Source organism: Eleutherodactylus coqui, chromosome 4 (genome assembly GCF_035609145.1).
Source record: "Eleutherodactylus coqui strain aEleCoq1 chromosome 4, aEleCoq1.hap1, whole genome shotgun sequence".
Lineage (NCBI taxonomy): Eukaryota > Metazoa > Chordata > Amphibia > Anura > Eleutherodactylidae > Eleutherodactylus > Eleutherodactylus coqui.
The window spans coordinates 289,869,111-290,013,289 of record NC_089840.1 but is presented as its reverse complement, the minus strand read 5'-3'; the positions used below and the strand labels follow the sequence as shown (position 1 = coordinate 290,013,289).

At 47.2% G+C, this 144,179-nt stretch overlaps 2 protein-coding genes and 1 long non-coding RNA gene across 3 annotated transcripts; all 3 read left to right on the top strand.

Moving 5' to 3' along the window:
- The first annotated feature begins 21,386 nt into the window (after nt 1-21,386).
- On the top strand, nt 21,387-28,330 carry LOC136626387 (uncharacterized). The gene is made up of 2 exons (XM_066601387.1): nt 21,387-21,418; nt 26,555-28,330. The coding sequence occupies exon 2, from the start codon at nt 26,556-26,558 to the stop codon at nt 27,960-27,962; it is 1,407 nt and encodes a 468-aa protein (XP_066457484.1). The 5' UTR covers nt 21,387-21,418; nt 26,555; the 3' UTR covers nt 27,963-28,330.
- Nucleotides 28,331-53,699: 25,369 nt separating this feature from the next.
- Nucleotides 53,700-87,701, top strand: LOC136626386 (inactive pancreatic lipase-related protein 1-like). Its single transcript, XM_066601385.1, has 11 exons — nt 53,700-53,867; nt 53,952-54,000; nt 54,170-54,309; nt 54,876-55,001; nt 64,482-64,616; nt 68,039-68,147; nt 71,994-72,110; nt 72,378-72,476; nt 74,773-74,892; nt 75,767-75,885; nt 87,427-87,701. Exons 2-11 carry the CDS (start codon nt 53,952-53,954, stop codon nt 87,529-87,531), a joined length of 1,119 nt encoding a protein of 372 aa, XP_066457482.1. The 5' UTR covers nt 53,700-53,867; the 3' UTR covers nt 87,532-87,701.
- Nucleotides 87,702-95,165: 7,464 nt separating this feature from the next.
- LOC136624957 (uncharacterized) lies at nt 95,166-114,866 on the top strand. The gene is made up of 3 exons (XR_010792497.1): nt 95,166-95,799; nt 113,278-113,423; nt 114,767-114,866. It is a non-coding gene; the product is annotated as an uncharacterized lncRNA (long non-coding RNA).
- The last annotated feature ends 29,313 nt before the right edge of the window (nt 114,867-144,179 follow it).

The following is a 144,179-nucleotide window of genomic DNA, read 5'->3' as shown; positions in this document are numbered from 1 at the left end:
ACATTTTTACACTGCTCTGTCTCTGCTCGATTCTTAATCCAGCATGCTGAGGGGTAGGGGTAGGGGCAGAGAACGTGGACGCGGTAGCGGTCGAGGACGCGGAGTCCCAAGTGAGGGTGTGGGCATTAGACGAGTTCCTTGTCCAGGTGAATTGCAGCCGGCTGCTGCGGGAGTAGGACAGAGGACAGTTTCTGGGGTCCCCAGCTTCATATCACAATTTTTGGGTCCATGTCGTAGACCTTTATTAAAAAATGAGCAGTGTGAGCAGGTCCTGTCGTGGATGGCAGAAAGTGCATCCAGCAATGTATAGACCACCCAGTCTTCTACGCCGTCCACTGCTGCAATTCTGAATCCTCTGGCTGCTGCTCCTCCTTCCTCCCAGCCTCCTCACTCCATGAAAATGACACATTCTGAGGAGCAGGCAGACTCCCAGGAACTGTTCTCGGGCCCCTGCCCAGATTGGGCAGCAATGGTTCCTCTCCCACTGGAGAAGTTTGTCGTGACCGATGCCCAACCTTTGGAAAGTTCCCGGGGTCCAGGGGATGAGGCTGGGGACTTCCGGCAACTGTCTCAAGAGCTTTCAGTGGGTGAGGAGGACGATGACGATGAGACACAGTTGTCTATCAGTGAGGTAGTAGTAAGGGCAGTAAGTCAGAGGGAGGAGCGCACAGAGGATTCGGAGGAAGAGCAGCTGGACGATGAGGGGACTGACCCCACCTGGTGTGATATGCCAACTGAGGACATGTCTTCAGAGGGGGAGGCAATTGCAGCCGCAAGACAGGTTGGAAGAGGCAGTGGGGTGGCCAGGGGTAGAGGCAGGGCCGGAGCGAATAATCCACCAGCTTTTTTCCAAAGCACCCCCTCGCGCCAAGCCACCGTGCAGAGGCCAAGGTGCTCTAAGGTGTGGCAGTTTTTCACTGAGACGGCGGACGACCGATGAACACTGGTGTGCAACCTTTGTCGCGCCAAGATCAGCCGGGGAGCCACCACCACCAGCCTCACCACCACCAGCATGCGCAGGCATATGATGGCCAAGCACCCCACAAGGTGGGACGAAGGCCGTTCACCGCCTCCAGCTTGCGCCACTGCCTGTTCCCCTGGGCCCCATCCTGCCACTGAGATCCAACCCACCTCTAACGACACTGGCACGACCGTCTCCTGTCCTGGACCCACACCCTCACCTCCGCTGTCCTCGGCCCCATCCAGCAATGTCTCTCACCGCAGCCTCCAGCTGTCGCTAAGAGAATCGTTGGAGCGAAAGCGCAAATACGCAGCCACGCACCCGCACGGTCAAGCTTTAAATGTCCACATAGCCAAATTGATCTGCAAGTGTGAAAAGGGAGTGAAATGCGTGGAACAGTTCTAAAGCCAGCACTTCATATCCAGGGATCATGCTAAGGGGGTCTTGTATGTATACAGTGTGCAAACACTACAGGAATATACACAATATACTCGTTAGTAGACAGGGAATTAAATAATTCAATATACAGTACATGTAGATAATGCTGCCATACTGTCCATACATATACTGTCCCGCTATACTATACACGTCTGTCTCATTATACAGTACACATGAATAACACTGCTATATTATACCATCATGTAGTACATAGGAATAACACTACCATACTACACATAGAATAAATGCCAAATATATACAAATAACACTGCCAAACTGTACATAGAACAAATGCCACTTTACATACATAACACTGCCATAGTGTGAATAGAATGACTCTCACTATGCAGTATGTAAGGACTGGCGGTTCGTGGGTCCGTCGTGCCCGCACCGCCGGTCCTGTCACACGTGAGGCTGCTGTGCGGCGCAGGGGGGCCCCGGTCCTCGTCACCTCCCCTGGCCGCCGGGCTCCGCCTCGCCGCCGGGTTGCTAGGGACGCGGTGGGTGTTGCCCCGCGTCGCGTCCTATGTATCTTGGCAACCAAACATGTGTCTCCCCTGCCTCCTGCAGGGCTGGGGGTGGGCTCCCCAGTGCTGCTGGGTGCACTCAGCTGCTGTCAGGCTCCCCGCACCAATCAGCTGCTGGGGCGGGAGCTCTGACAGCATTTAAACCTGCTGGTGTCTGCAGACCAGTGCCAGTGTTAGTTTTGGATTTCCTGCTACACCAGCGTACCTTGCACTTCTGACTCCTGATACTGACTCTCTGCCTTGTGACCTGACGTTGCCTTTGCCTGACCCTCTTGTACCGCGTTCCCTCTCGTTGCTGACCCGGAGTGTCTGACTCTCCTTGCTGTTGTTTGTTCCAGTGTCTGTCTGTTTGTTAGTCCCAGTGTTTCCCTTCCTTAGTGAGTGTAGGGACCGTCACCCAGTTGTCGCCCTGGGGCTTAGCCCAGGGGGGCAAGTAGGAAGGGACAGGGGTTGCGGGTATTTTCAGGGACCTCCAGTTTCCTGGACCCCGAGTCCTGACAGTAACACTGGCCGAACGGAAGTCGGATCCCTACATCCGACCAGCAACCTTGAACCCCACTATGGAGGCTGTGGCGGCCTTAGCCAACCAGGTACAGGTTCTGACGGACTTGGTCCAGGACCAGACTGCTCGCCTGCAGCATCAGGAGCAGCGAGGGGCTTCTAATATGATGCAGCTCCCTGCCACTCCTGGTACGGTTTCTGAACCCCGAGCAACACCTCCTGACTTCTTTTCCGGGGAGAGAAGTCAGTTTTTTGTGTTCAGAGAAGGCTGCAAGCTTTATTTTGACCTCCGACCCCACACCTCTGGCACAGAATAGCAGAAGGTGGGTTTCGTGATAACTCGCCTGAGGGGAGAACCCCAAAATTGGGCCTTCTCCTTATCAGCTGACTCCCCCACCCGACAGTCACTAGACGCCTTTTTTTCTGTTTTGGGCTAGCTGTATGACGAACCTGACCGTGCTGCCTTCGCAGTCTCTAAACTCCTGGCCTTGCGACAGGAGCTGAAGGTGGCTGAGGACTATTGTTCACAATTTCGTCAACACTGCACGGAGTCTGGGTGGAATGACGCGGCCTTGAAGGATCTGGTTTTGGCCGGTCTGTCGGAGGGCCTCAAGGACCTCTTGGTGGCGCACCCGGAGCCTAGAACTTTGGAGCAAGCCATGTCTCTGGCCATCCAGGCTGACCGATGCTTGAGGGCCAGACGCTCGACTCGGACCAGCCCTGTCCGTATGTCTACATCCTCGGTGGTTCTGACCTTAACCACTCCCTCCACAGAACCCAGGGAGCTAGGAACCATGACCCCAAAGCAACGTCGGGAATATCGTCTCAGGATGAACCTCTGTCTCTACTGTGGGGAGCCAGGTCATCGTATTGGGACCTGCGAGAAAAAGCCGCGGTCAGGAAAACTTCCGCTCCTAGGCAGTTGTCGGGAGGACTGTCTAGGAGCTAAGGTACTCCCTGTAAGGTCTAAAATGTTGCTGCCCTGCACCTTAGAATTCCGGTCTTTCTCCCGTGCTGGGCAAGCGTTTCTTGATTCTGGAGCTGCTGCTAATTTTGTTAATTTCAATTTTGTCGCTAAACTGTCTGAGTATTTTTTCCGTGTAGACCCCCCTATCCTGGTCTCTGGTGTCGACTCTACTCCCTTGCAGGCTGGTCTTGTAAATCTGGTTACCCCGGAGTTACAGTTCACTATTGGGGCCTTACATACGGAGTCCTGTACATTTTTGGTGATAAAGAACCTGTCTGTGGATGTTGTGCTGGGGCTACACTGGCTAAGGGAGCACAACCCTGTAATTAACTGGGACACGTTGGAACTGGTCAAGTGGGGTTCTCGCTGTGACAGCCACGTGCGCCCAGTGGGGGTGGATGTCTCCACCTGCGAGGGAGTTGAACTACCTGACTACCTCTCTGAGTTTTCGGACGTCTTCTCTAAACAGCTATCAGAAGCCTTGCCTCCCCATAGAGAATGGGATTGTAAAATAGAGTTGATTCCAGGGGCCAAACTTCCTAAAGGTCGCATCTATAATGTTCCGGTTCCAGAGAGGGAGTCTATGAAGGAGTATATCCAGGATAGTTTGTCCCGGGGGCACATCCGGCCCTCTGAGTCTCCAGTAGGGGCTGGTTTCTTCTTTGAGGAGAAAAAGGATGGGGGTCTCAGACCCTGTATTGATTACAGGGAGCTAAACAAGATCACTGTCAGGAACCAGTACGCCCTTCTGCTCATCCCTGACCTCCTCAACTAGGTCACCGGTGCCCAGTGGTTCACTAAACTCGACCTAAGGGGAGCTTACAACCTCATTCATATTCAGGAGGGGGATGAGTGGAAGACAGCATTCAATACGCCCCTCGGTCACTTTGAGTACCTGGTCATGCCTTTTGGGTTGTGTAACGCTCCTGCTATATTTCAAGGGGTCATGAACTCAGTTTTTCAGGACATAATGGGGGTGTTCGTCGTAGTGTATCTAGATGATATTCTGATCTTTTCCTCCGACTGGGAGACACACCAGGTACATGTTCAAACGGTCCTGACTCGACTCAGGGCTAACCAGCTGTTTGCTAAGCTTGAAAAATGTGTTTTTGGGGTGCAGAAGATAACCTTTTTAGGGTATATCATTACTCCATGGGATATCCAGATGGATCCGGGGAAGGTGAAAGCCATCACAGAGTGGGCCCAACCAGTCACTCTAAAGGCCCTCCAGCGCTTCTTGGGCTTCGCTAATTATTATCGGAAGTTCATTAAGAACTTTTCTGTGGTGGCTAAACCCTTAACGGATCTCACCAGGAAAGGGGCAGAGGTCAGTACCTGGTCTCCAGATGCGCTGGCGTGCTTTGCTACCCTGAAGGCTGCCTTTTCCTCCGCACCCATTCTTGTCCAACCAGACCTGTCGTGCCCGTTTGTGGTGGAGGTGGATGCCTCTGAGTTTGGAGTAGGGGCGGTCCTTTCTCAGGGGCCGTCTACACTCACAAATCTTAGACCGTGCGCTTACTTTTCTAGAAAATTTTTCCCTACTGAACAAAATTATGATATAGGCAATCGTGAGTTACTTGCTATAAAATGGGCGTTCGAGGAGTGGAGGCATTTTTTGGAGGGATCACGCCATCAGATCATGGTACTCACAGACCATAAGAACCTTATATATTTAGATTCTGCTAAAAGGTTGAATGCTCGACAAGCTCGTTGGGCTCTTTTCTTTTCTCGTTTTAATTTTCTGGTTACTTACCGACCCGGTTCAAAGAATGTTAAGGCAGATGCCCTATCTAGGAGTTTTGGTATTCCGGAACCTCCCGAGTCGGAGCCTGAGACTATCCTTTCCCCTGGGGTGGTTCTCGCAGCTGTCTCCTCTGACCTCTCGCCGCTAATTCAGGCTGCGCAGCGAGCAGCCCCTGAAGCACTTCCAGAAGGCAAACTCTTTGTTCCGTTACCATTAAGGTTGAAGGTGTTAGAAGAGACGCATGCCTCGGTCCTTGCGGGGCACCCTGGTATCCGGGGAACTCAGGAATTACTTTCCAGAACTTATTGGTGGCCTCATATGAGTAGGGATGCTCGGGCGTTTGTCACTGCTTGTCCGGTGTGCGCCAGGGGGAAGAGTGTCAGGAAACGTCCTGAGGGGCCTCTTCTTCCCTTGCCCATTCCGTCCAGGCCCTGGACACATCTGTCCATGGACTTCATCACAGATTTGCCGCCGTCACAGGGGAATACGGTCATTTGGGTCATTGTAGATCGGTTCTCCAAAATGGCACATTTCGTTCCTCTGAGCAAGTTACCAAATGCCAAACTGTTATCTGACATGTTTATTAAGGAGGTGGTGCGGTTGCATGGGGTTCCTGAGGACGTGGTCTCAGATAGAGGTGTACAGTTTGTCGCTCGCTTCTGGCGAGCTTTCTGCAGGAAATTGAATATTGGTCTGTCCTTTTCGTCTGCTTTTCATCCCGAGTCGAATGGGCAAACTGAGAGGATGAATCAAGAATTAACCCCTTGAGTGGCGGGTTTCCTACCACCCTGTCGTGCCCACCAGGGCAGGTTTTTTTAAATGGTCTCATCATTGAATTTCAACTAATTTTGCAGTTGCGTCTCAAGAGCCATAACTTTTTTATTTTTCCATTGACATGGCCATATAAGGGCTTGTTTTTTGTGGGACAAGTTGTGATTTTTTAAACAAGGGGGAGGAAAAAAAGAAATGGGGAAAAAAGAAAAAAAAGGGGCCATGTCATTAAGGGGTTAAATAATGTATTAACTTCCTTCTCTGGGTCATTACGACGCACACGGATACCACATGTGTGATTGTATTTTTGATTTTTTACAAAGTAAAGGGAGACAAGTGTTTTTATTATTTTTTTTATACTTTTTTTTTTTTGTCCCTTTAGGGGACTTCCACAGGGACCCATCAGGACCCCTGATCACATTCTGGGGATCTGATGGTGACAGCCCTTTACATGCTGCAGTGACAGCCCTTTACATGCTGCAGTCACATAGACTGCAGCATGTAAAGGGTTAACACAGCAGAGATCGGAGGTTTTCTCTGATCTCTGCTGTAAGAGCTAGTACCTAGCTGTCCTCTGACAGGTAAGCACCAGCTCTCCCTGCCACAGAGACCATCGGCTTGCTTCTGACAAGCCGATGGTCTCTATGGCAACCTGTAAACAAAGCAGGAGATTGCCGGCAGATCGGCAATATCTTCTGCTGGTTTTTCAAAGCTTTTGCTTTGTTCTCTGTGGGACTGTGCAGGCAGAGCACACTGTCACAGCTTATGGCATTGTGCTCTGCAGCTCCCATAGTGATACATAGCCCGGAAATCTTCCGAGCTATGTCGCTATGAGCAGTGGAGCTCGTCCCGGAAAATTTCCGGGCATGCCACTCAAGGGGTTAATCCAATACCTGCGACTGTTCATTTCGGACAATCAACATCTGTGGGTTAACGTTCTACCTCTCGCCGAGTTTGCCATTAACAACCATGTAAATTCGTCTTCTCATGTGTCGCCGTTCTTTTGTAATTATGGTTTCCATCCTCTATTTTCTTTTTCTGCGCCCTCAGTTTCTGACACGCCGTCTGTGGACTCTGCCATTAATGAACTGTGCACAGTTTGGGCCCAGGTTCGTAAGAACCTTCAGGGTTCCCAGGATAAACTGCTTGGTCAAGCTAATAAAAGACGCACGATCTCTGCACCATTCGTGGTTGGGGAGCAGGTATTGCTGGCCTCAAAAAATTTGTGACAAATGCCACTTTACATACATAACACTGCCATAGTGTGAATAGAATGACTCTCACTATGCAGTATGTAAGGACTGGCGGTTCGCGGGTCCGTCGTGCCCGCACCGCCGGTCCTGTCACACGTGCGGCTGCTGTGCGGCGCAGGGGGCCCCGGTCCTCGTCACCTCCCCTGGCCGCCGGGCTCCGCCTCGCCGCCGGGTTGCTAGGGACACGGTGGGTGTTGCCCCGCGTCGCGTCCTATGTATCTTGGCAACCAAACATGTGTCTCCTGTCCTGCCTCCTGCAGGGCTGGGGGCGGGCTCCCCAATCAGCTGCTGGGGCGGGAGCTCTGACAGCATTTAAACCTGCTGGTGTCTGCAGACCAGTGCTAGTGTTAGTTTTGGATTTCCTGCTACACCAGCGTACCTTGCACTTCTGACTCCTGATACTGACTCTCTGCCTTGTGACCTGACGTTGCCTTTGCCTGACCCTCTTGTACCGCGTTCCCTCTCGTTGCTGACCCGGATTGTCTGACTCTCCTTGCTGTTGTTTGTTCCAGTGTCTGTCTGTTTGTTAGTCCCAGTGTTTCCCTTCCTTAGTGAGTGTAGGGACCGTCGCCCAGTTGTCGCCCTGGGGCTTAGCCCAGGGGGCCAAGTAGGAAGGGACAGGGGTTGCGGGTATTTTCAGGGACCTCCAGTTTCCCGGACCCCGAGTCCTGACACAGTATACATAAGTCTGCTGCAATATACACATAAATTATACCACTATATACGGTAGTAGATATGAATACTGCCATACTACACACAGAATGGTTCCTACTATACAATACAAAAAGGTAATGTCACCATGCAGAACATATAAATGAAGCACAGACCTAAGAGAAGGAAAGCAGCGGTGAATGAGATGACGATCACGTTGGCTCTGCTGCTCCTAACAGAAGGTAGAATGCGATCTGGTGTGGTTGCACACAGTGGTAAAGCTGGCAGCTTTTATTGCAAGCTGCCCGCAGAGGCGGTAGGGTAAGAAGGAGATACCCCAGTGAGGCTCTACCTGCCGAGTCGGATAGGTGAAGATGTTGTTTTGTCCTGATGCAAGTCTGTGTATGGGTAGGGAGCCATGCCGAACAAAATAATAAATACAAAAAGTTGAAGAAATCAGTATAACGGAGGTAGAACCTCACTTCCCCCTGGAGCGCGGAGTTTGGTACCTCAGTGCAGGTGGTGAGTTGGTGAGAAGGGACTCCACGAGTCGGGTTATAAAGTAAACCAAAAATAGATTTGTTTTTCAAGAGCAGATGGGAATTTAGATTAATTTGCTTCATACAGATCACATGAGAGGACTTTGAAATAAACAGTTACATTTGTAGGCATTGATTATTTTTACATTATGCTCAGGGGATTGGTACAAGAAACTGCATTTGTACAATTTGATTTTCCTTCCTGGACTTCCTCTCTGACTATGAATGGCTGATTTAGATCTCCCGTTTTCATCCCCCCTTCCACTACACAGTTCTGGCTCTTCAGTTCTCAAACAAGATATTTTCTCCTTCCCACCGCACTGGCTGTTTTCTGATGACTTAGTAAGGGTGGTTTCCTTAATCTTCCCACTCCTCACTTTTCTACTGCCACGCTTACCCAGCCTGCATAGGGGTTCTAAACTACCATACTGTACATATAACTAATCCCACTATACAGTACACATGACCACCACCATACCGTACATATAACTAATCCCACTATACATGACCACCACCATACTGTGCATATAACTAATCCCACTATACAGCACACATGATCGCCGCCATACCGTACACCTAACTAATCCCACTATACATGACCACCACCATACTGTACATATAACTAATCCTACTATACTGTATGCAATTAGTGAATATTGAATGAAATCTAATAAAATATAATAATGATTTATGAAAACTAAGAAGAATCAAACAGTTAAATAAGAATTAAAGGGCTACGGAGGCCAACACGGATCAATGAGAAATAGCTGCATCTCTAAAATGAATTACAGGAGGAGACCACAAGAGGGCATTTAGGGGAAAAATCCCTGCAATAGCAAACAGTCTCCACTAGAAGTCATGGGAGTTCATTTTTCTGGGAATCTCTGACAACCACGTAGTATTAGAAATTTACCACAAGATGGCGACAACAAAAAGTAAAAAAAAAAAAAGTAGGGCATGAGACCAGTGGAAGGATTTATTACATGAGGATCAAATAAACGTCACAGCTTTTAATGTATCAGATCTGCTATTAATTCTGAAAGGGATAAATGCAACCTGGACCACTGTAGTTTGCAGAGGGCACACTGACTTCTATAGGAGAGTGTTGTATGCATGCTCCATGTTTCACGCAAAGGTCATTGTGCAAGGAGGAGGACCATCACCAGCCAAAGTGCCAGCGACCACTTGTCCGTGAGTGAGTGCTTCACAAACTCTTCCCCTGATAACATGAATGTGATGTCATCACATGTCTTTCGGCTTTTGAAGTAGGCTGGCAGAAGAAGAACAAAGTTAGGGCTCTGGGAAGGCAGTACAAAGACAACAAAATGAGAATACAACTAACTCATTATTATCTCAGACACAGCTTAGTGGTCCTGACAGGAGAAACTGACCTACCGCCAACTCAGAGATCCGGCAGACTGAAGGACATGCGATGACGTCACTCTCACATGACCAGTGCTGCTGTGGCAGGAGCAATTCTGGAGTTTGGTAGAAAGTACTGTACATATTGGATAAGCACCAACCCAAAGAGCCACCTACAGAGCCAGACATCAGGGACCAAGTAGAAATGAGCGAACGTGCTCGTTTAGAGCAATGACTCGATCGAGCATCGCTTTTTTCGAGTAACTGATTCCTCCATTACAACTAACAAAATAAAAATAGCAACTTTGCAAAATATCCCCCCGTTTTGTGATTACGGCTCCTCAGCAGAGCTATGTGTCTCCGTGATTGCAGACTACAAACCCTCCGATCTGGCAGATCCTCGTCTGCTGTCTGTGGGTTAGAAGGGGCAGAGATCTGTCCTGCACCCGGTGAAGCACTACTGTATATCTGCTGCACTGGCGTAACTATAGAGGATGCAGGGGATGCGGTTGCACCCGGGCCCAGGAGCCTTAGGGGGCCCATAAGGCCCAGTACTGGTTTACAGTACAGGTTTTGCACTGGGGCCCAGGAGCTCCAAGTTACGCCTCTGCTGTATCGATTCCTGGTACTGACGACATGAGCCAACTAATAGACGCTATAAACCTAGGAAGTCTAAAGATGCGCTAGATTGATCATCCACCATAAGGCAGCGGCATCAACTGCTACGTTTTAACACTATGTTTGCTCTGTCTAAAGCTATTAGATTCTATTTGCACTACATATCCGCTGTGACTGCGATAGATAATTGCTTTATAGCTCCACCCAACTAAAAAAAAGTATTAGCTTGTCCATTCTTAAAGCCGAATCTGCGTGGAAGCTGCTCTGGATGGCCGCGCACGGATCCCCTTCATTGACTGGGGCCGAATCTAAGTGTAAATTCCCAGCAGAACGCCACGGTTCAGCCTCGGACTTCGGTCACAGATTAAAGTGTCAGACCCATCGTGGGTCTAAACCCTCACTGCTATGTGTGATATACTCCAGGCCACACTTTCAGAAATTCCAGTTATACAAGACATTTATGCAAATTAGGGAGATGGACTAAATCCTCCACAGTGCCACCTATTGAAAGGCAGCATTCCTTCAAGTCAAAATCAGACTTTTTATACAAGCCTTATTACAATGACTGGGAATTAAAAGCAAAGCCAGACTCCATGTACAGACAGCTGTTTCAGGGTTTTTGCCCTTCAGTGTAAAAAAGTCTGACTTTGACTTGAAGGAATGCTGCCTTTCAATATGTGGCACTGTGGAGGATTTATTCCATCTCCCTTATTTGCATATTACCCAGAGGAGCGTGCGTGGCCATTTGAGTCTCCTCACTTAGTTTATAGTATATAGTTGCTCTCCCTAAGGAGAAAAGACATTAAGGGCTCCCACCCACTGGCGTTTTTTTCTCCACTGCGATGCGATTCTAAAGTTAAAGTCTTGCATCGCAGTGCGAGAAAAACGCAGCAGATATCCCAAAATCGCTGGGGTATCGCTGCGACATCGCCAGTCTTTTCAATGGGGCCAGCGGCAGCAGCGCTAGCCCCATTGAAAAGATATGGAGAATGCCGCGGACTTCTGCCACAGCTGTGGCAGGAGTTTCCTTCATCCCCGCTTGGACCGCGGGGATGAAGGAACCCTCTGTCACAGCTGTGGCAGAAGTCAGCGGCATGCTATCCCATTGCTTTCAATGGGATCGGCACTGCTGCCAATCCCATTGAAAGCAGTGGTTTCTGACAAGCCCTGCAGAATGATTATCGGAGAAGGGCTTGAAATATAAGCCCTTCCCTGATAATCATAAAAAAGTGGTTAAAAAATAAAGTTACTCACCTCTCCTGCTGTCAGCCGCATCCTCCGGCTGGCTCCCCGACACTGCTACTGAGCTCTTTTAGCAGACAGGGATTTAAAAATCTCCGCCTCCTGAAAGGGCTGTGCAGATTGGCTGAGGGCTCAGCCAATAGCAGCTAGTGCTTAGCTATTGGCTGAGCGCTCAGCCAATGACAGATAGCTCTTAGCTATTCATTCATGAATAGCTAAGATATTGCTATTCATGAATGAATAGCTAAGAGCTATCTGCCATTGGCTGAGCGCTCAGCCAATAGCTAAGCACTAGCTGCTATTGGCTGAGCCCTCAGCTAATCCGCACAGCCCTTTCAGGAGGCGGGGATTTTTAAATCCCCGTCTGCTGAAAGAGCTCAGTAGCAGCGCCGGGGAGCCAGCTGGAGGAGGACGCGGCTGACAGCAGGAGAGGTGAGTAACTTTTTTATTTTTTAACCACTTTTTTATGATTATCGGGGAAGGGCTTATATTTCAAGCCCTTCTCCGATAATCATTCTGCAGGGCTTGTCAGAAACCACTGCTTTCAATGGGATCGGCAGAAGTGCCGATCCCATTGAAAGCAATGGGATAGCATGCCGCTGACTTCTGCCACAGCTGTGACAGAGGGTTCCTTCATCCCCGCAGTCCAAGCGGGGATGAAGGAAACTCCTGCCACAGCTGTGACAGAAGTCCGTGGCATTCTCCATATCTTTTCAATGGGGCTAGCGCTGCTGCCGCTGGCCCCATTGAAAAGACTGAGTTTTCACTTACTCTCGCAGCGCAGTGGAGAAAAAAACGCTAGTGGGTGGGAGCCCTTAGAGTTAGGAAGGGGAACAATATGGTCTTAAAGCAACAAGGAACACCAAAGATAAATTACAACCTTAATTACAAAGAAGTTGGGCGCTGTGGGAAATGTAAAGAATGCAGTGATCTGGAGATCTCTTCTAACCAGATTGTATCCACAGTAAAACATAGACCACAAATCAGAGGGGGAGGGGAGACCTTGTTCCATCTAATTAAAAGCAAAAAAATTAACTAATTTAGAAATTGATGGCAGCAACACATCTCAGAAAAGTTGGGGCGGGGCCATTTGTACTATTGTGTAGCATCGCCTCTTCTGGGAAGGGAGGAGACCATTTGCTGGAGTTTGGGGAAAAGAATGTTGTCCTATTGTGGTCTGATGTAGGCTTCTAGCTGCTCCACAGTTCTGTCATCTTTGCCAGATTTTTAGTTTCATAACGCGCCCAATCTTTTCTATTAGTGAAAGGCTTGGCCTGCAGGCGGACGGTTCAGCATCCGGACTCCTCTTCTGTGCAGTCATGCTGCTGTGATGGGTGCAGTGTGCGGTTTAGCATTGACTTGCTGAAATATGCTAGGTCTTCCATGAAAGAGATGTTGTCTGGATGGAGCAGATGTTGTTCTAACCTCTTTATACTGCCTTTCAGGATGTGTAAGCTGCCCGTGCCATAGGCACTGATGCCACCCCGAGCCATCAGAGATGCAGGACTGTACGCTGATAACAATCTGGACGGTTCCTCTCCTCTTGAGTCCACAGGGCACGGTGTCCATAGTTTCCAAGAATAATTTCACATTTTGGTTCATCTGACCACAGAACAGTTTTTGCCTCAGTCCTGCTTAAATGAGCTTTGGCCCAGAGAAGATGCTGACGTTTCTGGATTGTGTTGGTATATGGCTTCTTCTTTGCATGATACGGCCATAACTTGTATTTGTGGATTGGTGATCTGTGTTCACAGACAATGATGCCTGTAAGTATCCCTGAGCCCATGCAGTGATTACATTACAAAATCATGCCTGTATATAATGCAGCGACGCCTGAGGGCCGTAGATCTCCAGCATCCAATATTGACTATCGGCCTTCTCCCTTCTGCACATGAAATTCTCCAGATTTTTTGGATCTTTTGATAATATTATGTACTGTAGTTGGTGGGATATTCAAAGTCTTTACATTTTTATGTTGAGGAACATTTTTCTGAAGTCACAGTTTTTAGCAGCAGTTTGTCACAGTTCGGTCACCTCTGACCATCTGCTTCTGAGAGACTCAGCCTCTCTAACATGCTCTTTTTATACAGTCATGTGACTTAGTAGAAAATTGACCATCCAGCTGTTTTTAATTAGTACCATTTGCTTTTTTAGCCTTTTCGTTACCCAAGACCCAACTTTTGTGAGATGCGCTGCCACCATCAAGTTCTAAATTAGTTAATTTTTAAGAATGAAATGGAACAATGTCTGCCTTCCCCCTCTGATATGTTCTGTGTTCCCCTGCAGATAAAATATGGTTAGATGAGATTTCCAAAGCATTGCATTTCGTTTCTTTACATTACACAGCGTCCCAACATTTTGCAGTTGGGGTTGTATATTAAATGATGCTTAACCCCTTCTCAATGTCAGCCATACAAGTATGGCGCACAATGGGTGTCATTGTATGAGCATGCTTGGGAGCCGTGCCCGCTACATACATGGCGGTTTACCACACAGTAACTGTTACAATAATGTAAGAAAACAGAAGTAGTGCTATATGGGAACATATAAAGCTAAAAATTAGAGGGCGATTCATCTGGAGGACTCTATTACATGTACACCTGCACCTCTTCACAGAGAAGTGGGTGTATAAAGATGAGGACAAGTAGCAGATAAGTAGAGAGTCCAAATAATACCACCATACAGTGCTATAAGGAAGCCCCATACACTGTCCACATAACACCATCATGTGACCACATTATTGCCATACAGTGCTAAGGAAGTCCCGAACTTTTGTTAGACCATGTCCCTTTTACACTAAGCTATGCTCCTTGTGTCCACTCATAGAAACAGTGCCCATTAGGGCCCCCAAAAAGTAAGAGTGTCCCCTTAGATAAGAGTGCACCATTAATTCCTCCACAAGCCAACTGTGACCACACAAACCCATGGTGCTCCCTTAGTGTCCACCAATCTTATGATGCCTTTTTTAGCTATTTGTGCCCCCACATAATGCCTCCTTAGTGCACATGCAAGCCTATGATGTCTGCTTAGGTTAGTGCCTCCACAAGCCCATAGTGCACCGCTAAAAGCCTAAGGTGCTCCCTTAGTGCTTCCACAAGCCCAATGGTGCCCTCACAATGCCCATTCAGGCTCTTAGTGCTACCACAAGCCCATGATACATTCTTAATGTCCAGGCAAGCCCATGGTGCCACCTTAGTGCTCACACAAGCCCATCATACTAGACTACGTCAATGGTGCAATCTTGGTGAAATCATAAGCCGAATGTTGCCTCCTTAGTGCCCCCACAAAAGCAATAAAGCCCAACAAGCTAATGGTGCACCCGCAAGCCCATGGTGCCTCATTAGTGCACATAGAAGCCAATGATGCTGCCTTAGTGCCTGCACAAGCTCGTGGTGTCCATGTAATGCTCCCACAAGCTCTTAGTGCCCACAAGCCCATTGTGCACCTGTAGTGTCCTTACAAGTACCTGATGCCCTATAATGCTTTAAGAAGCCCATGGTGCCCCCTTAGTGCCTCCATAAAGCCCATCGTACCCCCATAAGGCTCCCATAAGCCTATTGTATGCACTACAAGCTCCAACAGCCCCATGGTAGATCTTTATTGCCCCACATGCTCCAAGAGGCCCCTTTGTGTTCCCACAAGCTCATAGTGCCACCTAAGTGCCACCATAAGTTCATGATACCCGCTTATTGCCCCCCAAGACTATAGTGCCCCCACAAGCACACTGTGCCTGCTTGGTGTTCACACAAGCCTTTAGTGTCCCTACAAGCTCATGGTGCACCCTTACTTCCCTCAGACGTCCATGGGGTCCACTTTTTACCTGCACTAGCTCTTAGTACCTCCAGAGCCCCATGGTGCCCCTATAGGTCCCCTACAAGTCCATTGTGGCCCACTAGTCTTTCCACAAGCCCATATTACCCAAATAAGCCTATAGTACTCCCTTAATGCCCAGTTAATGCCCAGCAGGTCCTCAGTGCTTCCAATAGCTCATGGTGTCCCCTTACTTACGCCGCAAGACCTAATGCATGCAAATGCTCACGGTGCCACCAGCACACATCAAGATAGGGGGTCACTATTACTACCGAGGCATTATTCCCTCTGTTACCAAAATGGCAGCCAAAAAATGTCTATGTGTGGCGGTATATGTTCTACTATACTATGTTATCCTACAGCTTCTCCTGACATGGACCACACGGGGTTAATGTGGGTCAGGTGGGAGGATTCAGAGGTATATAAACCTGGTGGAGGGATGCCGAGGTGTGTGCTTGTTAGTTATGGTGGGGCTGATACCTGAGAGTAGTGCAGCAGGTCTGGTAGTGATATAACAGAATCTTGTGATAGTGACTAATACCAGAGAGACGTGCTAGAGCAATGTAACCTCGTAATAATATAACAATATAGGCTGACACCAGAGAGTAATGCAGCAGAGCTCAGCAGGACCGTAGGTGTGGAGCAAAGTAATATAATCCTGAGACAATGATAGGAGCTGATACCAGAGAGCAATGTACTGCAGTCAGCAGGGCCTGGAGAAAAGTTATATAATGCTGGGCGGCTCTATAAAGTCTTCTTCAGCTCATTACTAGTCATACAGAAGATACCCACGTTATATCAGCATGCTCTATATTACTATATGCACTTGTAGTGTGTCCCTACCAGGTTTTACCAGCTGTACGTATATAATACACTGGAGATACCCAGGTTATATCACTTTGCTCTATATCACTATATACAGGGAGATGTATAACTTATAACCTGGGGAATCTCCTGTTTAGAATTACATATGTACAGCTGGTATGTTATACATCCTGTATATAGTGATATGGCGCATGCTGGTATAACCTGGGTCTCTCCTGTATATAATTATCCATGTACAGCTGGTATATGTTATACATTCTGTATATAGTGATATGGAGCATGCTGATATACTAGCTGTACATGTATAATTATATACAGGAGATACCTAGGTTATACCAGCATGATCCATATCACTTTATACAGTGAGATATGTAACTTGTACCAGCTGTACATGTATAATTATATGCAGGAGATACCCAGGTTATACCAGCATGGCCCATATCACTATATACACATGTAGAATCTATACTAACTATACATATATAATTATATACAGGAGATACCCAGGTTATACCAGCACAATCCATATCACTATATACACAGGAGATGTATAACTTATACCAGCTGTACATATATAATAATATACAGGAGATACCCAGGTTATACCAGCATGGTCTATATCACTGTATACAGGGAGATGTATAACTTATACCAGTAGTACATATATAATTATATACAGGAGATACCCAGGTTATACCAGCATGCTCCATATCACTATATACAGGAGATGTATAACTTATACCAGCTGTACATATATAATTACATACAGAAGATACCCAGGTTATACCAGTACGGTCCATATTACTATGTGGGAGTCATTGTATATCATAGTGATGCCTGTGTGTCATTAGCCTTATTTTGTGACTATGATCCAATGATGTATTCCATTATTATTCCATTCTAGTTCTTTGGCCAAACGGTTCGTTATTTTTTCAGTTCTGATGTGAAGTTTGTAGTCGAGCAGATTGTTATTCGACTTCTTTAGTCATTGTTAATACTTTACTATTAGACATCAAAACCCGTTCTGGGGCTTCAATCGGTTTCTGATGTATCAGTAAATGTGAGGCCCCACTGGTTATTAAGGTGTCTGGTGAAGTTATTCAGGGTGTCCTCAGGACCATCCCACATTATTAAGTCACACATACAGCGTTTGTATAGGATTAGACTCGGACTCAGATATAAACTTGGGCTTCAGAATCTCCCATGTAAATACTGGTGAAACTAGGAGTGGAGTGCGTCCCCATTGCGGTCCCCCCAGATTGTAGGAATATCTCTTCTTCAAACTGAAAAACACTGTTACGATCGTGTGAGCGAACTAAGCACGGGGCCCACACGATCGGGACCAAAATGGGAGAGGATGGGATGGACGCACACAGGTTGCACACGGTATTCACACGGGTTTCAGGCAAACTTACCCTGAACTACAAGGGGGACGACAATGGCCCTACCTAAGGGGGGACATTGCCCCAATAAGAGGGCAGCCCAGCAGTCTTCAGATCTGGGCCCTAGCTGATCCTAGGAGCCACGCACCAGAACAGGACGCATTCACATCTCAAATGACAGGGACTGAACAACAGGACACAGGGCCAGGAAACACAGCATACAGCAGCCAAAATGCAAACACTAGTAACAGATAGGAAGCTGAATATAAATACCAGGTATTAGTTGACATTTTGTACAAAACGTGAAAGCTAGCAGGCCACTTCACGGCTCCTGGTTATACCACTAGTCCCTACACTAACCAGGAGTCCAGCAGAACCGGACAGAGTTCACACAGAACGCTGCAACAGGACAGGACACAGATAGCAGGTCATACAGCAAGCTGACAGAATATAAATGTACAAACTGACATGAACCGGCAAGACACAGATCACACAGCAAACTTGCATAAGGAACAGGGCACACAGCAAGCTGACAGAAAACTGACAGGAAATAAACATACAAACAAACAAACATGAACCAGCAGGTCACAGATGACACAGCAAGCTTGCAGCAGGACAAGACAACCAGGGCACAGACTTTACCTACACAGACTCTACCCACAGCTCACATGAGCACAGATGAAACTCACAGCAAGTCTATTTGTCCTCATGCCAGGGAGGATAGACAGTCAGCCACAGAGCTGACATAGGGGACTGTGTCAGGGATCCACCAACTGACACACTGCAGAGAGACAGACCTACTTGCAACACAGATCAGAGTGGAAACAAGCTGAACATGACTGATAACGAGTTACAGCAGGAACATGACTGCTCACCCTAGGACCCAGCCAGAGACTAACCAGGAGCAGAGTTTATATATGAGCACAGACCCAGGGGATTGGCTAGCAGGAAGTACCACACCCAGCCAGCGCAATTAACCCTCAACCACCTGTAGCTGTGCTGCTAGGAAGCTTAGAACTACAGATCCCAGCAGCACACGTAACACACTGGTTTCAAATAAATTGTATGACACTGACAATCCTTTCTGCATGTAAGGCGATTGTTTTTCAAGATCCCATTGCAAACAATGAGCGATGCGTTCGCCGAAATACAGAACCTGCAAATAAATCAATTCAAAAGAAAGGATTTCATATTGGTGTGAGTTTTGTGCTCATCGCATCACACGAGACTCATGCGCGCTTCTAGGTGGTGTGAGCAGGCTCATGGGCTACAATGGAACAGCAAAATAAAAAATAAAATAAAAATAAAAGCCGAAACCAAATGGAAGGCAAGCAAATAGATGGAACAAGAAATCAATGGGGATTTTACTGGAACCTTCCACTCCCCCCCCCCCCCCACGCATTTTTCTGCTTTGAGGCTGGATTCATCTGCAGGGGGGGAGGATGGAAGAGCCAGGAGCAGGAACTGAGCTCCCGCCCCCTTTCTGCCTCCTCTCCACCTCCTCTTTGCCCCTCTGAACTATTTGCAATGGGGAGAGGCGGGGCAGGGGCGGGGCTAATTCTTGAAACTTAGCCCCACCCCCGTCTCGCCTCCTTTCATTGCAAATAGTGCAGAGGGGCGGAGAGGAGGCAGAGAGGGGGCGGGAGCTCCGAGCACTGCTCCTGGCTCTTCCAGGCTCCCCCCCTGCAGAGAGAGACGCCATATATCGGCCTGGCGTGAAAACCCAGCCGATATACGGTCATGTAAATCCAGCCTTAGAATGAAATAAAAAAATGGTGGATGAAGCAGCGGTGTGTTCGCACGCGGCTTTTTCAGTACATTCCTGAAGCACAGCTAAAATCTATATAAAAACAATGTATTCTGTTTCTCTGATGCGTTTAAGGCCTCTTTCACACAGGCGAGATAATCACAGTGATGTTGCATCCGTGTTCGGCGCGATATCACTGCGTTTTCTCACGGCGATATCACGATCTTGTGTCGTTAGGAAGTCGCGTGTGGCGCTACAAAGTTGAGCGACTTTGTATTGCTCTTTTGCCTGGATTTTTTAGGGGGCGTTGAAATATAAGCCCTACCCCGAAAATAAGCCTTGGCTGCCTTTAAAAAAAAAAAAAGAATAAGATCGCCTAAGGCCTCATGTCCGTGGGAAGAATACAGCCCGCGCGGATCTCTGCAGTGGATGCACTATTAAGCCCCCTGTACACGGGCGTCGCAGTATCCCGCCGGAGCTGCCGCCCGGGAGCATGAGCCGCAGACAGTTCTCCGCAGGTCAGCCTAATCTGACAGATAGGCTGACCGCGGAGAATCGGGACAATTTACACCATGCTGCGGATTGACGGCTGTGAGCGGAGAATCGCAATGATACTCTGCTCGTGGACAAGGGCCGGCGCTCTCTATAGCAACGCTATGGAAAGCTTCAGAGGGCGTGATTCGCCTGCGGTTTACTGCCAGCGAAATCACGCCCGTGGACAGGGGCCTTAACTGTCGGGGTTTTTTGCATGCGGGAGATCAATTGCGATAGAGGACAAATGCGCCAGGCCGCCGTGATCCGCGTTAAAATGGAGCATGCTGCGTATTTTCCCCGTGCGTGAAATTCGCTAATCGAAATAAATCACACCGGCGGCTGTTAAATCAACTGCGGATGGTCCTACGGATAATCTGCGGATTTCACACGTTGGAGACGCGCACGGATTTGCTACATGAGATATTCCCGTGGACATGAGGCCTAAGAGGCGCTGTCAGCTCCGCCCCGCGTCTCCTCTGCATCTCTTGTTCGTAGTTTTCAGCAAGCACTTCCTGGTGTGGAGCTTCAAAAACCCCGCCTCCAGGAAGCGCTGTCAGTGATTGGTTCTCGAGCGCCGTGGCTCAGCCAATCACTGCAGTGGTTGATGAACCAATCACAGCCATTCAACGCGATGATTATGCGCGCATGTAATACTCCATTACATTACGCCCGTGTGAGCCCGCCAGATCTCGTAGCGTGCGGTCTGTGAGAGATATGCGCGCGGCACGCAGCGAGTACACAATGACGAGTGCCGCCAATCGCCATCTTGGCATGTATTATGCATGCATGCGCACCAAGATAGAACATGCTGTGATTTTTCTGGCGCGTGTTTAGTGCGAGCGTTACCATGGCCGCCTATAGGAGATTGGTGAAGCATATCCTGCGCATGGAATACGTTATACGGACGCGCTTGCCCCGGCTGCAGTCTTTGGTTCTATTATAGGAACAGAAATAACTGTAAAGAGTAAAGGGATCGGCTCTGCGATGGGACTGAATGGCGCCAGATGGATCCATTGACTAATTCGCCATATTGACACGAGCGGGTGCGATCAGCGGTCTGAGCCTCCTGGTAAAGCGGACGGTTTTCTTGCCGTGTATTCTCACATTGAATCATAGTGTCACCGCGGGCGCGCCAAACTCAGCTACACGCAAGGCGATTCTTTTTTTCCCCTCCTACAGGAACTAATGAGCGATTTTTCTGAACAGAATTGGCCAACAATCAGATCCGCTGCGCTGTTTCGTCTTTATCCCGGAGCGGTCGTCAGAGAGAAAAAGAGTTTGTATGAACAAACACGAGCGGAAATAATGTGTACGTGCGGGGTCTCTGCCACGGAGACCCTAAAAGTGAGCAGATCTGAGTGAGAGGGGCAGCAGGCTTCTACAACACACTTCCCACACTGACACTACCCTGCAGTACCCACTTACAAGCACTAGGTGTCGCCCTCCCGGCAGCGAATCTTCCGGCCTCTGCCTGTTGTTATGGTAAACACGTCTCTGGTAACGGCGGTGGGGACGGCCTACAGGAAGCGGCCGGGCACAGCACCGAGTAAGTGAGCGGCTGGTGGAGGGCCTGAGGGGGGCGCTGCAGGAGCTGCATGTGGTAACTCTGCTCTCTGTGGGGCCACATTGTCATATTGAGTCGCTGCTGAGGAAATTACTTTGCTCTCTGTAGGCAGTTTGATTTTGGAAAACAAAAACTTTATAAGGGAGCCACACAGTGCGGTGGTCTGCCTGGCCGTGCGGTCGCCTCCCTCGCCGTGCGCTCTCCAGCTTGACCGTGGGGTCGCCCCCCTCGGCGTGCGCTCTCCAGCCTGGCCGTGCAGTCGTCCTCCCTCGCGGTGCGCTCTCCAGCCTGGCCGTGGGGTCGCCCCCCTCGCCGTGCGCTCTCCAGCCTGGCCGTGCAGTCGTCCTCCCTCGCGGTGCGCTCTCCAGCCTGGCCGTGGGGTCGCCTCCCTCGCCGTGCGCTCTCCAGCCTGGCCGTGGGGTCGCCTCCCTCGCCGTGCGCTCTCCAGCCTGGCCGTGGGGTCGCCTCCCTCGCCGTGCGCTCTCCAGCCTGACCGTGGGGTCGCCCCCCTCGCCGTGCGCTCTCCAGCCTGGCCGTGCAGTCGTCCTCCCTCGCGGTGCGCTCTCCAGCCTGGCCGTGCGGTCGCCTCCCTCGCCGTGCGCTCTCCACCCTCGCCGTGCGGTCGCCTCCCTCGCCGTGCGCTCTCCAGCCTGGCCGTGGGGTCGCCTCCCTCGCCGTGCGCTCTCCAGCCTGGCCGTGCGGTCGCCTCCCTCGCCGTGCGCTCTCCAGCCTGGCCGTGCGGTCGCCTCCTTCGCCGTGCGGTGTCCAGCCTGGCCGTGCGGTCGCCTCCTTCGCCGTGCGGTGTCCAGCCTGGCCGTGCGGTCGCCTCCTTCGCCATGCGGTGTCCAGCCTGGCCGTGCGGTCGCCTCCCTCGCCGTTCGGTGTCCAGCCTGGCCGTGCGGTCGCCTCCCTCGCCGTGCGGTGTCCAGCCTGGCCCTGCGGTCGCCTCCTTCGCCGTGCGGTGTCCAGCCTGGCCGTGCGGTCGCCTCCTTCGCCGTGCGGTGTCCAGCCTGGCCGTGCGGTGTCCAGCCTGGCCGTGCGGTCGCCGCCCTCGCCGTGCGCTCTCCAGCCTGGCCCTGCGGTCGCCTCTTTCGCTGTATGGTCGCACGCGTTGCCGCGTGCCAACTATAGACGTGAGGAAACTTTGTGATTGGCTCACCTATCGTGTAACCCCTTCAGTGTCAGCTGCCCTCCAAGGCCGGTGTCTGAGAGGCTCGGTGCGGAGCGATACAGGAGGGAAGGGGTTACTGGCAGTGTACGGACACGGCGAGCCACAGACTTCCTGCGTGGTTTCTTCCAGGCGTGTATGTATGTACTGTGTGCGTCTGGAGCCCTCGTAGTGTCACCGCAGTACCGTAGTTTCACACACAGTATTTTGGGGTAAAAATGACACATTTTAGTAGCTTTTTTTTTTTTTTCTTTTTACAGCAAAATAATTAAGTAGCTGGATGATGGCTGCAGGAAACACCGGACAGGAGCGCCGCTTACGCTTCTTACAGCTTCTGTAGGTTGGCGGTTTTTCATCTAGAGTTGTAAAGTGGCGCCAGGATCGTAGATGCCCTCCTCCGTATGCGGCCGGGGGCGGAGGTGCCCTCTGGCGTTAACCCCTTCACATCCAGGACCTATATGTGCATTTTAAGTCTTTTTCACACAGACAACAAAACTGCACGATTTTCCCACATGCGACAGCACGGACAGACACGTGTTTGTGACACCCCTGCTCTTCCACGGATTCCTTCACATCTGCGATGTTTTCACTGATGCGCTATTTTTTTCTCTCCCATCTTTCCCTATGGAGCCTCCTTTATCGTATCGCACAGACTTGCTGTTTTCGTGTGATGCGATTTTAACATTAGAAACTCCTGTTGACTTTTGTGCTAAAAAATCCCGCGGTTTTATCACAGATGGACGAAATGTGAGATTATTCTCATAAAAGAGCACGGATATCGCCGAGAAACTGCGGGAACAAAGACACTATTGTCACACGGCAAAATCGCTGTCCCCCGTGTGGAAGAGGCCTGAGGTGCACGGGGTTAATACGTCTGAAGCCGTCCCTGGTCTGTACATGGAGACGTCGGCCGTCTTCGATAGCGGACACCCAGCGGCAATCGGCATTGACACCGACTGCACCGGTTAACCCTTAAAATACCGCAGTCAATTCTGAGAGCACGTTCAAATTGTAGATACTCCTTAGGCTGCCTGTCCACGGGCGTAGCGATATCCGCCGCCGGGGAGCAGGAGACAGCTGGCGCTTCTCCGCACTGAGCCTGACAGGCTGACCGCAGAGAATCAAGGCAAAAGCCAGCATGCTGCGATTAGCCAGTCACGAACGGAAAATCGCTATGGTTCTCCGCTCGTGGACGGGGGCTGCACTTTCCATAGCAATGCTATGGAGAGCGTTCACTGCGTTCCCCGCGGCCGGATTAGTGCTGTGGGGAATGCAATCAAAATTCGCCCGTGGACAGGCAGCCTTAGGCTACATTCACACAGCAGGAATCTCGCATGAGTTTCGCGATGCTGCGAGATACAAAAAAAATCACTGCATGTGCTCTTATTCACGTCCCTCGGAACGCATCGCCTATTGTTTTCAATGGGACAGTCAAACACATCGCACGCCGTGTACGCAGTCACACACTGAAATAGGACATGCCACGATTTGGTCATCTGTGATCAAAATCATGGCTCTCTGTATAGGATTGCATAAACCAATGTAATGCAATGGCAGAAATTCTGCGTGAAATCTTGCCGCGGAATTTCCGCCTGTGCATTCAGCCTTAAGTAAAGCTGGTTACGTGCCTCAGAGGAGACCGCAAGCCAGCGAAGCCCCTCAATTATCCTAATTCGCTTTTATAAGAAGAATTTCCAGGTGGACAAAACCTAAATTCAAGGCTTTTATTCGGTAACTGTTATGCCTCCTGGCGCAGGGAGGAGAACAATGAGCGGTTCTTTTTGTTCTTCAGTGTCTTTGTTTTTTATTTGGTTCATGTATGTTTTGTTGGCGTTTTTAAAGTTTTTTAGAGAAGCCTATCCCAGTGGCTGCAGCTCTGGACGGAGAACCCCGGGATAGGATTCTCTATAAAACTTTGATAATGTCAAAAATTGACATTACAAAAAGACCACGGATTCCGCGTCATCGCTAGGCGATGTGGGGGTTTAAAAAAAAAAAAGAAATCTGTATTGTGCATGTCCGACGGTGAGCTCCTATTGAATAAAATGCAGCGATATTGCAGCATTAAAAAAATACATTAATGCGTAGAAGCCCTTACAGGGTTAATTTATTATTAATTGACCCGCCTTAAAACATAATGCAAGAAAAACTGTTTGCTTCCTATTTCTGACCATTAACCCCTCAAGGAGACAGAAAATTATTTGATATCCAACCCGTTCGTGTAGATTTTTTCTTACTGGTTCCCAAAATCCATGTCGGACTCTGCAGGTTTCTCGGGCCGCTGCATTTGTCTCATGTGTATCCAGATCCGCAGCAGAAGTCCAAGCCACGGCCTCAGATTTCTGCCACACATGAATCCAACATGGGTCTGACAGTTTTTAACCCCTAAAGGACCAAGCGCTGTAAATTTAATGTGCTTGGTCCTGGGCTTTAATCCCGCCCGATCACAAACATATGACACAAGATTAAAGCCTCTGCTGCTGCAATCAAGCAGGAACAGGCCAGGTTGTCAGCCCATAGGAGAAGGGAGGAGCTGTTTGTAACCCCTTCTACCTTCTCCTTTCTGGGGTACATAGCACTCAATGAGCGCTATGTACTAAAAAATGGAAGTATGACTTCCACTAAACGAGTCGGCGATCACGTGATCCGCTGGTACCCCTGATCAACTTTGCCAGTTACTATTGTCACTATGGGGGGATGTTTTCCCCACTGGGCCTCCTATGCTTCACCAAGCTACAGTGAAAATATGTGTAATAGAATTTAAAAAAAAAATGTGACTGTCCCCCAGAGGTTTTATATGATATCAGGGGGGGACATAGGTGGTAAAAAAAAATAATTACAAAAATAAGAAAAAAACATATAAAAGAAAATAACCCAAAGCCGACGGCAACCAAAACCGTCGCAGTATACACCCTGTAATCCAAAACCATACATATTATATATCAATACATAAATATACTAATTTAAAAAAACTATAAATGTAAAAAAATAAATAAAAATCATTTTTTACCTTTTTACCCCCCAAAAATGGGAAAAAAGGTCAGTGAAAAAGATATTTTAAAAAATGGCCCTTTTATGTCACTGGGGAAAAAAAAGCAAAAATTAATTTTTGTAGCTGAAGGAAAAAAAAATAAGGCCAGTAAAACCACCACATGGGAAAACCCCTAAAAAGTGTCTGGTCCTCAAGGCTCAAAACAGCCTGGTCTTTTAGTAAGTCGAGTTACCATGCTCTGACGGCCTGGCTCGGGCTCTGACGGCCTGGCTCGGGCTCTGACGGCCTGGCTCGGGCTCTGACGGCCTGGCTCGGGCTCTGACGGCCTGGCTCGGGCTCTGACGGCCTGGCTCGGGCTCTGACGGCCTGGCTCGTGCTCTGAAGGCCTGGCTCGGGCTCTGTCGGCCTGGCTCGGGCTCTGTCGGCCTGGCTCGGGCTCTGAAGGCCTGGCTCGGGCTCTGTAGGCCTGGCTCGGGCTCTGTAGGCCTGGCTCGGGCTCTGACGGCCTGGCTCGGGCTCTGCCTGCATGTACTGCAGGTTAAGCCTAAGATGTGGATTTATTTTGCAGCATTTAGGGCAGATTCCATCATCCACACTGCAGACGCTGTAAAATGCTGCAGATCTGTTGCAGCATTTCTACAACGTGTGAACATGACCTTCGGTCGCAACATCCGAATAGCTGAAATTGTGTTCTACGCAATAAAGGTCCAAAACACTTCTGGTGAAAATGTTAGACTATGAAATATATGTGAAGACCTACAACAGCTTGTAGCCTTTCAACTCTCTCAGCGCTTATACGTATTGTTCTGTTTAGCGGTATATTAGAGCTTATTGCTCATTTCATCTGCTTCGTCTGACCACAACTGATGATTCTGTAGGTATTCTAGCAGGATGAGACGTCTCTGCAGTAACATTTCTATCGCGGCACGCGTGAATGAATTTGTTCTTTCCCCCTCAGGATGCCGGCATGCGTGGTTGAGGGCTGCTCCCCAGCCAGTCGCAGAGATGATCTGGGGGTCATTCTACACGTTTTCCCAAAAGAGAAAGACCAGATCCGAAACTGGTTGATGGCAACCGGTCAAAAGTTCAGCAATCTGGAGGATTTTGTCAACAAGATACTTGGCTCGAAGGCAAGTGATCCCTATCGGATGTGTTCAAAGCACTTTGCACCAAACTGCTATAGATACAACCCTAAAAACGGGAAAAGAAGACTGACGTTAAATGCCGTGCCAACGATATTTACGGCTGTAGAATTACCACCGGTTAAAAGAAAGCGTGGTGGAGCTATAACCGCGCTTCAGATCCCTTTACAGCCCGGTGACTGCTGTCCGACCTGCTCACAAGTCATTCCGATAACATCAGAACCATCGGATGCCGTCACCAAAGTAGATAAAGCCACGACGTTCGACCGAACTCACGGAACAAGAAATAAATCTGTTCAGGCTTCAGTGCGCACATTTAGCATCAAGACACAGTGTGCAAGACTAAGGCTGCGTGGAACTCATCCACTGCCCGGTGCCGTGCCGCTCTCAACGGACTATGTCGTTGCCAGACACTGGACACAAAAAAAAACGACCACAGATAATCCCACTGTTGAGAGTGAATCGGAATCTACAGATTCTTCCATAAAGTCAGAACTCACAGATACTCCCACTGTCCAGATGAAGTCAGAACCCACAGATACTCCCACTGTCCAGATGAGGTCAGAACCCACAGATACCCCCACTGTCCAGATGAGGTCAGAACCCACAGATACTGCCACTGTCCAGATGAGGTCAGAACCCACAAATACTCCCACTGTCCAGATGAAGTCAGAGCCCACAGATACTCCCACTGTCCAGATGAAGTCAGAACCCACAGATACTCCCACTGTCCAGATGAAGTCAGAACCCACAGATACTCCCACTGTCCAGATGAGGTCAGAACCCACAGATACTCCCACTGTCCAGATGAGGTCAGAACCCACAGATACTCCCACTGTCCAGATGAAGTCAGAACCCACAGATACTCCCACTGTCCAGATGAGGTCAGAACCCACAGATACTCCCACTGTCCAGATGAGGTCAGAACCCACAGATACTCCCACTGTCCAGATGAGGTCAGAACCCACAGATACTTCCATTAAGTCGGAACCCACAGATACTCCCACTGTCCAGATGAGGTCAGAACCCACAGATACTCCCACTGTCCAGATGAGGTCAGAACCCACAGATACTCCCACTGTCCAGATGAGGTCAGAACCCATACATACTTCCATTAAGTCGGAACCCACAGATACTCCCAATGTCCAGGTAGAATCAAAACCCACAGATAATCTCACCATCCACATAAATTCAGAACTCGCAGATACTCCCATAAAGTCGTAATCCACAGATACTCCCACTGAACCTGCTGAACCAAAACCTTATACTCTATTACTTGATGGAAAAGGCAATGAATGCGGAATCTTTCCACAATAAATACCCGCGTTTTTGAAGTGCTAAAGTCTCTCCAAAGTCAGGAAATTAAACTATTGTTTCACTTCACCAGGGATCCAAATACAGAGTCAACCAGGAGCGACCTCTTCTGATCCACCAGCAAAGTTGGCATTTCACACCTATCGATTCAGTTTCATGGCAGAGGTGTGGTACTTAAAGGCAACTTAACACTGGGTGATTATCGCCCAGATAATTGCTGTTAACATCGAATTCGGGTGATAGTCGTCCCATGTACACTCGGCCACCAACAGGTTTTTTTTTATTTTTAATTTTTTTAGCTCACCCTAAAACCTGTTTGCAGTGAATGGAGGCAGCTGGAAGAGAATTCGCACTCCGCCTCCATTCTCTGAACGATTGTCTCTGCTGTGTGAAAACACAGGAGCAATAGGTGGTGGGGCGACTATTGGGCATTCATGCAACCGACAGTCGTTCCATGTAAAGGTAATTTAATACTGGAAATGCCTGGTGTGAATTGCCGACTTTGCTGGTGGATCAGAAGGAAGAGGTCACTCCCGTTGATTTGCATTCTGATCCTTGGTGACGTGCTAAATCCAAATGCTGTAATCCACTTCTGAATTTTCCCTGCTACGGATCTCCACATAACACAGGCCTAATTGACCAGTTGGGGTTACCATTCCCCTTGTCAGTAATGTGTCCCTAAGGGTGCGACACGAGTGAGACACGCCAGACAATTCACAGCTTGGAGACACTCCATCTGTCTACTGTGTGGGAGACCGCACATCTGCATGGTCTATTGTCTGCGAGACTCACACGAAAATAGAACATCCTGCTATTATTCTGTCTTGTAACACTTGTGAGAGAAAAATCGCCAATGCAAGTAGACTATTGGAAAGAATGGGTTATGTTTTTGTGCGTCTTTTCTCACCTATGAGAATGCACACTAACACAATCCGATAGTGTCAGCGATGATTGGACACTGTCAGTATGTAGGGGCAGAGCATTTTGGCAAGCGGAATGACAACATCCAGCTGTCATGGTTAGCACAGAAATGTGGTGTTACCAAAGACATAGCGGAGTGCTGGTGGGTAGAAGGGTAGCCAAGCACCGCGCCTACGGTCTACTTGATCCGCCATTGCAGAGAACACGGTTCCAGTTGCTCAACAACGGTCACTTGTCCAATTTTGTATCACAGTTGTTGTTTCTGAAAATACTTTGCGGAACGCTACGGGCCATTTAACTACTCATTAATATGTTATTTGACTATTTTTAACCTCCTGCTTCACGGTATCACCCTGTTTGATTGTAGAATTTTCGTAAATTTCTTAGTTTTTACGTAAAGCCTTTCTTGTTTCCTTTTCCTAGTGTTGTGCACTCGTACAGTTGTGATAGGAAAGTGGGAAACAGATGACCAAAACTAACAACCTCAAATTACTGTACAAATACTTTACCCATAATAGTGAGTCCCATTAACTTCTTTACTAAAGGGAATGTTTAATCAGAAAATGACCTATTGTGTAAATCAAGTTTTTTTTTAGTTTTTTTTTTTATGTAGGTGTTTATTGTGTATTTATATATTGACACCTATATATAGAGAACACAGGGTCTACTATTCATAATTAATGCTCACAGCTCACCCCCTTCCTGCACAGGTCACAGAGTATGCCCACAACACTCTCTAGCATTGAACTGTATAGGTGATGGTCACAGCTCACCTCCTCCCCCTTCCCTGCACAGATCATGGATCATGCCCACAGCAGATTCCCATAGAAATAAATGGGCCTTCGCCTGTTCATGTCTATGGCCCATGAGGCTGCAGCAAAGCAAATGTCTAAATACTGTTAACTGCAACTCAGGCAAGATGTACAGAAAATAAAATCTACAATCAGAAAAGAATAGAAAATGTTTTAATTAGTTTTTAATGTTTTAATTGGTAATAAAAAAATAGGCGATCTATTCACTTTAAGACACCATATCGCCTCCCTGCATGTAGAACTTAATAATAATATTTGGAATTCCTACATGTATGCTGCAGAATCGGCTTCGCGTTCCGCTCCATACAAGCTCAGGATGTAAATCTACACTCTGAGTGTGAAGAAGTTAAAGCTTTTGGCAAGGCCTGTTTGTACCACATACCAATATTTGTTGCCGATCCGTTTAATCATTGTTGCTTCCGGAGAGGCGATCACACATGCCACACAGGAGTCAATCATTTTGGTTTGGGCCTCACATCTTGAGAGTTGATCTAGAGGGACACGAGGCCTGACAGTCATCCCAGCAATGATCGTTTCTGTGCTTTTTACACAGGGGCACCATTACTTATGGTCTGGGAGCGTGTCAGAGATCTTTTCGGTCACCCGCATCCATTGACAGTAAACAGGCAGTTGTTCATAGATGACTTAACTGCCTGTTTAAACTGAACGATGCAGCAGCAAACCAACGATGATTTCCTGGTCTACATGAAAGAGACGATCAACGATTTATCACTGATTGGTTTTTCACTGCATGTGTTCCCACTTCATAATTATGCAAACCGCTCGATCTAACGGGCGGTTTGCACAATAACGTTCCCATGTAAGAGGGGCTTAACTATGTGCTTCACCCCCGGGAATAGGAAGAATGATAGGGAATTGTATAGTGAAGGGGCATGGCAACTATAGTTTTTCGTAAATGTCACATGTTGGATTGTTAGGTCTATAGTGACATCAAGGTGTTGGACTTTAGAGTTTTTGGACTCCACAGAGAGAGAAGGAGCAACACCTGCTCGATGTCTGAAACAAAACTATTAAGTGTAATCGATTAGTGAACCCTTTCCAAATCCCATATATTGTCAGTGTAACAGACAGTTGTATACATAGAAAGGTAACTGGACGTGATTGTATAGAACATCGGTTTCAAAATTGTTCATATAAATAACTTCCTTCATGGCTCCAAATCTCTAAAAAGAACAAAAAAACTAGATAGTTACTTAAAATAAAGACTAACAGATCTCTGTAGTGGTCTGACATAATCGGCTAGCATCAAATTTAATACTGGGCGCCTCCATTTTTACCTAACAACTTAGGAGTAACCAACCAGCCCAGTGCTGTAGGTGACAGCTCACCCTCTAACCTATACTGGGCCTTACTGTTAATCCATACAGCCCCAATAACTTCTCAGCAAAACAACTTGGCAATAGTAACTAGAGATGAGCGAGCATACGCGATAAGGCAAACTACTCGAGCGAGTAGTGCCTTATTCGAGTACCTGCCCGCTCGTCTCTAAAGATTCGGGGGCCGGCGCGGGTGACAGGTGAGTTGCGGGGGGGAGAGAGGCAAAGAGAGAGATCTCCCCTCCGTTCCTCCCCGCCGCTCCCCGCCCCCCACCACTAGTCACTAGTCCATTTTATTTAAAAATGGACTATTTAAACCATTAACATATGACAGAATCTGAAGCTACATGCTGGCCACCGGCCTCCCAGTAAGCAAGTCTGCCTTCAACTCCAACACTTAACCTCCCCAATAAACATCAACTACCAAGGCGTCTGTGTAGTCTACACGGAGCTCCAACCTCACCCAACATAGACGCACCTGCTCCAATCTGTCTTGCAAGTCTGAAAGCAAAATATCCAAACCAGTTTTATGCAAATGGTTACATCTGGGCTCGTGAGACGCCTGTTGAACGCACAAAGTGTATCAGCCATGTGTCAACCGCTCTCCAACCTTTGTCTATAGCTTCTTCATTATATGCCCCTTGCCAGGCCACTTGGGGAATTATTTCCAGCCATATGATCACCAGCTCTGAGAAGAGCCCTGCTGTATGTTTCAAACTGGCACACGTAAGTGTTATCAATGTAGCCATCCTGAGAAAGCAGATATTGGTGTGAATACCTAGACTCTGCTGATTTCAAGGGCCTCTGGCAGAACCTGGGCCTACTGCAATCCCTGAATACTTTCATAGTTCGGAAATTCCAAAGCTATTGCCTGGTCTGTTATCTGCCCTCTAGATCAGCGGTCCCCAACTTCAGTCCTCAGGGACCACCAACAGGTCATGTGTTCAGGATATCCTATGGTAAGAACACCTGTGGCAATGTCTGAGGCACTGACAATAATTACATCACCTGTGCAACACTGAGGAGATCCTGAAAATATGACCTGTTGGCGGTTCCTGAGGACTGGAGTTGGGGAACACTGCTGTAGATGACTCTGAATAATGAATGTCCTGGGAACATATGTTGGAGCGGCAGGAATCTGTACTACAGAAACTAGTTAGAAGCTCACATAGACCATGACACATGCAAATTTCCACCGACTTATTCAATGAACCTCCAATCGCAGAGTGCTTTGTGAATAGTAATGAACTGCTAAAGCATCTAACCACATCTGAAACTGAAAGCTAACCCTCTAACCTAATACTGGGCCCTACTGCTGACCCCCACCCAACTCCAGTAGCTTCCTAAAGCAAAACAATTGTTACCTATAAACCTGCTGCTTCATCAATGTCATTACGTCTACTCCAGATCCACTGCATAACATAGAAGACATACCATACAAGACCAGGGCATTCTCCTTAGATATGCCCTCCTTAACCAAGCGGTACAAAAGGTGGTACATCAACCCAAACTTTCCTACGTCCCATTTAAGCTATTTCCCCTAATACGCAGACCTGAAAATTCAGAAAATAAAGTTCCCTCAATTGGCCCATAATTCATCCAAAACTCACTTTGTTGCTAATCTGGACTTGCAAAACCTCTGGATTATCCCTGGTGGATTTAGGGTTCTAAAATAGAACTGAACAGGAAAACTATAGCATGTCTGCACAAAGGTTGAGTCATGGGTCCATGATGACACTTAGGTCTTATTCTTAAGCCATCCCTGTTTTCCAGAGGATTTAGGCGACCGACGGGAATACGTTGATGGTTTCTTGCTCTATTCTTGCTTTGTTGGTCTGTCTGTAACCAGCGTTTTTGGGGTCAAGTCTTTTTTTGCCATTTTATGCCAATTCTGCTTTATTGGATCGTTAAGCCAATGTTTGGTCAATATATTCTTGATCTTGTATGATTTGGTAATGCGATGTAAAATGAAAGTGGTATTTTTTTGTCTTTTTGCCAACCGTTTAATGCAGTCCATACAGTCTAGGTTAGGGCATTGGCTTTAAGTGTTTTGTATAACTGATATTAGGGTACCAGTTCTCAGCAAAATGTATTTTCATGACCCTACTTTTAAACTAGTTTACAAAGAACAGAAAAAAGGTCCGGTGCTCCCAAGAAACTATCCGTGTGGAACAATGCAATAAACTTTCAAAGTTGAAAAAATCTTTATTGCAAACTATGTTCCACACGGATAGTTTCTTGGGAGCACTGGACCTTTTTTCTGTTCTTTGTAAACCATTTTATGGTCGCATCCCCACCCAGGGATGTGACAAGTCGTGGCTTGCTCTCCCCCCCCCCCCCCTCCCCTTCACAGGACAGGGGTCAGGAAACTAGAACATGGACCTCAATTATTGGATTCAATGCCTACCAGGACGTGGAGGTGGAAGGTGGGTGGCCCAAAACCAGGGCTTTCCCACCTACACTGGGTAAGTCCCATTTTGTACCAATTTTGGTACTTGTTTACTCTACATTAGCTATAGTGGGCTGGAGCACTGTCCTTCACCAGTTCTACTTTTAAACTAAACATTCTCTGTAGATGGACTTTTTAAAGTGTTTGTAGTGGAAGTTGTCCCACTAGAGGTGTGTAGGTTAATAAAGGAGCAGGCCTAGCCTAGAATACCGCAGAAAGTAATCTGAAAGCCACCTACCTATGCATCACACCTCCAATAAACCCAACTCGCTTGCAATAGTAGATGCACATTACCCGCTTTACATACTCTCGCGCACTAAACCAACCATACATGCATGTCCCGAAAGGAGGTTATTTCTTTGTTATCTTTTTGGATTTTTTTTAGCCCCTCTCAAAATGGTGCTCTTTATCAATGGTCGGTGAATCAACAGAGACCAATGACCAAATTTCTACGTATTCAAACTCCATAATCTTATTGATTTGTTTTAGTTGACAAAGGTGAAGAGGAGCAACATTGCAGAAGTATGTATCTCTGAAAGATGCAGTCGATGAAATCGACGCGGCTGTCGAAGATTCCAGTGGAAGTCCCGATGCCGCAGACTGACTCACGTCCGTAATACCTGGACATTCCCTAGCAGAGAACGTACTGCCAAAGTGAAACTATCATCAGATGCCTCGCCTTTAGACACAGGTACGTAGGCAATCTGTTTTCACTACCCCAGAAGGAACCGGAGCAACCAATGGACTGGTGGTAACCTCAGGACCTGACAGAATAACAGCAGCTGGCAGAGGCTGTGAGTGAGGAGTGCTCAGAATGGTGATGGTGGTAAATGCAATGCCAGCAGTGATGGGCATCAGAGCAGGAGGAGGTGGAGCCGGAGTTCTGATGAGAAGCCAAGGATGAGCCAAAGGAAGGGTTGTGGGCACGGTATCTCCTGCAGCTTCTGTAGTGCTTGGTAGTATGACATCGACATGGTGACTGAGATCTAGACAAGCTGGTGATGAGATGACCTGAAGGAGAATGGGCATTTTTGCCTTGCAGCATGAAAGCTGGGCCAAAACCTCCAGCAACTAAAGAAGGAAGCAAACAGGTGGGCCTGACTTTGGGAGGTAACTCTTGAGACTGATCCGGGCTGACAGAAGGGTTATCCGCATCCTTGTCCTGAAATAGAAAGGTGGGGGAGGAAGCGTGAGTCCCTGACATGCGGAAGATCCGAGATCATTGCTGTGGCCTTGTGTACTTCAGGTAAAACTGGCATGAAGCAGGACACCATGCCTGATGTGGAGATGCAGTGATAGGGAGTGTTGGGGATGCCAGACCCAAGGGAATTAAGGTGTCTCTGCACCTCTGATGGAACAACCAAGGTCATGGCAGATCTTTGCCGAGCATGGTCTAAACTTGACATCATCGCTTGACTCAGGGATGGAGGAATTGCTTGGATGCATGCAGCCTCCAGCACTGTTGGTGCAAGAGTTGCTGAGTGGTAAATTATGCTGGTCTGCGACTGCAGTGGGGCATGTGGTCCTAGCACGAGGACCTGGTGATGGTAATGGACGAGCCAGGAGACGAGGATGCTGTAATAAGAGCCTGTAACCATGTTGTGCCATCAGCCCGAATGTGATGCCAGATGACATCAGTAAGCCTGCAGGATCAGCCAAAGCAGCAGAGAACCGCAAGTAAGTGATAAAGCTGCAAAAGGGACACCCCTTTCTTAAATAGGCAGTCCCTGGTGATTTATGTCTTCTCCTATCCTCCCATGTAATGTATATATGTGTCTCCCGCACTACTGTGAAAGATGCAATTGCATTGCTTCTAAATACACTTAAGGAGGTATTACTAATAAAAACAGAGCAACTTATCTGATAATATTTGTGTATGTGCATTTTTTTCAAAGGGTTGCGCGTTAATCCCCATTTTGGTCTACTTTTCAAACATACTAAAGTGTATATAAAACAATTTGACCATTAGAGAGAGATACGGTCATTGTGAGGGGGCCTGCTTAAAATCCAGTCAGCCCAACCATATTATCCTCAGTTACAAGCTCTGCTTCAAGGGCACCTGAACCCAAGGGGCCTGCCGAATTTTATCTCTAGTGTCCTCTGCGGTCACCACAGAGGAACCAAAAATGGTGCTTACATCATGCAGTGACCCAACACTGAGAGGACTGTATCTTTAGGCCCTTCACAGTTTAGACATAGTTTAAAATACTTCTTTTATTAAATAATTTTTAAAAATAAAACACAAAACGGGGCACTACAAAAAACCTCCTTGTTATAGAGGTATATTGACCTTAGTCACGTAGTAAACGACTATAGCTGCTTACTTATTTTTTCACACCCTCAGTGTTCAAGAGGGGCTGTAAATTTGTATAATAGTGCAGCAGCTGTCGTTATATCAAAAACCTTGGCTATGGGTAAGAACAGATTTATATCTTACGCATTACTTCCCATATTTCGGGTCTTATGATAGAAATTAATCAAGACTTGAGATGAATACTGTTATGGCAGCGATTAGTCTTGTTTTTTTCCAATATCACAAGACAGGAAGATTAGCGGATATTGGAGGTGTGTGCCTTTAGACTTGATGATGCGATTATATATTTCATAATTCAAGTGAATAAAGGCTCATCTCCTATTCGTATCTTTTCAATTTTAATATCATAATCTCCAATTTTTTATATGTATTTTCTTCGTGTTTTTGGTTAAAATCTAAACGCGTTTCTCCGCTTATTGTAGCGGGTCATCAGGAGATTTTTCACTGAGATTATGGCTTTAGTTCTAGATTAATGCCTGTTCCAGAGTTTTAATAGCTCTCTTTAAAGAGGACCATTTTCGCTCTGTCAGACATAGAGTAGGCAGTGCAGATGAATCAACTGAAATAAGAGATGAGTGGTTACTAATAGAAGGACACCTCTATTATAGAGGTAGTTTCTATATTTGTAAACAATATAGATCTCTCTTTTTCAGAGAATGTAGTATTGTGATGGACAATCTGCTCTTCTATATAGCACAGTATTGCATCGTTATGAGGTGATAGCCTTTGGTATAGGCCATCACTCCCTATACTGCAAGTCTGTGATCTATATATTTCCTATTATTCTTCATGTATCTATATATAGGGAAAGCAGCTTGTGGTAAGCACGCTGCGTCCCTATATAGTTTAGATACTAGTCAGCCGCACTGCCTAAGGCTGGTACATGTTTCAGAGTAAGAGAGGTAGCGCCTCTGGCCTGGATGGTAGCCCTATAGCCCTGACCTACCATCCAGGCCAGAGGCGCTACCTCTCTTACTCTCTGTCAGAAACATGTACCAGCCTTAGGCAGTGCTATGAAGGAAGAGATAATAGCCAACCTGCTTTAACCATAGATCTGGGAACACCTCTAATCGATACTCCTTATCTTTATATATATGGTTGCGGCTGACTAGTATCTAAACTATATAGGGACGCAGCGTGCTTACCACAAGCTGCTTTCCCTATATATAGATACATGAAGAATAATAGGAAATATATAGATCACAGACTTGCAGTATAGGGAGTGATGGCCTATACCAAAGGCTATCACCTCATAACGATGCAATACTGTGCTATATAGAAGAGCAGATTGTCCATCACAATACTGCATTCTCTGAAAAAGAGACAGATCTATATCGTTTACAAATATAGAAACTACCTCTATAATAGAGGTGTCCTTCTATTAGTAACCACTCATCTCTTATTTCAGCTGATTCATCTGCACTGCCTACTCTATGTCTGACAGAGCGAAAATGGTCCTCTTTAAAGAGAGCTATTAAAACTCTGGAACAGGCATTAATCTAGAACTAAAGCCATAATCTCAGTGAAAAATCTCCTGATGACCCGCTACAATAAGCGGAGAAACGCGTTGAGATTTTAACCAAAAACACGAAGAAAATACATATAAAAAATTGGAGATTATGATATTAAAATTGAAAAGATACGAATAGGAGATGAGCCTTTATTCACTTGAATTATGAAATATATAATCGCATCATCAAGTCTAAAGGCACACACCTCCAATATCCGCTAATCTTCCTGTCTTGTGATATTGGAAAAAAACAAGACTAATCGCTGCCATAACAGTATTCATCTCAAGTCTTGATTAATTTCTATCATAAGACCCGAAATATGGGAAGTAATGCGTAAGATATAAATCTGTTCTTACCCATATCCAAGGTTTTTGATATAACGACAGCTGCTGCACTATTATACAAATTTACAGCCCCTCTTGAACACTGAGGGTGTGAAAAAATAAGTAAGCAGCTATAGTCGTTTACTACGTGACTAAGGTCAATATACCTCTATAACAAGGAGGTTTTTTGTAGTGCCCCGTTTTGTGTTTTATTTTTAAAAATTATTTAATAAAGGAAGTATTTTAAACTATGTCTAAACTGTGAAGGGCTTTGATATATATTGAAAATTAGACTTTTTTCTGCCACTGTGAGCAGACTATCTTTAGGAGGCTTTCCATTCTGCAGAACGCTCTGGCCTTGGCCCAACAATCCTTGATGCCAGCAGTTTTTTTTCCATTTGCTTGATGATGGCAGTGCTAGTGTTTGCCCTTTGTCTTGTGCATCGCACAATAATTTGAAGTTTGCAGGACGAAGTTTGCCTCAGGCAGCAGAAGGATCCAGCAGGTGCAGATTTTCTAAAATGAGTACATTTTCACCTCTTCCCGTCACATCTCTGCACCTTTCCTCCAAAACATCACTAACTGTCTGTCCGCTGTCTCTAACACCATGTCCTCTCTCTACCTAAAACTAAACCTCTCTAAAAGTGACTTATTAGTGTTTCCACCCTCCACTAACCGACCTCATCCTGACATCTCCATCTCAGTGTGTGGTGCCACCATAACTCCCAGACAGCATGCCCGCTGCCTTGGGGTCATATTCGACTCAGATCTCTACTTTACCCCCTACATCCGATCTCTTGCCTGAACATGTCAGCTGCACCTCAAGAACATCACAAGAATCCGCTCTTTTCTCACTGAAGACACGCTAAAAACGCTTACTGTTGCCCTCATCCACTCTCGGCTCGATTATTGCAACTCGTTGCTGATCGGCCTCCTCTGCACCAGACTCTACCTTCTCCAATCCATCCTGAATCCAGCAGCCAGGCTCATCTTCCTGTCCAGCCGCTACTCGGACGCCCCTGCCCTGCGCCGGTCACTGCACTGGTTGTCTGTTAAATACAGAATTCAATTTAAACTCGCTACCTTCATCCACAAAGCCCTCCCTATATTGTATCCCTCATCCACAGCGCAGCGCCCCCCTATATTGTATCCCTCATCTCAATCCATCACCCAGCCCAGGCTCTCCGCTCTGCTAATGAAACTAGACTGTGCACCACTTTAATTCAAACCTCTCATTCTGCCTTCCAGCCTTCTCCAGAGCAGCACCGGTCCTCTGGAACGCACTACCAAAGGCTACCCGAGCAATCCAGGACTCACAGAACTTCAGGCGTGCTCTAAAAACGCACCTCTTCAGGGAGGCATACCGAATTCCCTAAACAAACCCCTCTGTACTCCACCTGATAACATGCTCCCTGACCTACTGACTGCAATCCCTGCTAGCCACCATCAACTGCCCCTGCAGTCATACCGATGCTGCCGTCACACGGCTGAACATCTGACCATTGCCTATGTGTATAGCATCCCTCACTCTCCACCTCGCCATACCGTGCACATCTCCAGCCCTTTACCTTCTGTATCCCCCCATTACTTGTAGTATGTAAGCTCGTTGGAGCCGGACCCTCACCCCTATTGTTTCCATCAACTGATTACTATGTAACCGTGGTTCTGTAATTTCTGTACTCTTGTCTTTCTGTATCCCCCTGTCTATGTAAGCGCTGCGGAATATGTTGGCGCTATACAAATAAAGATTATCATCATTTTCATCTAATTGATATATTAATGGAGCTTAATGTAGGTACCATATAAGCCCCCAAGTATCAGGTTTTAAGAAGTGAATGAGACTGGACTGCAATATCAGACACAAACCCATACGAGAGCAGCGTCAAATCCGGCAAAACTACAAATGGGGCTCATCACTCCAGTGAACACCATACCTCCTCCATTATCTACCCTGGATAGAAAAACCATTAAGACCTGAATATATTAATGATCACATTAGATGCATTAGTAAGTTCGAGATGTATTAATCTGTCTAGCAGAGCGATGCTCAGTATCCACCGGCCATTCCCTAACTGTGTGGTGTCCCGGACTCTGCAATAGGCGCTCCCAACCCTTCCTTCTGCTGAGTGATGGCTGAGATGTCCATCCAGGAGACTGATAGAGATGTTACTCAGAGGGGGAGGTATGACCTTTAGACTTTAGCACTCGGAATCTCCAGACCTTTTAGCTACCTAACTTACTCTAAAATAATGAGGGAACAGAAAGCGTAACTGAGGCCAAACAAAGAATTAACCCTTTAGATGACGGGGGTTACAACTACAAGTCCAACTCTCTGCAGCCCAGTGCCGTCTGGACTACAAATAGTCTCCGACAATGCAGTTTATGGTTCGTGGCTCTGCCTGAATGTGCAGACGGTCCGGATGCTCTAAGGTTTTTGAAAAATGTATTATTGAAACTTTTGGCAGAGACAGCTTGTCGGCCATGTTTGAGAGCGCAGACTACATCCCAGCACAACCGTGCCTCTCAGGGAAACTTTTAATGCCCCTCTATCATTACATTTATTAACTATAGCGACTGACATGCACGTAGGCAGTAGCAGTCCAACAACATCAACCTGATAAATCATTGTTATTGCTAAAATCAATATTTCTACATAGCAAGAAATGTACTTATAAGTGCAGTAGAGTGATAGAAAACGGCCAACAATTAGGACGTGGCGTTCATTCCGAGTGATTGATTCAGTACATGAAAGGGGGATTTTCATAATAACAGCCATGAGGAGTTAAATTGGTGAAGTTATCAATTCTGTAGAATAACGGGGGTAATGTTGCGCATGTTGGTTATGGCGCATTTCCTTCTAATATCCTGGCGAAAGTTGGTCATTTCAGACAATGTTCTGATGAAGGGCGGACTTTGATTAAAAAGCTGATTTGGTGAAGGAAAAACATAGAAAAGTGCAGCAAATTATAGGCTGCTCAGCTAAAATCATCTCAAATGCCTTGAATTGGTAACCCAAACCTGAAAGATGCAGATGGGTGGGGTTGGGGGTCAGCTGTCTGTAACCACCATAGAGGGTTCACTAGAGGGGAATAGGGACCCTCTAAGATCGCAGGTGATAGGGGCTTGGCCGGGGGTGTGACAACTATCCCCTCCGCGTAGCAGGCAATGCGGGCGGCGGGGTGGGGGGAGCTTTCCTCTGTCCAGGCCAAAGTTAAGAGGGTTATTGCAAATTCTGCAGATGGGTTGCCTAAGCTCTATGGTCGCAGCCCTGCAGTAATAGGAAGTGGGGTTTGTGCTGGGAAAGGAAGACCTGGTCCATACTGAAAAACACACAGGTTTATTGTATCATCTGCCAAAGCTTGATGTATAATTGCTTAAAACGTTGCGAAGGTAACTGTTAAACACACAGGTCCTTCATGGTAGATGTTTGACCCAGACCTGCTGCGGCCTCAGCTCGCTGTTTCGGTAGCTGGGAATGCAATGTCTCTTGTATCCGCAGCACCTGAGCAAATAAACAAAATCCTTTTGAGCGCCAAGTGCCAATACTTGCAGGGTGATTATCAGCGAGTCCTCTGGAGTAGTCACAGATGGCGGCCCGGCAGAGTTCAGATCCCAACAGCATCAAAATTGCGGTGTCCTCTCAGTCCGTGGGAGTCCTAAATCACAGCAGCACTCTCTGGGTGGGCTAAGTGTTGGTTCAAAGGCCAAGTGAAAGGTGCTGATTCAGCTCACTATTATTTTTATACTGTGACTAGATCTCACCCCTTCCGTCCCTGGCACGCCTGCCATGTGTGACTGATTATCAATCACTCTAAAGCAAACACCAATTCGGCCATAGGCCAGCAGATGATGGCAAACAATTGGGTGTTACACCGTGTTAGTCATCACTAACAGGTTTACTTACACATTTAACAATATTATCACCTGAAACAATGCCATTTTTGCCTCCCACTATACTAATGTCTAATGTTCAAACTGATTGAAAAATAGCCAAAATGGCAAAGACTCAGCTAATCACCTCCAGAAAGATCAAAGAAGATTAGAACTTCCCAGTGAGGATTCTGCAATCAGAAGACTATTATGTGAAGCCAATTTACCTGCAAGAACTTTCCACAAAGTCCCTTTATTGAAAAAAAGACATGTCCCAAAGAGGCTAACATTTGCAAATGAACACCTCGACGGCCCAAAGAGAAATGGGGCAACAATTTGTGGACTGATGAAAGCAAAATTGTTCTTTTTGGGTCTAATGGCTGCAGACAATGTCAGACGACCCCCGGGAACTGAATTAAAGCCACAGTAAACTGTAAAGACAGTAAATCACGGTGGTGCAAGAATCCTGATATGGGGAAGTTTCTCATACCTCAGTGTTGGGCCTTTTTATCGCATACGATGGATCATGGATCAGTTTAATGTATAAAAATACTCCAGAAGATCGTGTTGCTCTAAGAAGAAATGGACATGAAATGAGTGCTTCAACAGGACAATGACTCATAAGACACCAGTAAACGAACAACAGCTTGGTTACAGACGGGATTGAGGTAATGGAGTAGCTGGCCCAATCCCCTGACCTCAACCCCATAGAGAACTTGCGTGGTGACATCAGAAATATGGTTTATGAGGCGAAGCCAAAATTCAGAAGAGCTGCTCAGAAGGGCCAATGTTGGTGGACTCCATGCGACATAGAGGTCAAGCAGTTCTCAGAGACAATGCTGTTGCCACTAAATATTAGTTCAGTCACTCAAAGTAAAGTGAAATCTTAAACATTTTTTTTCAGTTTATACATTTTTTTGTTTTTTTTATAGAAAAATGCAGTACTATCTTTTTGAACAGCAAAATATTCCCTTTTCTTTACTTTCTGTAATATATGAACACAAACTGGATAAATGTTATTGGTTTGATTTGATAGCACATTTATTGGGATTAAATCTCCCATCCCATGAGACAATACCTTTATCCTCGTATTCCCTGACCTTTTAGTTGAGCTCCAACTTCAGAGAACTCAATTCTGCTGTGTCAAAAAGCACCTCAAGGACTTGGGATTCAAATACGCCATGTTATATCCATACCATCTTAAGATTATTGCAGATGATTGTACTGACTAATTCGACAACTCTCATGAGGTACTGGCTGGACTCCAAACTTGGGCTAGGAAGTCCCATTAGAACTCCAGAAAGACTAGAGTCTGAGGTACAATCTACCAAACCAGCCTGAGCGTCCAATGCAACTCCATGATGTATCCTTCACAGCTGTCTTGAGCTCACTACAGTTCCACATCCATTGGAACAGTCCTGAATTTTGGGTGCTCTCCCAAGAAGCCTGCCATATATCCCAATGAGTCAACAATCAGTGTTGTGTGGAGCTAGGAAAAAATTAAATATCCAAAAAGGGGCTCACCAAAGCTGGACCATCACCACCACTGCCGATGCTACTCTTTCTGGCTTCCCTCCCTCACAGCCCACAGCTCCTCAAAAAGCTTGCAGACTTTATTGTAGTATTTGGTCTTTATTCTGAAGCCGATTTACATTCAGAGTCTGTACATGACTAATGGAATCAGTAATAATGGGCAGAAATACAAACGCCTCATTGCGTGACATCGGTTATACGGTCCCAGCAGCTCTTTATTAACAGCTTACCAAAATACGCGATAACATTTCAAACCTACTAAAGTGTATATAAAACAATTTGACCATTAGAGAGAAGCGGTCATTAACTCTAGTGTCCTCTGAGGTCACCACAGAGGATCCAAAAATGGTGGGTACATCATGCAGAGACCCAACACTGAGAAGACTATAGGAGTCTTTCCATTCTGCAGAATGCTCTGGTCTTGGCACAAACATTCTTCTTGATGCCAGCAGTTTGTTCCATTTCCTTGATGATCGCAGTGTTAGTGTTTGTCGTTTGTCTTAAGCAATGGAAAAATATTTGGAGTTCGTATCAAGAAGTTCGCCTCGGGCAACACAAGGCTCGAGCAGGTGCAGATTTTCTAAAATGAGAACATTTTGATCTAATAGGTATATAAGTAATATTGGATGCAGGTACCATATAAGCTCCAAAGTATCAGCTGTTATGAAGTGAATGACACTGAGCTGCAATACCAGATAGAAAGCCATAGAAGACTATGCCGAATCCGGCAAAAATGCAAATGGGCATCATCTCTCCAGTGATCACCGCACCTCCTTCATTATCTACCCTGGTGATGTGGCAGCCAGTGAAGACGTACGTATGTTGATGGTCATATTAGATGCATAAGTAAGTTAGAGAAGATTTAATCCGTCTTGTAGAACGATGCTCAGCATCCACCGGCCGTTCCATAACTGTGCGGTGTCCTGGACTCTCTGTCTTAGCGCTCCCAACCCTTCCCTCTACAGAGTGACGGCTGAGACATCCACCCAAGAGATTGATAGAGATGTTACCTAGAGCCAGCATGGAGATGTAACCTGGAGCCTTTAACACTTGGAATCATCTGCAGACCTTTCATCTACCTAATTTATGATGAAATAATGAGCAAACAGAATCAGGAAGGCCAAACAAAGAATTAACTCTTTAAATGACAGGTGTTACGACTACAACTCCAACTCACTGCAGCCTAGTACCCTCTGGACTAAGAGAATACTCTGACGGTGCAGTTTACAGTTTGTGGCTCTGCAGACGGTCCGGATGCTCTAAAGGTTTTAAAATATGTATTAGTGAAACTTTTGGCAGAGACAGCTTGTCGGCCATGTTTGCAGAAGAGAGTGCACACTACATCCCAACACAGCCATTCACTCCAGGGAAACTTTCATGCCCCTTCATTATTACATTTCTAAACTATAGCAACTGACACACTTATATGTCTTACAAGGGGTAAACGGTCCCTTTCCATCAGACTATACCCATTTCCATGCACACGCTAACCTTGTGGTCCAGGTCCAGCATAAGAGAGCTCAATTTTCATGTGTCAAAAAGCACCTCGAGGAGTTGGATTCATATACCCGCTGTTCTATCCATCCCTCCTTAAGGTTATTGTAGGCAACTGTACTCACTTATTAGACAACCCTCATGAAGTCTTAGCTGGACTCCAAATACCAGGCTAGGAAGTCCCACCAGAACTCTATGAAGTGTGCTTCGGCCTCCATTAAGTCTACCCCTGCATCATGATGTATACTTTCACAGCTGTCTAGGCCCCACAACAGTCCCAGATCCATTGATCAATCCCGGTTTTAGGGTGCATCCCTGAGAACCATGCCCAGACAGAAGGAGGAGCGCAGACAAAATGTAGACATGCAGAAAGGCTCCCATGGATGCTCGACCGTGATCACCAAAGTCCATGTTGTTCTTTCTCCCTCCTCTCCCTCATGGCCCACAGGGCTTTAAGAAACTCACAGCAGTTGAAGACGTAATTGTAGTATTTACCCTTTATTCTGAAGCACGTTTAGTTTCACAGTCTGTATATGACTAAGGGGATCAGTGATAAAGCGCTGAAATAAAAAAAGCACTGTACCGCGTGACATCGGTTATATGGGCGCAGCAGCTCTTTACGAATAGTTTACCAAAGTACACAATAACTTTTCCAAGAGGAGCCAAAAATGGTGGCTATGTCATGCAGTGACCCGGCACTAAGGACTGTATTCAGAGGAGGCTTTCCATGCTCACAATGTGCCGGGCTCAGTCATTCTCAATGCCAGTAGTTCCTTTGTTTTGGTGATGGCAGTGCTAGGATTTGCCGTTTTTTTATGTTGTGAATCACAATATATTTAGAATTTGCAGAAAGAAGTTCGCCTCAGAATTAGAGCTAAAGGGTAAATAAATGGGACTACATGTATTGTATGTATGATATAAGCCCCCTGTTATCAGCTGCTATGAAGTCAGAGATGGACCTGCAATTCCAGACACAAAACTAAACGAGTGCAGCACCGAGTTCGGTAAAACAACCACGTTGCTCGAATGAACACGGCTCCCCCTTTATTCTCTTAACCGCCTAACACTCCAGGATGTACGGTTACATCCTGGGTGTGCGGGTTTGTATGGAGGGGAATCTGGGGCCAATCCTCCTCCATACAATGCGGGTGCCAGCTGTATCTCGCAGCTGACACCCGCCGGCAACAGTCACGATCATTGGAGCTGTCACCATTACCCCTTTAAATGCCTCTGTCATTTCTAACAGCGTCATTTAAATGTCCCGATTGGAGTTTAGGGGTTCCAAACCCCCTACCTTGCGATAAGATTTTTGCTTGCAGTGGCAGCGGGGTACCTTCCTAAAGCCCCCAGGGATTCCATTGAAGATTGCCGATCAAGCCATACCTGTGATGTGACTTAATAGACTGTATAATGTAATTCTATGGTATTACATCATAAAAAAAAGTTTTAAAAAAAGTCAGAATTGCGCTTTTTTTCGTTGTTTTTTACATTAAATAGTACCACTAAAAAATATAACTCGTCCCGCGAAATACAACCTGGAGGCAGCTCTGTCAATGGATAAATAAAAGACATATGGGTCCTTAAGCATTCTAAGGAGGTCTGGCAGCAGTTTTGTTGTCTCCCCTGAGTACCGCTCACTGTCAGCACATTGGGATATGCAGCAAACGTCCCCGAACAGCCCCCTGCAGTCGAGGCATTCTAATGCATCTAGGACAGTTGTGAGATCTGAACAGCTGTGTAGGGTACATTACGGATCTGCATCGGGCATCAATAAGGGTGTTCATACAGGTTTAGTAGATTGTGCCTCAGACATTAACCCTTTCCAATCCACTGTCTGGCGTCTAAAGAGATTCTGATTGAAGGCTGTACAGCTCCGATGTCGGAAGACGTCCAGCAGGATATTCTTACTGTAGATTACTGGCCGCTCTATTGTTGGGGGCCTTTCCAGTATGTCCCACACTGCAGTACTGGCTCTAGCCAGCAGACGGTGCCATTGTATAATGGCAGAAAGAGAAAACCCCCTAGGAAAACCCTTAATCCAAAATTGGATTGCAAAGCATTAATCTTTCTGGAGTTCTGGTGACACTGGCCCCATCCTGCCTGGTCATCCGGTTATTTGGAGTCCAGCCTGTACTTAATGAGGGCTGTGAAAGAAGAATGTACAGTTTTCCGCAATAACCTGAAGGTGGGATGGATAGAACAGGGCATACTTGTATCCCAAATTCTTGAGGTGCTATTAAGTACAGGAGAACTGAGCTCTTCTATGCTGGACCTCAACCGAAAGGTCAGGGAATACATGGATACCAGCATCGTCTAGTGGAAAGGGATCTTTTTCCATTGTAAGACATATAAGACTGCCAGTTCCAATATTTGAGAAAATGTAGCAGCAGAGGGGCATTGAAGTGACCCAGGAGGGAGCGGCTGTGCCAGGATGCGGCATGCACCCTGTAGCGCAAACATGACTGAGAAGCTATATTCGCCAAAAGTTTCACTAATACATTTTCTAAAAACTTGTGAGCTTCCCGGTTGTCTGCACATTCACACAGAGCCAGGAACTATAAATTACAGCCAATCGGCAGCCAGTGTGTCTTGCTGATGTCACCAAATGTGTCCTCCATCTGGAAAATTTGCAGCAGTTTCATTGAAAGCCTGCATCACATGACCATATATAACATGGGCACGGTGTAACCACTGGCCACTCTCCGGACAATGTAGTTCCTCCACACTTCTATTGTGTTAGGGATAGATATTCTACAGAGGATAGATTTATGCTGGTGTGAAAGTTTGTACGCCAGCAGAGAATTTACACAGAGTCCTACTGGAGGGAGCGGAGAAAGAAGCTGCATCACTTTTATATGTCTATACAAAACATGGTCTGCACATTGGGAGAGGGGAGATTTCTGCTGCTGTCAACGTATATAATAGCAAAGCAGACAGACGAACTACGCTATGGTGTGAGGAATATTGCAGTTCTCTGTTTGTGGCCTCAGACATCATTCAAAGTCACTGGTCCGGCCACTACGAATTATTTGAAGGCCTTACACAGCTAGCATTGGGGTTCTGGGAGATTCAGTTACGCTGCACAAAACAGGGACAGCTCACAAAGATACAAGCTATACTTCGTGGCGTTCTGTTCCCACCCATTGGGCCTCACAGGAATTTTGGCTTATTTAGTTGGCAGTGCTGTTTGGTTTAATGTTTGTTTTATATTACCAAAACAGGGAAACAGCGAATACACACAGTGCATGTCAGCGGCCTTAGACATTGTTCGAAGTCACCAGTCCAGCCACTACAAATTATTTGCGGGCCTTAGACCGCTCTCACGCAGGCATTATTTTTACAGAGCTCAGTGGGCGTTTTTAACACCAGGTAAAAAAGCTGCACTGCGCCTCCATTCTTTTCAATGGGGCTTCTCAGACAAGCGTTTTAGTGAAGCGTTTTTAACGTGCTTTGGCTGCATTGGGGATCTTCTAGAGAGCAAACTGATGAGCTCGATTTTTACTGCCGTTGACTTTAATAGTAGTCGGCATCAACCGTCCAGATTCATGATCATTTGTGTGAAATCGGCCTGATCCCAACACAAACTGATTAATCCACTAATTGCTCACAACTATTATGGAAAGGCCATCGGACACTGAACATCGCTCTACGAGACGGATTAAATCTTCTCTTTCTTCTGCATCTATATATATGTGTGTGTGTATATATATGTGTATATATATATATATATATATATATATATATATATATATATATAAAAACGAAAGCCTTCACTGACTGACTCACAACTAATTCTCCAAAGTCCCAGTGTCATGCAATCTTGAAATTTGCCACAACCAGTCTGTAGGTCCTAAATAGGAAAGTAAACGGGTCACAACTTGAATATTCAATTTTAAGTACAAAAGTAAGTGACCCCCATATGCTATGTACCTAATCTAATTCTCTAACTTCCGGGTGTCGTACAAACTTGAAATTTGACACGACCATCCTTAGATCCTAAATCAGAAAAGTAAAGGGGTCACAACTTCAATATTCAATTCTAAGCGCAAAAATTTGCGTGCAAATCCACGATACATGAGAGAGTTCTCTTCTAAGAAACCATAAAGCCTAGGGAAATGATTTGTATACTGAGGAGAATCTACCTCACCTCTATGTGTGTATACTGAGGAGAATCTACCTCACCTCTATGTGTATATACTGAGGAGAATCTACCTCGCCTCTATGTGTATATACTGAGGAGAATCTACCTCACCTTTTATGTGTATATACTGAAGAGAATCTCCCTCACCTCTATGTGTATATATGGAGGAGAATGTACCTCACCTCTATGTGTATATATGGAGGAGAATCTACCTCACCTCTATGTGTATATACGGAGGAGAATGTACCTCACCTCTGTGTATATACTAAGGAGAATATACCTCACCTCTATGTGTATATACTGAGGAGAATCTACCTCACCTGTATGCGTATATACTGAGGAGAATCTACCTCACCTCTATGTGTATATACTGAGGAGAATCTACCTCACCTCTATGTGTATATACTGAGGAGAATCTACCTCACCTCTATGTGTATATACTGAGGAGAATCTACCTCACCTCTATCTGTATATACAGAGGAGAATATACCTCACCTCTATGTGTATATACTGAGGACAATCTACCTCACCTCTATGTGCATTTACTGAGGAGAATCTAAGTAAATAATAATAAAAAGGCGTTACCTTTACGGGTAAAAAGTGAGGATAGTGGGAGGGGTGGCACATTCTGCAGAGGGACATCAGTACATGCAGCCTGAGGAGAATCTAATGCTCCTCTATGTGTTTATATATTTTATTCCTCGGTTCCTCTGAAGTAACCACCACTTCATAGCATTTTCCGTGCAAACAGGTGAACTAAATTAACTTGAGCGAAGCTAGGCATATCAGCTAGTATAATATAAGAGCAACACAACTGTGGGAGACAACAAAACTGCGGCCAGACCTCCTTTAAGAGAGTAAAAGAGGAGGAGGGTTCATCGGGGCAGTACGGCCCCTTTGTAGTTTTACCAGATTGATATTGCTCTTATTTGGCTTTGTGTCTGGTATTGCAGCTCCGCCTCACTCACTCCGTAACAGTCTATTATAGGAGCTTACCGTATATCCTACATGAATTCATCCCTCTTGGATCTTTACGTGTCTGAGGCGAACTTCTTCCTTCTTCCACATATTTGTGCGATGCACAAGCTAAATGGTTTGTGTGGGAGGCAGAGAAAAGACATCTGCAGTAGGGGATACTGACAACCAATGGAGGACCACGAATGGGCAGCAGATGAACGAGGAGAATGAGACTTACATTACATCAGACTGTACAGTAGGAGGGAGGTCAGGGATGTCCCAAGGCTGCCATCTGCTCTGTAAAGGCAGCAGCTTCTGCTGAATGTCTCCTATAGACCTCTCTCCTGCCCACCTCCCATCTGACTAATGATTCTTTTGGGATTACTACTTTGAAGATTCAGACAAAAATCTCGACAGAAAACAACTGCGGAAAGTAAAACTCTGTGTGCAAGACTCGTGTAGAGCTCTTGTGAAATTCTTTTCTTCTGCCTCCTTCCTCCATTTCAACTTTGTGCCCGACCAAGAACACTCTCAAATTCACCCCACAAAGTCACCTTGTACACTCCACTTTCTGCTACACATAAATCCAGTCAACTTGGGTCTACCTCCTGACATTGGGGGTCTAGGGGGCCTACATTCGAACTGTATAGGGTCTGGAAATTCCTGATGGCAGCCATGCGTGTAACAACCTGATCTTGTGAAACTAAAGGACAAGACCGCTTTTCTCCTGTAGTCTTGAGGTTAGAGACATGGCCAAATGCAAACATTTGCCGTGGTACCTCCAATCCACCATGGCTTTGCTATTTCTTAAATTTGGGAGGTAAGGACTGGTGTAGTGACCCAGAAGGGCACTACAAATCTCTATGAGAAACTGATGTAATTTTGACACTTACCCCAGGTCCAGGAATGTGTTAAAGCATTGCCCCTGAGGAGTAAGGAAGTCTATCTAGCAACCGGGTATGATAGACCCTTGCTATTAGTTGTCGGCAGTGATTTTTCTTATTGGTCAGTCTGCCAAATGGAGAATTGAAGGATTGGTTGCCTAAGCGATGGAAGGTCCTGCTGAGAGAGACCCTCATAGGCAGGGTGTGTGTGAGGAGGCTGCCTAAGCTGCTGATGAGTCAGCACACAGAGCAGGCGAGCAGAGAGAATGCTGCAGCAGCCTAAATTACAAGCAAGTGATTGCGGGGACGCTGCTGCTGCCAGATTGGGAGGTGCAACACAAAATCCCATAAGTCATCTTATTATTGGGGAATTGCGGCGGGACACACCATACTAGTCTCCATGTAAATATGCCTTTATGAAAGTTGTAAATTAGCATATATCAACAAGTATTAGTAAAAGTGAACCTTACTCTCTGCTTCTGCATTATTGCTGATGATTCCATAATTCTGCTACACGGCACTGGCGTCACGATTTATCATTTACAGTAAAAAGCATAAACCTCCATTTCACCGGCTGCAGATGCATTGGTGAAGGAAAGTGTTGATGATAACCACCGTGCTCCAAGTTACCTACCGCCACTCTCCCCATCCGTAGCTCCCTCTAGCACGCTGCACTGGTATTGCTACAGCTTTATTTTAGTTCTCAGTCATTGGGTGGACTGTGACTGCGCTTATCCACAACATGCGGTTCTGCCTTTAGGTTCTGCTGTCTTGCCCTCTTGGGGAATGAGAGACGGTTAATGTTGCTGTGCTATTTGTGCAAATAAGGAAGATGGAACAATACCTCTGCAGCGCCACCTACTGGATGGTAACATTCCTGCAAATCAATGCCTAACCCTTTATAACAGGTCTTTGAAACAATGATTGAGGATTGAAACCCAAGCCAGAATCCGTACACAGACAGCTGTTCCGGGGCTTTTGCCCCTTATCAGTGTGCAGTAGGATTCTGGCTTGGCTGGTGAGAGGCCTATAGACAGAGTCGGGAGGAGTAACATCACTCCTTAAGGAGAGCACCTAAGAGGTGAATGAGGAGACTTATAAGGCCATGCATGCTCCTCTGGGTAATATATGCAAATAAGGGAGATGGAACAATACCTCTGCAGCGCCACCTATTGGATAGCAGAATTCCTGCAAATCAATGTTCGACCCTTCATAGGGTGCAACAGAAATCTGGATCCATCTGACCGAGAGATGTTTTTCCGTTGCTCAGTGATACAAATTTTGTGCTCTTTTGCCCGCTGGAGTCTCACCTTTCTGTTTCTCTTAGACACAATGGCGCTGGAACTGGTCGTCTGTTATACCATCCGTGCGGAGAAACGGGGAATTGTGCGTTCGGACACGTTAACTGGCAAACCAATGTTGTATTGAGCTGTTCTTGACTGAGTAGTGCCTGTTGGTCAATACAATTCCTGACATCCTCCTCCGACCCCTTTCAGTGATGAGTTGTTTCCGTCTTCAGGATGCCCTTTCGCTGGATGTTTTCCCTGATCACGCTGTTCTCGGTATACTCCCCACACCGTTACATGAGAAAGTCCCAAGCAGACATCAGTGAAAGGCTGACCCTGGCTAGTCTAGTACCGATGACCGGCCTCGTTGGAAGTCGCTCGGAAAACTAGATTTTCCCATTTAATATGGAATCACACTGAAACTGATCCACAGAAAACTTGGTGGATTTTATGCTGCACTCCGGGGTGACGGGGATAATTACCTCACAGAGAAGCGCCAATCATGAGAGGGCTGGGGCTCTAATAAAGGAAGTATTTGTCAGCTCTACACCTGGTGACATCCCACCACCAGACCCCGTTGTCAGCTCTACACCTGGTGACATCCCCCCGCCAGACCCCGTTGTCAGATCTACCCATGGTGACATCCCCCCGTCAGACCCCGTTGTCAGCTCTACATCTGATGACATCCCCCCACCAGACGCCGTTGCAGCTCTATACCTCGTGACATCCAGCCACCAGACCCCGTTGTCAACTCTATACCTGGTGACAACCCCCCACCAGACCCCGTTTTCAGCTCTACACCTGGTGACACTCCTCCCCCGCCAGTCCCCATTGTCAGATCTACACCTGGTAACATCCCCCCACCAGATCCTGTTGTCAGCTCTACACCTGGTGACATCCCCCCGCCAGACCCCTTTGTCAGATCTACACCTGGTGTCATCCCTCCACCAGACCCCTTTGTCAGATCTACACCTGGTGACATCCCTCCCACCAGGCCCTGTTGTCAGCTTTACACCTGATGGCATCCCCCCACCAGACCCCGTTGTCAGCTCTACACCTGGTGACATCCCCCGCCAGACCCCGTTGTCAGCTCTACATCTGGTGACATTCCCCCCACCAGACCCCGTTGTCAGCTCTACACCTGGTGACATCCCCCCTACCAGACCCCATTGTCAGCTTTACACCTGGTGACATCCCTCCGCCAGACCCCGTTGTCAGCTCTACACCTGGTGACATACTCCCACCAGACCCCGTTATCAGCTCCACAGCTGGTGACATCCTCCCACCAGACCCCGTTGTCAGCTCTACACCTGGTGACATCCCCCCCGTCAGACCCCGTTATCAGCTCCACACCTGGTGACATCCTCCCACCAGACCCCGTTATCAGCTCCACACCTGGTGACATCCCCCCACCAGACCCCATTATCAGCTCTACACCTGGGGGCATCTGATGGTTTCTTTACCGTGATCTTCTGTGTGATCCTCTCCTTTATACCTGATGTTCACACACCACAGGATTGGTGGCGGGCCCGTACTTTTGTCAACATAATGTACTTCTGGATCCAACTAAAGCAGGAGCAAAAAAACAACTGCCCTGATGTGACTTTTAAACTAGCCCCCCATCAAGTTTGAGAACTCTCATCAGTGATGCAGTAGAGCGGTGAGAATCCCAACCAACGGGGCACACAGACAATGTGCTGCAAAAACATTTGCACCAAACCTGCTCCACCTGTTGGTGGCACTCTGCCACCCTTTGGGAATAGGAATTCATTCCATCATCTTCTAACATTGAAGGTTCTGTTTATATAAGGAAGAGTAACAGAAACACGGACCGCGAGATCCCAAGATGAGATATTCGGGGCCTTGGCACCGCTACAAACATTGTGTAAGACGTCTTCCCCCACCCCATCTCACGTCTTCTCAGCCTTTATAACTAATGAACTAGCCTGCAGAGGTACCACTTCTGTGACACGGAGCAGCAAGGTGAGTGGCGTCCTGCTTGGTGCATTATAGCCTTATTACGGTGCAGCCAGCATGTATAAGTCATGACTGTTTGTGTCCATGCAGATGATGCTGAGCGGTGTGATGATCGTCTCTCTGCTGGGTGCTGCTGGAGGTCTGTCCTACACTGTTTTATTTAGCTGTACTTTTGGGAGGGGGGCTGCTAATGTATTGACTATTAGGTCTCTACTGGGGGCCTTCCACTGGCAGAAACAAGAGGGTGCCAACACTTTAGCACGCCCAATTTGGTAATAACATCTTAAATGCTTCCTCTCCTTCGGCAGGATGGATGATCAGTTTTGCTCCGGACGAGTCTTACTCAAGTTCTTATCCGTGGAGTGGAACTCCTGGGAGACCCTTCTCCACAGTACCGATTCCTATACCAATCCGATGGTTCCTCATCACCAAGGATCGCCCTCCGCAGGTAACGAAGCCTGTAGCGCCACCTTGTGGTACTTTTCACCTTATTGTAGTGATTAGCAAGTGTCCAGGCAATGAGGGAATCCCTGCGGTTGTCAGGTTAGATCAGACAGGAGTATAAGAGGGCATCGGACATTCATTCAGAGGGCTCCGCGGGTTCCCCATGCCTCATTTTTCTATCCATTGATGTCAATGAGGAAATTATGGCACCGGGGGTATGCTACAAAACTCTGAAATGCCCCCAAAATCTGTGCATGAATGGAGAATGAGATGCATTCATTAAAATCTGGAACAACATCTGACCATATCACATATCTAGGGGTGGCCAGGGGTGAATATGGAGGGTCACTGTATTGTGTGACCACAGTTCTCCCACATCTAGCTGTTTTCAGACAGCTCTGTATATTGTGCAGTGGCTTGGGCTAGTACTGCAGGCTGAGCCCCATTCACTGCAATAGGATTCAGCCTGCAGTACCAACCTGTGCCACTGCGCAATGTATGGAGCTGTCTGAAAACAGCTAGAAGTGAGAGAACCCCTTTAATGCATAATTTTTTTATATTCTCCACCAGGAAATCTACTTCAACAATGCCTCCCACTTCTCCTCCTGCGGGTTTGACTTTACCAAGAGGACGTGTGTCATAATTCATGGATACACCCAAAGTGCAATGGAGCCCTGGATCAACAACATGTGCCAGGTACAGAACGCCCCAAACCCACTGAAATGTGGCTCTAAATAGGTTATACTCCGTATAGAAGAAAAAGAGCAGAGGTAGTAGATGTGCATTACCCGTTTCCAGAACTAGGTGGCAGCAGACTACCAGTTGCTCACCGCTGGCTAGTTTTACTGCCACCGATGGAGAGCCTGGAGAGTAGATGCAGGAGACCACAAGCCCTTCCGATTTCCACGCTGGGATCAGCAAACAAACTTTCTAGAAAAGGGGCAAAAATGTAGGAACTGGAAAAAATAGGGAAAAAATACGCCAGCGCGATACGGTAAAACGCCCACCGGCTTCGTTCACATTAACCCCTTAGTGACGCCGTCTATCAGTTCTGCCATTTTTTTGTGGCGTTACTCATGCAGCATAAATGACGTGATGTCTTTTTTTCTGCAGTTTGGTACAATTACGACAAAACCAAAAGTTATACATTTTTTAGGATTTTTCCATAAAATAAACTTTTTTTAATTTTCCAATTTTTTTTATTTTTCTGTATCCCTTCATTCTAAGGGTTCATTCACATGAGCGTAGGCGTTTTTTCGTTTGCCCGCCGACGCCTTAAATACGCGTGAATGGGCGTTTTTCCACGATCACGGCCAGCGTTTTCTTGCCCATTCGTATGACTGTGAGTGTCGTTTTTAGCGGGAAAAAAATGCCGCACCCCGGAGAACGCTCTCTCTGCCAACATCCTCGGGTTGGCATCCAATGCCTATATAGAGGCACCTGTAAGCTTTGCGCAGCGTTGGATGCTGCATGAATGCCTCCCCCTCCCTTTTTTTCCTTGCTCCCATAGAAGTCTATGGATGCCGCTGCCGTATATACGCCGAACGTATTTCAGCTGCGTTTGTTCTATTTTCAGCAGGTCGACATTTTTGCGCGCCGTATATTCGCCCTATGTGAACGTCGCATATACACGGTCGGGCGTAAAAACGCGGCGTATATGCACTCGTGTGAATAAGCCCCATTACGTTTTATTCTGGATGAAGCTCTGTGAGGACTTGACTTTTGCGCGATGAGCTGTAGTTTTCTCTGGGACCTTTTTGGGGCGCATACTGCTTTTTTGATCACTTTTATTGAGTTTCTTGGGAGGTGAAATAGACAAAAAAAGCATTTTGGCTGTTTTTTTTTACTTATTTTTTATAGTGTTTGTTGTGCAGGATGAAAAGTGTCATCAGCCCGCTCGTTGGAAGGGTCGTGGCGAGACGATACCAAATGGGGTTTACATTTTTCTAAGCAAAGAGTGCGCAAAAATGTTATTTTTTTTACCATTTTTTTACGTTTTTTTACTATTTTGTGGATGTTCTCCTGCTGGGAACTTGATTCTGCAATACTATGACAGCGCTGATAATACTGTCCGCAGCAGTCCCCGCCGCTGCACTCAGAGGCTGCCTGTCAGATGGGGGGGGGGGTCAGCTTCTAGGCCAATGCCATCCACAGGACGTAACTGTATGTCCATCCATGGGAACTGCTGCCCAGCCAGGATGCACATGTACACCCTGCAGCGGGAAGGGGTTAAATGTCAGGGGGGAAATGTGGGGGCACTGAAGTCTATGCAGGGAGGGGCACAGCGCCCGGGTGACAGCTGCCACCCCCTCGCTCTGGCAGTTATCTAGGGACCCCACTGCTGAGACTTTTCACATGTCCCTCTGCCATGTCAATAGTTTCCCCAAAGCACCGGGACGCCTCTTTAAGGCCGGCTTCACGTGGACTTATTGGCGTGCCACATGGCGAGAATAGAACCCATTCATGCCAGTGCGTTCGTCCACAGGTACATATTTTGGCTGCTGAAACAACCCCAGAGCTCGCTGTATGAATCTGCATGTTTGTGCACCGAAGACCCCCCCCCCCACCTCCCCCCCCCCCCCGAATTTTCAAGAGTCTGTATTAGTGACAAAATACTTTCTGTATGTTTGTATGAGCGGTATTAATTCAAGCAAGTACTGCAAGAGTTAATCTGCATTGGAAGGTGATGCCGCCCTATGTGACCGCTCTATGTGACCGCCCTATGTGACCGCCCTATGTGACCTCCCTATGTGACCACCCTATGTGACCGCTCTATGTGACCGCCCTATGTGACCGCCCTATGTGACCGCCCTATGTGACCGCCCTATGTGACCGCTCTATGTGACCGCCCTATGTGACCGCCCTATGTGACCGCCCTATGTGACCGCCCTATGTGACCGCCCTATGTGATCGTCCTTTGTGGCCGCCCTATGTGACCGCCCTATGTGACCGCCCTATGTGACCGCCCTATGTGACCGCCCTATGTGGCCGCCCTATGTGACCGCTCTATGTGACCGCCCTATGTGACCGCCCTATGTGGCCGCCCTATGTGACCGACCTATGTGACCGCCCTATGTGGCCGCCCTATGTGACCGCCCTATGTGACCGCCCTATGTGACCGCTCTATGTGACCGCCCTATGTGACCGCCCTATGTGACCGCCCTATGTGACCGCCCTATGTGACCGCCCTATGTGACCGCCCTATGTGACCGCTCTATGTGACCGCCCTATGTGACCGCTCTATGTGGCCGCCCTATGTGACCGCCCTATTTGACCGCCCTATGTGGCCGCCCTATGTGACCGCTCTATGTGACCGCCCTATGTGGCCGCCCTATGTGACCGCCCTATGTGACCGCTCTATGTGACCGCCCTATGTGACCGCCCTATGTGACCGCCCTATGTGACCGCCCTATGTGGCCGCCCTATGTGACCGCTCTATGTGACCGCCCTATGTGACCGCCCTATGTGACCGCCCTATGTGACCGCCCTATGTGACCGCTCTATGTGACCGCCCTATGTGGCCGCCCTATGTGACCGCCCTATGTGACCGCCCTATGTGACCGCCCTATGTGACCGCTCTATGTGACCGCTCTATGTGACCGCCCTATGTGACCGCCCTATGTGACCGCCCTATGTGACCGCCCTATGTGACCGCTCTATGTGACCGCCCTATGTGACCGCCCTATGTGACCGCCCTATGTGGCTGCCCTATGTGACCGTCCTATGTGACCGCCCTATGTGACCGCTCTATGTGACCGCCCTATGTGACCGCCCTATGTGACCGCCCTATGTGACCGCTCTATGTGACCGCCCTATGTGACCGCCCTATGTGACCGCCCTATGTGACCGCCCTATGTGACCGCCCTATGTGGCTGCCCTATGTGACCGTCCTATGTGACCGCCCTATGTGACCGCTCTATGTGACCGCCCTATGTGACCGCCCTATGTGACCGCCCTATGTGACCGCCCTATGTGACCGCTCTATGTGACCGCCCTATGTGACCGCCCTATGTGACCGCCCTATGTGACCGCCCTAGGTGATCCATCACCTGCGGTGCCTTTACATGCTGACATTCTCTGTATGACCGGTGAATCTGATGAAGCGTTCAGTACTGAACTGCCGCTATGTAAAGGGAATGGAGAGGGGCGGGGGAGAGCGGGGAGAGAAAGTTACCACTAGGGGTCAGATCCGTATATACAGTTACCACTAGGGGGCACTTACTATATATACTGTATATATAGCTTACAGCCACCACTGTGGTAGATCTCTGTATACAGGTATATTCAGTTACCACTAGGGGGCACTTACTATATATACTGTATATATAGCCTACAGCCACCACTGTGGAAGATCCCTGTATACAGGTATATACAGTTACCACTAGGGGGAGAGCCGTATATACAGCTACCACTGGCGGGCACTTACTATATATACTGTACGACCAGCATGAGAGGAGCTCCCTGTATACAGGTATATACAGTTACCAGTAGGGGCACTTACCATATATACTGTATATATAGCCTACAGCCACCACTGGGGGAGATCCCTGTGTACAGGTATATACAGTAACCACTAGGGGGCACTTTATATGCTGTATGGCCAGCACTGGGGGAGATCTCTGTATACAGGTATATATAGTTACCACTAGAGGGAGATCCATATATACAGTTACCACTAGGGGGCATTTACCATATATATTGAATATATAGCCTACAGCCACCACTGGGGGAGATCCCTGTATACAGTTATATAGAGTTACTACTTGGGGGCACTTACCATATATACTTTACATATTGCCTACAGCCACCACTAGTGGAGATCCCTGTATACAGGTATATACAGTTACCACTAGGGGGCACTTACCATATATACTGTATACATAGCCCACAGCCACCACTGGGGAGATCCCTGTATACCGGTATATGCAATTACCACTAGGGGGAGCTCCCTGCATACAAGTATTTACAGTTACCACTAGGGGGAGCCCCCTGTATACAAGTATATACAGTTACCATTAGGGGAAGCTCCCTGCATACAAGTATTTACAGTTACCACTAGGGGGAGCCCCCTGTATACAAGTATATACAGTTACCACTAGGGGGAGCTCCCTGCATACAAGTATTTACAGTTACCACTAGGGAGAGCCCCCTGTATACAAGTATATACAGTTACCACTAGGAGAAGCTCCCTGTATACAGGTATATACAGCTACCACTAGGGGGCACTTACTATATATACTGTATATATAGCCTACACCCACCACTAGAGGGAGCTCCCTGTATACAGGTATATACAGTTACCACTAGGGGGCACTAACTATATATACTGTATATATAGCCTACACCCACCACTAGAGGGAGCTCCCTGTATACAAGTATATACAGTTACCACTAGGGGGCACTTACTATATATATTGTATATATAGCCTACACCCACCCTGTATACCAGTATATACAGTTACCACTAGGGGGAGCTCCCTGTATACAGGTATATACAGTTACCACTAGGGGGAGCCCCCTGTATACAAGTATATACAGTTACCACTAGGGGGGGGCCCTGTATACAAGTATATACAGTTACCACTAGAAGGGGCACTTACTATATATACTGTATTTATAGCCTACAGCCACCACTAGGGAAGCTCCCTGTATACAGGTATATACAGTTACCACTAGGGGGTACTTACTATATATACTGTATATATAGCCTACACCCACCACTACAGGGAGCTCCCTGTATATAGGTATATACAGTTAACACTAGGGGGCACTTACTATATATACTGTATATATAGCCTACACCCGAGGGAGCTCCCTGTATACAAGTATATACAGTTACCACTAGGGGGCACTTACTATATATACTGTATATATAGCCTACACCCACCACTACAGGGAGCTCCCTGTATACAGGTATATACAGTTACCACTAGGGGGAGCCCCCTGTATACAAGTATATACAGTTACCACTAGGGGGAGCTCCCTGCATATAAGTATTTACAGTTACCACTAGGGGAAGCCCCCTGTATACAAGTATATACAGTTACCACTAGAAGGGGCACTTACTATATATACTGTATATATAGCCTACACCCACCACTAGAGGGAGCTCCCTGTATACTGGTATAAACAGTTACCACTTGGGGGAGCTCCCTGTATACAGGTATATACAGTTACCACTAGGGGGAGATCCCTGTATACAGGTATGTACAGTTACCACTAGGGGGAGCCCCATGTATACAGGTATATACAGTTACCACTAGGGGGAGCTCCCTGTATACAGGTATATACAGTTACCACTAGGGGGAGCCCCCTGTATACAAGTATATACAGTTACCACTAGGGGGAGCTCCCTGCATACAAGTATTTACAGTTACCACTAGGGGGAGCCCCCTGTATACAAGTATATACAGTTACCACTAGGGGGAGCTCTCTGCATACAAGTATTTACAGTTACCACTAGGGAGAGCCCCTTGTATACAAGTATATACAGTTACCACTAGAAGGGGCACTTACTATATATACTGTATATATAGCCTACAGCCACCACTAGGGAAGCTCCCTTTATACAGGTATATACAGTTACCACTAGGGGGTACTTACTATATACACTGTATATATAGCCTACACCCAACACTAGAGGGAGCTCCCTGTATACAGGTATATACAGTTACCACTAGAGGGCACTTACTATATATACTGTATATATAGCCTACACCCACCACTAGAGGGAGCTCCCTGTATACCGGTATATACAGTTACTACTAGGGGTAGCTCCCTGTATACAGGTATATACAGTTACCACTAGGGGGAGCCCCCTGTATACAAGTATATACAGTTACCACTAGGGGGAGCTCCCTGCATACAAGTATTTACAGTTACCACTAGGGGGAGCCCCGTGTATACAAGTATATACAGTTACCACTAGAAGGGGCACTTACTATATATACTGTATATATAGCCTACAGCCACCACTAGGGAAGCTCCCTTTATATAGGTATATACAGTTACCACTAGGGGGTACTTACTATATACACTGTATATATAGCCTACACCCAACACTAGAGGGAGCTCCCTGTATACAGGTATATACAGTTACCACTAGAGGGCACTTACTATATATACTGTATATATAGCCTACACCCACCACCAGAGGGAGCTCCCTGTATACAGGTATATACAGTTACCACTAGGGGGAGCTCCCTGTATACAGGTATATACAATTACCACTAGGGGGAGCCCCCTGTATACAAGTATATACAGTTACCACTAGGGAGAGCTCCCTGCATACAAGTATATACAGTTACCACTAGAAGGGGCACTTACTATATATACTGTATATATAGCCTACAGCCACCACTAGGGAAGCTCCCTGTATACAGGTTAATACAGTTACCACTAGGGGGTACTTACTATATATACTGTATATATAGCCTACACCCACCACTAGAGGGAGCTCCCTGTATACATGTATATACAGTTACCACTAGGGGGCACTTACTATATATACTGTATATATAGCCTACACCCACCACTAGAGGGAGCTCCCTGTATACAGGTATATACAGTTACCACTGGGGGGTGCTTACTATATATACTGTATATATAGCCTACACTCACCACTAGAGGGAGCTCCCTGTATACAGGTATATACAGTTACCACTAGGGGGAGCTCCCTGTATACAGGTATATACAGTTACCACTAGGGGGAGCTCCCTGTATACAGGTATATACAGTTACCACTAGGGGGCAGTTACTATATATACTGTATATATAGCCTACACCTACCACTAGAGGGAGCTTCCTGTATACAAGTATATACAGTTACCACTAGGGGGCACTTACTATATATACTGTATATATAGCCTACACCTACCACTAGAGGGAGCTTCCTGTATACAAGTATATACAGTTACCACTAGGGGGCACTTACTATATATACTGTATATATAGCCTACACGCACCACTAGAGGGAGCTCCCTGTATACATGTATATACAGTTACCACTAGAGGGCACTTACTATATATACTGTATATATAGCCTACACCCACCATTAGAGGGAGCTCCCTGTATACAGGTATATACAGTTACCACTGGGGGGGTACTTACTATATATACTGTGTATATAGCCTACACTCACCACTAAAGGGAGCTCCCTGTATACAGGTATATACAGTTACCACTAGGGGGAGCTCCCTGTATACAGGTATATACAGTTACCACTAGGTGGAGCTCCCTGTATACAGGTATATACAGTTACCACTAGGGGGCAGTTACTATATATACTGTATATATAGCCTACACCTACCACTAGAGGGAGCTCCCTGTATACAAGTATATACAGTTACCACTAGGGGGCACTTACTATATATACTGTATATATAGCCTACACCCACCACTAGAGGGAGCTCCCTGTATACTGGTATATACAGTTACCACTTGGGGGAGCTCCCTGTATACAGGTATATACAGTTACCACTAGGGGGAGCTCCCTGTATACAGGTATATACAGTTACCACTTGGGGGAGCTCCCTGTATACAGGTATATACACCCACCACTAGGGGGAGATCCCTGTATACAGGTATGTACAGTTACCACTAGGGGGAGCCCCCTGTATACAGGTATGTACAGTTACCACTAGGGGGAGCCCCCTGTATACAAGTATATACAGTTACCACTAGGGGGAGCTCCCTTTATACAGGTATATACAGTTACCACTAGGGGGCAGTTACTATATATACTGTATATATAGCCTACACCTACCTCTAGAGGGAGCTCCCTGTATACAAGTATATACAGTTACCACTAGGGGGCACTTACTATATATACTGTATATATAGCCTACACCCACCACTAGAGGGAGCTCCCTGTATACAGGTATATACAGTTACCACTAGGGGGAGCTCCCTGTATACAGGTATATACAGTTACCACTAGGGGGAGCTCCCTGTATACAGGTATATACAGTTACCACTTGGGGGAGCTCCCTGTATACAGGTATATACACCCACCACTAGGGGGAGATCCCTGTATACAGGTATGTACAGTTTCCACTTGGGGGAGCTCCTTGTATACAGTTATATACAGTTACCACTAGGGGGAGCTCCCTGTATACAGGTATATACAGTTACCACTAGGGGGAGCTCCCTGTATACAGGTATATACAGTTACCACTAGGGGGAGCTCCCTGTATTAGAGGAAGCAGGAACAGGTTTTGCTTCCATATAGATTACATTGGTAATTGCTGTCAGTATCTGAATGAAGATTCGGCTTCGGTTTTCCATAAATTGCGCTTCTCACGTCTCGGTGTTTGGGGTTCGTGTGAACAGAGCTGAGTTACAATTCCACACACAACCATGGCCAGAGGAGGCGCTGTTTGTGGAGACAAATCCATGGTCCTTCTCTCGCACATTTCTCATTATTATTTCCAATAGTCCTGTAATAAACAATGAGCGGAAGATTCAATGGGTTTTCGGGTTCCCGGACAGCCTCGCTCCAATAAGGCTGTAATAATGAACTTAGATGTACACACCCCTCCGCGGCCCCCGGGATCCGGCGCCGCAGTCCTGCTGTAGTCCCAGTGATTGTTGTGATAGCTGCTGTTACAGGAAGTCAGGTGCCAGCTGCAGGCAAGGAGAGGCTGCAGCATCGTCGCTGATCCCCCTGGCATCGCACCTCCTGAGCGCCATCATGCCAGGAGTTTGGGGTCGTTATGCTGTAGCCTCTCATTGGCTGCAGCGGTCACCTGACTACCTGTGACATTAGCTCGAAGTGGAAACTAAAGATGTAGCAACCGGCAAATGAGAGTCCGTACGGTATTTGCATATTACGGCCACTGCAGTGCTAAGTGGATGAACCACATTCTACGCCAGTCGTGTAGGCACGCTATTCTAACGGCGTAGCGTGACGATTTGGTCAATATGGAGCTTTCTACATTTCTGATACATTATTTTTTTTTTTTACATGCGCTAATACAAAATGAAATTGAGCCACGATTATTGAGGGGTTGGCGGTTGTGACTCGTCACATGGCCCCTCCCATTTAGCTGTCCCTTATTGCGCCATTTGGTGAATCTGGAGATCGTTTTAGGTCCAGCCATGTGTGCAGAAACAGACAGGTTTTTGCGCCTCTTCATCCGGATTCATCCTTCTCGTTCTTCATCTTTGTCTTGCAGGAACTCACAACACATCAAAATGTGAACTGCGTCGCCCTGGACTGGAGCAGCGGGTCCCTCACCTTTTATGCTCAAGCTGTAAGCATTTTGCGCTATGTAGGGAGACAGCTGGCGCGAGCCCTGAGCTTCTTGGAGGTGAGTGATGCTGAAAACCTGCAGTCCTATAACAAAGTTATAATGGTGCCCCGCCCCACAAAAGGACACCAGAGAGGACCGATGTGGGGATCTACTGGGGATCTGTGGGGACCGAAATGGGGATCTACTGGGGATCTGTGGGGACCGAAACGGGGATCTACTGGGGATCTGTGGGGACCGAAATGGGGATCTACTGTATCTCCTGTTGTCATGGTAGAGGCAGGCAACACAGGAATCGGTACCATGCAGACCTCAAGCTTACAAAAATATACTTTCTTTTACTGGCAGGCTTGCTTTTAAATCACTACCCGTGCGCACGTGTTAGTCTTTTCCTGAGGGCCTACCTCACTTACATATCTCCAGCGTGTTTAGTACCTTCTTTGGACATATGTTGGCGGTACCCCTGATTCTCAGAGCTGCAGGATGATGTGAATCCTTTATAGGCGTCTCTCCAGCAGAAGTCCCTGCAGCTTTCTTCTCTTAGCGATGTTGCTCTGGTGCATTATGGAGCTGCGCTTCCCAACCATTGACTGCCTCCTTTCTTGTGCCACTGTAATTCTCTCACAGGCACACATTTTCCAAAACATGTCCTCCGCTTCTCCCCAAGCCGACTTCTCACTCCTTCGGCAGCTCTCTCTCCCGGCCATGCAGTCTCTCTTAAGGCTCAGTACTACAGGAATTGTTCTCTAGCTTGCAGCTCTCAAAGATCTCTTGTCCTCCAGATCTCCCACCTGACCTCTGCAGCCAATGGGAAGTCCCCTACAACAGTCCATAGAGAAACACACAAACTGCAGTATTGTGGGACAGCTAGTAGAGGTCGCCCTTATACCATCCAGATTATATAACTATTTGAACCATAGGAGACCTTATTACAGCACAAACTCGAACCTGGGCTCCCATCTTACACTAAATAAGGGAGATGGAATAAATCCTCCACAGCGCCACCTATTGAAAGGCAGCATTCCTTCAAGTCAAAGTCAGACTTTTCACACAAGCCTTGTTACAATGACTGGGAATTAAAAGCAAAGCCAGACTCCATGTACATACAGCTGTTTCAGGGTTATTGCCCTTCATCAGTGTACAGTTGGAGTCTGGCTTTGCTAGTGAGAGGCCTGGGACAGGGGTCAGAAACGCTCTTTTCTCCTTAGGGAAAGCAACTATATACTATAAACTAAGTGAGGAGACTCAAATGGCCATGCACGCTCCTCTGGGTAATATGCAAATAAGGGAGATGGAATAAATCCTCCACAGTGCCACCTATTGAAAGGCAGCATTCCTTCAAGTCAAAGTCAGACTTTTTATACAAGCCCTATGCTTTTAATTCCCAGTCATTGTAACAAGGCTTGTATAAAAAGTCTGACTTTGACTTGAAGGAATGCTGCCTTTCAATAGGTGGCACTGTGGAGGATTTATTCCATCTCCCTTATTTGCATATTACCCAGAGGAGCGTGCATGGCCATTTGAGTCTCCTCACTTAGTTTATAGTATATAGTTGCTCTCCCTAAGGAGAAAAGAGCGTTTCTGACCCCCATCTTACACTGTAATGCACCATATTGGGAGGGTCTGAGTTGTGCATACTAGTAGGGAGAAGTAACAGGTGACACCTAGCTGCTGTTGATGGTTGCCAAGAAAATAAGAACCACAAGTTGCTACAATGTAAAAACTATATTGTTACAGACAGGAGAGGAACCTATGATGATTCTGCAGTGTTCATCAGTCCTGAACATAGAAAGAAATTTGAGCTACAGGTTATAGTCCAAAACGCAGCCAGCAGATGTTATATATATTTGTAGCAAAGTGTGAGTCATGTTTAGGAAAAGTACTTAAAGGGGTTGTCCTGTTGTAAACTATTGATGGCCTTTCCTCAGGACAGACCATTAGGAGTAGATTAGTGAGGGGCTGTTGTCCAGGTCCAGCTGTTCTTTGGGTTGATGCGTTCATGCACTATGTGGATTTCTGCAGGAAGCAGGCAGCTCCATTCCCACTGCAGTGGCTAAGTTATCATTCATTTCATTGGAAACGTGGTCTGTAATACCAAGCCTGGCCACTGCACAGAGAACGGAGCTGTCTGCTTCCTGCAAGAACCATTCAATACACAAGCACACCAGCATTGCAAACAGCTGATCGTCAGGTTTCCCAGGCAATAGACCCCCACTGTTCTATTACTGATGACGTATCCTGAGGACAGGCCATCAAGAGTTTACAATTGGACAACCCCTTCAGAAATTCTGGACTATTCACTTTTTCCTTGTATAACACACAAATACATTATATGGAAGAGATTGAGGATCATCTAAGGTAATAATCTGCATCTGGTTATCACTTCTTCCCTTAGCCCTTCTGTCATATCATCCAGAGAGAGATCCACTTCTCCCCCCAGACGAGTGCTGGCCAAAAATTTCACCATCAGGCCACCACCAAGTTCTTGCCTGCTCAAAGAGTGTCATAATACGATGAAAACCCCAGCAGGGAAGTAGGTAGCTGATTCTGGTACTATTGTATCTTGTCTCCACTGGAAGCAAGGGGTGGAGAGATGGGTGAGCTGTGTTGAGATGCAGATGACGCCCACAGCCATCAGCTCTGGGTCTCCGCTTCCATCTTCTCCCCTCTGGACTCTGACTGCCATCTCCGCTTCTGTGAGTGCCAACCACCCCAATGCTGTGTCCTCTGTCCAGCCCGCCCCCTGCCGTGCCATTTTCTCTCGAGGTGTCTCACTGGAAAACCCCGTATTGCTGCGGCCACTGCCGTCACAGTTCCCTGCCCTGTCCCCACTGGCCGTCTGGCCGCCCATCTACGCTGCTGTCAGGGCCAACCACCCCGCTGCTTGCAGAGTGCCCTGTACCCGATTCCCTGCGGCATCGAGGAGCTCACATACCAAAGTGCCCAGACAGGAGCCCAGCTAATCAGCAGCTGTGGGCGTACCGTATATCTCCCACAGCTGTATCCCAGGTCTCCACCCATTTTCGTGGTGGAGACAAGATACAACAGTACCGCTGATTCCATAGTTACTTTAAGGGGTTGTACCAGAATCAACTTTTATGACTGATTCCTGTGTCCCCCTCTCCTCCTCCTCACTGCGGGCTCGCTCAGAATAAGTTTGGGTCTCAGTGGTGAGATCCCCACTGATCAGATTTTTATCATCTAGCCTATGGATATTGTTATGGATGGAGTCTGGCCAGCTGTTCAGAGAGCCCTATAAGTGGATTGCAGAGCACCCTGATGCAGGGAGTGCTCTAGTTTTTGGTGTGGTGCGTGGGCGCTCTGAAGTTCTCCGTGTGACAACGTGCTCTTGTTTTCAGTGTGCTCTGGTTCTTGATGCAGTGTGTGTGTGAGAGATGGGGGGGGGGGGGGGTGGAGGTCTTTGGTTCTTGGTGTTGTCAGGGTCTTTGTCTCTACAGTAATTTTCTTTGGTTGTTATATAGCTGGTACATAATTATCCCGCCTTTAATGTTCATCTCATCGGACATAGTCTTGGATGCCATATTGCCGCATATGCAGGGAAGTGTCAAAGGAACGTCGATCGGATCACTGGTGAGTAGAACGAAGCGAGATTTATTGACATTATGTAGTTCCCAGCTATGATGATGCTGTACTTTTATGTTCCATAATATTCTAGTTTTCACACTGCCCACCAGACGTTTCCTTTTGCTGCAACTCACTTTTCAGCTTTGCTGTGTGAACCGGGATGAAGTCATCAGAGTCATCTCATTATCATTAGAGATTGGGGTTGACAATCATCTTATTATTCGGGATCAGCAGAATCACCTCATCATTAGAAGTTCATCAGGAAATAGGCTTTAGTCTGTAATGGGTGGAATTATTAAAGAGCGTGTTTTTGTATTTTTCACGTGCCTATACTGGTGCGTATTATGGAGCAAAATAGGACATGCTGCGTTTTTTTATCACGTGCGTAATAAAAAAACAAGTGTGAGTGGCTCAATGGAAATCAGTGGGCTTTAGGGACCATGTAATACGCTTGTGACATACACCCGTGTGAGTGAGCCCTCAGTCATTTGCGCCAATTTTCTGGCTTCAAAAAGGTGTAAATTTTGGTACACGGCATATCGCTCTAAAATTTCAACTTTTTGGAATTTTTTCACACTCTCAACGCTTTCCTAAAAAGTGGACAGGACTTTAGCAGAAAGAGGCATGACCTGACACAGACCGACGGCTATCAAACTACTAACGACCACTTGTCCGTGAGTGAGTGTGTGAATTACATGCTCCGCCCCTGATCACATGATGGTGACATCATCTCAGATCCTAAAGCATTAAACATGCAGAGCCTGACAGCAGCTGTATGCTTACAAGACCTGTGATGATATCATCATGTGATCAGTAACCTGGCCTCTTACCTTCGCCCCTGATGACATACCAGTGACATCATCACAGGTCCTTCACTTCTGTAAAAACATGCAGAGCCTGATAGCAGCTGTGGACTTACAGGACCTGTGATCAGTCACCTGTGTGGGAGGAGTCCGGGGTCACATTACCAGGGGGTTATACCTGTTGCACAGCTGTTTATGTTTGTGATGGGCATATGTAGCAGCGCTATGTGTGTGTGAGACGCGCACGTGGCAGACCTGTGTGTGTGAAACACGCATGTAGGTAAACTGTGTGTGACGCATGCATGTAGCAGAACTGTGTGTGTGTGATACACACATGTAGCTGAAATGTGTGTGACACGTGCATGTAGCAGACTTGTATGTGTATATGACGGGCAAAGTATGTATGAGAGCAGCACTCCAGGGGTTAAATAAAAGAATAAATCTTTATTGTGCCCACACGACGTTTCAACCCTCCATCCAAGGGTCTTTATCAAGTTCTCCCTTGGATGGAGGGTTGAAACGTCGTGTGGGCACAATAAAGATTTATTCTTTTATTTAACACCCGGAGTGCTGCTCTCATACATACTTTGCTGCTGAAATTGTGATCCAGGATCCAGGATCTTTGATGAGCGTGCACCAGCTGGTGAGGACTGTCTTCCCTGCATATTTGAAGGTGAAGTGTGTGCTGTGATCAGTGTTATATATTGGATTACTGTATATGACGGGCACATATAGCAGAGCTCTGTGTATGTGATGCAACAATATTCTAGAGCTGTCTGTGTGTGTGATGCGCGCAGGTAGCAGAGCTCTGTGTGGCATGTGATGAACGCATGTAACAGAGCTCTGCGTATGTTTGTGAAGCGCGCATGTTGCTGAGCTCTGCATGTCTCTGAGACACGCATGTAGCTGAACTCTGTGTGAGACATGCGTATGTAGCAGAGCTGTGTGTGTGTCACACGCTTGTAGTAGAGCCGTGTGCGATGTGCGCTTGTAGCAGAGCTGTGTGTGTGTGATGATCACATGTAGCAGAGCCATGTGTGAGACACGTGCATCTAGCAGAGCTCTGTGTGTCAGTGATGCGCGCATGTAGGAGAGCTGTGTGTGATGCGCATATGTAGCAGAGCTCTGTGTGGTGTGTATGTGTGTGACGCACGCATGTAACAGAGCTCTGCATGTCCTTGTGATGCATGCATGTAGCAGAGCAGTATTTGTGTGATGCATGCATGTAGCTGAGCTCTGTGTGTGTGTGGTGTGCACATGTAGTAGAGCTGTGCGTGATGCACACATTTAGCAGAGCTGTGTGTGTGATGTGTGCATGTAGCAGAGCTCTGTATGCCTGTGATGCGTGCATGTAGGAGAGCTGTGTGCATGTGACACACATGTAGGAGAACTGTTTGTGGGTAACGTGCATGTAGCAGAGCTGTGTGTAACATGCATGTAGCAAAGCTATGTGTAACGCACATATAGCGGAGCTGCGTGTGACATGCATGTAACAGAGCTGCATGTGACGTGAATGTAGCAGAGCTGTGTTTGTGTAATGCATGCATGTAGCAGAGCTCTGTGTTTGTGTGACACGTGCATGTAGCATAGCTCTGTGTCAGTTACAGGCGCAGTAGCAGAGCTGTGTGTGTGAAGCACGCATGTTGCAGAGCTCTGTGTGTCTCTGAGATGCACGCATGTAGCTGAACTGTGTGTGTGACATCCGTATGTAGCAAAGCTGTGTGTGATGCATACATGTAGTACTTGTAGTAGAGCTGTGTGCGATATGCGCATGTAGCAGAGCTGTGTGTGATGCGTGCATGTAGCAGAGCTCTGTGGGTGTGAGACACACTCCTGTAGCAGAGCTCTGTGTGTCTGTGAATCATGCATGTAGCAAAGCTCTGTGTGCATGTGATGCATGCCTGTAACAGAGCTGTGTGTGATGTGCACATGTTGCAGAGCTGTGTGTGTGACTCGCGCATTTAGGAAAGCTGTGTGTTTGTGACACGCATGTAGGAGAGCTGTGTTTATGTGATGCATGCATGCAGCAGAGCTCAGTGTGTTTGACACACGTGCATGTCGCAGAGCTCTGTTGACTGACACGTGCATGTAGCAGAGCCGTGTGTGATGCGCGCATGTAGTAGAGCCGTGTGTGATGCGCACATGTAGCAGAGCTGTGAGTGATGCACACATGTTGCAGAGCTGTGTGCGACGTGAACATGTAGCAGAGCTTTTGTGTGACGTGCACATGTAGGAGAGCTGTTCATGTGTGACGTGCATGTAGGAGAGCTGTGTGTAACGCGCATGTAGCAGAGCTGTGTTTGTGTGATACATGCAGCAGAGCTCAGTGTGTGTGTCACGCATGCTTGTAGCAGAGCTCTGTGTGTTTGTGATGCACGCATGTAGCAGAGTTGTGTGTGACGCGCACATGTAGGAGAGTTGTGTGTGTAACGCACATGTAGGAGAGCTGTTTGTGTATGACTCGCATGTAGCAGAGCTGCGTTTGTTTGATCGGTGCATGTAGCAAAGCTACATGCACCGATGTGTGTGTGTGTAGCGTAAACGTAGCAGAGCTTTGTGCGTGTATGACACACACGTAGCAGAGCTGTGTGTGACACGCATGCGGCACAGCAATCTATTATCTATCAAACATCTTAGAGGTGCAATGATGGTGATGTCATCACAGGTCCTAAACCAGCAGAGCTGGACAGCAGCCGTGGGCTTACAACTCCAATCCCTTTCACTATATTATATCAGTAAGTGGCGCCACCAGAAACACCGGTACTATAATTTCCTAATAATTACTAGTATTTTAATATACAGCAGATATCAGTGTGAATAATATCCCAAAGCTATACCAGCTCATGGTTGGTGTAATTTGAGTTTCTGACACATAAACAGGCAAAGGTGCGCCAAATTTATTAAACTTGCATCTTACTCCGTTATAGTAAAGGTTTAAGACCGGCGCATGGCGTACTCGGCCTACTAAATGCCTCTTCTTTTGTTTTTGCTTTGTTCTGTATCAGTCTTTTACAACCAATCTTGTTTGACGTTTCCTTTTCATTGACAGCCCTGGACCCCGCCAGGCCGTTCTTTGAAGGAGAGGCTGAAGTTGTCAGACTAACCAGTAGAGATGCCAGATTTGTTGACGTCATCCACTCCAATGCGAAGGATCTCCTGCAGTTGGGTGCGCTTTTCGCTTTGTTTCTGTAGATAATTTCTTTGTTGCAGACTGATCTGCATCCCGCTCACCCATTGTATATGTGTGGTGCTGAGTACATCTATGACTGGCGTTCCAGCCTTCCTGTAGGAAGAGGAGTTCTTGCATCCGCAGTGCAGTAAGGGGTGGTGTTGGGACACAAACACGGGGCCTGGAAGCTCACAAATGGGTTATACAAGGTTTTTTAAATGTTTTCGATTGTAAAAATCTCAATATTTTTCTAAATCACTGCAGGTTTGGGGTACATAAGTCCTATCGGTGATGTGGATTTCTATCCCAATGGAGGGCAGAATATGCCGGAATGCCCCGATGTCAGTTCCATCCAGAATACAGGTAAAAAGATGCATAAAACCAAATGCCACCCAACGTCACGCCTCTTACTCCCACCAAAGGGTCCACGTAGAGCATTTTTAGTGACTTTTTCTCAGCCCTAGAATCTCCACCCAAACCATCACCCAAATACTATATTGTCGGAGCAGCCGCCGTCCGCTAACTGCACGCCCTTACATTTTTCTGTTTAGTTGAAGCATTTTTCGTTAAAGTGATAACGGGAAGGGCAACCAATATGGCCGCCGCCACTACGTATGGTGACAGCTATAACATAAAGAAGAAGTCTCGCTCCTGGAATACTGACATATGGACAATGCATGGCCTCTGGGGCCTGTACACTGCTTGTGGGGTACATGACTCGTATCCTGCATTCATTCCGATGGGTTCTTCTGTCCCTACACAATGGTATTAAAAAACTAAAAAGTGTTGTGGCCAAGGTTTGTAACATGTAATACATGTGGGGTCGTCACACCTTTACGCTTTGTTTACATTTTATTATGTTGTGGCCTTGTGCAAATGTAAAAAAAAAAAGTTTCCCCCTCATTCTTCACTCAGTACACCATAAAGACCAAGTGGAACAGAATGTTAGAGATCTTTATACATTTTTTTAAAAATGAAAACCTACCATTTTGCATCGACAGAAGTGTTCAGATGTGGAAAAAACAGCGTGTATCACTGCAGCAAAACTCATAAAACTGTATTAGAATCTATCCTTAAAAAGGTAAAATGCTCATATGTGCGAACAGGAACCTATGGGGTGTTCGATTGGGTCCAAGTCAGGCACTCAAGGACATTCACAGAGTTGTCCCTAAGCTCCTCCTGTTTTGTCTTAGCCGAGGTCTTAGGGTCATTGTCTTGTTGAAAGGTGAACCTTCTGCCCAATCTGAGGTCCTTGTGCTCTGGATCCAGTTGTCATTATCTCTGTACTTTGCTTCATTCAGCTTTCCCTCCACCCTGACCGGTCTACCCTCCCCCAGCATGATGCTCCACCACCAGGCTTCACTGTAGAGATGGTATTGGACAGGTGATGAGTGGAACCTGGTTTCCATCCACCCTGACCGGTCTCCCCTCCCCCAGCATGATGCTCCACCACCAGGCTTCACTGTAGGGATGGTATTAGGCCAGTGATGAGCGGCGCCTGGTTTCCATCCACCCTGACCGGACTCCCCTCCCCCAGCATGATGCTCCACCACCAGCCTTCACTGTAGGGATGGTATTGGGCTGGTGATGAGTGGCGCCTGCTTTCCATCCACCCTGACCGGTCTCCCCTCCCCTAGCATGATGCTCCACCACTGTAGGGATGGTATTGGGCCGGTGATGAGAAGCACCTGGTTTCCTACAGATAAATTGAGGCTAAAAAGTTCAATCTTGGTTTCATCAGGCCAGAGAATCTTATTTCTCACAGTCTGAGGGTCCTTTAGGTGCTTTTTGATAAACTTTCAAGTGTCTTTTATTGAGGAGATTCTTCTTTCTGGCCACTTTACCATAAAGCCCAGATTGGTGCAGACATTTCTCCCATCTGCACATAGGATCTGTGGAGCTCAGCCAGAGTGACCATTAGGTTCTTGGTCTCCTCTCTTACTGAGGCCCTTCTCACCCGATGACTTAGTTTGGTGGGTCGGCAGCTCTAGGAAGAGTCCTGGTTGTTCCACATGTCTTCCTTGTAAGAATTATGGGGGCCGCTGGGCTCTTGGGAACTTTCAGGGCAGCAGAAATGTTTTTGGAGCTTCTCCAGATCTGCGCCTCCACACAATCCAGTCTCTGAGCTCTACAGGCAGTTTTTCCTCCTCATGGTTTGGTTTTGGCTCCTTCTATAGACAGGGAGGGTTGCTTTTTTAAAATTAAGTCAAATCAACTGAATTTACCCCAAGTGACTTCAATCAAAGAGTAGAAACATCTCACAGATGATCAAGAGAAATAAGAGCCCCGGGGCTAAGTTTAAAGTGTCATACCACAGAGTCTGAATACTAATGATGATGTAAAATGTAAAATGTACAACTATTTCTCCCATTCGGTTGTCACTTGGTCATTATGGGGTTCTGAGTGCAGAATGAGGGGGAAAAACTTTTTTTAAATTTGCACAAAGTCACAACATAACAAAATATAATAAAAGGATCTGCAGGCTTTCCAAATACATTGTATATATCGCCGAGGAGGAGATCTGCATCTCTTGGTTGCATATTATTCCCAAGTTTTAAACTCCTGGCCCCATCTATAAATTTCTCCCATGTGAGGTATGCAGCCCCATTCATCGCCTTCACTACTCCTCTTCTAGTCTGAATGACTTCTGGTTTTGCAGTTCTTTGTCTGCTCTCTACCATGGCGGGACCCCTCAACTGCTCTGAAAGCTTCCAGGCCAAATTTGTCGGCTGCGAAGAGTTGTTAAAAGACGTAATCCTGACATTCGAGGAATTAAAAGGTAAAGTTCATCATCTGAAAGTTAATAAAGTCATTAAGAAAACACTAAATATGTAGGTCTATCAAGGTTTGACCCCTTGGATCCCCAACAATCAGCAGGCAGGTAAATCGCCTCCTCCTTAGAAGCAGTGCTCCGACACAGCACCTATTTCTAGAACAGGACTGAGCTGCGGTACTAGATCCCGCCACACATTTATATGGCAAACAATGAAGGATTGGTAGCTCTCCAGCTGATGGTTGGTGGTCCCAGAGGTCTTCTTCAATTAAACATTAATTTAATGCCTCTATGACTGGGGGCAGGGTTTATGTTCCTATTAAGCCACAAAGCAGCTCCCTAACCAAGTGTCCATCAACTTTCCTCATGGCAGAAGATCTTCTTCTCTGCTTACAATGTCAGGGAGATAGCCTCAACAGAGCTTCCCTGATCAGGTGTCCATCCACTTTCCTCATGGGCCCAGGATCTGGCCTCACCATCAGATCCTTGGTCCTTCTTAGATGGCTCAGACCCTCCAACTAATGCCGCTGACCACATGTGCTTAGTCTCTTCACAACACCCTCCTCTTGTTGTACAGCAAAGGTATGCATAACTAACAGTGATAACAATAGGTGAAGACCGGTCCATGAAGTCCTATGCCTTCCGCACACACTGGAAGAATTCCTTGCATTGGTCAGCCTGTGAGGGCGATTTCTTGAGTAAAGTCCCCAGCAAGGCATAACAGTGCTACAACCCCTTCCCCCTTCAACATGTGTCTGGACGGGTAGATTAAGACAATAGTAAATCATGGTGTGGAGAATGATACAGACCCTTTATGGAGTCCAGTTTATGGGGGAACAAAGTCAATAAAGTAACAAACTAGTGTTTTTTCTTTTTCCAGAGAAATTGTACGAAGGCTTTTGCAGTCACTTCCAATCCATCCTGTATTTTACGAACAGCATTGGTGATTCCAAAAAGTATGCGGCCTGCCCATGTGACCCTGTGGGAAACTGCCTACAGGTGAGTATACACACTGCTCACCTTCACACGCTCCACCAATGATGAATCGCTCACATAGCTCGCGGGGTCTCCACCACCTCCACCCATCATAGAGATAGGCAAATAATATAGATTCTACAAAACGCCAACCATCTGGATTTGTTCCAAATCTCAAACCAGCAAATCCAATCTCTGCAAGCCTCGAAGGTGGTGAATCGCTTCTGCCATCTATAGTCACCACATTTAAAGGGATTCTCCAACTAAATTTATGGCATGAGAAGAGAAAAGGGAAGTCTGATCTGAGTACTTCCACCCATTCTCTTATGATCAGAGTCAGTTCTGTCTTGGTCTGAAGACAGGACAGAAGAAGTAGACAACGAAATCCTTGCTATTGTGGCCTTGATAGAACAATATGAGAGAAGGGCCACCAGAACAGAAATTAGTGATCTCCAGATATAGGCGCCCCCTTATGTAGAGTACAGCTGACGTTGAACAGTTATTCAGTCCTGGGTATTTCTGTCCCTTCCTGGCAGTGTTTGGGGACCCTCATTTCTCTCTACTTCCCTCTGTTTTGTGGGTTGATGCCCTTTCCTTCTTGCCTTCATTGAGTATTGAAGCAAGAGTAGAGGAGGAAGGGACGTACATACAGGGCCGGCTCCAGGTTTATGTGGGCCCTTGGGCGATAGAGTCTCAGTGGGCCCCTCTTTCTATCAATACTCCTTATACCTCAGTTATCAATAATACCCTCTTTTGCCTCAGTCAGTCATAATACCTTATTTTGCCACCTTTTATAAACAGTGTACCCTTTTGCCCTTTTTAGATATAATAATGTGATAATATCAGGGTTCATACGCATCATGGAAAACCTGGAAATGTCATGGAATTTTCTGATTTGTCATGGATTTTTGTATTTTGTCATGGAAGTGGAGTAATAATAATAATTTTTGAGATTCTTGTGCGTTTTAGTTGTTTGTTCAAAGCAATTTCTTTATTTGATTACAATCCACTATTGTGCTTAACCGCTTCCCTCCCCATGACGTAAAGGTACGTCAAGGGAGCAGGGTACTTCCTGCAAAATGAAGTACCCTTACGTCATAGGGATAGCGCGAGATCATGACAGATCTCGGGCTACGCAGGAGCGGGAGTCGGCTGTCACTGATAGCTGGCTCCCCAGCACTGCTGTCCACCACTTTCAGCAGGTGGGGATTTAAAAATCCCCGCCTCCTGAAAGGGCTGTGCTGATTGGCTGAGGGCTCAGCCAATAGCAGCTAGTGCTTAGCTATTGGCTGAGCGCTCAGCCAATTACAGATAGTGCTTAGCTATTCATTTATGAATAGCTAAGATAGTGCTATTCTCCATTTCTTTTCAATGGAGCTAGCGGTGCTGCCGCTGGCCACATCGAAAATGCTAGCGATATCCCGGCGTGATGCTTTTTTTTTTCTCGCACTGCGCTGCGAGACTTTTCCTTTACTCTTGCAGCGCAGTGGAGAAAAAAACGCCAGTGGGTGTGAGCCCTAAATAATACAAAAAATATTTCAGATTTTAAAGTTTTTGGTTGGGGATTTTTTATAACAAAACATATATTTAACTGGAAATAGCTTGACTTAGCAGGGTGTGCCTTTTATTCTTGTCTATAAAAAAGCAAAAAAACAATAAGGGTGCTTTCACGCTTGCTAGAAAACTGCACATTTTTTGGGCGATGCGAGAGTGATGGAAAGCGCAGAATTATGAAACCAATGATTTTCAATGGTTTCTTTCACATTTGCGATGGTGCGAGAAGAAAAAATCACGGTATGCTCCATCTTTCTGCATTTTTTTGTAATCTCCCGTGTTTCCCTATGAGCCTCCTTTTTATCACATCGCAAATCAGGAACTTGCAATTTTCATGCGATGCGTTTTAATCATTAGTCCAATTGACTTTTGCGCCGAATTGCGGCAAAATCGCTTGAGAAAATTGCAAGTGGCAGCCATGTTTTGCCAGAAAAAGCAGTTCTGACGCTCAAAAATTGATTGTCACTAGAGATGAGCGAACACCAAAATGCTCCGGTGCTCGTTACTCGGGACGAAATTATCGCGATGCTCGAGGGTTCGTTTCGAATAACGAACCCCATTGAAGTCAATGGGCGACTCGAGCATTTTTGTATATCGCCGATGCTCGCTAAGGTTTTCATGTGTGAAAATCTTGGCAATTCAAGAAAGTGATGGGAACGACACAGCAACGGATAGGGCAGGCGAGGGGCTACATGTTGGGCTGCATCTCAAGTTCACAGGTCCCACTATTAAGCCACAATACTGGCAAGAGTGCCCCCCCCCCCCTCCCAACAACTTTTACTTCTGAAAAGCCCTCATTAGCAATGCATACCTTAGCTAAGCACCACACTACCTCCAAAAAAGCACAATCACTGCCTGCATGACACTCCGCTGCCACTTCTCCTGGGTTACATGCTGCCCAACCCCCCCCCCCCCCCCCCCGCACGACGCAGTGTCCACAGCGCACACCAACAAACTGTCCCTGCGCAGCCTTCAGCTGCCCTCATGCCACGACACACTCATGTCTATTTATAAGTGCGTCTGCCAGAGGAACCGCAGGCACACACTGCAGAGGGTTGGCATGGCTAGGCAGCCACCCCCCCCCCCCCATAAAAGGGACGGGGCGATAGTCCACAATGCTGTACAGAAGCAATGAGAAATCCAATCCTGTGCCACCTCATCCGGAGCAGCACATGTGGGCATAGCAATGGGGAACCCATGTGCCACACACTATTCATTCTGTCAAGGTGTCTGCATGCCCCTGTCAGAGCGCGGTTTTTTATAAATAGTCACAGGCAGGAACAACTCCGCAATGGGAATTCCGTGTGCACCCACAGCATGGGTGGCTCCCTGGAACCCACCGACTGTACATAAATGTATCCCATTGCAGTGCCCATCACAGCTGAGGTAACGTCCGATTAAATGCAGGTGGGCTTCGGCCCACACTGCATGTCCAGTCAGACTGGGGTTCTTTAGAAGTGGACAGATGTAGGTTCTACTTCGTGTGGACCGACAGCATGGGTGGGTGCCAAGAAGCCACCGGCGGTACATAAATATATCCCATTGCAGTGCCCAGCACAGCTGAGGTAATGTCATGTTTAATGCAGGTGGGCTTCGGCCCACACTGCATGCCCCAGTCAGACTGGGGTTCTTTAGAAGTGGATACATGCAGTTACAACTCCGTGTGGACCGACAGCATGGGCGGGTGCCAGTAAGCCACCGGCGGTACATAAATATATCCCATTGCAGTGCCCATCACAGCTGAGGTAATGTCGTGCTTAATGCAGGTGGGCTTCGGCCCACACTGCATGCCCCAGTCAGACTGGGGTTCTTTAGAAGTGGACAGATGTAGGTTCTACTTCGTGTGGACCCACAGCATGGGTGGGTGCCAGGAACCCACCGGCGGTACATAAATAAATCCCATTGCATTGCCCAGCACGGCTGAGGTAACATCCGATTAAATGCAGGTGGGCTTCGGCCCAACCTGCATGCCCCAGTCAGACCGCAGTTTTTAATACGTAGACACTGGCAGGTACAAATCCGTAAAGTGAAGTCCCTGCGGACCCACAGCATGGTTGGCTCCCTGGAACCCATCGGTGGTACATAAATGTATCCCATTGCAGTGCCCTACTCAGCAGAGCTAACGTCAGATACAATACAGGTGGGCTTCGGCCCACAGTGCATGCCCCAGTCAGACTGGTAATATGTACCTTAACAGTAACCTCGTTGGTGGTAATGTGGTGGTGACTGCGGACCTAGTAGCGCGGTTTTATTTAGTTGGTTTTCGGAATGTGGCCAGGATTAAGTGGGCCGTGGCGGGGGGATGGTGGGGGGCTCTCTTGTTGTGTCGTTAAAGGTGAAATTCTTGGACTGCCACCAGACGAACCAATGCAAAGGTATTTGCCAAGAATGTTTTCATTGTTCGAGGAGGAGGGGGATGTTTTGGAGGCACTGTGTGTCCTCTCCACGTGTCCGTGGTTATATGCACCTTAACAGTAACAGCGTTGGTGGGAAATGGCCTCGCCGCCATCATGTCTTTGGGAAGCCTCTGTTTCCACACCCCAGTGACATACCATTAGCAGCGGTATAGGCAGAGCCCAGAATTATTAACATTTCAGCGGTAGCATTAGGGACAGGCCCCACTAACATATCACTAGCAGCATTATAGGGGGAGCACAGTATTAGTTCCATTTCAGTAATAGTAGCACTCAAGACAGGCCCCAGTAACAATTCCGAAGCAGCAGTATAGGGGGAGCGCAGTCTTAGTTCCATTTCAGTAATAGTAGCACTCAAGACAGGCCCCAGTAACAATTCCGAAGCAGCAGTATAGGGGGAGCGCAGTCTTAGTTCCATTTCAGTAGTAGTAGCAGTTCAGACAGGCCCCAGTAACAATTCCGAAGCAGCAGTATAGGGGGAGCACAGTGTTAGTTCCATTTCAGTAATAGTAGCACTCAAGACAGGCCCCAGTAACAATTCCGAAGCAGCAGTATAGGGGGAGCACAGTATTAGTTCCATTTCAGTAATAGTAGCAGTCAAGACAGGCCTCAGTAACATATCACTAGCAGCAGTATAGGGGGAGCACAGTATTAGTTCCATTTCAGTAGTAGTTGCAGTCTAGACAGGCCCCAGTAACATATCACTAGCAGTAGTATAGGGGGAGCACAGTATTAGTTCCATTTCAGTAATAGTAGCAGTCAAGACAGGCCCCAGTAACATTCCCATTGCAGCAGTTTAGGGAGATAACAGTCTCTTTCACATTTCAGTAGCTACAGTATAGACAAGGCCCCAGTTACATTTATGTAGCAAAAGTGTAGGCCAACCCCACACACCTTTCTGTACCATGAGTGCAGGCGAAGAACATAGAAATTACTATGATTACACTGTAGGTGAGGGCCCAAAAAAATTGGTGTACCAACAGTACTAATGTACCTCAGAAAAATTGGCCATGCCCAACCAAGATGGCTGGTGAAACCCATTAATCGCTTTGGTTAATGTGGCTTAAGTGGTAACTAGGCCTGGAGGCAGCCCAGTTTAAATAAAAATTGGTTGAGGTGAAAGTTTCAACGCTTTAAAGAGCATTGAAACATATAAAAATTGTTTAGAAAAATTATATGACTGAGCCTTGTGGCCCTAAGAAAAATTGCCCGTTCGGCGTGATTACGTGAGGTTTCAGGAGGAGGAGCAGGAGGAGGAGGAGGAATATAATACACAGATTGATGAAGCTAAAAGGTCCCCGTTTTTGATGGGGATACAGAACGATGCTTCCATCCGCGGGTGCAGCCTACGTATTGCTTAGGTATCGCTGCTGTCCGCTGGTGGAGAAGAGAAGTCTGGGGAAATCCAGGCTTTGTTCATCTTGATGAGTGTTAGCCTGTCGGCACTGTCGGTTGACAAGCGGCTACGCTTATCTGTGATGATTCCCCCAGCCGCACTAAACACCCTCTCTGACAAGAAGCTAGCCGCAGGACAAGCAAGCACCTCCAGGGCATACAGCGCGAGTTCAGGCCACGTGTCCAGCTTCGACACCCAGTAGTTGTAGGTGGCAGAGGCGTCACGGAGGACGGTCGTGCGATCGGCTACGTACTCCTTCACCATCCTTTTACAGTGCTCCCGCCGACTCAGCCTTGACTGGGGAGCGGTGACACAGTCTTGCTAGGGAGCCAGAAAGCTGTCCAGGGCCTTAAAGAGTGTTGCACTGCCTGTGCTGTACATGCTGCTCGATCTCCGCGCCTCCCCTGCTACCTGGCCCTCGGAACTGCGCCTTCTGCCACTAGCGCTGTCGGATGGGAATTTTACCATCAGCTTGTCCGCCAGGGTCCTGTGGTATAGCAACACTCTCGAACCCCTTTCCTCTTCGGGAATGAGAGTGGAAAGGTTCTCCTTATACCGTGGGTCGAGCAGTGTGTACACCCAGTAATCCGTAGTGGCCAGAATGCGTGCAACGCGAGGGTCACGAGAAAGGCATCCTAACATGAAGTCAGCCATGTGTGCCAGGGTACCTGTACGCAACACATGGCTGTCTTCACTAGGAAGATCACTTTCAGGATCCTCCTCCTCCTCCTCCTCCTCCTCCTCCGGCCATACACGCTGAAAGGATGACAGGCAAGCAGCATGGGTACCGTCAGCAGTGGGCCAAGCTGTATCTTCCCCCTCCTCCTCATCCTCCTCATGCTCCTCCTCCTCCTCCTCAACGCGCTGAGATATAGACAGGAGGGTGCTCTGACTATCCAGCGACATACTGTCTTCCCCCGCCTCCGTTTCTGATTCCAAAGTGTCTGCCTTTATGCTTTGCAGGGAACTTCTCAAGAGGCATAGCAGACGAATGGTGACGCTAATGATTGCAGCATCGCCGCTTACCACCTGGGTAGACTCCTCAAACTTTCCAAGAACCTGGCAGATGTCTGCCAACCAGGCCCACTCTTCTGAAAAGAATTGAGGAGGCTGACTCCCACTGCGCCGCCCATGTTGGAGTTGGTATTCCACTATAGCTCTACGCTGCTCATAGAGCCTGGCCAACATGTGGAGCGTAGAGTTCCACTGTGTGGGCACGTTGCACAGCAGTCGGTGCACTGGCAGATTAAACCGATGTTGCAGGGTGCGCAGGGTGGCAGCGTCCATGTGGGACTTGCGGAAATGTGCGCAGAGCCGGCGCGCCTTTACGAGCAGGTCTGACAAGCGTGGGTAGCTTTTCAGAAAGCGCTGAACCACCAAATTAAAGACGTGGGCCAGGCATGGCATGTGCGTGAGGCTGCCGAGCTGCAGAGCCGCCACCAGGTTACGGCCGTTGTCACACACGACCATGCCCGATTGGAGGCTCAGCGGCGCAAGCCAGCGGTCGGTCTGCTCTGTCAGACCCTGCAGCAGTTCGTGGGCCGTGTGCCTCTTATCTCCTATGCTGAGTAGTTTCAGCACGGCCTGCTGACGCTTGCCCACCGCTGTGCTGCCATGCCGCGCGACACCGACTGCTGGCGACGTCCTGCTGCTGCTGACACATCTAGATTGTGAGACAGAGGTTGCGGAGAAGGAGGAGGAGGAGGAGGAGGGTGCTTTAGTGGAGGAAGCATACACCGCCGCAGATACCACTACCGAGCTGGGGCCCGCAATTCTGGGGGTGGGTAGGACGTTAGCGGTCCCAGGCTCTGACTCTGTCCCAGCCTCCACTAAATTCACCCAATGTGCCGTCAGGTAGATATAGTGGCCCTGCCCGCCAGTGCTTGTCCACGTGTCCGTTGTTAAGTGGACCTTGGCAGTAACCGCGTTGGTGAGGGCGCGTACAATGTTGCGGGAGACGTGGTCGTGCAGGGCTGGGACGGCACATCGGGAAAAGTAGTGGCGACTGGGAACTGAGTAGCGCGGGGCTGCCGCCGCCATCATACTTTTGAAGGACTCCGTTTCCACAACCCTATACGGCAGCATCTCCTGGCTGATAAATTTTGCTATGTGCACGGTTAACGCTTGAGCGTGCGGGTGCGTGGCGGCGTACTTGCGCTTGCGCTCCAACACTTGCGCTAGCGACGGCTGGACGCTGCGCTGGCAGACATTGCTGGATGGGGCCGAGGACAGCGGAGGTGAGGGTGTGGGTGCAGGCCAGGAGACGGTAGTGCCTGTGTCCTCAGAGCGGGCTTGGATCTCAGTGGCAGGTTGGGGCACAGGGGGAGAGGCAGCGGTGCAAACCGGAGGAGGTGAACGGCCTTCGTCCCAGCTTGTGGGGTGCTTGGCCATCATATGCCTGCGCATGCTGGTGGTGGTGAGGCTGTTGGTGGTGGCTCCCCGGCTGATCTTGGCGCGACAAAGGTTGCACACCACTGTTCGTCGGTCGTCTGCACTCTCAGTGAAAAACTGCCAGACCTTAGAGCACCTCGGCCTCTGCAGGGTGGCATGGCGCGAGGGTGCGCTTTGGGAAACAGTTGGTGGATTATTCGGTCTGGCCCTGCCTCTACCCCTGGACACCGCACTGCCTCTTGCAACCTGCCCTGCTGCTGCCCTTGCCTCCCCCTCTGAAGACCTGTCCTGAGTAGGCATTGCACACCAGGTGGGGTCAGTCACCTCATCGTCCTGCTGCTCTTCCTCCGAATCCTCTGTGCGCTCCTCCCTCGGACTTACTGCCCTCACTACTACCTGACTGAAAGACAACTGTGTCTCATCGTCATCGTCCTCCTCACCCACTGAAAGGTCTTGAGACAGTTGCCGGAAGTCCCCAGCCTTATCCCCCGGACCCCGTGAACTTTCCAATGGTTGGGCATCAGCCACGATAAACTCCTCTGGTGGGAGAGGAACCACTGCTGCCCAATCTGAGCAGGGGCCCGAGAACAGTTCCTGGGAGTCTGCCCGCTCCTGAGAATGTGTCATTGTAGTGGAGTGAGGAGGCTGGGAGGAAGGAGGAGCAGCAGACAGAGGATTCGGATTTGCAGCAGTGGATGGCGTAGAACTCTGGGTGGTCGATAGATTGCTGGAAGCACTTTCTGCCATCCACGACAGGACCTGCTCACACTGCTCATTTTCTAATAAAGGTCTCCCGCGTGGACCCATTAATTGTGCGATGAATGTGGGGATGCCAGAAACGTGCCTCTCTCCTAATCCCGCAGCAGTCGGCTGCGATACACCTGGATCAGGAGCTCGGCCTGTGCCCACACCCCGACTTGGGCCTCCGCGTCCTCGCCCGCGTCCACGTCCTCTAGGCCTACCCCTACCCCTCAGCATGCTGCATTACCAGTAGTGCAGAAACAGAACGCTGTAAGAAATAATGTGGCGCAAGCCTGCTGTTAAACTTAGCTGGCAGCGTATGATTTTTTTAAAGTTCTCCACCCAGCACACACGTACCCAGAACGCTGAGCACTGTGAGAGGCAGGCCAAATAGATTTTTGGCCCTTTTTTTTTAAAGGAAAGGCCCACTGCGTATATTCAATCAATAATATACATCTTCTGGCCCTGGAGTGTGTCACAGAACTGCAGAGTGTTGCACTGTTATTAACTGCAGCAGAGCGGTGATTTCACAGCCAGGAAATAAATTGGCGCAAGCCTGCTGTTAAACTTAGCTGGCTGCGTATGATTTTTTTAAAGTTCTCCACCCAGCACACACGTACCCAGAACGCTGAGCACTGTGAGAGGCAGGCCAAATAGATTTTTGGCCCTTTTTTTTTTTAAAGGAAAGGCCCACTGAGTATATTCAATCAATAATATATGTCTTCTGGCCCTGCCTCCACAATTCTGTCCCTGGACTATTACTGCAGGGCGCAATGCTCTGCACAGCCGATATACCAAAAAAAAAAAAGTGCAACACTGCAAAAAGCAGGCTCCACAGTACTGCACACGGTTACATGTGGCCCTAAGAAGGACCGTTGGGGTTCTTGAAGCCTACAATCACTCCTAACACTCTCCCTGCCTAACCCCCACTTCTGTCCCTGTAGTAGTACTGCAGGGCGCAATGCTCTGCACGACCGATATACCAAAAAAAAAAAGGGTGCAACACTGCAAAAAAGCAGCCTCCACAGTACTGCACACGGTTAGATGTGGCCCTAAGAAGGACCGTTGGGGTTCTTGAAGCCTACACTAACTCCTAACACTCTCCCTATAGCAGCTCCAACACTATAGCACTTTCCCTCAGCTATCTCACAACGCATCTGTGGCAAGCCGCGGGAGGGGCCGATTTATATACTCGGGTGACACCTGATCTTCCCAACCACTCACAGCAGGGGGGTGGTATAGGGCTTGAACGTCACAGGGGGAAGTTGTAATGCCTTCCCTGTCTTTCTCTTGGCCAGAAAAGCATGCTAACGTCTCAGAGATGAAAGTGAAAGTAACTCGAACATCGCGTGGTACTCGTTACGAATAACGAGCATCCCGAACACCCTAATATTCGCCCGAGCATCAAGCTCGGACAAGTACGTTCGCTCATCTCTAATTGTCACGCAGCGATATCGTGATCGCCAGCGTGAAAGAGCCCTAAACCTTTGATTCCATGTATTTTGAGTCATTGAAAATCAAGATTTTGTCATGGAAAAGTCCTGGGAAACTTTTTTTGAAAACCCGTATGAACTGTGAATATAAAAACAGTACATACTCAACTCACCAGCAGCTGAAGTTGGCACCGCTGTGCCTGCTGTCATTACTTCTGTGTCATGCGATTTATGCGTGTGACACGATCAAACAAACTGGATGTCAGACAGCGGCGCCGACTGCGGCTGCCGGGAGCGACAATGGCAGTATGTACTGCTTGTATCCTATTAATCAGACTTTAAAATTAAAACTAATGGCTCGACTGCTGGGCCCCCAAAAGCAGGGGCCCCCAGCACCTGCCCAGATGCCGACAGGTCATCCTAGCAATAATTGTTCCTGCGGGGTGGCCGAGGATCATTCCAGCCCTTCCTCCATTCACAATAAGCAAGTAGTTGTTTATAAGTGATAACTACTTGTTCACATGGAACGATCCAATGGTCAGTTTTCTGCTGCAGCGAACCTCCTTATTAACCTTTTGCAATCCAATTTTGGATTCAGGCCTCATGTCCACGGGGAAAATCAGGCCCGCTACGGATTCTCCATGGAGAATCTGCAGCGGGTCCCTCCTGCCCCGCGGACATGAGCGCTGAAAATAGCAATTTAAAAGAATTTACCCATCCGGAGCGGTTCGGGAAAGTCTTCTCTTCCTCACGGCCGGATCTTCTTTTTCGGCTGGCGGATGAATTCGTCACGGCTGCGGCACGTCGCCGGCATGTCGCCGACGTGCCGCGCGCATGCGCCGGGCACATCCGCCGAGCCGAAGCAAGAAAGATGCGGCCGTGAGGAAGAGAAGACCTTCCCGGTCCGCTGCGGATGGGTAAATTCTTTTAAATTCCTATTTTAGGTCTCCCGCGGATCCGGACGGCTTCCATAGGCTTCAATAGAAGCCCGCGGGAGCCGTCCCCGCGGGAGACCCGCACGAAAATGGAGCATGGTCCAGATTTTTTCATGCTCCATTTTTTTAAAAATCACTTTTGTTGACCATCCGCGGGTATTTATCTACCCGCGGGTGGTCAATGCATCCCTATGGGGTGCGGATCCGCGCGCGGGAGAAGAGTTAAAATCCGCTGCGGATTTTAATTCTTCTTTTGCCCGTGGACATGAGGCCTCAGGGTTTCCTAGGGGGTTTTCTCTTTCTACCATTATACAATGGCGCCACCTGCTGGCTAGAGCCAGTACTGCGGTATTGGACATGCTGGAGAGGCTCCCCGACAACAGAACGGCTAGTAATCTACGGTAAGAATACCCTGCTGGACGTCTTCTGACATCGGAAGCTGTACAGACTTCAATCAGAATATCTTCAGATGTCAGACAGTGGATTGCAAAGGGTTAAAACCTACTTAAGACGACAATCATTTCTCTACAATCTAGAAAATTACCTGAAGGCAAAATTGTCCAGACCACAAGGAATATCTGCAAGAGAAGCGAGAGAGAAAGTCACCATGGGGCAAAAATAAAATCCTGAAAAATAATTCTTTTTTATGTATGTTCATTTCTTTAGTTTTCATTTTCATCCTGATACTTTGTCTTCAACAGGGAATACCGGAGCCGTGTGCTGAGGAGGAGCGCCGGCACATGGGGTATCATGCCAGGCCACCTTCATCATCAGAACCGCAAACATTTACCCTGTCTACCACATAGGGTTGTAGAATTGGCCCCGACGTCTCCACTGAACTGGCTGCTTACAAGTCAAGGTCCGAGGACTGGAGAGGCTCATATCACACAAACATTATAACCACGAAGCAAAAGTCATAACAGCGCCATCTCCTCCTACTGCTGTCGGTGGAGGCGCGCGGCATCTTAATAAAGAGTTGTCAAAAAAAGTGGTATCTGTATCTTGAGCCGTAATGGGAGAAGATCCCATGTGACCAATCAGTATCCTGATTCACTGCAGTCAGGTCAACGTTGAGGGTCCTGTGTTATAAATACCAGCTGTACATGTATAATTATATGATAAAGATACCTAGGTTATACCAGGATGGTCCATATCAGGATATTCATGTACAGCTGGTATAAGTTCTACATCTCCTGTATATAGTCTTATGGACCATGCTGGTATAACCCGGGTATCTCCTGTATATAATTATATATGTACAGCTGGTATAAGTTATACATACTGTATAGAGTGATCTGGAGCATACTGGTATAACCTGGGTATCTCCTGTATATAATTATATATGTACAGCTGGTATAGGTTATGCATCTCCCTGTATATAGTGATATGAGGAATGCTGGTATAACCTGGGTATCTCCTGTATATAATTATATATGTACAGCTGGTATAAGTTATTCATCTCCTGTATATAGTGATATGGAGCATGCTGGTATAACCTGGGTATCTCCTGTATATAATTATATATGTACAGCTGGTATAAGTTATACATCCTGTATATAGTAATATGGAGCATGCTGGTATAACCTGGGTATATATTGTATATAATTATATATATACAGCTGGTATAAGTTATACATCCCCTGTATATAGTGATATGGACCATGCTGGTATAACCCGGGTATCTTCTGTATATAATTATATATGTACAGCTGGTATAAGTTATACATCCCCTGTATATAGTGATATGGACCATGCTGGTATAACCTGGGTATCTCCTGTATATAATTATATATATACAGCTGGTATAGGTTATACATCCTGTATATAGTAATATGGAGCATGCTGGTATAACCTGGGTATCTCCTGTATTTTATATGTGTACAGCTGGTATAAGTTATACATCCCCCTGTATATAGTGATATGGAGCATGCTGGTATAAACTGGGGATCTCCTGTATATAATTATATATGTACAGCTGCTATAAGTTATACATCTCCCTGTATATAGTGATATGGAGCATGCTGGTATAACCTGGGTATATCCAGTATATAATTATATATAGAGAGCTGGTATAAGTTATACATCCTGTATATAGTAATATGGAGCATGCTGGTATAACCTGGGTATCTCCTGTATTTTATATGTGTACAGCTGGTATAAGTTATACATCCCCCTGTATATAGTGATATGGAGCATGCTGGTATAACCTGGGTATCTCCTGTATATGATTATATGCACAGCTGGAATAAATTTTACAATTATATACAGGCGATACCCAGGTTATAACAGCATGGTCCATATCACTATATACAGGAGATGTATAACTTATACCAGCGGTACATGTATAATTATATACAGGAGATACCCAGGTTATAACAGCATGGTCCATATCACTATAAACAGGGAGATGTATAACTTATGGTCTCATGTCGAACAGCCCACACTGTGTGTCCCTCCTCTGGTGTCAGAAACGGGTCCGTGGCTGCAAACTACATTAGAGCTTGGACAGGTTTCTGTGTCCAGGCTTGCATGCAGAAGCCAACTCCAGTCTGGAGTACATATGGTCTGGTGGTGGTGGTGGTAATCCCCACCACCAGGCCATATAGACTCCTGCTTTGGAGGATGATGGGGGTTGTTCGGTGGCACAGTAAAGAAGACACCGAAATGAACACTCCTGGACGAGAATAACAGCAGCAATGATTTAAATGTAGTTGTGGTGCATCGGGGGTTAATACAGCAGTCTAGTAGGGGGCTGTAGTTCTTGTATCATGTAGCAGAGTGGCTTCACTAACCTGTCAAGGGAGCTTTTCAGTTATACGGAGTGCAAGATGGACTTCTGGCACTGAGATTTTGTGAAACAACTTTGAAAACTTTCCTGCGACTAGTTATGCACATTCCAGGTCAAAACAGTCAATCATAGCATAACATGAGATATTACAACACAGCAGTGGATGAATGATCATTTGGTTATCGTGCCTTTAAAGATGGCTTCTCAGCAGAGCTACTGGAGCGTCAACCTACAATGCCTTTGGGAATGTCTCCTTCTTGGTTGGTATCGGGAATATCTTTGCTAACAGTTATTGATTCAGTTCCTAACATGCACAGTCCAATTTAGAGTAACCTCTGCTGTGGGGCTCCACTCAAATTGTATTACAATATCCACATGCGGGGACGATTCATCAGCGTGGTAGCTGACTAATACTGTTTCCACCAGAGGTTATGCACAAGGTTCCTTGTTCAACTTATCCTCTCTGTCTAGATTAAGCTCTGTTCCCTTTTCCTCCAAGCTCATAACACCATAATTCCCTGCACAGCAAGGACTGGCACAACAAACATCAGCATTTTATGTATTCCTCTTGCCCCTCATGCTCACTCACAGATATCTCTCTCTGGTCTTCTCACTGGGATGTTAGGTTGCTGCTTCTCTCACTCTCCATTCTAAACTACAACTCAGCCTTTCTGTCTTCTGTCTGCCCCCTCCTACATTCCCAGGATTGTCTTGCTTTGCAAAGCTGCTAGAGTTCTGCTTGCAAAACTGATGCAATTCTGCAAACTTTCTGAGGGTCTGCTTGATAACCAAAATCACATCTCATCTGTGCAATTTAACGCTTATATCTCTGTATAGCCTGAGCTAAGTTTTTGGAAAGTGCATTATGCCGCTTTCACATCTGCGTTGGAATCTCCAGCTGGAAGTTCCATCACAGATGCGGGTTCAAAATACGGAAGAAAAGGCACTGCTTACAGCACTTTTTCTTCCATCTAACAGTTGGGCAGCTGGGCGGAAAAACAGGCGGAGCCCATGGGGATTCCCCTTACCTGCTCCCCAAACAGAGCAGGAAAACAGATCTCTGAGCGCAGATGTGAAACCAACCTTAGTGATAATTTTTTTGCAGCTTCCCAGCCATGTTTGCAATAGAGGGTGCACACCATATCTCCCCCAATCCTGGCCCACCCTCCACTGCTCTTAACTATTACCCCTTACCTGACTCACTTAGTCACCCCTCAAGCCCAACTGCTAGCCCATGCATGCCCTCCCCTGACTCCTTTAAATGTGCCCTCTAGAACTGCCAGTCAGCATGTAATAAACTCCCCACCATCCACAACTTTTTCACTGCTAAATTCCTAAATCTGCTAACTCTCATAGAAACGTGGATACAGCAGTCTGACACGGGCTCCCCTGCTGCACTGTCTTACAATGGCCTGCAGTTCTCCCATACCCCGAGACCAGATGACAGGCGTGGTGGAGGAGTAGGTGCTCTTCTCTTCCTGAAATGTACCTACCAGGTCATCCCCCCATACCATCACTCACTTTTCCATCGTTTGAGGTACATACGCTACGCCTTTTCTGTCTGCTGTCCATGCGAGTAGCAGTTATCTACCGCCCCCCAGGTGCTCCTCGCCTGTTTCTGGACCACTTTACCACCTGGCTCCCCCACTTCCTATCCTGTGAAATCCCAACCCTCATCTTAGGTGATTTTAACATCCCCACTAATGACCCTATCTCCCCATCTGCCTCTCAGCTTCTATTGCTCACCTCCTCCCTTTGGTCTCTCACAACTCACAGCCTCTCCCACTCACAGGTATGGCAATACTCCGGATCTGGTGTTCCGCTGTCTCTGCTCTGCCTCCCACTTCTCTAACTCCCCTCTCCAGCTCTCGGACCATAACCTCCTTTCTTTCTCTGTCAAGCATCCTAGTATCTCCCCAGATCCACCTACCTACTGTACCTACACGAAACTTCAGACTGTTCACACCCAGGTCTTTGCTGAGTCCCTACAGTCCTCTCTGTCCCCCATCTCTCTCTTCTCCTGTCCCAACCTGGCTGCCGCACATTACAAAACCACTCTCAAATGTGCCCTGGATGAAGCGGCGTCCCCCGTAACCCAAGCCATCCGATGCAGACCGCAGCAACCCCGACTCACACCTCAAACGTGCTTCATCCGATGGTGCTCTAGATATGCTAAACGGCTGTGGGGAAAGTCGTAAACATCTGCAGACTTTCTCCATTACAAATTCATGCTCAGAACCTACAACCTCATCCTCCACCATGCCAAACAAGTCTACTTCACCTCTGTCATCTCTTCACTATCTCACAACCCTAAACGGCTCTTTGATACTTTTCACTCCCTTCTAAGCCATAAACCGCAGCCCCCGGTGACGGATCTCAGTGCCGAAGATCTGGCTGCTTACTTCAAAAAGAAAATCGATGACATTCGGCAGGAAATAACTTCCCAATCTCAGACTAGCCCCGACCCTAGTCTTCTCAGTAACAGCCCCTGCTCATTGTACTCAGACCAACGACAGAGGAAAAAGTCTCTTCTTTTCTCCGCTCGCCCCACCACCTGTGCTAGTGACCCTCTACCCTTACACCTCCTCCTGTCCCTCTCCCCTTTAATTATCTCCCATCTCACCACTATTTTCAACCTCTCTCTGACCTTTGGTATTTTCCCCTCCTCTTTCAAACTCGCCATCATATCCCCACTGCTAAAGAAGCCGACTCTAGACTTGACTGATGCTGCCAACTACCAACCCATCTCCAATCTCCCCTTCATCTCCAAACTACTAGAATGCCTGGTTTACTCCCACCTTATAAGCCATCTATCAGAAAACTCTCTTCTTGACCCCTACAGTCTGGCTTCTGCCCCCAACACTCAACAGAAACTGCCCTTACAAAGGTGTCAAATGACCTCCTGACAGCCAAATCAAGGGGTGACTACTCTCTATTCATCCTCCTCGATCTCTCCGCAGCATTTGACACTGTTGACCACAAACTCCTCCTCAGGATGCTTTGCTCCAACCATGGGTACGATGGACGTATCCCACCCAGGAGGTATCTATCCTTCTCAGACACTCCCTACTTTTTTTCATTGCACAATGTGGCTATAGGCAGAGACATGTTACTATACACAATTGTACTATCACTATTTTATGGATTTAAGTCACTTCTCCATTTACCTCTTCAGTGGGAACTCTTGAACAGTAAAAAACGGCAATTAATAGTATAGAATAATAGTATAATTCAAAATAATAGTCAAATACAAGCTGTACACAGTGATAGTGATTACAGTGCAGTTACCTCCAGTGATCACAGGTGACATCTTCACTAGAGTCGAGCGAACGTACTCGTTACGAGTACTTACGCACCCGAGCACCGCCATTTTCGAGTACAGCGGTACTCGCGCGTAAAGATTCGGGGGGCGCCGTGGCGGCACGGGGGGTAGCAGTGGGGAGTGGGGGGGAGAGGGAGAGAGAGAGGGCTCCCCCCTGTTCCCCGCTGCTACCCCCCGCACCGCCGCGCCTCTCCCCGCCCCCCGGCGCCCCCCGAATCTTTACGCCTGAGTACTGAAGTACTCGAAAATGGCGGTACTCGGGTGCGTAAGTACTCATTACGAGTACGTTCGCTCATCTCTAAGATTCTTCACTTATTAGTTTCATTTAATTGTGATCCTTTTTTTCTCCATACGGGCCCAGACCACTATGAAGACTTCTTCCAGCGATGACCAGGCTCTTGGGATTGTGGGGCAGCTCCTAAAATCTAGGACTATTCCACAGATTCTGGGATGGTTGGGAGACATGGATACATATAGCCATATCATTTAAGCCAGAACACAATACCTCATCATATGGCTCGGGGATTTTAGTTGTAAGCAGGACAGAAAGTTAGACAGCTGCCACCTTGCAGTGCACCTTCATCACTCGGACCCCTTATGCCTTGCAAAGTATGTTGTTAGATGTGGGAATAACAGATATATGACAAAAAAAATAATGAGATAACAAGAACCATGAAACTGCTGATCAGTCATGTGGCCAATTACTTGTGACAAGCGAGGGACAAATGGGGGGAAATTCCTAAATGGCTAATGCAAGATTGTAGGTATCCCGGTTAAGATTGAAAGTCCCCACGTCAGTCACATATTGATGTCTTTGTGTCACATCCATTGTGATGATTACAGAGGCGAAGTGATAATTACTGTGTCATCATTGCAATTACTTGTGTGCCCCACTGTAGCAATATCAAGCTGTATTCATATGACATGTGGTCCACCTATCCCCCCCCCCCCCCCCCATACATTATGAAAACTTGAGAAAAGTCTTTGTCATTAGTGACACAAAAGATCGGTGAAATTTCTGGTAGTTGGAGAGTTCAAAGAATCGAAAGGATGCAGAGGGAAAAGTTCCTGCAGGACTCCTAATGTGCAACGTGTAGCAAAATAGCCTACACCAAATCATGTGCCACTTGTCTCCCCCGCCCTGTAATCGTACGTCATCTTAGCCTTTATACCGGGTGAAGGAGCCCTTAATTATCAATGCGTCTGTGACACTGAACAGCAAGGTGAGTGATGGCATTGATCCTAACTGGGGCATTACGCCCATAGGGGGCATTTATAGGAGCGAGCACAATATCAGAAGAGCTGTAAGAAGCTACAGTGACTAATGCTTATGTATACGGGGTGTCCACAGAAATGCCTATCTGGGGGCAAAAGAGGTCTTTCCAGCATAGTACAAGTGGATGTGTGTGGAGCTGCTTGGCATAATATGTGTATCAGGATAAATGCCATAATGAGTCATGTCTCTTGTGCAAATGGCAAGGCTATGAGGAGAGATGCTGCAGTGATACCATGTTTCCTTGAAAATAAGACCCTGCCTTATATTAATTTTTGACCCAAAAGAAGCACGAGGTCTTATTTCAATCGGGGCGCTCTGCCACGATTTAACTTTTGGAGGCAGCATTCCTGCCTCCGACAGCGGCTTTAGCATACCCCATCATTGATGAGGTGCTCTAAAAGTGAAAGATAGAAAAGACAGCGCTCAAAAATTGTGTTCAAGCGCATGCCCGCGAGGCTCCCATTGAAATCAATGGGAGTGTTATACCATGATTATCGCCGCAGTAAAAAAAAGTGTGTGCTACTTACCTAGCTTTATCTGAATCCCTCCCGCTGGTCTGCGGAGTTCCAGCAGCTTGCTTGCATTTGCCGACAGAAAATAGTTTCCTGGTAGCGGGGTAAGTAAACCCCGCCTCTAGGAAGCAATGGCTCTGATTGGTTCTTAAGCGCTGCAGCTAAGCCAATTAATGCAGCGCTCGATGAACCAATCACAGCTATCACATTGAATGGCTGTGATTGGTTCATCAACCACTGCATTGATTGGCTCAGCCGCAGTGCTCCAGACCCAATCATAGCCATCGCTTCCTGGAGGCGGGCGGGATTTACGAACTCCGTTACCAGGAAGCGATGTTCTGTCGGCTGCTGAGAACTGCAAGCAAGCTGCCGGAACTCCGAAGACCAGCGGCGGGAATCGGACGGCAGCTGCTAGGTAAGTATTGCTTTTCATGTAGTGTAGCTAGGGCTTATTTTGGGGGTAGATCTTATACTTCAAGCATCTCTCCCCCCCCCCCCCCCCCCCAAAAAAAAAAAATCCCAAAAACGCAGCTCAGGTAGGGTTTATCTTTAAGTTAGGTCTTATTTTTGGAAAAAAACACAGTAGAAAATTATTACATAGCTGCTGAGGGTTATTGTGCATTATTATTATGTGTTGATGATGTTTATTATGTGACTGTAACAGTCTCTGCTGTGGCCCCTGTGGAAATTTTGTGCATGTATCTTCTTGATACTTGACCTGGCAGCCATTAAAAAGTGCAAGTCACCAGACCACTGTGTCTGATGGAAGAATGGTAGGGCCCATCTCACCTTGCAGAGTACACCCGTTATGAATGAAAGTTGGGGTGTGACATGAACATTGGTTGTGTTGCCATGGTGGTGGAGTGAGCAGCAAGGACAAGAGGGCAGTGCAGTTGGACTGAGTAGACCTAGTAAAGAGGTTGCCTGAAGCCTCCTGGTCAGAACAGAAAGTGCCAAGTCAGTCGGACCGTTGTAGCCGTGGCAGCTCTGGTCATATTCTCACTGCTGATTCAGCTGCCAACTGTTACTGTTCAGTGCAACGTGTACTCCATCTCTTAACTCTCATGCATATGTGAGGGACCCCCACAGTCGCTATGTGTATGTAATGACTGTTATTGTCTGTGCAGATGCTGCTGAGTTGCTCGCTGATCCTCTCCCTGTTGGGGGCCGCAGCAGGTTGGTCTTACGCTTTTATTTAGCTGCATTTCTTTGGGGCTGTTAATTTTACACCTGATTTGATATTGAATGTAAGGTATGTACTGGGGTCACAGGTGTACCACTAGAGGTCGCAATTGTGACCCGGTCCCTTGGTGATAGGGGGTACTGTTGTATCTTGTCTCCACTGGAACTATGGGTGGAGACAAGGTGTTGTGCTGCTGGAGTAAGATGGGATGCCCACAGCTGCCGATTGGTCCCCAACTCCCGAGTAATTTCCACCCCCACTCCCCCATCTTAGCTCCCCACTGCTGTCAGGGTCCCTGGCGCTTGGATTTATCTGCTCCCCGCTTATGACAAGCACTCTTTCCCGGTAATCTCACCTCCCCGCTGCTGTCACTGCTGCTTGGAGTTATCTGCTACCCGCTCCGACGCTGTCCGTAGTGACTCTCCCCTTTTAGGCTCCCCTCCTGTCACCCCTCTCTGTCCGTTCTCCGCGCTGATCTCACATCACATTACATATATAATTATATACAGGAGATACCAATGTTATACCAACATGGTCCATATCACTATATACAGGAGATGTATAACTTATACCAGCTGTACTTATATAATTATATACAGGAGATACCCAGGTTATACCAGCATGATCCATATCACTATATACAGGAGATGTATAACTTATACCAGCTGTACATATATAATTATATACAGGAGATACCCAGGTTATACCAGCATGCTCCATATCACTATATACAGGAGATGTATAACTTATACCAGCTGTACATATATAATTATATACAGGAGATACCCAGGTTATACCAGCATGGTCCATATCATTATGTATAGGGCAATATACATCTTCTGTATTATACAGGGATATAACTGCAGAGAATGAGGTTGCACCCGGGCCCAGGAGCCTTAGGGGTCCTACAATCCTCCTCTTCTCCATATAGGGAGCCCAGTACTATGAATAAGGCATTATAGTTTGGGGCCCGGTTACAGGTTTTGCATTGGGGCCCAGAAGTTGAAGTTACATCTCTGCTTGTATATAAAGATACGAAGCATGCTAGTATTAGCTGGTCATCTACTGTATATAGTGATATGGAGCATGCTGATATAACCTGGGGATCTCCTGTATATGATTGCACACTTTACACACAATTAAAGAACACATCAAAAACCTGCATGCGGTTTTAAAAAGACGACATATTTTGTTTAGTGTATGTAGTTTTTTATGTGTCTTTTTTTTTGTAAACTCCTTTTTATTTGCATTTCTCAGATTACGGACATCAGTATACATTCCCGCAGTGTCAGCATATATGATTGCATTTGGACAATAATTTTGTAATAAATTTGCATTATGAAAGTTCTCTTTTTCTTGTCCGTATTCCTCCTTATATTATTACAGATGTTCTGGTTGTGTTTCTGGCTCATGCTTAAAGGGGTTGTCCCGCGCCGAAACGTTTTTTTTTTTTTTTTTTTAAACCCCCTCCCCCCCCCCCCCCCGTTTGGCGCGAGACAACCCCGATGCAGGGGTTAAAAAAACAAACCGGAGAGTGCTTACCTGAATCCCGGCGGTCCGGCGTCTTCATACTCACCTGGTGAAGATGGCCGCCGGGGTCTGCTCCCTCCGTGGACCGCAGCTCTTCTGTGCGGTCCATTGCCGATTCCAGCCTCCTGATTGGCTGGAATCGGCACGTAACGGGGCGGAGCTACACGGAGCCGGCATTCTGCACGAGCGGCCCCATTGAAGACAGCAGAAGACCCGGACTGCGCAAGCGCGGCTAATTTGGCCATCGGAGGCCGAAAATTAGTCGGCACCATGGAGACGAGGACGCCAGCAACGGAGCAGGTAAGTATAAAACTTTTGATAACTTCTGTATGGCTCATAATTAATGCACAATGTACATTACAAAGTGCATTAATATGGCCATACAGAAGTGTACAGTCCCACTTGCTGCCGCGGGACAACCCCTTTAATCTTTCCATTTTCCTTTATTCTCTCCTCTTTCTTATATTGTAACCTTTATCAATTCTTTAAAACACATAAACGTTGAAACATTACATTTATAGAACACTGTAACCCGTTGATGGTGTCGATTAACAGGGACTCTTTCCATAGCTTGGGTCTCTGATATTCGACCTCACTCACGGCACTTCCAGTATTCCTATCCTGTTCGTATCTTTCTGACTATAGTATCATGTTGTGTTGGTAAATTGTGTCATACATTCTTTGATTTCATTAGGGTCGAGGAATTTTTCAATGAATACCCTCCATTTTTTGAAAAACCTTGGGGCTTGAGTCTCTGCCTTTCGCTCTATTTCGATTTTCTCCATTTTAAGAAGGTGCTTTAATTGTTGTATGACTTCACCTGTTCCTGGGGGCTCCGCCTGTAACCAGTTGTTAAGAAGTAGAGATGAGCGAGCACCAAAATGCTCGGGTGCTCGTTACTCGAGTCGAACTTTCAGTGATGCTCGAGAGTTCGTTTCGAGTAACGAACCCCATTGAAGTCAATGGGCGACCCGAGCATTTTTGTATATCGCCGATGCTCGCTAAGGTTTTCATGTGTGAAAATCTGGGAAATTCAAGAAAGTGATGGGAACGACACAAAAAAGGATAGGGCAGGCGAGGGGCTACATGTTGGGCTGCATCTCAAGTTCCCAGGTCCCACTATAAAGCCACAATAGTGGCAAAAGTGAGACCCCCCCCCCCCCGCACTGTCAGCGTAAAGATCGTTCTCCTCTGCCACAGCTGTAACAGCTGTGGAAGAGAAGAACGATGTTAGCCCATTGAATTCAATGGAGCCGGCAATACAGCCGGCTCATTGAAAGCAATGGGCTGCCGGCGATCGCGGGATGAATTGTTGGGAAGGGCTTAAATATATAAGCCCTTCCCTGCAATTCATCCAGAAATGTGTAAAAATAAAAAAAAATATCTATACTTACCTGGTCCCGGCAGACGGAGTTCAGCGTGACCGGCGGCAGTCCTGCAGAACTGCTCTGAACAGCTGTGAGTAGTATTCAGCATACGGGGATTTAAAATCCCCGCCTGCTGAATGAGCTGCCTCTGATTGGTCACAGCCTGACCAATCAGAGGCAGCTCTCACTCACACCCATTCATGAATGGGTGAGTGAGTGCTGCCTCTGATTGGCTCAGCGCAGGGCCAATCAGGGGCAGCTCTCAGCTGTCATTCAGCTGAGAGCTGCCCCTGAGCCAATCAGAGGCAGCACTCACTCACCCATTCATGAATTCATGAATGGGTGTGAGTGAGAGCTGCCTCTGATTGGTCAGGCTGTGACCAATCAGAGGCAGCTCATTCAGCAGGATTTTAAATCCCCGTATGCTGAATACTACTCACAGCTGTTCAGAGCAGTTCAGGAAGACTGCCGCCGGCCACGCTGAACTCCGTCTGCCGGGACCAGGTGAGTATATATATATTTTTTATTTTTACACATTTCTGGATGAATTGCAGGGAAGGGCTTATATATTTAAGCCCTTCCCAACAATTCATCCCGCGATCGCCGGCATCCCATTGCTTTCAATGGAGCCGGCTGTATTGCAGGCTCCATTGAATTCAATGGTCAGTGCTCGTTTAATCGAGACGAGTACCGCGTGGTGCTCGTCTCGAGTAACGAGCATCTCGAGCACCCTAATACTCAAACGAGCTTCAAGCTCGGACGAGTATGCTCGCTCATCTCTATTAAGAAGACATCTTTTACTAATTAGGAGTATTGTGTGGGTTATTGAAGTCTTTTTTATCTGGGCTGGTAGTATGTGTAGTATAAATGACTGCGGTGTTAGTTGGGGGGTTTGGCCTCCCATATCTTGTATCAATTTTTGGATCTCTACCCAGAATGTATTGATTTTGGAGCAGTGCCAAATGCCGTGCACAAAACCTGAATTAGGTTGTGCACATCTTGGGCATGCCTGTAATCTTGCAGGGCCATTGGGGTTTTGAGGTTTATCGAACCCGTAAATTGCCCTGTGCATTATTTTGAAATAAGTTTCTCTCCATCTTTCATTCGGCACCGCTCTTCTTACTGAATTCCATCCCTTAGTTATTCCTTCGGGAATTTCGGGGTCCTGTAATTCTCGGGTCCATGTTTTAAGAATGCTCGAGCCCTTGTCTTTCACCTATGTTTCCCTAAACCTGGTGTACAGCGTTGATATTGAGTTTTTGTGTGTGCAATTATTGGTTAGGACATCTATAGGGTTAGTAACCACCTCTTTTGAGATGTCCGTTACTCTACTTCGTAGAAAGTTTATCACCTGTGCATAGGGAAGGAAGTGAGATGTGGGCAAGTTGCATTCTTCGCTTAGTTCTTTAAAGTTCTTATATCTAGGGAGATCTGGGTGTATGAGGTGTTGAGTCTTTGAGATGCCTTTTTGTTGCCAGATTTTGAACATTTTGTTTTCTCGTCCTTCTTCGAATTCGGGTTGTTTCCATAATTCCATGTGCTTAGAGATTTTGAATGGTAATTCGTATGATTTACGGATTAATTTCCAAGCTGCTATTGTATCTTTGGCCATAATCGAGTGCTTACTTTCTATAGGTAGCTTGGTAAAGCTGGTGTGTAGAAGTGTTTTTAGACTCCAGGGACCAAGTAGTTCTGATTCTAAATCATTGTTGGAAAAATTGTTGGTTCCCCTTACCCAGTCTAGAGAGTGTCTCATGATACTGGCTATATTATACAGTCTAACGTCTGGAAAGTTTATTCCCCCCTCGCTTTTGGGGAGCATTAATTTTTTGAGGGCAATACGCGGTCTTTTCCTTGACCACAAAAAGGCCGTAAAAGCTTTATGGAGCTTTGTCAGATCTTGTCTCTTTAGCAGTAGAGGTATTGTTTGTAGCGGGTAGTCTTGGGAAGCTGATCATTTTAATTAGATGGGCTCTGCCTAATAAGGAGAGTGGTAGGTTGCCCCATTTATCTAGTCCTTTGCTTATTTTGGATATGAGAGGGGGGTAGTTTAGTGTATATATTGATTCTGAACTTTTGCCTTTGTGTATTCCCAAGTATTTAATGCTGGTCTTAACTATATTTACTGGGTATCTTTTGAAGGTTGTGCCTGTCATTTTGCCCCGTGGTGAAATATCTATTAGGTCGCATTTCGTAGCGTTGACTTTGAACCCTGATTTTCCCTCGAATATTCCCAGTAGGTTAAAGACTTGCGGTAAGTCTATGTGTGGGCGACCCAGCGCTAACATAATATCGTCAGCAAATAGCATAGTTTTGATTGTTTTGTTCCCTATTTTGATCCCTTCAATCTCTGTGGAGCTTTCGAAGGTTCTTGCCAGAGGTTCTATTGCTAGATTGAAGAGAAGAGGCGATAAAGGACACCCTTGTCTGGTGCCTTTCTGTAAGGGGAATTTTTGGGATAGAAAGCCCGGTGTGTATATTTGTGCTTGTGGTGTGGAATATAGATTCCATAAGTATGTACAGAAGGGGCCTTCGAACTTCATTTTATCCATCACTATTTTTAGCCAAGACCATAGGACGTTGTCAAAGGCCTTCTCTGCATCTGTTGGAAGGAAGGCTGGTGTGGGGTGAGATAGAGGGTGCACCTTGATGTCGTCTAGTATTGTTAATATTTTCCGTATATTCATGATGGCTGAGCGGCCTTTTGTAAAGCCTGCTTGTAGTGGGGAAATTATCTGGGGCATAATGTCCGCCATCCGGTTAGCCATAATTTTAGCCATCAATTTCAGGTCTGTGTTGATTAAAGATATCAGTCTGTATGATCTTACATCCGTTGGGTCCTTTCCCGGTTTGGGTAGTAGTTTTATGTGAGCTGTATTCATCTCAGGGGGGATTGGGTTGTCTTTCATATAGCCATTAAATCAGGTTTCCAGTATCGGGGCTGTTTGGTCTTTTAGTATTTTGAAAAATTCGCCTGTATAGCCGTCTGGGCCCGGGGCTTTATTATTTCCCAGGCTCGATATGTTTTCTTTGATCTCTGTCAGGGATATGGGTGCGTTTAAGGTCGTATTTTGGTCTTCCGATATTGAGGGCCATTGAATGTTAAGAAATCTGTCTATTTCTTGCTCAAAGAATTTTTGATTTTTTTTGTGGGTGGTTTTGTGTTTTCCCAGATTTGTCCCTTAGGCCCACTATATTGTTCCTATGTGGCGGACCCCTTGCCAAGTTGGCCATTAGTTTCCCTGCTTTGTTCCCATATTTGAATAGTTTCGCTTCTTTCCGTGAGTATAGCAGTTGTTCTCTCTTGTGGAGCCATGACTCATAAGATTATTTTGTTGACTTCCATTTTTGTTTATTGTGTTCGTTTGGGTTCCCCTGAAATTGGGTGTATGATTCCCATAGCTGTTTATTTTATCCGTGATGTTTTTTTTAAGGGAAATTACATAAGCTATTATTTTGCCTCTTATTACTGGTTTGGCCGCATCCCACAGTAGCTGAGGGTTGTCCGCATGAGCTTCATTGTCAGACATGTATTCCAACCACCATCCTCTTAACCCCTTGAGTGGCACGCCCGGAAATTTTCCGGGACGAGCTCCACTGCTCATAGCAACATAGCCCGGAAGATTTCCGGGCTATGTATCACTATGGGAGCTGCAGAGCACAATGCCACAAGCTGTGACAGTGTGCTCTGCCTGCACAGACCCACAGAGAACAAAGCAAGGGCTTTGAAAAACCAGCAGAAGATATTGCCGATATGCCGGCAATCTCCTGCTTTGTTTACAGGTTGCCATAGAGACCATCGGCTTGTCAGAAGCAAGCCGATAGTCTCTGTGGCAGGGAGAGCTAGCGCTTGGCTGTGAGAGGACAGCTAGGTACCAGCTCTTACAGCAGAGATCAGAGAAAACCTCCGATCTCTGCTGTGTTAACCCTTTACATGCTGCAGTCTATGTGACTGCAGCATGTAAAGGGCTGTCACTGCATCATGTAAAGGGCTGTCACCATCGGACCCCCGGAATGTGATCAGGGGTCCTGATGGGTCCCTGTGGAAGTCCCCTAAAGGGACAAAAAAAAATCAAAGAAAAAAAAAAAAAGTTTAAAAATTATTAAAAAAATAATAAAAACACTTGTCTCCCTTTACTTGGTAGAAAATCAAAAATAAAATCACACATGTGGTATCCGTGTGCGTCGTAATGACCCAGAGAAGGAAGTTAATGCATTATTTAACCCCTTAATGACATGGCCCCTTTTTTTCTTTTTTCCCCATTTCTTTTTTTCCTCCCCCCTGTTTAAAAAATCACAACTTGTCCCGCAAAAAACAAGCCCTCATATGGCCATGTCAATGGAAAAATGAAAGTTATGGCTCTTGAGATGCAACTGCAAAATTAGTTGAAATTCAATGATTAGACCATTTTAAAAAACCTGCCCTGGTGGGTCTGACAGGGTGGTAGGAAACCCGCCACTCAAGGGGTTAATAGAGCACAAAAGGTTTCGTCTTCTACAAGAAATGTTGGGAATCTCCATATATAATCCGTGCCCCTAGGTGATTTCTCACTCATGGACCAAATCACTGAGGCATGGTCCAAAGTTATCATTTCGCCCATGGCAATTTGGATTGTTCTTGAAAATAGTTGAGGTGTTACGAATACGTAGTCTATTCTAGACCATGAGGTGTGTGCGTGTGAGAAATGTGAGTATTCGCGCCCCTCTGGGTTGAGTTCCCTCCAGGTATCTTTGAGTCTAGCGTTGTGAATAAAGTTATATAAGTTGGTGTCTTGGTGTCTGACGTTGTCACTTCTGATGTTCTGGCTATGGCGGTCTTCTGTTGTTTTGATTACTGCGTTAAAATCCCCCACCACCACTTTATGGGTCTCCGCGAGGAGTCTATCAGTTAGTTTTGCTAGGAATCGTTTGTTGTTTGAGTTGGGTCCATACACATTATATATACTAAATTTTTCGGCTCCTATTTTTATGTGTACGTTTACAATCCTCCCATCCGTGTCATGCCATTGCTCCTGAACTTCAAGGTTTAAACCATTTCTGATGAGGATCAATACCCCTGCTTTTGAGTGTACTGATGGTGATCCATATACTTTTCCCACCCATAGTTTTTTCATATGCAAGAAGTCTTCTTTGGCTAAGTGAGTTTCTTGGAGTAGTGCAATGTCAGTTTTAAGTCTTTTGAGATGCCGGAGAATAGCCGTTCGTTTGTGAGGTGATCTTGCGTGAGCCCCTAGGAAGAGTGCATAAATTGACCTCCTTCAATTCCACTTCGTGAGCAACATGCGTGTGCAAAGTTAATTTGTAGTCGTAATAAATTCGACTGTGTCTTTCTCTAGTTTCTACCTTCTTTGCTCCTTTGTAAATCACGTTGTGAAATGATATGGAATAGAGATGAGCGAACGTACTCGTCCGAGCTTGATGCTCGGGCGAATATTAGGGTGTTTGGGATGCTCGTTATTCGTAACGAGCACCACGCGATGTTCGGGTTACTTTCATTTTCTTCCCTGACAAATTTGCGCGCTTTTCTGGCCAATAGAAAAACAGGGAAGGCATTACAACTTCCCCCTGCAACGTTCAAGCCCTATACCACCCCCCTGCTGTGAGTGGCTGGCGAGATCAGGTGTCACCCGAGTATAAAAATCTGCCCCTCCCGCGGCTCGCCACAGATGCATTCTGACATAGTTTAGGGAAAGTGTTGTTGATGCCGGAGCCGCTATAGGGAGAGCGTTAGGAGTGATTTTAGGCTTCAAGAACCCCAACGGTCCTTCTTAGGCCATAGAAATCGCAGATTGCACCTATGTGCGATCTGCGATTTCTGTTCTCTTCTCTATATGCGCTCAATGGGGCCGGCGGCAGCAGCGCCGACCCCATTGAGAACATATAGAAGACAAATCATTCTTCTCTGCCACAGCTGTAACAGCTGTGGCAGAGAAGAACGATGTTTGCCCATTGAATTCAATGAAGTCGGCAATACAGCCGACTCCATTGAAAGCAATGGGCTGCCGGCGATCGCGGGATGAATTGTCGGGAAGGGCTTAAATATATGAGCCCTTCCCTGCAATTCATCCAGAAATGTGTTACAATAAAAATATATACCGGCGTATAAGGCGACGGGGCGTATAAGACGACCCCCCAACTGTCACCTTATACGCCGGAAATACAGCGGAGCAAAGAATAAAAATCATTACTCACTTCTCCTGGCGTTCTGCGCCGCTGCTGCAGGCTGTCGCTCCCTCCTGGTTCCCGGCAGAGCATTGCTTTCTCTACGAAGGGCTTTAAATCCCCGCCTCCAGAAACACACGTGCCTTCAGCCAATCACAGCCAATGACAATGAAGTTATCTACTACTAGTTAACTCTTGGTGGTAGGTGTCTTGTTTAACTCTTGTTTTATGGAGTTTCCTTAGTTTTTTTTTTTTTTTTTTTCTTCCTGGAGTAGACCTGGGATGTGCTTTCTAGGTCTTTAACCTCTCAACCTGTGGTTGCAGTCTCGCTGCAAAGGCTCAGTGGCCGAGTTTTGGTCCTTATGTAACTTTCTTTACTGCCTCCTGTGTCTCAAAATGGCTGTTGTGCCTGCAGAGGGGGGGGGGGGGGGGCGCACGTGCCTCTCTCTGTTGTTTAACTGTTTAATTTAACTATTTGATTGGTCTATGCGACCGTCAGCACCTTCTGCCCTCTGTGTCAGGGTCTTAAGAGTCCTAAGAGCTTGGCAGCTCTCTCGCTCCCCCGGTTTCTGCGGGCAGAGTGTGAGGGAGACTATGAAGAATGTGGAGGAGCCGGCGCCGTCGAGCCGCTGGTTCTGTGACAGTTGGGGGCTCTGCTGAGCTTTACTCTCCTTTACCTCCCGGAGCCCCGGTATGTCGGCTGAGTCAGGGGATCTCCCTGTGTGCAATCCGAGCTCCAGACCGCGGCGGCACCGCCCATCAACCGCCGGGATGTAGGTAAAATGGCCTCTATCGGGGGGAGGGCGACTCGTGTCTCCTACCATCTTCTATCTCCGTCGGCTCCCGGAGTGTCCGTCTGTGCCGTGTCTGCTGAGCCGCCGAGCCCTGGTTCTGTGAGGCTTTGCGCTGCTCCTCTCCTTCCCGTCCCCAGGCTTGCGCGGTCTCCTGAAGCGCCGGACTCGTGGTTGCGGCCGTTCCGCTTCTCCTTTCGGTCGGCCGTTCTGCTTGCTGGAGGGGTTTGCGCTGCCGTCTTTTCTCCCTTTCTGGAGGTCCGCGGTGTTCCGCTGAAGCGGGGGTGTCTTTCCTCTGGTTGTGGGGCAGATGGCAGCTTTGTTTAGCAGGTTGTTGGAGCTATGGTTGCGGAGCGCAGTGGATCTGCTGCTCACTCCATGGTGCCGGAACCGGACGTTTATGTGTCTTTTTAATTGTTCGTGTTTTTTGTTGCCTTTTTTCAACCACAAAGCCTAAGGGGCGACAAACAGATTTTCATGTAGTCCAAGAAATGAGTCTTATTTGTAAACCTCCGGCAAGGGGATGGATCATGTGTGTAAATTCTTTTTGCAGCTGAATGCAGGGTGTTTTAGGTCCAGGAATACAAGAAAAAACCAATACCAGGATTTTCCTTTTGAGTAATGAGGCCTCATGTCCACAGGCGGAATTTTGCTGCTTAAACCGGAGCGGGTGATATGCTTCAGATTCCACAGCAATAACCCTCCATAACATGCAAAGTGATTTTTCATGTCCAAGAGCGGAAACCAACGCTCGCGGATAAAAAAAAATCGCAACATGTTCCATTTGACTACGGTTCCCGCACGGGCGGCTTCCATTGGATTCTGCAGGAAAAGCAGGAGATTTAAAAAAAATCTGCACTGCGCATGTTGAGCGGCGAGCCTTGTGGACCAACCGCAACACAGAAAAAGAAAGAAGATGTGAGTTACGCGCAGACGCGGCTGCCAGCAGGGTCAGATTCCGCTGCGGGCTCCTGCATGCGACCCGCCCATGGATATGAGGCCTTAATCACTCATAGAGTGAATGGTCCCATAATATACAGTGGATATAAAAAGTCTACACACCCCTGTTAAAATGTCAGATGTATGTCATGTTAAAAAATTCGGCAAAGATGAATCATTTTAGAATTATTTCCTCCTTTCGAGTCCCCGTTATCTGTACAGTTCCATTGAAAAGCAATCTGAAATCTTCTAGGATGGAAAAAAGATCCTTTTAGGCTAATTTCACATGGGTGAGTGCGATATCTGTCTACGAAACAGGGGCCGGTATTGCACTCGTCTTTGTGTTAAAACCGCCTTGCATCACGTCAGGGAAGTAGTGATCCTAAAAGCCATGGTGGGGGATTGCGGAGTGTTTCCCATTGTTTTCAATGGGTAAAACATGCATCGCAGTTGCGTATATCTAGCACGCCCTGTGGTGCTCTGCTGGCCCCATTAAAAACAACGGGTGATGTGAGGCTTTCTAAGAGTAAGCCCAAAGATAGGACATGCCACGATTTTTGTCCTGCACCGCGATGTGGGAAACAAATCGCTCATGTGTGTTAGCAAAATTAATATGACTCCATTTTGTCTTGACTGTCTTAGAGTATGCTCCTTCCATTTTGTATGATATAGTCTCTGTCAATGTTTTGTACTTTTCCTTTAACAAGGAAAAGTTTCATTTGCTCAAAAGTACTGAAGAATAAAAAGGGACCTCGATGATTAGAACATTCCAAGGTCCTAGACTGAATGTCTCGGGTCATTGCGCCCTCTTCTCCTGTCTCTCTCTAAACAACTTAATTAAAGTACTTTTGTGTTCTAAGAAGTTAATCAGCCATGATTCTTCTGTGCTTGTGCTGCAGTTGCCTGGCATATTAGATGTTAAATTCCTTATCTTGCATATTCATATTGTGTTTATGTTTAATCGACCAATAGTAATAAATGAATTATAATAGATTTGAATTATTGTAGTCAAAGCATTTACCTCTATACAAACTGCTGCCTGTCAATCAATAAACAGATAACTTTGATCACGCTAAGTGTTGTTATGGTGAGAGTTATTCTCCTGAGCTTGGCTTAAACTTTTAGGATTTGGACCCCAGAAGCAAAGCATATAGCAAATATTTTTGTTTGCACTAACATGTCTATGACCCTATTCAAAAGAATGGGGTTCACATTCTGCAAAGCTCTAGAACCCAGACTTGATGGTCCATAAGAAGTGTTCCAGACCACCACTACAGATGTTCAGCTGGAAGAAAAAAATCAAATTGGATACACGTCTCATTGCAAGAGAGTCTCCCCACCATGTTGGACATATGCTTACTTCTAGGTTGTTCAATCCCTGTTTACAACTGTGGCTCCATAACTAAGCTTCTGAAAGGTCTAACAAGCCTCTTTAAAGAACTAGCAGCAAGTTCTGGCATCTCCGACCTCTTTGGTGACAGGGGGACTGATACTTTCGGCAGATGAAGCCACTGGACTTCATGTTTTGCTAGAACTTTAGTGACTATTTTTGCTACTATTGCTTTTATTGACTGCTGCACTATTCCATACCCTTAAAGGGGTTGTCCTGCGCCGAAACGTTTTGTTTTTTTTTAACCCCCCCCCCCCCCGTTCGGCGTGAGACAACCCCGATGCAGGGGTTAAAAAAGAACACCGGACAGCGCTTACCTGAATCCCCGCGCTCCGGTGACTTCTTACTTACCTGCTGAAGATGGCCGCCGGGATCTTCTCTCTCGGTGGACCGCAGGGCTTCTGTGCGGTCCATTGCCGATTCCAGCCTCCTGATTGGCTGGAATCGGCACGTGACGGGGCGGAGCTACAAGGAGCCAGCATCCAGCACGAGAGGCCCCATTGAGGAAAGAAGAAGACCCGGACTGCGCAAGCGCGTCTAATTTGGCCATTAGACGGCGAAAATTAGACGGCCTCCATGGAAACGAGGACGCTAGCAACGGAGCAGGTTAGTGAATAACTTCTGTATGGCTCATAATTAATGCACGATGTACATTACAAAGTGCATTAATATGGCCATACAGAAGTGTATAACCCCACTTGCTGCCGCGGGACAACCCCTTTAAGGATTTATCTCTAAGTAAGGTTTGGACATCGACACAAAAATATCGATAGTCGATAGTATCGAATATCGCTGAACAAACTATCGATTATTGTAAAACATCGGTGGAAAACTATATTTCGATATATCGACTTTTTAAAATGCTTTAAAAAAATAAAACAGGTCTAAAAAAGCAACAATCAACAAAAAAAAAGTAAAACTTTTAACTGTTGAATTTATTCATAACTTTTAACTATTAATAACATGAAAATAGATTAAAGTTACAAATGAAAATAAAAAATTACAGATGAGACATATAATTATAATGAGGTGTAAAGAAGTTTTTTTTATCATCGGCCCCAATAATCGTTATCTAATGAGCCAAGAAATATTAATTTGCTGGCCTTCTCTCCCTTCACAATGCTCCTTACAGCAGACAGAATTTTACCAGCTTTTGAAAACATTCTTTCTGCAGGAACCGAAGTTCCAACTACTGAAGGTTATTTTCTACCAAGCCGGTACAGATGGAGTCGGGTTGGCATATTCCCCTCCATATTTTAAAAGGATTGTCTCCTAAATGACCTGGGGGGGGGGGGGGGGGCACATTTTTAGGTACAAAGAAAGTTCTGGTGTTTCATCTAAGGTGCTTTGTTTTTTTTTTTTTGAGGTTCCAGGTCTCCTCTACAACCTTCTGATGAGCGCTCCATAAAGAAAACTCAGCATAGAAAAAAAAGTGAAATTAAATTAAAATTTTATTCAAGAAAAAATATTTAAAAAGGGATACAGATTAATAAACTTACCTGTGGAAGCTGAGGCAGTTGTATCGGAATCTGAAGATTCTTTATCGCTGAGGTCCACAGCTATCATCATGTTTTTTAATATTCTGACCGTTCTAGCCTTCGCAGCAGAATCCATGAAGCATGCATCTTTGAACCTCGGGTGAAGAATAGTACCCAACGCCAATATTGATGCAGATTTCACCATTTCTTTTAATATATTTGATTTAAGCATTTCTGCCATTTTGCCTGCAGGCTGCAATGATGTTATTTTCTAAGAGTCGTTTTCCCTGGAGCAAACCTTATTGGTGACAGAGAGTCACCTCACACTTTCCAAAAGTTTCTAGAACTTGTTTATAAGTTCATTAGTGCCTCGAGCAAAACTGCATCCTGTACAACACAAAGGAAAGAGCAGAATGTAAAGAAAAAATATATATGGTCACTAGGCCACAAGACGCGTTCCTTCCTTACAAAAATCGATATATCGCCTTAAACTATCGATGTTACCGATATATTGGATATAACAATAGCGATGAAAAGTATCGCCAATGCATTAGCGATATATCGGTTTTCGATGTCCCAACCTTATCTCTAGGACTATTAACAAAGCTGTCCTTGTTATGTCTTATGATTAGAGATGAGCGAGCATACTCGCTAAGGGCAATTGCTCGAGCGAGCATTGCCCTTAGCGAGTACCTGCCCGCTCGAGAGAGAAAAGGTTCGGGTGCCGGCGCGGGGGAGCGGTGAGTTGCGGCAGTCAGCAGGGGGGAGCGGGGGGGGGGGGGGAGAGAGGGAGAGAGATCTCCCCTCCGTTCCTCCCCGCTCTTCCCCGTAGCTCCCTGCCCGCCGCCGGCAGCCGAACCTTTTCTCTTGAGCGGGCAGGTACTCGTTAAGGGCAATGCAACTCTCTATTCCTGCAGCACTTTTCCAAGATACTTTTTCTGGTGAGCACTAGGTGTTAGGTTTTATTTGGGGGATCTGGTGAAGTCGTGTAAGAGGGCTGACTCCTGTCATTAGAATATGCAATACACTGGTATGTATTAGATGCTCGCACATACTCCTACATAGCTATTCCTGGCTTAGGAATGTCCTGAGATAGTGGGTTCTGACCCCCTCCATTCAAATAGGTGCTGTTAGAACAGTGAACACAGAATCAGTTTCATTTCTTAGGAATCACGTGTTTTAGTAGCAGCATACACCTTAAGGCGTTAACATATGTTAACCATTAGAGTCATTACAAAGTAAGCCAATTGTGTTGATTATAGCCACCCTAACCTTGCTTATGCCATAAAGCATATATATACATTTGTCTGCCTTGTAATAAACTAAGAACGGCTCCATTGTCGTATGATACTGGCTAGTGTCATGTGTCAGTGATTTGTGTACACAACTTCTCACATATGATCCGGAGCAGACAATGAAATGCTGTATGGAAGCTCAGACAACAGCACAAATCTCATGCGATATTCTTGGCCATGTGTAAATGGCCTCAGGATGGCAAAACATAGCTGACTTGGATGGTTTTCTTTGTTAGAGAAGGCTTCCATCTTGTCCCCCTCCCCCACAGTCCATACATATGAAGAACACAGAGATGGTTGTTACATGCACTACACAACTAGTACATGTCGGAAACTCCTGCAGCTCCTTTAATGTTGCTCTCAGCCTCTTGGCCACAATCTTCTTCTGGTCTTTTCATCAATTTCCGAGGGACGTCCAGTTCTTGATGATATCACTGTTGGCCCATTAATCCCCTTCTTGCTGACGGTCTCCCCTGTGCCCCATGGTATATGTAATGTCTTGGAGATGTTTTGGCCCCTTTCTCCTGACTGACACCTTCCAACAATTAGACCCCTTCGATGTGCTGTAAGATTTTTATGGGCCAACTAAGAAAATGTCAGCAAAATTCTAGAAGAGCCGAACTTTATATAGGGGAACCAGAATCCCTGTAAGTACTGGCAGCGGAGTGCAGACTGCTGTCTATCAAGAGGTCACATGTGATTGGCTGATTCTGAACACAACCACATCCCCAAATATAAGAGGGTGTGCGCATTTATGAAAATGTGGTACGAGGACTTATAAGCTATTGTTTCTCTTTTATCAGCCTGATGGCTGAAGCATATTATATATTGTTCTGTTTATTACATATGTATCTACCAAATGAAATCCAGCTGCTGTCTACTAACTTTACTTTTATTAACTTCCCTTCCCATTGGTATAAACATAGTTGACTAAAAGATGTTTTTTTCTCTTACAAAAGTAGATACAGTCTGCTGAGCTATGTATCTAATCCTCTCCTGTGTGATACTAGCTGTCGAGCAATAGCTGATATACACTGTGTAATCAGATACCAGGAACTTAGCAGCTGGAATTCACATGAGCCAATAGGTGGTAACATTTAATAAGTCTGCTACTCACTATATAAACCTATGAATGTGATGTAATAGCCACTCAGAGATTTGTGAATGTACGTGTCCCTCTGAGCAAAGAGTCGACACTAATAAATTCATTTCCTACGTGACCCGGCTGTCTCATCAGATGTCACATCGTACACGTCGTGACCCGGCTGTCTCATCAGATGTCACATCGTACACGTCGTGACCCGGCTGTCTCATCAGATGTCACATCGTACACGCCGTGACCCGGCTGTCTCATCAGATGTCACGTCGTGACCCGGCTGTCTCATCAGATGTCACGTCGTGACCCGGCTGTCTCATCAGATGTCACATCGTACACGTCGTGACCCGGTTGTCTCATCAGATGTCACATCGTACATCACAACCATATTATTTTAGTTTTATGTTTCCTCCCTAAATGATTTCAGTTTGCTTTCCAATGGAGTTGCCCAGATTACGGGTCACATGGAAGGTGGAAGAAATCTGAAAGGATTCATTTTTGTCAACATTTTTTAACATAAGAAAACCCTGACATTATAGCAGGGGTGTGTAGAGTTTTATATCCACTGTATATAGTGTTGCACCTTAGTATACAGATCCTAAAATGCCCAACTGTTGCGTCTAGTAATAACTTTCAAGGACCCCATCTACTGCATAATCACTTTCAAGCTCCTCCCCTACTAATTACTTTCAACACCCCCTTCCAGTATAATCACATTCAGGCCACATCCCCTCCCTCCAGAAGACCCCTCCTTTAAAGGGGATGTCCAAGTGTGAAACTTTTTTTTAGAAATGGCTGCAAACTTGTTAAAATCACTCATCCTCTCTCCCACAATTCAGTGCTGCGGTTGCCACAGTCCGCCCTGTCTTGGTTTACGAATGGCTACCACCTGACCACTCAGCCAATCAAAAGCCACAAAAGTGCAGTGCTGTTTTTCTGGCATCATGTCTCCCAGCATCCAAGTGGTGATGCCATGAGAATGGGTCATGACTGATGCAGCTTCTGATTGGCTGGAGGTATTAGATGATTGTAAACCAGGACTGGAAGGACCACAGGAGCCACAGTCAGAGCCAAGCCTGTTCATCCTTCTCTTCCCTCAAAGTAATCATTGTGACAGGAGCCATGCAGTGCAAATGTAATCAAATCTTCAGCTCCTGGCACGTGTTCTCAAGGAGGTGGACCATCTAGGAGACATTCCAGATGCTATGCATGAGAGCTAGATAACCCACTTCCTAATTAAGTAAATACGTATTTATCACAGGTGTGTGGAATGATGGTGGGGCTGGTCAAAAATGGTGACATGAATGTAAATTCTTGTTGCCATTTGCAAAACCTTGGGAGCACTGACAACTGTTTTGGAGCCCTGAGAACCACACCCAGTTATATAATGATAATATCCTGAGCGTTTCCTCTCCTTTGGCAGGATGGACAGTATGTTACGCTCCGGACGATTGTTACCCGACTTATTATCCATTTAGTGGAACTTCTGGACGACCCTTCTCCATACTAACGACTCCTGTATTTATCCGGTGGTTTCTCTACAACAACGATTACCAAGACCAGCCGCAGGTAACGGCAGCCTGTAACACCATCTACCTGCTGTTCTTCACTTGACTGTAATAATTAGCAGGTGTCCAAGTAATGAGGGAATCCCTACAGTTGCTGTTTAATTGAATCGTCCCGTGCCGAATGTTAGATCAGACAGGATCCCTGAAGTACACCCCAAGGGCTCCTTCACACAGGCGTATATAGAGAATGGAACTCTTTGATTTAAATGGGTTCGTTCACATTTCCATATTTTCCCGAAAATGTTGGTTGTGCCGAAAAAAACGCAGCGTACTCTACTTGTCTGCCCATTTGTGCACTAAAGGTCCCCATAGAAGTCAATGGGGCAGGGTGCACACAATACGCAAGAAGAAGCGTAATGCTCTGCATAGCTCAGCTGGAAAAATAACCCATCTGTAACTAATTGGCCATTTCAAGCCGTGCGTCTTGTTTGCCGCAAGCAAATGACCGTGCCTTGTGGGGGAATAAAGAACGGAAAAATATGCCGATATGCGCACAAAAACCATAGTTCATTTTGCAAAAATGCAGCGCTGAGCTGCTTGCAAATGCGCATGCACTCATGTGAAGGAGCCCTAAGGCATCGTTCGGTCCTAAGGTTGGGAATAGAGGGGTCCGCATGGGATTATAATTAGAGATGAGCGAGCATACTCGCTAAGGACATTTCCTCAAGCGAACATTGCCCTTAGCGAGTACCTGCCCGCTCGAGAGAAAAGGTTCGGGTGCTGGCGCGGGGGAGCGGTGAGTAGCGGCAGTCAGCAGGGGGGATTGGGGGGGAGAGAGAGAGATCTCCCCTCCATTCCTCCCCGCTCTCCCCCGCAGCTCCCTGCGCGCCGCCGGCACCTGAACCTTGTCTCTCGAGTGGGCAGGTACTCGCTAAGGACAATGCTCGCTCGAGCAATTGCCCTTAGCGAGTATGCTCGCTCATCACTAATTATAATCTCTTCAGATGGATCTTTTATTGTTAGCCAGGGATTTTTCCTGAATTTGTCTGGAATCCTGAAGGCTTTGTGTACTTACAGAAACGCGGGAGTGACATGTGGGAGGACAATGGGGGTTCAGTGACACACGAGGGAGGGCAGCGGGGATTCTATGATACGAGTGAGAATGCACCAGGGCTGCACCATATGTATCATTTTTCTATCCATTGATGTGAATCACTAGATCAGGGCTCCAGGGGCATGCTGGAAATATTTGAAAAGACAGAAATGACACATTGATGGAGAATGAGACTCACCACTGTATTTCCCCATCACATGAACTTCTAAGGATGTGTGGGGGTAAATCTAGAAGGTTACTGAAGCATGTGGCCCAGTTATTAACCCATAAGTTTTTGCTTCCTCCACCAGGAAATCTTTCTCAGCGATGCCTCTGACGTCTCCTTCTACTCACTTGACTTTACTAAGAAGACTTATTTCATAATTCATGGATATACCCAAAGTGCTGCAGCGTCCTGGATCCAAAAAATGTGCCAGGTATGTTGTTTTTGTTAGTCGTTTGGTCATTCACAACCTTCGGCAACCCTAAAGGCAAGCGCCCTCCATGTTTTTCGGTTTTGCACTGCTTCATTCAGTTGTGTGATATCCATCCCAGTATCAACTCTGACAGTATCAGTGTTACGTCTGTCTCCTGAGACCTGTGGTTCTACAGGTGCTCTGGAGTTCTCCTGCTCTGGTGTGTGGGATTGTGCTGGCTGGGCGTGTGTGTGTCTCCAGTCAGACAATCACTCTAGGTAAGTACACATAAAAGCTGTCTTCCCAGGTGTGGGTGTGGTCAGCTGTCTTCCCAGGTGTGGGTGTGGTCAGCTGTCTTTCCAGGTGTGGGTGTGGTCAGCTGTCTTCCCAGGTGTGGGTGTGGTCAGCTGTCTTCCCAGGTGTGGATGTGGTCAGCTGTCTCTGTTCTCATTCTCTCTCTCTCTGTGGTGTGAGCAGGTTCTATGTGTGGTCGCTTCAAGAAAGGTTTGTGTTTTGTATTTGCTTGGTTGTGTCGCTGCAATCGTGGTTAGTGTAGGAACTAGCGGTATAGCCAGGAGCCGTGACGTGGCCCACTAGCTTCCATATTTTAATCAAAAGAGTCAACTAATACCTGGCATTTATAGCATTTACAACTGCTACTAGTGTTTGCATATTGGCTGCTGTGTGGTGTGATTGTATGGCTCTATGTGTCTCCTTATTCTCTCCAGTTGTCCCTGTCGGTGGTGGCATGTTTATGCGTTGTAGCCTGGGTGTGTGGGTTCCTAGGGGCAGCAAGGGCCCAGATCCGAAGACCGCTGGGCCGCCCTTTATTGGAACGATGTCCCAACTCAGAAAGGTCAGTGTCACTTACCCTAGTAGAAGATAGGGAGAGGTGTTAAGGTGTGGTAGTTTCACCTGGTGTTCCCTAGCTATCTGGGTCACGTTCCTGTGGGCCCAGTGCTCACTTGCCCATATGAACGTTACAATCAGCTATCGTGTTCTTTGGCAGCCGGGTCTGCTTTTGCCACTGATTTGTCCAAGCATTATAGATTTTTCTAGCGACTCTGCTCGCATTACATGGCCAAAATACGTGAGCCTGAGTCCGGTCATCTTGCCCTCCGTGAGTCTGACTCTGGTCATCTTGCCCTTCGTGACTCTGAGTCCGGTCATCTTGCCCTCCAGTGATATATCGGGTCTTATTATGGTTCAAGACTTCTCTGTTTGTTACTCTCGCTGTCCAGGGCATACGTATAAGGGGATTATAGAGGTGTCAAATTTTCTCAATGCAGCGCCTTTCTTAATGCTATGGAATTTAATCTTGATCTTAGCTGCAAGGAGTTCATTATCGGTGCTGCTGTCGGCGCCAGGAAAGGATTTTATTGCAACCACTGAACTTCGCCAATGATGATTACACAGAATGTAATCAATCTGATTTCAACGGAGGCCATTGGGAGACGTCCACGTGTAGAGTCTGCGTTCAGGAGAGTCCACGGGTAGAGTCTGCGTTCGGGAGACGTCCACGTGTAGAGTCGGCGTTCGGGAGACGTCCACGTGTAGAGTCGGCGTTCGGGAGACGTCCACGTGTAGAGTCGGCGTTCGGGAGACGTCCACGTGTAGAGTCGGCGTTCGGGAGACGTCCACGTGTAGAGTCGGCGTTCGGGAGACGTCCACGTGTAGAGTCGGCGCTCGGGAGACGTCCACGTGTAGAGTCGGCATTCGGAAGACGTCCACGTGTAGAGTCGGCATTCGGGAGACGTCCACGTGTAGTGTCGGCGTTCGGGGGATGTCCACGTGTAGTGTCGGCGTTCGGGGGATGTCCACGTGTAGTGTCGGCATTAGGGTTGCATAAACCATGTGATTGCTATCCTGAGCCGATTTTCTTGGCAGAACTGTACCAGGCGATCGCCGGCTTCATTTCTTTCACCAATCCCAAATCTTTCTGTAATGGTTGCTTCTGGCTGGCTGCCAACTTTAGAATTGAAGTCGCCCATAATGTAAATGATGTCCTTCTTTGGCACTTCTTTTAGAGTTTTCTGGTCGTCGGCATAAAAATCTTCAATGGTTTCCTCATTGGCATCCGTTGTTTGGGCATAGACCTGTAAGATTTAGATGTTCACTGGCTATCCACGTAATCGGATAGCAATGCTACAGTCACTGATTGTTCTAAAACTTTCTACTGCATTTCAGGTCTACTTGTGTGTAATAAAGGCTAGTCCATTTGTAGTGGCCCAGAGGGTCCTACAGTATAGTCACACAAGCATAAGTCCTAAACTACCTGGCTATGTGCTCTTACGGAGACATAGAAGGTATTGTATGGCGGAGAGACACTGCCCCCCACCCCCTTCCTTCTTCATGGACTTAAACTAGTCTGCCTGGTAGCAGCTTACTCTGGATTGGCTGCTGCCATAGAAAAACCCTGATTGGTAGAGGGAGGAGGAGAAGATTCCATTGCGGGAAAATGAGCAAGGTGAGCCAGGATGTGAGGTGTGATTAGAGAGAAAGTGTGCGGGAAACAGGTGGAAGTGAAGGAGGATTTAAGAGAGACGATGGAGGTTGTCGTCGGAAGGCGGACGAGAGAGGAGATGTTCAGCCGTGCTGCTGAAGTAAATGTTGCTGGAGCGAAGAGTAGGAGCTTCGAAAGCTACAGAATCAAACGCAGTGTGGAGGAAAAACAGAACTAGGAACCATCTACACAACAGTGAGTTGTACGAGCCCCTATAAATGCACAGGCTGGGAAAGTGCACGTGGCCATATCCTACTTACTCCATTTACGGCTTAAATAATCCTTTGGAAACAAACCCCCAGATAACTTCGACTGGTGAGATTCTTCCTTGAGTAACCTTAGACCAAAGAGAGAGAGAGTGTTAAGGTGGAGCTCTATGTGTTATTCAAGTATTCGGTGCACCATTCATTTAAATGCACGTTAAGTCTGCACTGCTGTAAATTGAACTGTTAATACATGCCTTTACAAAAAACCTAGTAAACTGTGTACCTTCAGTTTGCAACAAAGCTATGTGGACTTGTTTCAATTATTTCCAAACTATCAACTGGAGTTTACCCCCCTAAAGGTACTGGCGTCACGTGACAACACTGTTAGAACTGTTATCGCCTTTGCACCCTGTTCCATTGTGCGGGACCGAACTAGGCACCCTTACACGCCATTACTAGGAGAGATCGCAGAGCCTTCCATGACATCAATCTTGTTTTCCCCATGGTGTCCCTGGCAACGGCTAGCCTCCGGCTTGGATGCTGCACATTCCTCTTGATTTCCTCGTGTCCAGCATAGTGCAATGTGAAGTAATCGGACTGAAAATATCTATCATCTGTCCAGTGCGATTCGCTAATCCGAAGAATATCACTATTAAGTCTTGTTACTTCATGTTTCACAATGTCCAATTTCCCTAGACTCATGCCATGCACATTCCATGTTGCTGGTATGTGAACTTTGGTGCAGCGCAGTCCTTTCCTTTCATCATGAGGTGCATCAGCAGCTGGGCTTCCCGAGGGCTTTCCTCCAGTTGCATCATGAGGAAAACCCTGACTACTTTTACCCAGACCTTGCTCTTCCCAAGTAGCATTTAGAGAAGTCTTTGGCTTGAAGGCCAACCATCAGATACCATATCTAGATCATTTGAGAGCTATTTCATAGGGTTTCCAAAATAAGTTTTTTCAGGGTAAGTCGCCAAGTCTTTCTCTAACCCTCTCCATTTATCTGGGCTTGGGACCGGCGTATAGGGATGACTCTTACATGGCTAGGTTGTGTCAGGTATAGAACACCCCAAACCACACAGAAGTGTGTGTCTAAGCATATTATAGAAGCAATGACTTGTTCACAGAACTCGACTCCTATCATTCCTCCTCCTCAGGAGCTCACTATCTAATTTTCCACAATGTATCCCTCCAATCATCCCTGTACTCAGGAGCTTACAATCTAATGTCCCTTTTCTTAATCTTTTACAGGCTTGCAGCCTGCTTTTAATACATTGTACTGTATAATTGTACCTTATATAAGGAGCACCCCAAGCGATGGCTGTGCGAGAATTACAATCCCAATTCCAAAAAGGTTGGGACGCTGTGTAAAATATAAATAAATGTAAAGAAAGGAATGCAATCATTTGGAAATCTTATCTCTGTGTATAAAAAGAGCACGTTAGAGAGGCAGAGTCTCTCAGAAGCAAAGATGGTCAGAGGTCACCAATCTGTGAAAAACTGTGTCCAAAAATGGTGGAACTATTTCAAAAAAATATTCTTCAATTTAAAAATCGCATAAACTTTGAATATCCCACCATCTATATCATCAAAGGATCCAGGGAATCTGGAGAAATTCATGTGCACAAGGGACAAAGTTGATGGCCTATAGTGGATGCTCAAAATCGACGAGCCCTCAGGCGGCACTGCATTAAAAACATGCATGATTCTGTAATGTAACTCACTGCAGGAGCTCAGGGATGCTTTCAAAAATCTTTGTGTGCGAACACAGTTTGCTGTACAATTCCCAAATACAAGTTAAAGCTGTATCATGCAAAGAAGTACAATCCAGAGACGCCGGCATCTTCACTGGGCCAGAGCTCATTTATAATGTACTGAGGCAAAATGGAAAACTGTTCTGTGGTCAGAGGAATCAAAATGTGTCTTCTTTTTGGAAACCACAGATGCTATGTCCTGTGGACTCAAGAGGAGAGGAACCATCCAGCTTGTTTTCAGTGCACAGTTCAAAAGCCTGCGTCTCTGATGGTTACATTAGTGCCTATGGCATGGGCAGCTTACTCATCATGAAAGGCACTATCACTTAACCCTTTCCAATCCACTGTCTGACCTCTGAAGACATCATGATTTAAGGCTGTACAGCTCCAATGTTGGAAGACATCCGTCGCAGTTCTTTTACTGTATATTGCCAGCCTCTCTGCTGCCGGAGCCTATCCAACATGTCACCTCATGCAGTACTGGCTTTAGCCAGCATATAGCGCTGTTATATAACAGCAGAAAAAGAGTAAGCCCCCTAGAAAAACCCAGATACAAATTATATTAGAAAGGGTTAATAGCAGTCTACAAATATCTGAAGGGCTGTCACAGTGCAGAGGGATCAGCCCTGTTCTCATCTGCACAAGGAAAGACTAGAAGCAATGGGATGAAACTGAAAGGGAGGAGACACAGATTAGATATTAGACAGTGAGGGGGATCAATGAGTGGAACAGGTTGCCACGGGAGGTGGTGAGTTCTCCTTCAATGGAAGTCTTCACAGGCTGGACAGACATCTGTCTGGGATGATTTAGTGATCCTGCACTGAGCAGGGGGCTGGACCCGATGACCCTGGAGGTCCCTTCCAACTCTACCACTCTATGACCATCAATGCTGAGCAGTATATAGAGGTTTTAGAGCAACATATGCTCCCATCCAGACAACGTCTCTTTCACGGAAGGCATTGCATCTATCACAACAGCATGGCTTCACAGAAGAGTCCGGCATGCCGAACCGGCTGACTGCAGTTCACACCTTTCACCAATAGAAACATTTGGAGGATTATGAAACTAAATATCCAACAAAGATGACCAAGCTTCATGAGGTGATGACTGAAGTGGTACTACGAGACCCGGCCCTCTAATAGTGATGGGTGACTTAAATCTCATTTTGGATCTGGTAATTGACCATCTTGCATGGGCAACTCCTTTAGTGTCTCAGTTGCCTGACTGGGCTTCTGCCTATCTGCTGCAGGATGGGTGGCATTTGGGGCACCCACATGATATCGCTTATTCCTGTCACTCCCTGTCACACGGCACCTTCTCTGGAATTGGTCTCTGTTTTGGTTCTCCAGATTGTTTATCCTTGGTGTGCCATGTCTCATACTTGCCTAGGAGTATCTCAGACCATTCACCACTCCAGCTGGTTCTTGATTTTGGGTAGAGAGGGAGTCGCTCCCCCTTTAATGTCTCCTTTCCCCCTCTGATTTGTTCTATGTTCTACTGTGAATTAAATATGGTTTGATTAGTTTTTACATTTTATACAACTTTTTTGGAATGGGGGTTGTATATCCTATAATTGTCTCTATTGAGAGCAGGCTTGGACTGGCCCACAGGAAAACAGGTCAATCCCCCAGTAGGCTCTGCACCTGCAGTGGGCTCCTGCTCACCCACACCGGCATGAGTGGCATATACTTCAGTGGAGACTGGGCTGCACACAAAAGCAGCCACTTCTCCATTAACATGTATGGAAGATGTGGTGGCCAGGAATTTGCAAATGGGGATCAGGTAATATTTGAATGTAGCTGTACAGTGGACCCCCAGAATGAATTTTACAGGTGGGCCCTAGGCACACCAGTCCGGCACTGATTCAGAGGAAGTGGAGCTTTCGATCAGCAAACCACACCTTTATCTGCTAACTATATAGGGATCAGAGATACATCGTTTTCATGGAGAATTGGCGAATGTTCCATGATAACATATTGCACATTGCCATCGCTAGAGGGAGCTCCTCATATACAGCTATATACAGCAACCATTAGAGGGATCTCCCTGTATAGAGATATATACAGCCACCACTATGACGAGCTTACTACATATGGAAATATATATTAACCCACCAGGGGTGGGCTCATTACATACAGATATATAGAGACACCACTAGGGGGAGCTCACCGTAGACTGATTTATACAGCTAAAATACAGCAATGAATCATTAGTCTCCTCCTCCAGAGAGATGAGTATAAAACCTGCAAAATCTGATCCTGAGGGAAAAAAAGTTAATGTCTATAATAATAAGCGGGAACACAGATTGTGTTTATTTTTGTATGAATTGTTGCAGATGGAAAGGAAGATTTAGTTTTTCTTTTCAGAATTTGCACCTCTTCTGTCCCCGGTGTCTCGGTTTCTTATGAATGAGCTTAACTGCAATTCCAGGCACAACCATGGACAGGAGAGGCGCTGTTTGTGGAGAAAATCAGGCAGATCCGTCTTACTCTCATACGTTTCTTAGTATTTTATTTAACCAGACCTGTCATTATCAGTGATCGGAGGATTCTGCACTGATCGTACGCAGAGCGAGATGAATGCAGACCCACAACACTGTGTCTAATGGAGGGTAGTGTTAAAGGGATTGTCCAGTTACTGGACTGCCCCACTTCAATAGGGCCCCCTATTCAAAAATAGTAAACTATGCTTACCCCTTCCCACTGGGATCCAGCACTGCGGCCCCGCTGTGGTCCCAGTGTTTGTTGTGATCGCTGTAGCCAATGAGAAGCTGCAGCATCACGTTACTGAACTCCTGGCATCATGGCACTCAGGATGTGAGCGCTGATGCCAGGAGAATGAGTGGTGACAATGAGAGGCTGCCCCGGTCACATGATTTCCTATGACATCATCTGTCACAACAGTGCGGGCTGCAGCGCTGGATGCCGGCGGTGCAGGGATAAGTAGCGCTCGGTTTCTTATTTCACTACAGGGGGCTCTATTAAAGCTGGGTTATCCAGTAATCAGACAACTTCTCTAAGTCAAAATGGAAAACACAGATGTAGCAAGCATCAAGCGGATATTTCTAAGCTATACGCATATTGTAGCTACTCCAGTACTAAGCGAATTAAATGAGTGCTACACAAATACTGACGCGGTAGCGTGCTGTGCCAGTCAGGATGGCGCTTGCTGCAGCTCTACAACAAACTGTTTTACATGTGGTGTCACAAAATTAACTTGTACCCATAAATAAGGGGTTGGTGGCTGTGACATGTCCCTGGACCACCACCCTCCACATCCCCACCCCACTCCATCGCCTGTCCAGTGCTTCCCAGTCGTGAATTTGGAGATTGTTTGAGGTTTGGCCAAGTCTGTTTTGTCTGACATATTCTTCTTCCCCTCCTCTTCATCTGGTCGCGTCTTCATCACTTCCATTCTCCTTTGTTTGTGTCTTGCAGGAACTGCTGACATGTGAAGATGTGAACTGCGTTGCGTTGGATTGGAGCAGTTCATCCTTCACTCTTTATCCTCAAGCTGCAAACCTTGTGCGCTATATAGGGAGACACCTGGGGCTAGTGCTTAGGACCCTTGAAGTGAGTGACGCCCGGGAGCCTGAAGGAAATCTTAAGTTCCGTTCTAAAGCTTTAATATAAGCTATACTGCCTAGGAGGGCTCTGGTTCTGGTTGTGAGATCGGAGGGGATGTGGTTTTTGGTGTGAGATCGGAGGTGTGGAAAAAGAAAAGCTTCTACCTGAATCCAGCGCTCTTGGTGCACGAGTGGGTAGTAGGTAAAAGAGAAAATTGCCCTTTTGTGAGGAGTCTGCAAGGACCAGTGGACCTCTTCAATTATCCAAGTTCGCTTATAATTTGTCCCACATGGGTCACAATTCTTTGGACAGTGGAAACATCTCCAGGTCTTTTCATTCCATATACAGGACAATACAGACTTCACAGGCAATGCAACGCGTTTCAGAGGACTTCCAATCAAAAAAGCCTCCTTCATCAAGCATGCAACGTAATAGGATGTGTTAACACTGTAAGAGCATATGTAAACTACAGAGACCAGAAGCATGCGCGGTCGGCGCCCAGCGGCCGTCTTCTTAAGGTAGCGTGCGCATTTGCGTCTGGTTGCCGGCACGAACGCACGCACTTCTGGTCTTTTTCCTTTAAGTATGCTCCTACATTGTTATCACTATATTCACTATGTTACATGCCTGATAAAAGAGGCTTTTTTGGTTGTAAATCCTTTTACCTTGGTTGATATTTTTGGTGAAAGGTGGCAACCCTGTGTTTGGCAGGGGGGGGGGGGGGGACTATGGTTCCTGGTGCTGGGTAGGTAGCAGGTGTGTAGCAGGGGGTGGCTTGGTTCTCAGTGTGGAGCAGTGTACATTCTAGTTCTCGGTGTGGGGCAGCGGGTGCTCTGCTACTCTGTATGGGACAGGTGGCTCTCTGGTTTTTGTTGTGGAGCAAGGAGATACTCTGGTTCTCTATTTGATAGGAGATTCTGGTTCTCAGAGTGGGGCAAGGAGGTGCTATGACTCTCAGAGTGGGGCAAGGAAGTGCCATGACTCTCAGTGTGGGGCAAGGAGGTGCTATGACTCTCAGAGTGGGGCAAGGAAGTGCTATGGCTCTCGATGTGGGGCAAGGAGGCACTCTGGCTCTCGGTATGGGGCAAGGAGGCGCTCTAGCTCTCAGTGTGGGGCAAGGAAGTGCTATGGCTCTTGATGTGGGGCAAAGAGGCACTCTGGCTCTCGGTATGGGGCAAGGAGGCGCTCTAGCTCTCAGTATGGGGCAAGGAACTGCTATGGCTCTTGATGTGGGGCAAGGAGGTGCTATTGCTCTCGGTGTGGGGCAAAGAAGTTCTATGGCTCTCGGTGTGGGGCAAGGAGGCACTCTGGCTCTCGGTGTGGGGCAAAGAGGTGCTATGGCTCTCAGTGTGGCGCAAAGAGTGCTATGGCTCTCAGTGTGGCGCAAAGAGGTGCTATGGCTCTCAGTGTGGCGCAAAGAGGTGCTATGGCTCTCAGTGTGGCGCAAGGAGGTGCTATGGCTCTGTGTGGCGCAAGGAGGTGCTATGGCTCTCAGTGTGGCGCAAGGAGGTGCTATGGCTCTCAGTGTGGCGCAAGGAGGTGCTATGGCTCTCAGTGTGGCGCAAGGAGGTGCTATGGCTCTCAGTGTGGCGCAAGGAGGTGCTATGGCTCTCAGTGTGGCGCAAGGAGGTGCTATGGCTCTCAGTGTGGCGCAAGGAGGTGCTATGGCTCTCAGTGTGGCGCAAGGAGGTGCTATGGCTCTCAGTGTGGCGCAAGGAGGTGCTATGGCTCTCAGTGTGGCGCAAGGAGGTGCTATGGCTCTCAGTGTGGCGCAAGGAGGTGCTATGGCTCTCAGTGTGGCGCAAGGAGGTGCTATGGCTCTGTGTGGGGCAAGGAGGTGCTATGGCTCTCAGTGTGGCGCAAGGAGGTGCTATGGCTCTCAGTGTGGGGCAAGGAGGTGCTATGGCTCTCAGTGTGGGGCAAGGAGGTGCTATGGCTCTCAGTGTGGGGCAAGGAGGTGCTATGGCTCTCAGTGTGGGGCAAGGAGGTGCTATGGCTCTCAGTGTGGGGCAAGGAGGTGCTATGGCTCTCAGTGTGGGGCAAGGAGGTGCTATGGCTCTTTATGTGAGGCAAGGAGGTGTTGTGGCTCTTGGTAAGGGGCAAGAACGTGCTATGGCTCTCGGTGTGGGCAGGGTTTGCTCTGGTTTTCGGTGTGGGGTAAGTAGGTGCTCTGCTTCTTGATGTGGTATGCGGACTTCTCTGGTTCTCAGTGCAGGGAAGAGTCCTTGTTTCTACAGTAATTTTCTTTGGTTATTATACAGGAGACCTATAATTATCCTGCCTGTAATGTTCATCTCATCGGACATAGTCTTGGATGCCATATTGCCGGATATGCAGGGAAGTCTCATAAGAACATCAAGCGAATCAGTGGTGAGTAGAACGCAGAGAGATTTACTGATGTGATTCATTTAGATCTCTGGTATGATTGTGAGGGGGTCCTGGTATCTGTCTCACGACATGTACTAGTTGGCTCTCACAGAGGATCCATGGTAGCAGTACTGATTTAAAAGTCCAGTATCCATATATCGGGCTTCTCCAAATCCTTATCCAGTAACCAGGTCCTCTTCTCCCCATGTGGCAGGTTTCTCAAAAGCCCTTAACTGGTCACTGGTTATGTAAGACTCCAGCAGCTTTGCATCACATCAACATTATCAGGCAGAAGTGAAACGAGGAGGTAGACATCCCTCCAATGCTTCTATGTAGATCAGCCTTTATCCAAAAGAAACGTCTGCACCATCGAGAAGCTCATACCCATAGGGTTAATTCTGCACATCACAGTTCCTCTAACACCAAAAAGTACCTCTTGCTTCTCACTCATGGCTGCACAGACTCAGAGGAGTATCCCAGCTCCTCACACTGCAGCATAGCTGCACAGACTAACTACTTCCTGTCCCTGCACACAGGTCTGCTCCTCACTACCACCCTCTCATAAAGTCAAAGTAGTTTATATGCCTCTTCCTATTTTCTGTAGTTTTAGTGTGTAGACTGGGATGAGGTCAGCAGAGAAAGTAGGGGGTCATCTCGGTATCATTGGAGGGCAAGATCAGCAGGATCATCTAATTATCATTAGAGGGAGGGCTCATGTCTAATGACATCTAAAACCATAGTCTTCATTTATGGTCCACTCAGACAGTAGGAGCGTACTGGAACTAGACCACTTCTAGGGCCCGGGCCACTGAGTCCGGGACGTTTTCTCTCATAGTTACCTCTCTCACATTTTTCCCATTGCCTGCCCACAGAACCACTGCTTGCAGTATACAGCCAACTACTTGTGCACATGCTCACAATGATGAGTTCTAGTCCTGACATGAGTGCATGCGTAAGTAGTCCGCTTTATGCAATAACGGAGTCATTGCAAGCAGTCAGCGGTGGAATGGTGAGAAATGTAAGTATGAGAGTGACTTCCCCGGACTGCAGCTCCTATAGGTTCTTGACTTTAGTTTACGGGACCCATAGGAGGTGACGGAGTCCCTTTAAGACTGATGTAAGGAACTGCAGTCTTAGTAAATCCTCTCTTTGTGCATTTTCCCTGTTCTACATCCATTCTGATAAGAAATCTTGCATTTCCTTTTCATTAAAAGGTTTGGACCCTGCCGGGCCGTACTTTGAAGGAGAGGATGAAACTGTCAGACTAAGCAGTAATGACGCCGACTTTGTAGATATCCTTCACTCAAATGGAAACAATGGGATTCACTTAGGTGAGTTTTATGTTTTTGTACATAATTACTCTATCGCTGTCTTACGTATTTGGGACTGATGGCGTTAACGGTCCTCAAAAAGTAGATAAAGTACAACTTGTCTCACATAATAAAAGTCCCCGGTGCAGCTAACAAACAAAAGTGTAAAAAATTACAACTGGCGGAATGCAAAGAGGAAAGTTCTGAACATTCTCCTGGTCTTCAGTCTCTGTCGGAGGCTCCTGGTGAAAACCATGCACACATTGGCAGAACCCACCAGACCGCCCCGAAATCCTGCCCGCTCCGTGTCATCATAGGGGCAGCACATGCAACCTATTGCAACAAAGATTTCATTTTTCTAGCACACATTGGAAATTGAGAGCTTTTTATATTCTATGAGGCCCTTATGACAACACTGCCGGGCACAGAGACAGGAAGGCTTGTGATGGGAAGACAGACACAGGACTTCTTCTCACAGGAGACCTGGAAGCTCGGCTCAGGAATGAGGTTTTTAATGTTTTAAATTGTAATTTTATTTGTAATTGTTGCAGGTTTGGGGCTAAACCAGGCGATCGGTGATGTGGATTTTTATCCCAATGGAGGGCAGAATATGCCGGAATGTCCCGATGTCAGTTCCATCCAGAATCAATGTAAACAGTTGCATAAAACCAAATGCCACACAGTAGCAGGTCTCCTACTCTTAGCAAAGGGGTGATGATGAGAAAAATGTTACTAAAAAATATTGAGGAATTGGGGGAAAATCCTCAAAAATATGAGGAAATCATCCATATATCAGTAAATCAGAGCCCGGCAGTCTGAGTGTAAGGAGTGGCAAGGCGTGTAAAGTGTTAAATGGGTTGTCCGGTTAAAAATTAACTTTGTACAATTAGATCCAAATGGTTTTAAACAATGAAGTAAAGCGTATGTACCTGCCCTCCGCCCCGGCGACACAGCGCTGCAGCCGCACCATTCTCCTAGTGAGTTGACAGTGGGAGTCATGTGACAATCAGAGGCCGTGGCGTCACCGTCCCGTTCTCCTGCCGTCAGCGCTCACATCCCAGGCACCATGATGCAGGAGTTTGGAACGGTGATGCTGCAGGTGGTGCTCTGTTAATGTCTCCCTCCTAAACTAGTAAACAAGTGTTAGGGAACTTCCTGTAGTCTATGTACAGCAGAGGGAGGAGTAAAGCTTATATAGTGTGGACCCCAGTTTGTGAGGGCCTTAGCAGAGCAAGCTTACAAAGTAGTCGGACCTACACTGATTAAGACTAGGCCTGAAGTACAACTATCACCGCTTGTCCAACAGAAAGAGTGAGAATTGGTGCAGTAGGCTAGCTGGAAGTCACCGGCACTATAAACCCTCAACCTGACTGTACATAGTAGAGGTGAGATTGCAAGAAAGTCAAAGGGAAGAGTCTCAGTAAGGTGCAGAGAGCCAGCAGGGACCAGCCGACCAGAGTTGTGAAGATGTCCAGTAACTAAGGTCCAGTAACACTGACTGAGAGGGAGAGAGGGTGACAGCCACCACCAGGAGTCACTGTTCAAGCGCGGTGCCTCTGTGATGCAGATGAGAAACCATCAAGCTTTAGAAGAACTAAACATGAGTTAATCTGCTCTCCTGGCTTTTATTTGGGTGCAGTACTTGCAACATGACAGCTGGGGACAGTATGGCAGAAAGCACCACGCATTTCACTATAAAAAAGAAGTGTCCCAGTTTTTACCAAAAACTATTAGTCTGGGGTTTGCAGGACCGTAGCCGCTGCCCCTGCGTGTTAGATGCCCACTGCCTGTCTTTGTGTTTGAAATTTTTTTCTATTGAGTTGAAGCAGACATTTTTCGTAAAATTGACAGCATAAAATGCGACCAATACGGCCGCCGCGACTAAATATCGAAATCTCTACATAAACATGAAGCTCTCACTTCTGGATTACTGATCTATGGACAATTTATGGCCTGTCTCTGGGACCATATACACTAGTTGGGTACAGGCTTGCGCTCATATCCTGCATTTGTTTAGATTAGGGCTGTCCAACCCCGTGGCCTAGGATGACTATGAATGCGGCCCACAGGGCCGGATTGGCTGTTTGCTGCACAGGTAAAATTTCCAATGGGCCGACTGAACTGTGGGCCAGCGGCTGTGCTTCATTGTACGCAGAGCCAGCCACAGTCAATGACAACTTAACTACACATGCCCGCCTCTAAGAACTTCTGCAAAATCTGTGGCTTTCTGCCATGTTTCTTACTGTAGATCGACACGAGGTTTTAGCCCTGTCAATGGGCAAAATACACATGTGGAAGCTGACGCGTTTTGTTAGTGTTTGAGTATTTCACTGTGGCCCAAGAAAACTCTTCTTCTTCCAATGTGGCCCAGAGACACCAAAAGGTTGGACACCCCTGGCTTCAATGGTTTCTTGAAATATTTTTGAATATTCTTGCTAAAGAGGGTGCAAAATGTGCATCACCAAGGAAAACAGCGCCCTTATGGTGAGCTGTGCTAAATATATTATGTGCTGTGCCAAGTTCTAAATTCCTGACTCCTCCGATAAATCTCCCCCAATTGACTACTTCTCCTCGAGTCTGAACAGCTTTTGGTTTTGTAGATCTCTGTATCTTGAGTACGATCACGGGACCCCTCAACTGCACTGACTCCACCCTGGACTTCATCAACAGCTGCGAGGAGTTGGTAAAAGACATAACCTTGACCATCGATGAATTAAGAGGTAAAGAGGTTCCCAAGACTTCAATATGGATTCAAATTGCCTCCACTTTATAGGCAGCTCTCCGATGCAGCACCTACATCTTGAACCAGAAGCTACCACACTTATACGGTTGGCACTGTGCAAAGGCAGACAATGAAGGGTTGGCAATACTCTAGCTGATGGGCAGAGGTCCCAAGGGTCCCTTTCAATAAATCATTAATTTAACCCTTCTATGATGGGGGGAGGGGGCATGGTCTATTTTCTTACTGAAACAAATTTCACCTTCACTAGTTACATACATAAAGAGGCCACTATATTAGAGAGCCAATCTAGTAGCGCATTGGAGTTCCTTTGGCCTTCAGAACCGCAGCAATTCATCATGGCGTAGATTCCAGTGGGTGCTGAACATGTTCTGCAGGAATATTGACTCATTGGACAGGAATCTTCTTGTAGTTGTACCAAAGTACATGGGAAATTCTGACCTCCCAGCAGTACGGTGGATTCGTCTGGCCAGGCAATGTTTTTCCATTGCTTAGTGATCTAATTGTTGCACTCCTGGAGTCTCGCCTTTCTGCTAAAGACACAATGGTGCTGGAACTGGTTGTCTGCTGTTATAGCCCATCCATGCTAAGGAATGACGAGTTGTGCGTTCGGACACTCTAGTTGGAGCACCAGCGTTGTATTCTGCTGCTCTTGTCCTGTTGATCAAAATGATTCTTGACATCCTCCCGTTTCGGTGCTTTAGGTAGCACTTGATCTATCCAGTTGCCCATATTCTGAAGGCCATTGCAGCTCACTGGTGTCTTGTGCCATTGAATCTCCAGTGCAAGAATCCACTCTTGCTGAGCTTTATATAAATCAATGGACAGATGATGAGTCCAGAATTCGAATTTTATTGCAAAAGGTTACGACCGCTTACACATTATGACCAAGAACACGGTGAGCGCTGGAAATGCGTAAGCTTCAGGTGCTTTTGCAATGAAACTTGAGTGGATTTTAAATGTCTCCAATTAAAATTATGGGATACACGAGTTTTGGGCCAATTGTCTGCTTTTTACTGCCCTTTATGTAGCTAATAAATGCTACACATTGTAGGGTTCAGTAAGCACAAACACAAATGTGAGCCCCAATGCCGGATTAGGGCACCACCGGAAATAATCTAGAGTGTGTTTCTTGCTTCTTTTTACAGATAAACTATACCTTGCCTTCTGTAGCCACTTCCAGTCTATCTGGTATTACATAGAGAGCATCTGCGATTCTGAAAAGTATGCGGCCTGTCCGTGTGATCCTCTGGAGAACTGTCTAGAGGTATGTACACCCGCTGGTCACCTTCACACGCTCCACTAATGATGGACATTAGTCCACAACTCACAGGTCTCCACTGTAGACTGGTAGACCGTCAGCCACTTTGTGTGTGTGTCAGGCCCAGCCATATAGTCACCCATGTTGTGCCACTGTTATCCCATTCAGGCCTTGAGTAGTGTGAATGCCGTATAAGTCCAGGTCTCCATCCTCCACCCATTGTTCACTCCTGCCTGTTGGTATTTGCATTTAGAAAGCCATTGTCTGACATTCCCCGGGACAGGAGCTGTGGTGTGTGTTAATAACCCATTTCTACCCGGTCACTACTCCTACCTGTATCTGTTGGTGTAGTATTAGCATGAGTAAACCTCATTGTACGTCCATGTACTTGTTAATGAAGTCTTAGAAAAATCATTTACCTAGAGGATGGCTCTCACAGACACGCCGGAGCTGAAATTCAGATCAAAGGGCAAATCCATAAGGGGGATTATGGATCACCAAAAAAGTCCCAGTGCAACAACGATATTTCCAATACCGGGAGGGCGCTGCAGACCTAATGTGTTCACTCCCATAGATATACGACACTCAGAACCCACTAAACAGCCTATATGCATAGTAGTTTATCAGCTGCACCTCTTGTTTGGTACCAACAGATTGCTGGGGTTAAAATATGCAGCATGGCAGCCATAATTTTTCCATAGGAGCGCCTCCTGGGGAAATTTGTCTGAAAAATTAATTGGGTTTCCATCAAAGTGGGCTTCACATACATTCAACATGCCCCTCGGTGATGTCAAAAGGAGGCCGGAGGAGGTGTGGACCAAGGAGACTTTAAACAGAGGGGTTCCCTTCTCTATCTATCTGACTTCAGAGATACGCCTTAGCGTAAGGCTGCTCCTATTGCTTCAGTGACTCTTCACGGATCAGAATCTTGGGCTGGACATCCCAAATCTAGTATCTTTTTTTCCCCCTTGTTTTATTTTAAAATAGCATCTTATTGAGTATACTGTATACCCTTATACTCTCATGTAACAACTTTTTTGTATATCCATTGTTTATATATATATATATATGTATATATGTATATGTATATATGTATATATATATATGTATGTGTATATATATATATATATATATATATATATATATATATATATATATTTGCATTGCTAGTTTTTGTTTTCAAATAAATCTGCAATTTATTAGTTGTGCCTTGTCCATTTTAAAATGAACCACTCCGAAGATTAAAGATTAATAGGCTTGTTTCCAGCATACCAGTGACTTACAAGCTAGTGCTATCAAAGTGTATGTGTGCGGCATTGATGTTTTGGCTGCTCAAGCGCAATTGGGCCTAAAACACCTTCAACCAAAATTGCAAGCAAAATTTCCATTCTGAAAGCTCCTCCTTTCAGTCAGGGCCTCGTTGTGTATAGAGACATAATATTTGGGCCACAATGGGTATGTTTCTCAACACAGGACAAACAAGGGGATCCATTTTGGGGGGCAAATCCTCATTTTCATGAACACTATGGAAAAAAAAACTGTCTTTAAAATTACATATTTGCAAAAATATAAAACTTTTGTTTTTCTCCTCTAAATTGCATTAACTCCTGAAAAAAAACAGTGGGATCAAAATACTCCTGACCCCCTCAGTGAATACATTAGGAGGTGTTTTTTTTTAAAATGGGGTCATTTGTCTGGGTATCTATCATTCTGGTACCTATGAGGCTCATCAAAAATTTGTATGGTATGTTTGCACATATTTGAGATAATGACAATCTTTTTCAAAATGTGCCCAATTTGGTGTTTTAATACATATAAACAAATTCTATCGGTCTATTTTTTAATCACCTAAAGTACAATATTTGGTGAAAAAACAATGTCAGATTCACTTGGATACTCAAAACCCTAATGGACTTATTCTATGTAACATGTTAGATTTCCAAAATTCGGCTCTGTCACTAAGGCGCAAACAGGCTTGATCACTAAGGGGTTAAAGGGATTCTCCAACTAAACTTATGGCATATGAAGAGGAGAGGGAATTCTGGCCTGAGTAGTGCCACCCATCCTGCAGCTCTTCTAGCCTCCCATGTTCCGTGTTGGTTCTGCCTTGGCATGAAGACCAGATTGATATCAGACAGGACAGAACAATTATATAACTGACCTATTTGATCCTTGCAATTGTTCCCATGTTAGCGGCACGTGAGAGAGGCGCCACCTTCCCCAAACAGAACGTAGAGATCTCCAGAAATAAGCACTTCCTAATTTTTCGCTAATTTTCCTCAGTTTTATGGGTTGATGCCTTTTCCTTTTTGCCACTATTGAGCGAGGAAGCACTGGTAGAAGATACAGGGACTTATATAGAACTCATGGGGCCCCATAGTAGTGTACAGAATTGCTCCCCCCCCCAAAAAAAACTACACCATTATATATAATCCTAATGCAATCACTGACACCAGCCTTACAGTGATAGTGATTACAGTGCAGTTACCTCCAGTGATTACAGGTGGTGTATCCAGATGCTGGTGCTGACATTTGTTTTTATTTTTCTCCTCTATCCGGGCCCAGACCGCCATGACAAATTCTTCCAGTCATGCTTCATCTCTGCACACAAATCCCCTATCCTCCTGTTACCACCTCCTCTCAGTATACCTGTAGTATTAATACACCCTTCTAGGCTCAAGCATTCCACAGCCCCCCCAGAAACCCCAGTCAGTAACAGGACAACTTTTGTAAAACAAATTACTGCAGGACAATGTGCAGTTCCATATGGAGCATAATCCAACCCCTCCCCCCTGTCTCCTGCTCTTCGGACATAATACAGTAGGGTTAGTTAAAGGGGTTTTGTCATTTAAAAAAAAAAATTCAATAGTCACCTATTCCTCCCCAGGCCGTCTTCTTACCGCATCTTCTCCTCGCTGATCTTCTCCAGTCCCCCATGTCACCTTACTGCAAGCCATCTGGATCCTATTCTTGTATGGAGCGTTCTTTCTTCTTCCAGCAGGGCAGTGAAGGTTACGTCACCAGTGACATAACCTTCACTGACCTGCCAGAAGGAACGCCGATCTATGGCCGAGACTGCACATGCGTGCTCTCTTGCCGCGAGAGTTCATATGCTATTGTAGAGAGACAGCGCGCATTGCCCTGCAGGAAGGAGCCTACAGAGAATGGATGCTTCATCACCGGAAGACAAAGAATCGGCCAGCTGGAGGTGGGGTGACCCAGGCGTACTGCAGGAGACAGAAGAAGATCGTCGGGGGGAAGATGCGGTAAGAAGACTGACGGGGAGGAATAGGTGAGTATAGAATTTTTGTTTTCTAATGACGGAACCCGTTTAAGGAGAGCCCAGCGAGTCATTCATCCCCAGCTTCCCCATACCCCACAGACCCCATAACAGCCGCATGGTCTGCTGTCACTGAGAGGAGGCAATGTGGCATCAGTGCTAGCCTCTTCTCTACCAGCAGAATGTGACCCATGGGTGGCTCATAGTTCTCACGCGAATGGGAGAGCATGCAGAAATCAAGAGACTGCGGTGACGTTAGAACGGGGATCTGCTCTTCTGGGTTATGAGAGGCCAAGACCTCCTGGCAGGAAACTGCAACATGGCTCCAATCAAGTGCTTATGTAACCAGAAACTTATTGGTGTTCTTGAAAAGTAAATGGTGTCACCTTTGTGTTTAGATGTGTTTTTATTACCTGGGATTTGTATGTGGTACGATTATATATAGCCGCTGGTGTGCCAGTTATTATACTGATCCATCACTGGTTGAAACCTAACAGGCCATCATCGACCTAAAGTGACACCATGATAGAACTCCATTATGATACCAAGAGTAGCATTGCATGAACGCTGCTCTCAGTCAGGTCGGACTTAATTGAATGAACACGTCAAACATGGCCGGACACGTATCAGTATAACCCCCTTCCTTGACTTGGGTGATCCCGCTCTGTAAATGTGTAACTTTGGGTTTCATCTTGGTATCTGGGCTGATGATACCCTCTTATGAGATGGCTGGCACTTGGCTTCAGTGTGCCGGCTGGCAGGTTGGTGCATCGCTGCAGCGAAACTCTCTATTAAACCCAAAATGAGACGACAATCATTTCTCTACAATCTAGAAAGTTACCTGAAGGCAAAAATCTCCAGACCACCAGAAATATCTGCAAGAGAAGCGAGAGAGAAAGTCCCAATGGGGCAAGATTATTTTTCACGATTTTTTCTTTTAATGTTTTCAATTATTATTATTCCTGATCATTTTCCTCCTGATACTTTGTGTTTCACAGGGAATACCGGAGCCGTGTTCCGAGGAGGAGCGCCAGCACATGGGGTATCATGCCAGGCCACCTTCATCATCAGAACCGCAAAAATATACCCTGTCTACCACATAGGGTTGTAGAATTGGCCCCGACGTCTCCACTGAACTGGCTGCTTACAAGTCAAGGTCCGAGGACCGGAGAGTCTCATGTCCTGTAATAAGAGCTTACTTCTCCTACTGCTGTCGGTGGAGGCGCGCGGCATCTTAATAAAGAGTTGTCAAAAACAGTGGTATCTGTATCCTGAGCCGTAATGGGAGGGCCGTATCCTCAATGTGACCAATCGGTATCCAGATTTCCTGAGCTTGCATTCACACGAGTGAGAAGATCGTGCAATTTTGTGTGTTGCGAGACAAAATTATACAACCCATGATTTGCGTTGGCCGTATTTACACGGGCAGTTTTTCTCTCGCACAGAGTTCTATTTCCGTGCCAGACTCACACAACATTAGAACATGCAGATGCGCGGCTACTACAAAGCACACGGACGGACACGCTATTGGCCAATGACAAGAGTCCAGTAATAGGAGGACCTGGGCTTGGTCTTCAGTGTCTTCTGCCATTTTCACAGAGCCAAGAAAATTTGCACGAGATATGCGGGAAAGAAATCGCAGCATGTCCTATCTTTGGCACACACGCATCGCATCGCCCATTGCCTTTTCAATGGGGCCCTCGGCAGCCTCGCGCCACATACTGGGTGCAGGTGCTGCGATGCGAGGTTTCCCAATTGAAAACAATGGGAGAAACTCCATCACGGCTGACAGCTGCAGCAAAGGATCGCTACTTACCTGAAGTGAAGAGAAGCGGTTCTGAGATAACAACGCCTCACATTGGCAGAGAAATCGCATGTTGACGAGCGCAATATTGGGCCGTGATTCATAGCCCAATATCGCACTTGTCCGTGTTAAAGGGGTTGTCCCGCGGCAGCAAGTGGGTCTATACACTTCTGTATGGCCATATTAATGCACTTTGTAATGTACATTGTGCATTAATTATGAGCCATACAGAAGTTATAAGAAGTTATTCACTTGCCTGCTCCGTTGCTAGCGTCCTCGTTTCCATGGTGCCGTCTAATTTTCTGCGTCTAATGGCCAAATTAGACGCGCTTGTGCAGTCCGGGTCTTCTTCGTTTCTCAATGGGGCCGCTCGTGCAGGATGCCGGCTCCGTGTAGCTCCGCCCCGTCACGTGCCGATTCCAGCCAATCAGGAGGCTGGAATCGGCAATGGACCGCACAGAAGCCCTGCGGTCCACCGAGAGAGAAGATCCCGGCGGCCATCTTCAACCGGTAAGTAAGAAGTCACCGGAGCGCGGGGATTCAGGTAAGCGCTGTGCGGTTTTTTTTTTAAGTCCCTGCATCGGGGTTGTCTCGTGCCGAACGGGGGGGGGGGGGGGGGGGTTGAAAAAAAAAAAACCCGTTTAGGCGTGGGACAACCCCTTTAAGTTAGCCTTACAATAGGAACAATTCATTGTTATAACTGCTGATCATATCCCCTGTGGCACTAAACATCCACTATTTATACCAGTGGTACATATGTAATAATATACAGGAGATACCCAGGTTATACCAGCATGCTCCATATCACTATATACAGGAGATGTATAACTTATACCAGCTGTGCATATATAATTATATACAGGAGATACCCAGGTTATACCAGCATGGTTCATAGCACTATATACAGGAGATGTATAACTTATACCAGCTGTACATATATAATTATATACAGGAGATACCCAGGTTATACCAGCATGCTCCATATCATTATATACAGGGAGATGTATAACTTATACCAGCTGTACATATATAATGTTATACAGGGGAGACCCAGGTTATATCAGCATGCTCCATATCACTATATACAGGATGTATAATTTATACCAGCTGTACATATATAATTATATACAAGAGATACCCAGGTTATACCAGCATGCTCCATATCACTATATACCGGAGATGTATAACTTATACCAGCTGTACATATATAATTATATACAAGAGATACCCAGGTTATACCACCATGCTCTATATCCTTATATACTGGATGTATAACTTATACCAGCTGTACATTTATAATTATATACAGGAGATACCCAGGTTATACCAGCATGCTCCATATCACAATATACAACTGTTGTCATATGTGATAATAAGGCTGAGTGTGACACCCTGCACCCCAATAGAGTAGTGACCCGGAGGGCCTGCAGACTAGTGAAAAAGAGTTAATAAGTTCCTGGGACCTCACTATGAGCCTCTAGGGGACATAGCAGGTGCCCCACCTGAAATAGACGCTGCTATGGCTGGGATATCTAACCCAGCAACAGCTTAGTGATTAGTGCTTTGGTTGCTTAGCAACACCATAGCCCGCATGGGAAAACAATTTTAAGTGTGAGTACGTGAGGTCAGTTAGGATTTGGAGTTTGAGAGCAGAGGAAGGCAGACACAAAGACAAGAGCAGGAGAGGGATATAGTGTGGTGAGACAGCGAGGGTGTCATCAGAAGAGATAGAGGGAGGAAGCACAGAGAGTAGCAGAGTTTCTCTTCCATCCTCAAAAAGGGAATCAGAGCGAGTGAGAGAGAGAGAGAGAGACCGAGAGAGAGGCCATTACAATAATGAGTGTTACCTTCCCTTGTGCAGTTAACCAACAGTGGGACATAGTATACCCAGCGTGAGCCCTTCTAACCTGTCGCTGACAGCCCCGGAAGGGGAAAAAAAGAAAATCTTTATGGCATTCAAATAACCTTCACCGAGTGAAGTAAGGATACAATGTGGATACAATGTGGATACAAGTGAAACTGTTCTTATCATTGCTCCTAAATCCACAAGAGTGAACTGTCTATGACCTGACATTACATTGTAAACTGACACCACCCACTCCAGCTACCTCTGGCTCCCTGCAATAGCTATACCCCTCTACATTCACACATACATGCTTGAGTACACTGTACCCTCTCATCTAGGTAATATTAGTCATCTTTCTTTGTATCCCACCAACATGTTCCACAGTGCTTTACAAATTGGGGAAAATAGGGTCAGATAATAGGTTAAAGCTGGGGGAAATGAAAAGCAGGCCCAGGTTAGGAGTGATGTCCGCCCCCCATCCTCCCCACAGCTGGTAGTAGTAGGAGGATAGAGAGGGTGAGCAGATGGTTGAGAGACTTGCACTGAGGGGGAGGAGAGAGGGGCTGATGTGGATGGAGTGCACTGAGGGGAGGAGAGAGGGGCTGATGTGGATGGAGTGCACTGAGGGGAGGAGAGAGGGGCTGATGTGGATGGAGTGCACTGAGGGGAGGGGAGAGGGGCTGATGTGGATAGAGTGCACTGAGGGGAGGAGAGAGGGGCTGATGTGGATGGACTGCACTGAGGGGAGGAGAGAGGGGCTGATGTGGATGGACTGCACTGAGGGGAGGAGAGAGGGGCTGATGTGGATGGACTGCACTGAGGGGAGGAGAGAGGGGCTGATGTGGATAGAGTGCACTGAGGGGAGGAGAGAGGGGCTGATGTGGATGGACTGCACTGAGGGGAGGAGAGAGGGGCTGATGTGGATGGACTGCACTGAGGGGAGGAGAGAGGGGCTGATGTGGATGGAGTGCACTGAGAGGAGGAGAGAGGGGCTGATGTGGATGGAGTGCACTGAGAGGAGGAGAGAGGGGCAGATGTGGATGGAGTGCACTGAGGGGAGGAGAGAGGGGCTGATGTGGATAGAGTGCACTGAGGGGAGGAGAGAGGGGCTGATGTGGATAGAGTGCACTGAGAGGAGGAGAGAGGGGCTGATGTTGATAGAGTGCACTGAGGGGAGGAGAGAGGGGCTGATGTGGATGGACTGCACTGAGGGGAGGAGAGAGGGGCTGATGTGGATGGACTGCACTGAGGGGAGGAGAGAGGGGCTGATGTGGATAGAGTGCACTGAGGGGAGGAGAGAGGGGCTGATGTGGATGGACTGCACTGAGGGGAGGAGAGAGGGGCTGATGTGGATGGACTGCACTGAGGGGAGGAGAGAGGGGCTGATGTGGATGGAGTGCACTGAGAGGAGGAGAGAGGGGCTGATGTGGATGGAGTGCACTGAGAGGAGGAGAGAGGGGCTGATGTGGATGGAGTGCACTGAGAGGAGGAGAGAGGGGCTGATGTGGATGGAGTGCACTGAGGGGAGGAGAGAGGGGCTGATGTGGATGGACTGCACTGAGGGGAGGAGAGAGGGGCTGATGTGGATAGAGTGCACTGAGAGGAGGAGAGAGGGGCTGATGTGGATGGAGTGCACTGAGAGGAGGAGAGAGGGGCTGATGTGGATAGAGTGCACTGAGGGGAGGAGAGAGGGGCTGATGTGAATGGAGTGCACTGAGGGGAGGAGAGAGGGGCTGATGTGGATGGAGTTCACTGAGTGGAGGAGAGAGGGGCTGATGTGGATGAAATACACAGAGGGTAGGAGAGAGGGGCTGATGTGGATGGAGTGCACTGAGGGGAGGAGAGAGGGGCTGATGTGGATGGAGTGCACTGAGGGGAGGAGAGAGGGGCTGATGTGGATGGAGTGCACTAAGGGGAGGAGAGAGGGGCTGATGTGGATGGAGTGCACTGAGTGGAGGAGAGACAGGCGGATGTGGATGGAGTGCACTGAGGGGAGCAGAGAGGGGCTGATGTGGATGGAGTGCACTGAGGGGAGGAGAGAGGGGCTGATGTGGATAGAGTGCACTGAGGGTAAGAGAGAGGGGCTGATGTGGATGGAGTGCACTGAGTGGAGGAGAGACAGGCGGATGTGGATGGAGTGCACTGAGGGGAGCAGAGAGGGGCTGATGTGGATGGAGTGCACTGAGGGGAGGAGAGAGGGGCTGATGTGGATGGAGTGCACTGAGAGGAGGAGAGAGGGGCTGATGTGGATGAAATACACAGAGGGGAGGAGAGAGGGGCTGATGTGGATGGAGTGCACTGAGGGGAGGAGAGACGGGCTGATGTCGATGGAGTGCACTGAGGGGAGGAGAGAGGGGCTGATGTGGATGGAGTGCACTGAGAGGAGGAGAGAGGGGCTGATGTGGATGAAATACACAGAGGGGAGGAGAGAGGGGCTGATGTGGATGGAGTGCACTGAGGGGAGGAGAGAGGGGCTGATGTGGATGGAGTGCACTGAGTGGAGGAGATAGGGGCTGATGTGGATGAAATACACAGAGGGGAGGAGAGAGGGGCTGATGTGGATGGAGTGCACTGAGGGGAGGAGAGAGGGGCTGATGTCGATGGAGTGCACTGCGGGGAGGAGAGAGGGGCTGATGTGGATAGAGTGCACTGAGGGTAAGAGAGAGGGGCTGATGTGGATGGAATGCACTGAGGGGAGGAGAGAGAGGCTGATGTGGATGAAATACACAGAGGGGAGGAGAGAGGGGCTGATGTGGATGGAGTGCACTGAGGGGAGGAGAGAGGGGCTGATGTGGATGGAGTGCACAGAGGGGAGGAGAGACGGGCTGATGTCGATGGAGTGCACTGAGGGGAGGAGAGAGGGGCTGATGTGGATGGAGTGCACTGAGAGGAGGAGAGAGGGGCTGATGTGGATGAAATACACAGAGGGGAGGAGAGAGGGGCTGATGTGGATGGAGTGCACTGAGGGGAGGAGAGAGGGGCTGATGTGGATGAAATACACAGAGGGGAGGAGAGAGGGGCTGATGTGGATGGAGTGCACTGAGAGGAGGAGAGACGGGCTGATGTCGATGGAGTGCACTGAGGGGAGGAGAGAGGGGCTGATGTGGATGGAGTGTACTGTGGGGAAGAGAGAGGGGCTGATGTGGATGGAATACACAGAGGGGAGGAGAGAGGGTCTGATGTGGATGGAGTGCACTGAGAGGAGGAGAGAGGGGCTGATGTGGATGGAGTGCACTGAGGGGAGGAGAGAGGGGCTGATGTGGATGGAATACACTGAGTGGAGGAGAGAGGGGCTGATGTGGATGGAATACACTGAGGGGAGGAGAGAGGGGCTGATGTGGATGGAGTGCACTGAGGGGAGGAGAGAGGGGCTGATGTGGATGGAATACACTGAGGGGAGGAGAGAGGGGCTGATGTGGATGGAATACACTGAGAGGAGGAGAGAGGGGCTGATGTGGATGGAGTGCACTGAGGGGAGGAGAGAGGGGCTGATGTGGATGGAGTGCACTGAGGGGAGGAGAGAGGGGCTGATGTGGATGGAATACACTGAGTGGAGGAGAGAGGGGCTGATGTGGATGGAATACACTGAGAGGAGGAGAGAGGGGCTGATGTGGATGGAGTGCACTGAGGGGAGGAGAGAGGGGCTGATGTGGATGGAATACACTGAGGGGAGGAGAGAGGGGCTGATGTGGATGGAATACACTGAGGGGAGGAGAGAGGGGCTGATGTGGATGGAATACACTGAGAGGAGGAGAGAGGGGCTGATGTGGATGGAGTGCACTGAGGGGAGGAGAGAGGGGCTGATGTGGATGGAATACACTGAGTGGAGGAGAGAGGGGCTGATGTGGATGGAATACACTGAGGGGAGGAGAGAGGGGCTGATGTGGATGGAATACACTGAGAGGAGGAGAGAGGGGCTGATGTGGATGGAGTGCACTGAGGGGAGGAGAGAGGGGCTGATGTGGATAGAATACACAGAGGTGAGGAGAGAGGGGCTGATGTGGATGGAGTGCACTGAGGGGAGGAGAGAGGGGCTGATGTGGATGGAGTGCACTGAGGGGAGGAGAGAGGGGCTGATGTGGATGGAATACACTGAGGGGAGGAGAGAGAGACCATTGTAGCTCTGCTGCCGATAGCAGTACCACTTGCTTAACAAGTCAAACTGGTCATTTTTATCCTGAGGGGTAGCACCATTCTGGGAGAAGTGCCCTTTCACATCCCCCAATGCCGTTGACAAGAGTCCTGTCAGGACTTGTGATTCTCCATTGTTGCCCCATCCGGGGAACAGTGCCGCGGTTCTGTAATGAATAAAAAAAACATTTAGTAGATGAGGGAAGGGTGGGGGGAGCTGTTCCCCTGCTTCAGTTCCACCTAGCATCAGGGAAAGTTCTTATCCTCCCAGGAAAAGTTCTGCCCCCTTTTCACCTTCACCCTTCACAAGACTGCAGCCAATCCTCTTACCTTCCTTTCTCTGCTCTAAACAAACATAAAAGCTTAGAACTGTACCCATCATCTGCCCCTATCCCCTGCTCCTCTCCTGCCCCTACCTCCTGCCCCTCACCAGCCCTTACTCCTCTGCTCCTCACCTGCTCCTCACCTGCCCATACCCTCTGTCCCTCACCTGACCATAACTTCTGACCCTCACCTGCCCCTACCATCTGCTCCTCACCTGCCCCTACCTCCTGCTCCTCACCTGCCCCCCCCCTGCTCCTCACCTGCCCCCCCCTGCTCCTCACCTGCCCATACCCTCTGTCCCTCACATGACCATACCCCCTGACCCTCACCTAACCCTACCCCTTGCCCCTCACCTGGCCTTACCCCCCACTCCTCACCTTACCCTACTCCTTACCTGCTCCTCCCCCCTGCCCCTCACATGCCTTTACCCTTACCTCCTGCTCCTCCAGTCTGTCTCTCTAGGAGTTTACCTAGATGGAGAGGAGGAGGCTTGGACTACTCAACCCATCACCCCCACTACTGCGCTCACAAGAGCTTATGGCTCATTGTCCCTACGAAGTTGTCCGGCCCTCGTCGCACTGCTTCTACTGCTCAAGTTCGAGGGGAAAGAGGTGGGCAGTCATGTGGCCCCGGATATACTGGAAATAATAATTACAGGGCGGTAGACCCCTGCAGTATTGGGCTGCTGACAATATCCAGAAATGACGAACCCTTCGGAACAAGGGCCGCCAACCTGAATTCATTTTCCTGGACAGCTAAGGGCAGCTGCAGGCGAGCATAATTCACCGCGTGCCAACTGCATATGTCAGTCATGCGGTACGCAGCAAGTATGTAATGACATTGCATACTTGCTGCGGGCTGCCGATCACCATGCACTATCTTGGCATCTATGTGCGCGTAATATGTGCCAAGATAGAACACGCTATAATCTTTATTGCGCACGTATTTGGCGCAATATGTGTAATCGGCAGCATGGGAGCCTATGGCAGGTTAGTACAGCGCATTCCGTGTGCAACACCTGTGCGCGGAATACGCTCTAACAACACATTCGTGCGAAGGATCCCTTACCCAAAAAGCACAGGCAGAAAAACATTTTGTTACGGACACATCGGTAAAACCCCAGTGAATAATAAGGTTCTATGTGATACATCAGATACTGATCACAACTCATTGCCAGCAGGTACTGAGAGCTGCAAAATGATGACGATTGGCCCCTTTCACACAGGCAATGCACTTCTCGTCCGGCCGCATCTCGTCTCATCCGGCCAAAAAACTCGTGAGCAGGACAGGGCCACGGCCAAGTTGCGGCTAAAATTCATATTTTCCTCCATTCACACGGCCGGGCGCGGCGTTTGGAGTCCGTAGTTCAGAATTCCTTCAGCCGGCATAAATACTCAGTGTGGCTTCTATTATTTAAATAGAGCCACCTGACATAAGTTAGCAGCGCTGGCCGCTGTTAAACTCCCTCCCTTTGCCGGGAGCTCCCAAAAATGCTTATAAGAGCCGCCAGCTGATCGTGGCCGAAAGATCTATATTTTCCATCCGCTTCAAAACATCAGTCGGCATATTTGGCCGCCGATGTCCTATTATCACGTCCGCAATGTTTAGACGCGGCTAAAAATCGGCCACCTGAATGAATGTATTGGAATTCAACGTCTCAGAAGGTCAGGATTTTGGATTGTGGCTAAACTAGCCGCAGAAAAAACGCTCGCGTGAAAGAGTCCTTACAGTCATATTATAGTCCTCAAGTACCGCCAGCCTCAAAAACTTCACGGACGCATTTAATAGTTTTCATGGACGCTGGAAAAAGTTTCTTACTTTTACGAACTTCTGGAGCGTTGGCCACTCGGATAGTGACTGTGGACAGGTCGCTTCTGCTTTACAGAGTTCTGCATTTCCCTCCGTGTCACTGAGCTCATTGCGATGGCCACTATTCGCTTCCTTACTGCGCCATTGTGGCCTTGGTCGGAGCTGTCCTTATTCTTCTATCACTTCTGCTATTATTTGATTTAAGAAATTTCACCAGAAAGGCAAATATTTCCCCCGAACACAACGTAGCGTTCTAATAGGCCTCGGAGTGGTCAGTGCGACTGAGATGTTGTCTCTTCATAGGCCACAGTCCTATGCAAGCATTATGAAGAAGACGTAATCCCCACTATCCTCTCCCGGTGCCGGCACTGAGCAGTGGAACGTGTCATGGTAATATAAAGTATTTA

Excerpts from the sequence above, each read along its gene's own strand:
- LOC136626387 (XM_066601387.1), top strand. The coding sequence starts at position 26,556 with ATGCCGGCATGCGTGGTTGAGGGCTGCTCCCCAGCCAGTCGCAGAGAT.
- LOC136626386 (XM_066601385.1), top strand. The coding sequence starts at position 53,952 with ATGATGCTGAGCGGTGTGATGATCGTCTCTCTGCTGGGTGCTGCTGGA. Across the intron at positions 64,617-68,038 it reads GAGCCCTGAGCTTCTTGGAG|CTGGTACATAATTATCCCGC; the intron begins GTGAGTGATGCT and ends GTTGTTATATAG. Across the intron at positions 72,477-74,772 it reads CAGTTCCATCCAGAATACAG|TTCTTTGTCTGCTCTCTACC; the intron begins GTAAAAAGATGC and ends CTGGTTTTGCAG.